This window comes from Peromyscus leucopus, chromosome 3 (assembly GCF_004664715.2).
Source record: "Peromyscus leucopus breed LL Stock chromosome 3, UCI_PerLeu_2.1, whole genome shotgun sequence".
Classification (NCBI taxonomy): Eukaryota; Metazoa; Chordata; class Mammalia; order Rodentia; family Cricetidae; genus Peromyscus; species Peromyscus leucopus.
The window spans coordinates 34987870-35125939 of NC_051065.1; the positions used below are offsets into that span (position 1 = coordinate 34987870).

The 138070-nt window shown below is 36.3% G+C and overlaps 1 protein-coding gene and 1 long non-coding RNA gene across 7 annotated transcripts; one reads left to right on the forward strand and one right to left on the reverse strand.

The window, feature by feature from the left end:
- Window positions 1-466: 466 nt before the first annotated feature.
- Cd36 (CD36 molecule) lies at window positions 467-74989 on the reverse strand. Of its 6 annotated transcripts, XM_028891329.2 has the most exons (16): window positions 74884-74989; window positions 63085-63124; window positions 30104-30193; window positions 29417-29619; window positions 22331-22491; window positions 17808-17955; window positions 17223-17402; window positions 15912-16003; window positions 13865-13911; window positions 10465-10534; window positions 8891-9078; window positions 7618-7736; window positions 6573-6646; window positions 6030-6084; window positions 5097-5261; window positions 467-1445 (listed from the first exon to the last, which is right to left on the reverse strand). In XM_028891329.2, exons 4-15 carry the CDS (start codon window positions 29534-29536, stop codon window positions 5097-5099), a joined length of 1419 nt encoding a protein of 472 aa, XP_028747162.1. In that variant the 5' UTR covers window positions 29537-29619; window positions 30104-30193; window positions 63085-63124; window positions 74884-74989; the 3' UTR covers window positions 467-1445. The 6 variants fall into 6 exon arrangements, with proteins under 6 accessions (XP_028747162.1, XP_028747161.1, XP_028747159.1 ...); XM_028891328.2 differs by lacking the exon at window positions 63085-63124 and having other exon boundaries at window positions 74884-74988; XM_028891326.2 differs by lacking the exons at window positions 63085-63124; window positions 74884-74989 and adding an exon at window positions 51033-51134.
- LOC114708225 lies at window positions 51516-53329 on the forward strand. Its single transcript, XR_003736764.2, has 2 exons — window positions 51516-51873; window positions 53105-53329. It is a non-coding gene; the product is annotated as an uncharacterized LOC114708225 (long non-coding RNA).
- Window positions 74990-138070: the final 63081 nt, after the last annotated feature.

Below are 138070 nucleotides of genomic sequence, written 5' to 3' on the forward strand. Positions count from 1 at the left end.
GTGGGTTGCAGTAGTCTGGCCATCCCTTCCCTCCCATTTAGTATCCACTTATGACATCAAGTGTTCTTAAGCACTGATCCAACATTCCTTCCCCAAGCTATCATGTTAGTCTTGATTATTTTTGTATCTGCACAGGAGAGTCATCTCCCATTTCCTTTTATCTTTCTATGCATAAAACACACTGGTTGTTTCTATTTTCTCTTCTACATAGAATTTGTTGAGACTAATATTCTTTACAATAGGCCACTCTGCTAAAGAAAGCAGAATAACCTATTGATGTGTCTCCCACTGGAAAGAAATTAACCTCTAGTCTCACAATGCTACTATAAACATAAAACCAAATGTCTTTTACAATTGGATCAAGACACAGCAGAGTGGTTAAATAGTTCAGAAAGATATATGGCTTCAGATGGAGTACTTCCATAGAAAGTTGACATTTTGTGATGCAATAGGAAGTAGACAAAAATTTACAAGGAACAATGTCTTTTAATATTAGAAACTAGTCCTTTTTAGGTAACTGTGGAAGCAGAAGATATTATCACAAATACATTTTAAAGCACATTCTAGCTTTTGTAATATTCCACAAAATAATTCCTTTATTATCATTTACATCTCTTAATACTATAACAGCTCTCCGAGGTTACATTAGTTGCAGCTGAGCAGAAAGAGGAAAACCGACTCAGTCTCTGAAAGCTCTGCAGCATGGAACATGACAACGTGCTTTAAATATGAAGAGTTAAAGTGTGTTAACGATGTCCATTTCATGGCGAGGGGCAAAACGTATAAGCTCAATGATAGAACGTAAAAAATATCTGTGATATCTGACCTTGCTGTGCCAAGGACTTCAAAGAGAAAGAGACCTAATATATATATATATATATAATCAATGACTCATGTGCCAATTATTCATTCTTCATTCTTGAATGTCTTTCAAAATGTTTCATCCTTATGAGATATATGTGCCGACAGTCCCATCATTGCTGTAAATGAAGGTGACACCCATATATGATGGTGTTTTCCCTCCAATGAGGAAAAGAACAATTGCTTAGAATCTATACTCTTGAACTTTGCTATCAGGGAGCACATCAATAAATCAGAACAAAACAAGAATAACTGGTTCTACAGAAACTGAAGTCCACTCAGTGTTACAAACGATGGACTTTATAAAGTGCTGGACTTTTTAAAATATAGGCTATAGTGACATATTAATCCTTCTGAAATATGATTTGGCTTGGTTCATATATATGTATATTTATATATATATATATGGAGAGAGAGAGAGACAGAGAGAGAGAGACACAGAGAGAGAGAGAACACCACCATTTTCTTCAACTAAAGAGAGGTGTGTTTTATAAAAACAAAGCATATATTAAGTCTCCATTTGTAGATTAGTTCTATCAAAGATCTTCATGTAGCCGGTGCATAAATGAAGGCTCATTTACTACCTGTAAAGAAAAAGAAACATTACCAATAAGAAAACAGTGGGATAATGAAAATCTAATATAATCTTTTCATACATATCCAAGATATGACACTTTCAATAATGGAGCCCAATATTTCAAGCTAAAGAGAGAAGTCCCCTAAGAGTTTCATCATTAAGGGGACATATGTTCCCATTCAAGAATGACACAGCAAAAGCTGAATCCTAACTTCCAGGAGCTGAGCATAAGAAGACCAGGGAGGGAAGCTAATTAAATCTCCTGCCAAGCATCACAATACACTCAAGACCATCTTCCATGAAGAGGCACTTATGTCACTACATTCAAACTGAGATTTGTGTGTTCTCCTCACAATATATGCAGTAAACCACATTCTCTTTAACATTTTTCTATATTCCTTTCTATATAACTATCTCCTTTTACAATTGTTCACAGTTTTCATCAGAGACATAGTTTTTTGAATGTTCAAAAATGATTATTTCAGCAACCTGCCCCTCATAGTTCTAAGCCTAGCACAGTCAAGTTATTGCCAAGGAAAAGTCTGTTTTGTGGGAAATGCTTTCTAAAAGGCAATATTTATTTCTCTATAACAGTGGAAAGTATTAATAAAGCAGACACTTAGTGATGAAGACATTAGGAGCTTTTAATTCTTTTTATTGATTAGCCATATATGAACCTAAACAATCTTATATTTAAGGATCATTAAGAAATGATGAAGTTATTCATGTAATTAAGAAAAATAGTAACTTGTATAGGCATGCTTTTGTACTTGAGCAGGGATTTGATCAATTTTAGTTGTCTTTTATTCTATTATAGACATATGAATACACATAACTTGCTGTCAGGCTAATTGGAAATATTAAAGTATTTTAACTTTGGGAGGAGGGTATTTATTGAAAATAATGTTTTTCATGCAATAGATTTAGCTGTTTTCTTTTTTTTTTTTAAGTAAATTTATTTTACAACATCATTTAGTTCAACATAATAGCCACAGATTCCCCTGTTCTCCCACTCTCGCCCCCCTCCCCCTCCCCCCATCCCACCCCCCATTCCCACCTCCTCCAGATCAAGGTCTCCCCCGAGGACCGGATCGACCTGGTAGACTCAGTCCAGCCAGGACCAGTCCCCCCTCCCAGACTGAGCCAAGTGTCCCTGCATATGTCCCAGGATTCAGTCAACTCATGCAACAAGCCCAGGACCCGGCACCAACACACGGTTGCCTCCCAAACAGATCAAGCCAAATGACTGTTCACCCGTTCAGGGGCCTGATGCAGTTGGGGGCCCCTCAGCCTTTGGTTCATAGATCCTGTGCTTCCATTCGTTTGGCTATTTGTCCCTGTGCTTTATCCAACCCTGGCTTCAACAATTCTCGCTCATATAAACCCTCTTCTTTCTCACTAATTAGACTCCCAGTGCTCCACCAGGGGCCCAGCCATGGATGTCTGCATCCAGATTCCTCAGACCTTCCTTGGATGGGGTTTATGGCACAACTAACAGGGTGTCTGGCCATCCCATCACCGGAGTAGGTCAGTTCCAGCCGTCTCTCGTCCATTGCCAGCAGTCTTTTCTGGCAGTATCTTTGTGGATCTCCGTGGGCCTCCCTAGCTCTCTGCTTCCTCCCCTTCTCATGTGGTCTTCATTTACCATGGTCTCCTATTCGTTGTTCTCCCTCTCTTTTCTTGATCCAGCTAGGATCTCCCACTCTCTTTCCCTCGACCGTCGCTCTTCATTGTTCCCACTCATGACCAGGCTGTTCATGTAGGTGGGAATGCAAGCTTGTACAACCACTTTGGAAATCAATATGGCGCTTTCTTAGAAAATTGGGAATCAATCTCCCCCAAGATCCAGCTATACCACTTTTGGGCATATACCCAAGAAATGCTCAATCATACCACAAGAGCACTTGCTCAGCTATGTTCATATCAGCATTGTTTGTAATAGCCAAAACCTGGAAACAACCTAGATGCCCTTCAACTGAAGAATGGATAAATAAATTGTGGCACATATACACAATGGAATACTACTCAGCAGAGAAAAACAATGACATCATACGGTTTGCAGACAAATGGATGGATCTAGAAAAAATCATCCTGAGTGAGGTGACCCAGACTCAGAAAGACAAATATGGTATGTACCCACTCATAGGAAGATACTAGATGTGGACCAAGGATGACTGAACTGCTACTCACATCACCAGTGAGGCTACCTGGAAAACGGGACCCCAAAAAAGACATGGAGAAATGGATTTAGCTGTTTTCATTTCATGTGTCTGGGTATTTTGCCTACATGTTAATCTGTGTATCATCATGTGCATGCAATGACTGTGGAGGCCAGGAGAGGGCATCAAAGCCCTGAAACTTGAGTTAGCAGCTGTCTTCTGGGTCCTCTGGAAGAGCAATGATGCTTTTAACTGCCCTGGCATCTCTCCATTTAACTATTAAAATGTGTATATGTTAGGTTAGCACTTTGAACACATGTGCAAACAAATTTTAGAAAGAGTGGCAGAAATGAACCAGAAAACAATATTGAGTTGCTTTCCCCAATAAAAATGTTCAATTTCCCATAAAATAAGTATTGGTAACTAACTTCTATACTATTTTTGAAAACATTAATATGATTAACTTAGACTTCAACATAGACAATTTGGCGTTTGTTAAAAATTTTAAGAATATCTCCAGAAGATATAGCATAGTGTTTAATTCTGGTCATTGGAAACATATAAAATTCAATTAGGGATGATGGGATAATTTATGTAAAATGTTTAGTATAATCAGTATTTGTTCATTATCAGTTACTGAGATCAAGATCAAAGTTTTCTACATAAGACAATTTATGGTCAATCTTTGACTCAGGTATAATAAAGTGATTTATTTTGAAGTTGTGATTTTTTTAAGCCAAGTGTTTTCTACCCATGCTACATTTGGGGGGTGCAGAGATTAAGAACTTTTCATTCAAAGTTACTTTACTTTTAGGCCAGGGTAAGTAGTTTGGGCTTTCATTTCTGTTTATGTAGAAAATCATGGACACTTAATATCTAGATCACAGTGCATTGAACACCCTCTACAATTTTGCCAAGTCTTGTAAGTATTAGCTACAATTACCTACTTTTTTTAAAACTAGCCAAGTCAATTAATTAATTGATTGATTTTCTTGTAATTTTATATTCTAATTTTCACATAGTGATTTTTAGTTCATCATCAGGATGTCATGTCATTATTATCCCATGATTGGGAAAATATATGCCTAAAATGTATAGGCAGCCATCCAAGTTTTATGATGATATTTTGTTAAACTCTGTATTTCATCAAAATCTATATATTCCTGAATCTTCATCTTTTTGGCTTGCTCTTATGAATTTCAGTCTACTAAAATTTTGTAATTATAATTTTCATGAACTATTTGTAATTTTCAATAATTGTCATAAAAAAGAAATGAGTAAGTCTAAATTTGGACAAAAGTTGTATTTCTGTTAATTTTACAGTGGTCATGATTTCAGTTATCATTTGTTCCTTAATTTACAAACCTATCCTAAATTGGGATATATATTAAGATATTATAGTTGGCTAAACATGTCTAGAAATATTTTTGCCTTAATTTATAACCATTTTTTATAAGATGAAAATAGTTAAAGAATACATACTTAGCTAGAGCACTTACTTATTTTCCATTCTTGGATCTGCAAGCACAGTATGAAATCATAAAAGCAACAAACATCACCACTCCTAGCCCAAGCAAGACCATTTCTACCAGGCCAAGAAGCTTTATCTTTCCAGTCACTTGACTTCTGAACATTTCTGCTTTCTCATCACCAATAGTTCCAGTCTGTAATCAAGTTAACAATTAACATTATTTGAGTAAATTAATGAAATAAAATAAGTCTATACTATCCTCTTCTTTAAACATATGCATAGGTGTCAGCTGCCTCAGAAAGTCAGTAAAATTCACTTTGCATCCAAAAGTAGACATACTGCACATGCCAATGTACAGTAATGACTCCCTTCCCACTTTGGTCATGCTGTATACAACTCAGCAGTTTACTAGCATTCATGTGATTTTGGAATTCTTTGAAATATTTCACAACTTTCCAAATGCTGCTTCCTGGTGTCAGGGAGAAACTGCAAAGATCAACAGCTGTACTTGCTTTGATGCTTTATGCAATGCATTTTCTGATTCTGTGATTAATCAGTTTAGAAGTTTACAGTAAAATAGTTTATCAGTCAATAGGATTGTCAGTCTACTCTAATATGTCGTGTTTAGGAATAATAGGGTTTTTATTACCACTGTTATATTCATTGAGTCTTGAATTCTGTGGTGTTACATGTATGCATGTCTCTTTCTTTAATTGTATGATAAATAAAATATGTAAATAAAGTAAAATAAGTAAGTAAAGTTATTTTTGTGTCTGAAAAAAAAACAAAACTTAAAAAGTACTTATATGTAATTTAGTTGTTTTCCTAATGGATATATCAAAGTGTAAGATCATATTTATAAGCAATGTAAATACATCCTCAAATATTATAATATACATGTCATTTTAAATACCAAAAACTTTTACATAAAATTGTTATTAATGAATAATAAAATACTAACCTCATTAAGCCAAAGTATAGGTACAATATAATTTCTCTTCAGATGCTTTAATGCTCTAAAATACACATTAAAAATAATTATTGGTATATTTATACAAATGTAAAAGACATTTAGAATAAATAAATTTTCTAGAATTCAATTGGTCTTGCAATATCGCTCAACTTCTTTGATTTTGTTCTGTTCAGTGAAATAATTTTAACACAGATGTTTTTCAAACTCTCCATTCATATATCTAATGTAGATTTCTAATTATTGTATTAGCTTATAGGTACAAATTTTAATCTAGGAAAGCATATGACCTAGAAGTTATTGTAGTAGAAATAGTTGTATAGTTTAACTAACAGTAGTTAAAAAATATCTCAATGCCATTTCAATAAGCACCCGATCTGATTCAAGTAAAAAGTGTCCTAGGCATTTAATAATTGCATAATGGCATAATGATGAAAAACCATAAGACATTCTTTCCATTTTCACTAATCTACTCACATACTTTTAAGAAAATGCTACTAATTGCATAGAAACAACAAGGTTAAGGAGACTCACTCGATTTTTTTGGCTGGCTTGACCAGTATGTTGACCTGCAGTCGTTTTGCAAATTGTAGAGTGAATCCAGTTATCTAAAAAAAGCACAGTTAAGTAATTACAAGCTTCTAAAACATTCTTTTTTAATAGTCAGATTTTACCTTTTCTGTGACACAAATAGAGTCCTTTTGAATTTAAAATGGAAGACTTTTTAAGGCTGGGAAATTACAATCAATTAAACTTTGTGCTTAAATACATGCAATCATGTGCATATATATATTACATATATATGAAGACAGAGAGAGAGAGGGAGAGTGAGTTTTCTTGTCTTAGCTAACATTAAAGGCACCTTTAAATTATGAAATCTACATAATTTCGTTTTGAAGAAATCAACATTAGTAAAAAAAGAACATAAAAAGGAAAACTCAGATACTTTAGTTCCTGAACTATATGTCCAAATATTTAGTTAGTCCACATATCAGTAAAAAGCAATGTTACAGACTCTACTATTTTAGCAGAAATGTGTCTCCTGCAGTTCTTAAATGCTGAAAGCTAGTCCCCGAGCATGCATTCCTGGCAAATGTTAGATCACTGAGCTACAACCATAGTCTCCCTTCTGGTTTCAAAATGAATATCAAGATAATTTAAATGTTAATAGTAGTACTATAGCAACTGTTATACATTATTCTCATTATAGACTTTTGTCTGAAATTTACATATAATCGTAATATCTCTGATTTCTGATAGCAATGATTTCTCATAAAAGCAATGCCAGTTAAGTGTAATAATGATGATGATGATATGTATAAAATTGTAAGGTAATTGCACTAACTTTTATTATTAGAATTCCTGAATCCATGGGTCAGTAAAAGCCTTGCAAGGTCTCACATGATGAAAACAAAATTGAATTTCCTGTCATTTATACATCAGAATAGGAAGAAATAAGTGCTATTCAGATTAGCAGTTTCAATGATCTTAAGCATATTATTGAAGATTATGATAAAATTATTTTCTTTAATTTTTAGAATAATATTAACCAAATCAGATCAATAAAATGATGGCTTACAGGCTCCACATCCAAGTATGTCCTATGTTCTTCCTCATTTGGGTTTAAGCCTTCAATAGGTTCTGACACATCGGGACTTGCATGTAGGAAATGTGGAAGGGAGATATACACAGGCTTTCCTGAAGACATATTTTAAGAGACAAGTGGAAATAGATTACATTTCATATGTCATTTCAAATATTCGCTAGAGGATAAAGCTTTCATACATGAAAATATAGTTGTTTTTGAAATGCTGAGGCAAGATTATTACATCTGCTTATTATTGTGCAAAACAACATAAAACTCTGTGACATTTTATTAAGCAGCCAGTTGATGTCTGTTTCTTCACACACTAATTTCCAGAATTCAAATGTTCAACTCTAAACAAATTAGAAAAATATACATATGGGCTTGATTCATGTTCTCAAACTTCAATTGGTTCTGTGACAGCACGGAAAGTCTCCAGTAATTTGTTGTCTTTATTTTCACTGTAGTACAGAGAACCTAAATAAGACAAGGATGGCTCTGAGGTCTTTGCTTTTCACTTCTTACTTTAGGGACACAAAGAAAGCTTATTTAATTTTATTCTCCATTTTCTTAGTGCAAAAAGCTACAACCATGGAAGATGGTTAGGAAATTCATTGTGCCCTGGGAATTTTTCTGTTTCCCTAACCATCAAAACAACATGGCATAATACCAGTGTGGTTTTCCCAGTAACTCACTTTTGCAATGCTGAAACACAACAGACACCTCAAAACAAGAAAAGCATATGAAAGCACCATTCACTGCCACCAAAAGCTACCTTCTGTTACCAATGTTTTCTTTAATTTCAAATGCTCAATAAAAAAGAATTATGGGTAAATATTACATTATATGTCATATCCTCTTTCTTTGGGGTTCTTCTGCCTCACTAGCAGCCTTCATCTAAGCTTTCTTGCCACACGAATTTCATGGGTGTCTCTTCCCTACCTTAAGACTTTTCCTTCCTTAGTGTGGTCCCCATTACAGTTTCAAATACACATACACACACACACACACACACACACACACACACACACACACGCACACGCACACGCACACGCACACACATGCACACACACATGCACACACACATGAACACATACAAGAGGGTGAGATTTAACTCTACATTCTGTGTATAAGAGAAAATATGTGATGCTTATCTTTCTGAATATGGCTTATTTTTCATAATGCAACAATTTAAAAAGAATAAAACTCCCAAACATTAGTAAATAAAAAATGTATGTGAACTTTGATAATGAGCACATCTACACACCTTCTTTGCATTTGCCAATGTCTAGCACACCATATGATGTACAATTGTTTGAGATGACTTTTTCAGTGCAGAAACAGTGGTTGTCTGGATTCTGCAGTGGTGATGCAAAAGCCTTGGCTGGAAGAACAAATCTGTACACGGGGATTCCTTTAAGGTCAACATCAGATCCAAACACAGCGTAGATGGACCTACATAGATATTTGAAGAAAGAGCTTCATACTTGGAGCCTGAATGCTGTGGATATCACTCTGTATAAATAAAACACTGATTGGCCAGTAGCCAGATAGAAAGTATAGGTGGGACTAGCAGAGAGGAGAGAGCAAAAGGAGAGGAAGGCAGAGGGGAAAGGACACCAGCTGCCGTTCAGGGAGCTTCATGTAGAGGCAACAGGTAAAGTCACAAAACACGTGGCAACATATAGATTAACAGAAATGGGCTGAGTATAAGAGTAAGAGCTAGATAATGGTAAGCCTGAGCTAATGGCCAAACAGTTTAAATAATATAAGAGTCTGTGTGTTTCTTTTATAAGTAAGCTCTGGGACTGGCGAGACTTGGCGGGAGCTGGAAAGAAATTCTCCAGCTACACCTGAATCCCATTCTGGAGATCTGATTCTTTTTGTTAAATCTAGTTTATATTCTTGATTTAACGTAGAAAAGAGTCAGCTTCTTAGGAAACCTATTGATGTTGTTGTTTTTACAGTTTACAACATAACATGATTAAAAACATGAGTATGAAATATAAATTCTTTCGTCCTTAAAAACCTTCTAATGTCAAGATTATGTGTGAACTGTAATGGGGAATAAATGTCAGGGATGCTTCTCATAGTTAAATTCTTCTATGCAACAAATATTTATATGACTTACTCAAATTTTTTATTTGTACTCAATTTAAATGAAATTTCTATCTTTTGAAAAGAGCTTAAAGAAAGAGCTGCTCACCTGGTGGGGTGTGTGCATGGAACAGATCTCTACCATTTATCCCATGTCCACCATGCCCAGTTCACTGTGTCACAGCTCAATTAATATTTTCTCTGACCTTCAGCTAACCCTATGTGAAGAAGCACTGTTCTCAGAAGTTTTATATATATGGCAATGATTCCAAGGTGTCTAAAGATTGCCTATAGTATCATCTAAATTTAGGGACAGGACTGGGGACCAGAAGTAGTTGTGTGGGGTTCAGCCCTCATGGGTATAATCTGAAACCCACCAGTTTGGAAAAAAAATTGCTGTGTGAATCATTAACATAGCTCTGTAACAAATGTGACATCTTCTCTAGACATCTTCAGAAAGATCAGGCATTCTCTTTACACTTGATTGCTGTATCATGAAAGTTTATCAGCAGACATGATAAAGTACTCAGAAATGACAAAAAATGGCTTGCACTATAAAATGTTGAAATGCATAGGCTACTTAAAAAAAAACAAAAATGTTAATTCCATATTGTCACATTCATTCTTAAGAAATCAAGAGAAGTATTTGTCTATTTTTTCAAACAATGTAAATAATTAGGCTTCCCATTCTTTGCTTTAAGACTGGAATGGAAAAAGTCTAATGTTTACGTTCCAGAAACTTACCTGCAAATGTCAGAGGAAAAGAACCTCAGTATCCGAGACTTTTCAACAAAAGGTGGGAAAGAGGCTGCATCTGTCAAAAATCAACCAGTGACAAGTGTTTTTATGTAATGTGAACCCTAGAAAAGTCTAAAAACCTCCCTTTCCAATGTAGTCAGTAGAAATAAAACACGGTTTGCATATATGATTTTAAAGTTACCCGTGGGACATTTACTTTCACAAAATAAAGAGGTATATTTTATTAAGATTTATTAAGTATATGAAAGTTATCATTTTCAATATATAATCAAATATTTTTCATTGTCATTGTCAAAATATATGTATACTCATAGCACATTTCAATCACAACAGATGCCCTAGCTATCTTTTACCAATTTGATGCATCCTAGAGTGATCTGAGTGGTAAACCTGTATTGAAGAGTTGTCAAGATCAAATTGGCCCATGAGCATGTCTGTAAGGGAGTGATGGTGTGCATAAGAATGGCCCCATAACTGAGTAGTGGTGGTGTGTTGTTCAGCTTTCTTTGCTCCCATGATGGTATGCCAAACTGTTGAATGTTTTTGCTTTTTGGGGGGTCCACCAAATAAATCACATATGGAGGCTTATTCTTAATTATAAATACCTGGCTTTAGCTTGGCTTGTTCTTGCCAGCTTTTCTTAACTTTAAATTATTCTGTTTACCTTTTGCCTTTGGGCTTTTTCCTTTTCTTAATTCTGTATATCTTACTTTTACTCTTACTTCATGACTGGCTGGGTGGCTAGGTGGCTGGTCTGTAGCATCCTCCTCTCCTTGTTCTCTTGCTCTTCCTTCTTTTTTTCACAGATTTCTCCTTCTATTTATTCTCTCTGCCTGCCAATCCCACCTATCCTTTCTATTGCCTTGCTATTGGCAGTTTAGTTTTTTATTAGACCAATCAGGTATTTTAGACAGGCATAGTAACACAGTTTCACAGAATTAAATAAATGCAACATAAAAGACTGCAACACATTTGTGCACCATTAAACAAACATTTCACAGCATAAACAAATGTAACACATCTTAAAATAATATTCTACAACAGTGGCACACACCTTTAATCCCAGCCCTCACAAGAAGATCTCTGTGAACTAGAGGCCAGTCTGGTCTAAAGAGTGAGGTCCAGGACAGGCAAAGCTACACAGAGAAACCCTATCTCAAACAAACAAAAACCAAAACCAAACAAATAAAAAAGGCCCCTATATGCTTAAATATGAATGCCTAGTCATCATTGAGTGGTTCTACTTGGGAGGGATTAGGGGGTAGGGCCTTTTTGGAATAGGTATCACCTTGTAGGAGGAGGTATATCACTAAAGGGGCTTTCAGGCTTCAAGTACCCAAACCAGGCCTAGTGTCCCACTCTTCTTGTTCCTTGTAGTTCAGGATGTAGAATTCTAATTTCTTTAGCATCACGTCTGCCTGTATGCAGTCATCCCCTCCCTGATGGCAATGGACTAAACCTCTGAAACTACAAGCAAGCTTCAATTAAATGTTTTCCTTCATATGAGTTGCTATGTCATAGTGTCTCGTCATAACAATAGAACAATAACTAAGACAGAAGCTGGTATCAGGGAGTTGGTATTGCTTTGACGGGTCTGATCATGCTACTTGTTTTTTGAATGTAGGCTTTGGGACTTTGGCCTAGAGAAGCAGTGGAATGCTTTAAGCAGGGCTTAGTGGGCTATATTAGTAGGAGATTAGAAGACAGTGCTGAGGACGATTTGAACGGTGGAGCCTGGCTAAAGAGGGTAGAGACCATTCTTGTTATATTTGGCAGAGGTTGTCCATCTTCATTTCTGAGCCCAGGTCTCTTATAGGGTCCTGAAGCTCACTGAATAGGCTGGGCAGACCAGCCAATGAGCTCCAGGGATCCTCCCACCTTCGCCTTCCCAGCTGTAGAATTACAAGGACACTTCACATTTCCAATGTGTTGTTCGTGTATGTTCCTGTGGTCCCTGCAGATCTAACTCAAGTTCTTGTGCTTGGATGTCAAACTGTCTACTAACCAAAGTATCTCCCCATTTCCAGAGATGCTTTTCTGAAAAGAAACATTCTAAATGTGTATTAGACCTTTCAGTGGATGTTCTTCAAATAGCAGGAAGATTATGATAGTCACACATTGGCATCTTTGTTTCAGTGGCCATTTTCCCCCTCCTGGTCCCATAGCAAGGGACCCTCTCACAAGAATCTTCCCCTATCTACTCATCTCTATCTCTACTCCTTTTCCTTCTTTCGACTGCCTCTATATTCTCAGCTTCATGCCTGATGTTTTTGTCATTGACACTAAGAAATTACCAAAGCTCTGCCATCTTTAGTTAAACCAATTCTAGTTTCACACAGAGTTCTTAATGGTTTTTCCCTTATACACAAAACATTCCTTACTGTTTAGGAATAGCACAGTACATTTCTCTTTGTCTAAGGATTATTAGGCTTATGGGACTATTGAAATACTTGAAAATTTATTTGGAGAAGTACCCTTGGAAAACATTAATGCCATTGCTCCTGCTTTTCCACCCTATGAGACAGAACAAAATTCTATAAACCTGAATGTCTCAATTATGCCTTTGAAAAGGTAAACAGCTCCTGTGCCTCCTTTTTATTTAACTTTCATTATCTTCATTATGTCGTTTTCCTATTGAGTAGTTCCTCACCTACTTTGTAAACATTATTCATGTGCTTCTTAGTAATTAAATGCTTATCTTTGACTTAAATTACTTCCTAATATTTGATTAGCATTGTGTTATACAATCATAGTTCTTACATTGATGGATTGTGTGTACATACTGTGCTTTTCTTTAGGGCAATTATAAGCACAATCTAACTATATCCCATATCAAAGATTTTAGCTGTTTCTTACTTCACAAATCTAATTTAGAGAATACACTTTAGCACATATTCTTCACTGATAGTAGACATCTAACCTTGTTTTATTTTTGCTTTTCACTCCGTTTGAGCAACTTGTGCAAAATAGGTTGCTTCTGCTCTACAATCATGATGCCTCCACCTCAGCTCTGCATCTAACTTGGGAATGTGTTTTCCTTCTTTACATGTAAGTTATCAGTCTAATATTGAGAAGAACTGATTAGTAATTATACCTCTTTGTTTTTAATCACTTGTTGGATGCCACTCACCAAGTGAGATATTTTTATAATGCAGAACTTTTCTAGCAATGCAACAAGGCTGATCTTCTGTGGTTAATCTAAAAAGTACTGTCACCTTAAGGAGATAGCCCCTTTCTGAACCTACCTGTAAACAAATCCTTCCAATTATGCTGACTGGTTAGCACTGCCCCTCTACCTTCAGAATCCCTTTGGCTGGGAGGGAAGCAGACTTGTGGGAGAAGGGTGAGATATTCTCATTGTGGTTATTACAACAAAGATTCTTACCTGTGCCATTAATCATGTCGCAATAACTTGGCCAGTAGGACAAATTCCTTAGGAATAAAAGATATTAGATGAACAAATACTCCTGTTTCAAGAATACTTCCCATAATATTCACATTATTCTTTCAATATTGAAACACTACTTTTATCAACATAATGAAAAATACAGGTGATGACAGCTAGAATTTAATAAACATTCCACATCATTCAATCCATGATTGTTTAATCCTCTAATCTTATTTCAATAAATGAAGTACTAGAAGCCTTAACAGGACAGATCATAAACTACAAGCCGCTAAGTGCCAAGATCATTAGTAACCACTCAGACAGACAGAACTCTGGAAAAAAATGAGAGGAATGTAGTTGTCTACTCAGGAATTCATTTTCTTGACAGAAATGAATTATGTGGTAGTTTGTTCAGTGTTCATACTGATAGAATAAATGTCTTGAAGGAGCTCCTGACAGAAGCTCATCCTGATATAGAAAGGGAGAAAAAAGGAAGAAAACTTAGTAGCTGGTGTTTTGATTCATATAGTTCAAAATATGTAAATACTTAATGTTTACATTTCCACATTGTACTTTCTGCAGGTTTTACATTTTCCCCATTTTAGCATTATCAGGGACCAGTATTAGAATGTGTCAGAATTTATTTATCTTTTATTATCTAATTAATCTAATATATTTTTATATATGGAAGTGATTAAGAAGAATAGAATTAAATTCCTGTGAATCCTCTTCAACCATTTTGAGTGACAGAAAAACTATTGCTGTCCACTCCTAAAATACAGCTAGTCTACTAGGATCTCAAGATACTGTTGCTTAAGTTTTTAAAGGAAGTGCTGCTAATCATATGCAGCATGAGCACATGGAGTTAAATCAACTGCATACTATGACAACCTCATGGGTCAACCATATTCAATTCTAACCCACTCAGTGATTGACACTCCTTTTCAACACCACTCTACAATCTAAAACTCCAGGAATATGTGCAGTGTTCAATATGCAAGTTTTGATATGATATTCCCAGAAATAAACACAGAGAATTACTTTTCTCCACTAGATTTCTCTATAAAAGCATGTGAATGTGAAGTTCCTTCTTTAGAAGTAAAAGTGTACAACAGTGAACATTTACTCATTGCATGTTAGAACTATGTAAGCAGTAGTTATGAAGGTTAAGAAAATCGCTTACACTTTTAATTCTGCTACCTCTAGTGTTTTTCATGGAATTATGGCATGAATAGAAAAAAAAAGACAGATTTTTTTTCCTCCTGGTACTTATTTGGCTTCTCTACATTTTATAGATATAAATAATTAGGAATGAGTTATTAGGAATGAATAATTAGGATGAACTGTGAGGAACTGTGAGAAAGAAAAGTATGGTTTCATGAACCTATTCTGTTCTTTTGCTTTTCCAAATGTGATAGATATATTGTGCATTGTGTAAACTTATTACTGTCTTTGAAATGCTAATTCCATTTTCCATCAGTAGAAAAAGATTGGCATGGCAGGGAAATTGTAAAAGTGCTTGGATTCATTAAACATTTTCCTGTTTGGACTCATTTAGAACACATCACCACAATATACAAATTTTATTTCATATGCTCATTTTAAAAGGCACAACAAGATCTATTTGCCTATTTCATGATCATATTGATGTATTAATTTGTTATCACTTAATAGTATGGATTCACTGTAATGTTAGATATGCTAGTATGATAAAAATTAATACTGTATTTCTTTGACTAAGAGAGGGAATGAATAAAGGCAAACCTTTCATGTGTTTGTGCTGCCGAATGTCAATCAGATTGGTATGAACAAGAGAGTGACATGAAGAAGGGTTTAATGCCTGGAAAAACAGCCATTGCCAAGGATGCTCTGTAGCCGTGTCTGTTTCATAGACGGTTATGCATGCCTTAGCAGTAATAGTAAAATAATACTAATAGTACTGTAGAATAGCCTAGTCGTCCCCCCTCTCTCTGACACACACACACACACACACACACACACACACACACACACACACACACACCAAAACCACAGAGTTACTGACCTTCTTCCTTTATAGGATTCAATTATGGCAACATTGCTTATGTTATCCTTTCCATTGAAAACTTTATAAACTCCATCTACAGTATTATTGTACTGAAAAATATAAACAGAAAGTTACTCATAGGTCAAGCCGTATTCACTGTGTCATAGCATGTGCAACTAACTTTCTTTCACAATTTTCAAATAGGAGCCATTCACAATCATTTTCTATCATTAAATACTCAAATGATAGAATATAAAAGTTGCCTAGAAATAACTGCTAGGTGCTGAGATAAAATATAATAAATATAGTGAATGTAAGTATTTATTATATATATTTACTGTATTTATTTATTATAATAAATATAAGAAAATAACTAACAGAGGCTGATGGACACCTGTTCCAATACTGCTAGGAATTAACCAGAGATAATGTTCTTCACTGTTCCTATTATATTCAGGTGAGGGCACACTGATCTAAACTTACAAGAATGACAACAGATTTCCAAAGGTATTCTAAATTTTCAAATTCTTAATAGAAGTTACTAAAATGAAAAAGATTATACAAACAAAATTAAAAATTCTGTTAGCCAAAGAAAAAGTTGTGATAATTTGGTTCAAATAATAATTGACTCTAATCCCTTCATGCTTTCAAATTAATATTTAACTAATGTATAACTGTACAATCTGAAACACTAGCAATAAGGAACTAGAAAGCATAGGCAATATTCCTATACAGTGTCCAATGATATAATAGTCAAAGCAGAGATTTGGTTTGGCCTTCTCATCTCATTTGTAACTCAGAACTTAGAGCTGTAACCACATAGAGCAGGAAATCTACACCTTTTTAATATCAAACCACCATTCTGTGAAATCGAGTTGCAAGCCACAGTAAGTGAAGCTTGCTGAACATCTCAAGAAGAAATTCACAGTAGCTTTTTAACTGATACTTTAAAATTTAAAGGTCTAGGAAATGAGGAAGGAGATAATCAATATGTTTGATTTTTTTAATACAAAAATATAATATTAACCTTGATTCATTAGAACAAAAAATCAAAAGTAAATATAGCATGCAAAGATTTACAGATTTACAAATGAATTTTCAATTGCCTATAAGAACCAAAATTTGATTAACTTTTAAATTAAGATGAGTTTAGTCCAACTCATTAATGTTTTTCACTAGCATGTAAGATTCAGGTTTTAAAAATAATGAATTATATATCCTCAGATTAACTAATAAGGCTAATATGGAAAAACTATAAATTTTTTCCCAATGACATTTTGTTTACATAATTAAAATATAGCAGTGTAGCCATTTATATTTGGTACTTACAGGATAAAACACACCAACTGTGGTAGAAATAGGATATGGGACCAAACTCAAAAATGGATCCTTGTAACCCCACAACAGTTCTTTCAAAGTTCTTCTTTGGAACATAGAAGACTTGGACTTTTTGATAAGCGAATTGAGCACAGATTGAACAAATGAGTTTGTGTATATATGTGGTGCAGCCTACAAAAAAATAAACACTATCTGAGAAATCAATATATCCCATTTCTTAAATAAATGGATTAAAGAAAATAGTTGAGTTTAATTAAAATCAAACTAAACCTTCAAAATCTGCCAAATTCTGTCTAGACTAAAATTACAGTTTGTGTCATTTTTCCTAATCCCTTCACAATTACATTTTTCTGAAGCATTTCTAGCCACAAGAAGACATTCGAGTTGAAGACCTATTTTAAAAGAATACTTAAGTAAAATGATTATCATTATTGTGTCATATTTCTAGATGACAAAATAACATAAATACATGTTTTTATAGTGGTAAAAATAACTAAAGCCAAATGAGAAGGGCATTTATGAGTTTAATTGAGACAGGCTCTGAACTGTCCCACACAGTAGCTGCTATCCACTCACTGCCACAGCCAGATTGAGAACTGTGAAGGTGTCATTCTCGGTTCCAACAGACAGTGAAGGCTCAAAGATTGCTCCATTGGGCTGTACAAAAGAGACGGTGTGGTCCTCAGGGTCCTGAGTTATATTCTCCTTGGCTAGATAACGAACTCTAAAACAAAGAGAAGCCAAAAAAATGAGGGAAAAAATAAATGTCTTGTGTAACCACTAGATATCAAATGTCTCCATTCATACAGCAAATACTATTGTAACTCTGAACAAGTTAGTTTACACTAACTCACAGAATTAAAATGGAAATAACTAGCTACTGTTACAGCTCTGGCAGCCTAATGAGAAAGGGTCTTAAACCTGGGAAGAGGAAAGTGGACTAGGACTAAGTGAGATAATTAGATGCTGGGCTTGGACGGCCGAGTGGAATGGGTTGAAGACTCACTTCCCTAGAAATTCCATGTGATGGTCCAAGTACATAGAAAATTATGTAGGAAAGACAAAAAGTAGCAAGTACAAAATACTAAAGAAGATGATGATGATGTGGTTTGAGAAATACAAGTGTGTGAGTGTTTAATTATGGAGTGATAGGAAAACAGTTGGTGGGAATAAAAGATACAAAGATTTTAAACACAAAAGGGCTATATAATTAAACAATGGTCTTTATCTTGAAGGTAAGGAGGGTCAGAGAGTCTATTTTTCATAGTAGAGAGACCTCTCAAAGTGTGTAGTCTAGCCAGCAGCCCTGCTGTAAGTTTGTTAATGAAACCAACATTAAGCAACAGAGACTCAAACTCCATTCCTTCATTTTGTCTCTTGAGTTCTTACTTCTAATCTCTTGGCTCAACACTTGCTATACTTTTCACGACTGTGTTAAAAGATGATCATTTTGCAGAAAAACCGCTTGTTTGTACAAGTTATCCATTGAAATGAAGTGAGGTATGCTGGGCAGTGTGGCACACGCCTTTAATCCCAGCACTCAGGAGGCAGAGGCAAGAGGATCTCTGTGAGTTTGAGGCCAGCCTGGGCTACCAAGTGAGTTCCAGGAAAAGCGCAAAGCTACACAGAGAAACCCTGTCTTAAAAAACAAAAAAAAAAAAAAAAAAAAAAAAAAAAAAAAAAAAAGAAAGAAAGAAAGAAAGAAAGAAAGAAAGAAAAAGGGGTAGCTATCACTCTGTACACTCTTCTATAACTGGATGTCAACTATATGAGCTGAATAACCATTGTATAGACTGAAAAAAGCATGGGCCTACAAGTTTGATATGAAATGTGGACTCTTGTGGAATACAGATTATGAGGTTCCCATACACATGGTGAGTTTTGGGTATTTCAGTGTTTTCTTATTTCTTGGCATGTTTTAGCTCAGACTGGGCTTGAACTACATAGGCCAGGTTGGTCACAAATTTGCTATGTGCCGACCTCTCAAATGCTGTAGTTACAAATGCAGAGCATCACACCTGACTCTCACTTCTCCATTAATAAGCTAGTTATTGGCCATATCATTTCAAAACATGTTTTAAATAAAAATAGGAACACTACTTTAATAGATGCTGCACAAAGCTTTATTATTTCTTCTCTATTGAGTGAGATATATAAGCAACCTGAAAAAATCTGAAATAACCCAAGGCACTAAATTCCTATTAATGCCTTTCTCACGAAATAACTATTTTTAAATTAAGGTACCTATTAATAACAAGTCAAGTAGGGTTACAGCATTTTCAACACTTTGATGCAGTTAGGACTAAGTAAATAAAAGCTAAGTTATTTGTATCCATTTTTCCCTCAGTGGCACTTACAACCTCAAGCCAGTAGATGGCACCCAGTAAGAGAAAAATCAGTAAAATGTGGTCTCCTTAGGAAAGTTCTTTTGAAAGAACATAATCACTCACCTTTTAAAATAAAAAATGAAGCCTTGGGTGTATCGGTTAATAAGACCAAGGGAAGTGAGTTATCACAGAGGCATACTTGACGCCTTCATTTGTGTTCTTGCCAAAGCTAAGATAAACTTTATAATTTAAAATATCCAAAGGGACTATAGCAATCAGAGTCACCGTAGGTTGGGATATAACTATGATCTTAAAGCAGGAAATTTTATGCTTTGACCATGTCTTGTATTGCCCATCAATGCTTCATCAGCATCATTCTAGCAGCTGTAGGCCAAATCAACCAGCTTCAATTTAAAATAGAGTCAGAGCATCGTCATGGCTAGGCATGATTTCACCTAACATATAGAAAACCTTCAAAATAGTATCAATTTTAAAGGGAGTAGATTGTCCTTCATTTATTTACGGCTTTCAGGCAAGCTAAAGAAATTTTAGTTTGGTGATGCCACAAGGCAAGGTGACTGACACTTCAGCAAGAGCAGCTGAAATTGCCGTACAAAGGAGAGCTAGCTGTCTGTAAAGTGTACCTGTAAACCCTACTTCTTCCCATCTTTCTCTGCTGCTTTGACAAGCAAAAAAGATGCATCTAATTTATCCCCTTTTAGTTCTACATGGAGATATGTTATAGGTTGTAGGAATGAATCCTAATATATATATATATATATATATATATATATATATATATGCTTTATAGGAGAATATAACTAGGTTTAATAGCTATGTTTACATTTCTACCATTTCCTTAAAGGTGAAAATCATTATTGCTAAACAAATAAAAAATAAAAATCAAACAAAACCCCAAAAGCAGAGAATTATTATCCCTAAACAACAACAGCAACAAAAGATGTGAAACGGTCTTGAATTCTAATAGCTATTCCTTTTTTTTCATACTTGATCATTTTATTCATGCTCTACCTTTTAGGCATATATTTTAGACTTTATTTCTTGTGTCTTATAATAGATACGATTTCATAGATACAGACTATACTATCATAATTCTTAGAAAAAAGATATTCACAAAATACTTTGATAATAAGTGCTATAATATCATGAAAAAGTATTTTTCTTGCAGTTATAAAAGCAGTCTTATTTGGCAAAATTATGAATCATTAGCAATATTTTCACTAAAGAGAAGACTATTAAAACATGATAACCCATAAAATGTTTATTGACCTAGCAGGTATGACCTTTACAGCAGCTATTGCTATTTCTTCATAATTTGGAGGATCAAATGTTAGTCCAGAAACATGCTTTATAGAGGATAAAAAAAGTGAACAATCATATAATGTTCAAAATGCTTCAGAACTACAACTGTGGATTATGAAGATAATAAGGAATACATTAATCTGTGATATAAATTAATCACATTGCATAACTAGTTGTGTTTCATCTTGAGAGAAAATCATATAGGTACATAAAGAATGATACAAAAGACTTGACTCTGTTTTCATCAGAAAATAAAGTTCTTGTCTGGTCTACAGAGCAAGATCCAGGACAGGTACCAAAACTACACAGAGAAACCCTGTCTCGAAAAAACCAAAAATAAAAATAAAAAATAAAAAAATAAAGTTCTTCCTAATTCACAGTTTGTTTTCAGTGCCTTTGACTGCTGTGAGAGTTGAAAAGAAGATGATCTATAATTTAAATAGAAGAAAATGTATGCAGAAATATGATTACCAGTCCCTATCTCTGTGTGAATCTGGACAAGTGTCTTCCTATTTGATGGTCTGGTTTTTTTTTTTTTTTTTTTTTTTTTTTTTTTTTTTTTTTTTTTTTTTCTAGACAGGGTTTCTCTGTGTAGCTTTGCGCCTTTCCTGGAACTCACTTGGTAGCCCAGGCTGGCCTCGAGCTCACAGAGATCCTCCTGCCTCTGCCTCCCAAGTGCTGGGATTAAAGGCATGTGCCACCACCGCCCGGCTATGATGGTCTGTTTTTATTTTTGTTTTCTTCTTCTTCATACAATGAAAGGTTCTGATTATTTCTCTTAGACGAATTCGTTTAAGATTCTATTCCTAACTGTATTAAATAAACTATTAGAGCACTTAAAAGCATAGCATAATGAGAAAATATGTTTAAATTTCTATGTAAATCTCAACACCTAGATGACCTCAGAACTTTAACAGGAACTGCCATTATAAAAAAAGCATTTTAGCTTTGTGGTTCTCAAAATGGACTATATATCTGAATCACACAGAGGAGTTTAAAATGTACAGGTAGAATCTTTGACCCACTTGGCATAGAGGTTGTAGGTGTTTTTACTATTGTTCCTGGCCCAAAAGCCACACATTGATAATCACAGATATAAGATTTCTATTTCATTTTAAGATGTTAATCATGTATACTTAAAACTCTCAGCATACCCACTCTGGGGTTAGGAACATGACAGAAGTTGTTGAGTAGGGGAGTTATTTGTTAGCTTTATATTGATAATACATTCTATACTTCTTTTCTACACAGTATGTGATAACATTTGAAAACCATATATGTATAACAACATGAAGAGTTATTAAATCTATAGATTAAGATTCTCTGCAGGTAGGGAAAAATGTAAGTTGATGGCAAGAAAATCAGTGCATTTCAATACAATGGAACTCCTTGGAAGAAAACTTCTTGGAAATGAGGAGAGACCCTACTCATTCTCAAGAACTCACTCACCTGTATGTGTAAGGACCTCTCTGCTTAACTTTGATTTTGCTACTGTTCAGTGCCACTTCATCTGGGTTTTGTACATCAAAGATCCAAAACTGTCTGTACACATTGGTGCCTGTTTTAACCCAGTTTTTGAAAGCAATTGTTCCTTCTTCAAGGACAACTTCCTGTGGAGAATAAAACAAGTTTGGATTGTTTCTTTACAATGAACATGGACACTCCCAAAACCTTGCTAGATTTAGTAGAGTAAAGGGAACATCTTGTGAGAACTTGCGTAACATTGTCACACACTTGAAGCAGGAATGTTGTCCCATACAGCACCCCTCATGGTTAGTTTGTGAAGAGATCCAGTGTGTAATGCTAAAGCCATCCTTGTTGCTTTGTAAAGGAAGTTTTGAAGTGAACCTGTGGCAACAGTCCCTTAGGCAACAAAACAGTAAGTTAAGCTAACTCTAAAAGTTATCACACAAAAGATGTTTTTGCCAGGTGTAATCTCTTCATTCTGAGTAGCTGTATTGGTTAGGCAAAAGAAAAAAGTTGAAAGAAAACTTGAATATTCTTGGGAGCTTTAAACAGCAGCAACAACAGAACCTTTTTCTTCCAAAGCTGGGCAATTCAAGGGATTATGACTAATCTTTAGTAAATGAAGCCTACACATGCTTATGGATAAATTGCATAAGTATGAATTTTCCTCTTGGAATCCCACTCAACATGACCTCTGTAAATCATAGTATGTTTTCAGCAATACCTGACTCTATGTTTCCAAAAATTACAACTGCTTAATTTGCCATTGGAGAACTAATTTAAAAAATAGCAAAATTAAGAAGGAGTGGTGTGTGTGTCTGTCTGTCTGTCTGTCTGTCTGTCTGTCTGTGTCTGTGTGTGGCATTATACACATTAGAAATCATGTATGTATACCAGTTGTGTTGAAAAAACACAAGAAGAAAGTATACAGCAACAGAACTGAGACACCTCTTAGGAACTGCCTCCTGTTTAGGAGCTTTGGGACCAAGTGGAAAGCCACAAAACCCCTTAGGGTCCATTTCATTGTCTGCAAGGTAAGAGAGTTACCATAGATGCTTAGCCAGCTGCTTTCCAGGGCTTTCACTCTCTGAACAGGAAGTCTGTGAAGTCATAGTAACTAGTGCAAACAAAAAAGAGTTTGTTGTAGCTAGCTGGTAGAACTTCCAATTAAATGATTTGGGAAGAATGCCCAGGTCCAAGAGTGTTTAAGGGGAAGAGGAAGAAACATTTCACAGAAATTTAGCCTAATGGAGTCGATGAGCACAGGAACAACATAATCCACTTTTCTCTTCCTCACCTGGAAATATCAATTCACTGAATGATAGGGTCAGGAAAGGGTAGGAAGCAGTAGCATGCTTTTTGAGGTTGAGCACACAGTCTCTAAGAAAGCAGGTGGCTGTTTCAAGTGCAGCCCAGGCAAATAGTAACCGAGTGGTTGAGGCAATCTGCATCATTGACCCTTACACCAGCCCTCTGTTGCTTCATTCTGCTGCTGAATTTCCCCACCTCACACACACCCTCATCAGCCTCTGCTCCTAGTTGGTAGATGGGAAATAAAGTTTCATGTCTTTGGGAACTAGATTGCCTAATGCAGAGGATAATGGAAGTCCTTAGAGAAGAGGAGGCAGCAGGCTAGGGTGTGTTTGAAAATTCTGTAGTGGTGTAACCCATGTACACAGGAACAAGAGCTGCTCATATGTTGTTCAGATTTCTATTGCTTTTTAAAGTATCCTTAAAAAACGATATGCTGCCAAGATGTTTACCTCCACACCAGACCAGTATTGGGGGGAATTACAAAACTGAGAATATTCACTTTTCTTAAGATAAAGGTGTTTGTGAATGTTAAAGCTGAAATCTGTTTTGACTTACAATGTCAAAACACTATGAAGGGAAAAGCTCCCTCCCTTCCCCCACACCACACGCAAGCATCTACAGTCATAAAAATCATAAGGCCCAACATAATAGCTATTATTTATCTTGTATCTCTTAAAGTGCAAATTCATTTCAGTCACCAAAAATAAGTCAGTATATTCTTATGGAATTAGAAATGGTTTCTGACCATACATATTGTTTTGTTCTTTGAACAGAGAAGCCACTAGACTGTTAAGGTGGGGTAGAAAGAGAGTTATCACTCAATGACTGAAATGTGCACACTAACTTTGACAGCTAAGTGGGTGAGTACTCTTTTAATGTACTAGCAAAACTTATGTGTCTCATTCACATAACTGTCAAAGTTAGTAATAATTAAGTCACCCTTATATTTTTTTATTGGAGTAGGGGGAGTACAAAAATTTTAAAAGAATTGCTTCATCCACCATAGACCGCATGAAAACTGAGTATTACGTATAGAACATTCAGTATACGGAAAAACTAGATACTATCCTAGAAACTAGATACTATGAATTTGTGTGATTTAGACAGATTATTTAATGTATTTATTTCTTAGTTTCCTCATAATGTAAAGATTAGATATTTTGAGACATATTAATTTAAAAATTATTACATGGCTTACATGCATGTGTGTATGCATACTTTGGTGTACTTGTGGAGGTCAGCAGATAACTTGGAAATGCCAGTACTCTCCTTCAACCACAGGGTCTTGGGGATTGAATGCAGGACATCAAGCTTGGTGACAGTTGCATTTACTCAAAGTCTCATCAGTATCATTTTACAAACAGCCTCATACTAAAAGAAAGAATTTTTTTATAAACAAAGTGAAAGTCATAGTTTCATTTTGTTCTTTGGTGCTTAGGATTGAGCCCAGGCATCATTCATGCCAATCATTTGTCCTACTCTGACGAAGCCCAGCTCAAAAGCTTCTTTAAATAACTAAAATTGAGATGGGTAGAATGTTTATATGAAAAAAAAAAAAAAACCATCGTTTTGCCTTAAATATACCACACAGATTCTGGTGTTGGGTGTTTCATCTCCAGATGCAGACATACATGGTGTGCAGCATCAACCATTGCTTCACCTTCAGGTGGAATCCATTCTCCCCTTCATCTTCGCTTTTATGCTTCCTCTTTCTTGATTCTGGCTCCATATTGCCCCATTTCATTTTGTAAAAGATTACACATCTATCTCTCATTTCAGAACAGTGTGCATGTGATATCCTGACATCAATCTCAACTATCATTCTTCAGAAGCCCTTCACTGTACAGTCCTTTTTGAGGCAAGATCACTCATTGACCCGGACTTCGGGTCAGGCTGGCTGGCCAGAACTCCCCAAACATCTGTCCGTCTCTGCATGGCTGAGATTACAAGTATAAGCTACTGTGGCAGGCATTTCACATGGGTACTGGGCACTGAGCTTAGCTCCTCATGTCTGCTGGCCAACAGATCACTACCTGAGCTCTCTGAACAATCCCAAACCACTACTAATTTAATGTTCATCAGCCAGGAAGCATTTCATTTCATCTTCCCATTATATCTGTTTTCTGCCTGACCTCTAAGGAATTATACTCTTTCTTCCTGTTTCTTCATAAAAACCTACCTCTTTTCCTTTCTGTTTCTCCTTGCCGCTGACTATGCACAATTCTGTAGTATGCAATCCTGCTCCTCTGGACACCCAACCCCTAGAAGGCAGCATGTTTGTTTAGTTTTATCTGTAACCTCCCAGCAATCACTAAATCTGTCTGAACTCTGACCTTTGAATATAGACTGATGTTCACATCAAGCCAGTTACAAAACTTCTGTGCCTGTCTTTCACTTCTTTGGGTATGTATTTGCATCAACAAGCAAGTTGGACATCTTATGATAGGTCACATTTATTCCTCTCCCCCTAATTTTGTCCCTCTATCTAAAATACTAATGCATCTGGGAATCCATCAGTTTTTCTAAAGCTTCACCATTTTAGTCCTTTTGCTATATAATGGGCCTGTAAACAAAGGCATTTTTATAAGCATAATTTTAAACTCTTTTCTGTAAAGGTTCTCTCCCACAATGCTTATTCTTTTGCAGATTTCAAGTCTTTGCTTCCCAACCACATCCATTTTAGGATCATAGTGTTCAAGGTTACATCATTTATTCTCCAATTTTTCCTATTGGCTACTTAAGATGGAATGCTGATTCAATGTCTTGACATTATAAAATGGATCAAATAATATCATGTTTGTTTATGAAAATTAAATTGATTTTTATATGTGAGGATCTTAGTAATACCATTAGTCATTTGATGGCATTGATCTCAAAATGTGTGTTCCTTATATCTTAATAAAGACAATATACAAACTGTTTTTTACATCACCAATTAGTTATTATTCATAGCATTTAAAACTTCTCAAATCTAAGCACACAGTGCTTTATACCCATCTCTCTTATTATTCTAATAATCCTGCTGTTATTTACCTTTTAATATTATATAATAAATTTTGATCATTTTCATCTCTCCCAGTTCCAACTCCTCCCAGATCCTGCCCTCCTATCCACCCAACTTCATTCTGTCTCTGTCTCTGTCTCTGTCTCTCTGTCTCTGTCTCTGTCTCTCTCTCTCAAAAGTGAAAATTAAAACAAAGAAACAAAATAAAATCTATAAGACAAAACAAAACAAAAAACCTAAATCAAATCAAGCCAAATAAAAAGTGCACAATGAAACATGGAAACATGGAGCCCATTTTGTGTGGCCAACACCTTCTTGGCATAGGACCTATCCTGGTGTGTAGCTTAAATACTCAGTAAACTCCATAGGAGAAAAGTGATTTTTATTTTCTTCCCCAGCAGATATCAATTGTAAATAGCTTTTCAGTTAGGGATGGGACTTTGTGTCCACTCTCCCTTCTATGGGCTGTAGTTGGTGTTTAGTTTCAACTTTTGTAAGTCTTCGCATGCTATGCACATATGTCCTGCTGTGTCTGAAGACACTTTCCTTGGAGTCATATCCGACCTTTTCTTACAACCTTTCTACCTCATCTTCCACATAGATCTCCAGCCTTTCTCTCTCCATTGCCTTTAGCTGCATCCCACAGCTTTTCCCTTACTGTTAATTAGTCTCTTTGAAATTTTCAACACAATCCTTTATAAGCTTTTCAAATTATACAATTCTTCAAAATAAAACAATGTTTCACTGCGTCTTCCTGAAATTTCATGAATAATTTATATTTTCTTCCTATACAACATTTATTTTTCATAGTATGCAAAACTTTATCCTATCTTCTCACAGGTCTGTCTATTTTTTTCTACAAGATACACATTTTCTTAGATATTTCTTACACTTACTGAGAAAATTGTTATTTTGCTCCCAATTATTCATTCTATAGATTATATAAAATTCTCTTTTTATGAGTTCTCATTATGACCTCAGGGAAAATTATTAAAGATTTTGTACAAATTGGTGTTAGCACTCCCACACCACTCAAGAACATTTATGTGAGCTAATTTTGTTACATAAAGAAAAAATTAATTAATCAGTATGCAGACATTGTTCATGTTAGTCTATAATGTCATATCCTGGAAGATTGCGACTTTGTTTTGTTCAAAAGACAGTTCCAGTCCATGTATTAACACAGACAGTGATCCGCAATGGCAATGATCCAGATGAAAATCATAAGTGACAAGACAGGAAGGGGCTGGAGCAGTAGTAGATCCATCTCCTCCTCGGCCCACACTCTTCTCTGTCATTCTACATCAATAATACTACCAAGGAAAATGAGCTAGTCCATTGAAGGGGCTATGTTTCAATTTTAAAAAGGTACATAGAATATGTAAATAGCATGTATATTTTCATACCTATATTGCACAATATAACATATATTTTCATTAAATGCAAACAGTTGGAGAAATGTAATGTAAGAGATGATTATATAATTGCCGAGCAACATAGTGTGTGTGCACGTGTGTATAGGAGTCTCACCTTCAATGCTCTACATCGTGAGAGCGCAGTAAAATAGTTCAGTGAGAGTATATTTCAATTTAAAGACTTAGCATTTGTAACAAAAGAAAATAAAACCACAAAGTAGTAACTTCTATTCTCGAAAAACTATATTTGAAGTTACTTTTTTATGTAATTCCATTAACCCAACCTTCCTGCAAATGCAAATAACATTTGCTCATATCTCTTTTGTGCAGTACGGTTACTATCTGTCTAGGTTGCTAGAATCAAAACCAGTCTGGGAGCTGAGGCCAGTGCTCCCGACTATATCACTTGGCCACAGTTAATTGACAACTTCTCAACTGAACATGTGTACCTCTGGGCAGGGCAGGAACCCTCACGTTCACAGCAGTTCTTTCCTCGCTCTTCAAGTTGTTCAGGACAGCTTTATTTCATTTGTGACCTCTTTTTCCAAACTGCTGACACCATTTTAATTTTCTAGCTATCCTTTAGGAGGACAGTAGATAGGCTTCCCACAATGTATCACTTCATTAAAATTTCTTTGAATGTGAAGTTGATTAAAATGAACTAGGGTGAGAGATGATTATGAGCATACCCATCTTCTTAAATCATTTCAATTTGATTTAAAGTTCCAATTTATTAATGTATGCCAAGATGTGTCCTATATAACATTTTCCCTGAAATTTAGACAGAACCAAATCCCAAGATAAGTAAACACTGAATACATAATAGTAACAACTATTACACCTACTTAGAACAGGGGTTTTCCAGAGGTCATCATTCAGTAATAAACACTTTTTAACATGTACACCTGCATAGATACATGCATTTTTCTCATTGTTAATAAAAATACAACTTCTTTTATAAACATAGCCTTACAAAATATACTATTTCTATTCAAAACCATGCCAGTGTACTCTCCAAACATTAAGACAATTATTTCTACTAAACTGCATGACTATAACCTGAAGTTTTATCAAAATTTGATGTATTTAAGAATAGTAACTCATTCATGTCCAATTCACGTCTTACTCATAAGAGTATCTGTGGGTTTCTTCTGCATTACACTGTGATGTTTCACACAGGCTTACTTCATCATGTGGGGCTTCAGTGATTCACAATCACCTTCCTATTCAAAGCACAAAATTACCAGGTAGCACAAAACAAGCATCTGGAACAACAATGGCAAGAGGCTTGATAGAATAAGTAAATGCACAACAGCTTTTCTTGGTTGCTTGTACCTTTTTGATTGTCTTCTCAATAAGCATGTCTCCAACGGGCATGAGAATACCCCCAAACACAGCCAAGACTGCACCAATGACAGCTCCAGCGATGAGCCCACAGTTCCGATCACAGCCCATTTTCCTCGTGCAGGAGAAGAATCGCGGTGGAGCACTTGCTTCTCACCAACTCTCCGGTGTGATTACAATGTTTCCTACGTGGCCTGATTCCACCATGAGAAAGAGGTCATAAACCAGAAGCTTAAATATCAGTATGAAAAGATCAAAGTACAAAGAGAACATGTCACTGAATCAGATGATTTTGCCAGCTAACAATAAACAAATATTTTTTGTTTGGCTCACCAAGCTGGTTTTCTACATCCTTCTCCCTCCTCTTGCTCCTAAAACCCCACCAGAAGCAGAAAATATCAAAGTGACTGTTTTTTTCCCTTTTTAATTCTTCTGTTTTGAATTTTCCTCCTTGAGTGATTAACATACTCTAATCTTATCTAAGCAGAACCATATATACACATTCTCATTCTCATACTCCCTACCATAACATGAGATACTCCTTTATACTCTTGCTCCCTCCCTACCTTCTCCACCCAATCAGAACCATAAGTACTCTGCCAGGAATTCTCCTGCAAACCAAATTTGGCTGGGCTGGCATGCCCTATCCACTAAGCCACCATGGCAATGGTAACATACCTTATTCACCAGCCAACAGCAATGAGTTTTGCAAGAAATGGTCTGGTGAGGCTCAGAAAGAATCAATACTTCAAATCATTTGTAGGCTACCTGTCAAGACAAGAAAGCAGAGGAACAACCCCTTATCAAATAATTAATACTAGTATATTTTGTTAATGTAATTGTAAATGTTAGATAATTCCATTTCTTTTCTGGTGTTTCAGTTTATGAAAACATTCAATAGATTTTTAAAAGTGTGCATGGTCTATAATTTTAACACTAATGGTTTTTGATAGAATATAGGTTAAGGAAGTTGATGAATATACATATTTTGTAAGTGTATAGGTTTAATATTAGACTTTTGTGTTGTTAAAGATTCTTTTACATAACTGACTATAGTACCATTCATTTTTTTTCTATGCAGGGATTCTTCATATTTATTATTTTAAATAAGAAAGTATTGCTAACATGTACATCATGTAGTCAGCTTACCTTGCAATACCATATTTTATGTGGTTATTATGTAACATTGGAAGAAAATAATAGAGCCACTGGATCCTCCTACAATAAAATTAATTCAGTTGTATCACTTCTCATCAATATTTGAAGAGGAGGCTGGGATTCAACGACAGTGTGATGCTGATTTTCCACCTCCCTTAGTGGGCTGTCTCCTGTGGTTTGTACCTCATAATAATTTTGTTTCACACTAAAATGTCCATGGCCAAGAGGACCACAGACGTCAGCAGAACCGAGAAAAGATGAGGCCCACAGAGAGCATTCTGATACACTCTGTATACAGACATATTTCAAAAGATGAAGGAGCACGGATGGTGCAGATTCTTCATGACAACCTCACTCCTTCTCTGACCCTTTACGTTCAAGCTCACTACTTCAGTAAACTGTAAAGTCTGAGACTTTTCTTGACACACAATCTTTCTTCAAGCCCCCGAAGAACTTGTAAGAAGACTGCACCATGCTGGAGTGCCCGCTGTAAACCAAGAATCCGATCTAGGAGGCAGCAACCCCTGCCGAGGGACCCAGCTGGCACAGTGAAGATAAGACGCTGGAGATGAAATAACAACCGACCTTTCACCCTCCTTCCAGGTAACAACGAAGAAAAGATTCACGCTCTCTGTATCTTGACTTCTCTACTATTTCAAATGAGATGTGAAGTGAAAGCAACGTTTTCCTATGTGAGTAGCACAAGTGTTCCTTCAGCCACTGCTGGTTCTTCTCCAGCTGTTGCCTGGGAGACTGAAAGGTGCAGTGACTGATTACGAGGCAGTGTGATAATCCAGAGACCTTGGCTCCAGACAGACTCTCTATCTGTCTAACACTTCTTAGAAATGTTTAAGAGAATTTCTTTAAGAAAGTATGCATCTAATAGTGTGACCCGTGATCATAACTCTGGGACAGGAAATCCTGTGTGCTATAGAAGTTTGGCAAGTATAAGTTAAATCTAAGTAAAAACACATAGTGTTACTGCTTTTGGAAAGTTATTTAATGCCTCATATGAACGTCATTAAATTATTCATTAGGGGCAGTGAGATGGCTCAGTGTGTAAGTGCACTAACTGCCAAGTCTTACAAGCTAATCCTTGGTACCTGTAGGGCAGAAACAGAGAATTGAACCTTGCAAGTTTTACACACACACACACACACACACACACACACACACACACACACACACTTTAGTAAAAAATGCTGGAAATTATTCAGTAAAATCATTTCCAATTCTGACAAATAGAGTATAAAATGACCTTAAAATTACAATGTTATTGCTTCTGAACTTTGTGTACACATATTCATTCCTTATTCAATTGTATGTTAAATACAGTTGTGAATATACATTTTCAGAATCATTCTTCCTTATTGAAGAATCCTAATGCACGGCAGGAAAGCATTTCTATACAAGATAGAAAGGATACAGCATCTATTGTAGCATCCAAGAAACAGAGCCTGCTCTGTAATACCTAGAAATCAACCTTAGGGCCTCTGTATCAGGAGATTGGGCAATAGACAGATGTGGGCATAGTGTGAGTTCTGTCTGCTTCAAACTGAAGTGAGAAAGTACACACAACCCACCGGCATTGAGTCAGATTTCTTAGAAAACAGAAGTATCAAGAAATGTATTTTGTTGGATCATAGTAAGTATTAATGTACTTATCTCACATGCTTTCAAACATGTGCTGATATTTGACAGAGTGGAAGAGCTTAGCTTATTCACAGGTTCACATTTTTAGTGACTGAGTCATTATCATTGCATTGTGTCCTAATAAAGGTTCTGAATTTGCCCTAAAAATGGGAAAAGTACATGTTCTTGGGTTTACTAATTATCACTTAGTGCCTTGACATTATGAGTAATGAGGAATTCATAGTATAATAATATATTTTTTGATGGTACATGAAATAAAACAGAATCTGTTTTATTGATCTGAGGGCATAAATGCTCAGGTTAGCACATTCTAGTCATCAGCTTGGCCATCCATATTTATCTTCAGAGGAAAGCATAGACTTTTTTTTTAAACAACTTTCTGTGAATTTAGCTATTAAAGAATACAAAATTTGGGTCTCTCTCATGAAATCACATTTTCTTAATAGCACAGCTGTTCATAGTTTACCATAGGTCATTTCATTTTCTATCTTAGATTAATTTTACTAAAATTCATTCTTTAGTGAAGATATTATTTGCAATAAGTTGTTTATGGATTAAAATACTAAAATTTAGAAGTCAAAGAATAACCAGGAGCAGAGAACTCTTTGGACTAATCTAAAAGAGGAGGGGCATACAGGCTTTAAAATGGTATGAGTTACATACCTGTCTTGATTCCAGGGTAGATCAGCTGCTATGTCCTATCTAGTGAATAAAATACATACAGATTCCTTTTCCCGGACATATGAGTGGATTCTATAGTTTTCAATGTTTTCAAAAGAAACACAGGAAGTGGCCTTCTTTTTCTCTTCTGGTTGTCAGACTGACAGAATGCTTCTCTCATGGACTTTGAAATACAAGGCCCTTTCACCACATAGGACAAGTTAGTAGAAACTGAGAGTCTGGGCAGAGCCTGAGATAGGATGAACTATAAGCATCCTTCCTGGCAAATAGGCCAAACAGTAGAGCAAATTCTCCTGAGAATCTCTAATTATTCCCATATGTGCTTCAAGCTGTGTTCCCTCGGAAACTCCACCCAGAAAAGGCCTGGCCCACAGGTAACACTTTCTCAGACATGAACAGCAAAATGTGAAAATGTTTCAGAATCAGACCAGGACAGAGGATTTTATTGTTTTCATCATATACTGACAGTTTAAAAACTCCTGTTCTACATGTAAAGCTCCTTCCGTTTTTTTTTTTTTTTTTTTTTTTTTTTTTTTTTTTTTTTTAATGTAGGAAACAAGGCCACACAACTCTGCAAAAACTGTCAATCTTTTCATGGAGAATTTTCCTACTCAAGAAAAGAGCAGCCCTACCCATGATAACCTGATATGAAAATACCATGAATGGTGACTGAATGAATAACAGATTGAGGATGAATATAGCGTTTTTTCAAAATTTCTTATGCCCTTTTCACATTTACCCTCCACCATATCTAATGGCATTTACAAAGTCATGATTCTATAAACACAACATGTACATTCAATCCAAACTAATACAGAGGGGTTCAGTTATCTGATAATACTTGATCATGCTGAAACAAAAGACCTAAGGCCAACCTTTAACTGTCAGGTTAAATTGCACGGGTATTTTGGCATTAAACAAAAACTCAGAAAAGAACTAACTGGTAGAAGAAAGGAAGACCTATGGCCTTGCTTTCAACTATGCCTCACAGTGGCTCTAAACCACCACTGGAGAACTCAAGGGTTCTGCAGAAAACTTAGGGATATTTTGATAAGGCGATCTCCAAAATCTTGTCCCATTTAAGTCACCAGAATCTTTTGTCTTTCTCATATGCCCATTTCCATCTAATAGATTATATGCAGGCAAACATTTCAGCAAATATGTAAACATACAAACCAGCATTTGTGATGTTGATGAATCATTTCACTCAATTAAACTTATCAAATCACAATAAAAAACTAGTCTTGGTGATAATCTTAAGTAAAATAGAGAGATTTTTGTTACACATAATACCCCAAATCCTGCAAAAGTAAGTCTGTTTTTTAGAGGCATAACCAAGGAGTACAACAGGCTTCAAGTGATTTCTTTAGACATATTGGGTTAAACTTAACAACAGGAAAAGTTCTTCAATGAGCAACAAAATCCAACAACGTCTAGTGCCTGGGAATCAATTTTTATGACTTCTGTAAACTGAGTCCCTAAATTGGTAGCAATGGATAGACCTAGCAATGACCTGAACTCTGTCTGCTTTTACCTTAAAAATGAAGTGAGACTGTGAAAGAAGCCACTGGTTTTATATATATAGTTTGTTTCCTAAGCCTATATATATATATATAGTTTGTTTGTTTGTTTGTTTTTCAAGACAGGGTTTGTCTGTGTAGCTTTGCGCCATTCCTGGAACTCACTCGATAGCCCAGGCTGGCCTTAAATTCACAGAGATCCACCTGCCTCTGCCTCCTGAGTGCTGGGATTAAAGGCATGTGCCACCACCACCCGGCAGTAAAAATATTTTTAATCATTTAACCCTAGGTATGAATGTTATTAGTGTTTCTTTCTCTATCTAAAATTCAACTATAGTTAGAATATTTCTTCAAGGTCTTCAGACTTTAAAATCTGAAATTAGGATATATGTATTTAGTTCTAGGTTTTCATAAATTAATTTGTGGTTCTGTTTTCTCTGAGTTTGTAAGAGATTAATTTAAGTAAGATTGCAAGTGTTCAGTAAAATCAAACATGATTTTAATAATAATAATAATCCCACTATAAAAAGTTGTTTTACACATAATTAGTTTGGAGTATTATGCAATATTATTTTAAGCAACTATAATGTAGCAATAACTATTATTTCATGTTGCCTAATGACATGATTTGGAAAATTCCACTAAATATGATTATATAAAAATGGCATCAATATTTTCAAATTTCAGTAAAATGCATATGTGGGCTAGTCATGCCCTTAGACCATGCTACTTGAAAGTTTTAACAAGTTAGCTATTTACAAGTATTAACAAAGTATTAACAAGTTAGTTAACAAATTTATTCAAATTGATTAAAGATAACCACAACTTTCATTAAAGGAAAGAGCAGTAACTAATTACTTTCAAACTAAATTCCAAAGTTTTTAGTACACTCTGTACAAATACCCATCCCATTGTTAACTTTAATATTTTTCTCAGGCCACCCTATTATCTGATAATCTGAATTTGGTTTATTGTTCTGGTTTAATAATGATGTTGATAGAAAGTGTTTTTACATTATTGTTCATTTATAGACTCTAGAAGACCTCTGGAAAACCAACTAGTAAAAATTTTTTGGAGATTTTATTCTCACTTATTCAAAAAATAATATTTATAGCAATGCTTTTTTACATTTTTAAAAGACATTACCAACTTAAAGTCATTTAAGAATGAACTAAGAAGTCTTGGAATCCTCACATTCTCAAAAATAATTCAAATTTATTATAAATGATTTATTTCATTAATAGTTATTTATAAAGTTTCTTTAATTAGATAGTTAATTTATCTAGAATGAGTTATCTATTCTTTAAACTCAGAATTACAATTTAGGGACATAACTTACTAATATTTGAAACAAATTTTTGAATTTTCAAAGTCATTAATTTTCCTTTTTATTTTTACATTTAATACTGTTGTATACTAATATACACTAATTAAATTTTAGTTCATTGTTTGAAGTAACTCAGTCCTTGTACCAAATAAAATATCTTTGTTCATTAAAGAAAAGTGCTGAGTAGATGTATATTTAATAAATGTATTGCTCCTAACCATACAGAGAAAAACCAAGTTCATCAAAAACTGTACACTGAAAATTCAACAACAAGCTAAAAACACTGAAAAGTAACAAAGAGTTAGCAAATTGCCTCCAAGACACACTGTTGGTATAAGATTCACAAGTCATTTATAAAAACCAGTCTCACTGTATCAATGCTCATTAAAAATGTTCCTCATAATTTAAATATCATATTTAAACAGACAAGTTTAAATAAAACTCAAATTTGATTTTAAATTTAAATATTGACAAATGAATGTTGACAAATACATATGATATCAAGAATCATAAATAAAATGTCATTGGCCACTGGAAACACTTTCAATACTATTAAGCAGAAATGTAGGAAGACTGGTAAACAACACATCATGAAGTAAAGCCTAGGAACTTTAAGGCAGCACTGAGTTTACTTAGTCGTTTTTACTTTTTTGGTATAAAAGTTGATTTTTAAATACTATAATCTCCTATCATTTGAAAAATAGAAAAACTTTTCATTTTTCTTTAATTTAAAGAAAAAAACATCCAACTTACCTATGGAAGACTAAGGAACCATCCACCAATTGCTCCAATCATTTCAGAAAGCAGCTGGTAAGAAGAGAAGGTCCTCACCACAAAACTCCTAGCCTGAACTCCTCATTACTTATGTGTGTGAGAGTTGAAATAAGCTTAAAAAAAACCTCAATGTCAGAGCTCAGTTTGTGGTTTGTTGCCAGCGGAATTGAGAAAAAAAGCAATGCATTACACTGATAGTTAAGCTCACAAGGGTCTATTTCTGGTGAAGACCCATCACCTACATCTTTTTTTTTTCTTGGCCATCTTCCCATCCAAGTAAGTCAGAGGCCAGCCTAGCGAGCGGAACTGATTAAGTGAGCCACTCCTTCCACACTTTGTTTGCCAATGCAATCGGTATTCCAGATGCTGGACTGAAAGAGGGTAGAAAGTAAATTAGGGAACTCACTGGTCTGTCACAACTAAGTTGCAAATCTCAGCTCATAAAATGCAAAGAAGAGTATTTTTCTATACTACAGAGGAGGAACCTGAAAGCACATTCGTACTGATAATTTGGAAAACAATTGGAAACTCTGTCAATCAACAGGGATGACAAACAGACTTTACAGAAAGGAAATGGCCCATTGTTCTACCTGGAAGTTAACTATTTATCATTTTTGTTGTTGTTGTTAATGTTGCTGACATTTATGAGGATGGTGCAATGATTCTCAAAAACCAAAAATGAAAGAAAGAAAAAAAAAACTAAAGATCTTCATCCAAAATAGAACTAGCAAAAACCACACAAATCTAATTACTACTGAGCATGGTCTCTCAGTGCAAAAAGTATATGCACCTAAGTCACCCTCAGAGGAACTAAGCATGTGTGCCTAAGCAAACAGAAGACCTGGCACTTGGGACAAGTAAGACTCTCAAAATGAAGACTACTCTCACAAGACCCAAGGGTCAGACAGGCAAGACCTCCAGAGTGTTACTCTGGCCTCAAGCTGGCAAGCTCACTAAAAAAACATCTGCAAGTCTCTTTTAAAATTAATCTACCTAAGAGGCATGGGCAGGGATATATTTAGCAGACAGGTTCAGGTTTAAGCCAGTCTTTGGCCTTATATTGTGCCTGCTTGTCTCCTGTGGGCCTGTCTCACATACTGGGGTGAAATATCACTGGAGAAAGCCCTCAACCTCCTTGTTCATATTAAGCATTGCCGAGTTTTCCAGGGAGACTGTACTCGGTACATTCATTTAACTATTAACAAAAAGCCATTTCGATTTATTAGATTTTCACTTTGATTTCAGACCACTTACTTGGGAAGAAAGTTGAAGCCATCTTGTGTAACCTCAATATAAATAAATTATCCTTTTCATTTTGAAAGAATTACATAGAGATTCCAGAAAAGGAAGCTGTATACAATCCTCTTACAACTGTGACCATTCTATTGTCATTGCTTGCTATGACAAAGGAAGATAAAGACTATCTTAATAAATATTTTGATTGAGATTGTATACTTTCTTTTTTGATATAAAATTTTTTATCAAATTTAATTCTCATGTCTATAAATACCAACATGATAATCTAGAAATAGCTTTTCAACACAAAGGCAGACAATGCCAGACTTAAAGACAATATTGAACACTAACAGAATATGAACACTAATAGAAAAGATATTTCCTGACAATAGATGCCTAAATGAATACTGCATTCACGTGGATTGCTTTTTAATCAGCAGTTCAATGTCCTCTTCTGGTTGTCTCTGGAGAGCAAAATGTTACACATTCCATTGAAGAGACTAAAGAATCAAATTTACACTCTGAGAGGTGTCTGGTGAGTGTTCAGACCCATAGCCAGCAGTGATCAAGGAACTTGCTATTCAATAGTCAAAAAGCACACAGTGGAATCAAATCCACAACATGAATGTCAAAAAAATACAACCTGAGCAGTAAGTCATTTAAAAGTATGTATTTCCATTTAAAAGTAAAGACTCGGGTTATATATGCATGTGTGTATTTATGGAGAGAAAGTGTATGTGTGTATATATATATGTGTGTGTATGTGTGTGTGTGCACACACGCACGTGCATGCGCTCATATATGGGCATGAACATATCCATGCAGGTGTGTGTGTCCATATATATGAATGTCTATGGAGGATAGAGGACAACCCTGGGTATTAGCCATCTTTAGATGCTGTCCACTTCCTATTTTGTCTGTTTGTTTCTTGAGACAAGGTCTTTTACTTACATTGGGGACTCAGTGTCTAGGCTAGAAAGATTGGCCATAAAGCCTCAGGTATCTGCCCTTTGCCACCTCCCCAGCATGGGGAGTAGAAACATCAGGCCTGGACTTTTTACATGGATTCTGGGAAGAGGACTCAGATCTTCAAACACTTTCCTGGCTGAGCTGTCTCACCAGGCCCAGGTTTTTATTCTTTAAGATCATTTAGCAGTATTTGTAGCTGATATGCTCTAGATGAACTACACTGAGCCTTATAGATATCCACTACAGCAATAAATAAACAGATATGAATGGCAGAACAGAAGCATCAGTGGATGTAAGTCATTTCAGGTTCAATTCTTTGAGAAGTCTTATTGCTAAGAGAACCCAGTCAGACATGTTTGCATCTTGTTCTTGCTAGAGAAGAATTAACCTTAGTGTGCATTGAGTATTAAGTAACAATCACGATGGTCTGTTTTTGTTTGTTTTGTTCTGCAGTTTTGTCAAGTTGTACATGAAAATCCAAATCCATATACAGGAAAAGCAGAAAACTTTTTGACATTTAAGATTTTTAGAAACGTTTAACTAAAAAGGTTACCTGTTAAAAAATATTTCTTTAAACTACAGAATTTAGTATTTTATTCATTTACTTCCTGTCATTTGCTTTTAAAGGTTAAGTCATGGTTACAATGCTTCTCCTTGCTTTAGGATTATGGAAATAATAGGCTTTACCCAACACTTGATGACTTTTTAAAAATCCTTCATGGCAGTGCTTTAGACAGCTGATTCATGCACTTCAAAATTTGTGAAAAGAGGAAGCGCAACAAGATGAGTAACACAGATATTGGGACATATTTGAGAGGCAGATGACAGATGAATTACAAAAGTTCTAGAAGAGGGGTCACATGACATGTCCAAGTCACACTTTATTCACAAAAGGATCTGAAACCAAGCAAGACTTGTGTCGCGGTTGTCTTTTTTCAGTGGAAGAGGAAGCCCATACACCTACCTGAATGAAAATCATATGGTGGATATAATATTTATAATGTATGGTTATATGAAAATCCAGGTTCTTGGTGAGTCATAATAGTTGACAACTGTGTGTGGAATTTGAGTTGTTTTCTCTGACACTTCAGTAAATGAAAAGCAGCCTCTCTGTATAACTTGGATTTTAATTTTAGATTGTATAGGTAATTAAAATTCTTAATATTAAGATAGTCATAAACTGACAGTATTGACACATTGGGTATTTACTGTCTGCTAGATACTGATCTACTTCATTTGGATCCCTTCAGGTGCCCACCAAGCCACCTCATTAGACTCTTCAAAAAACTCTAAGGTTTCCACAGTGATGTTTGTTAAAACAAAGCTTAAATCCTTTTTGTCTGGGGAAGAAATAATGAATAGGCCAGCTAGATGGCTTATGGGCAAAAGCACTTACAATGCAAACCCAAGAGTGTGAGTTTAATCCCTGGAAACTATGCTGGAAGTTGGAAGCAGACAATCAAACGCTGCCCTCTGACCTCCACATACGAGCCACAGCACACATGCCCTACCCCGGTCATACACAATGATAATACATTAAATCAAATAAATGATAATATGTTCTTAATAGCTAGCTTTATATATTCTACTAAACCACATGTTTAGAAATTGAATAATATCAAAATGATCTGATATTATATTAGGAGGAAAATTATGTATGCATGTAAGAACAGGTAGTAACTAATAATCAAGTAGGATAAAATTGCATTCTAATGTTCTATAAATTATATCAAAATATTGATTAACAAAGTAATGCTAAGGAAATCATTTATTACTTAATATTCAAATAACAATAAAGAATATTCATGCAGACCTATTTTACACATGTGTAATATATGCATACATATGTAGAATATAAACATACACCTATGTTTTTCAACTTGTTTGTTTACTTAATAGGAATATTGAACATATGTTTTATTGGTATTGAACACTTGTTTCATTAGTAAACAGAACATTAATATGTTGTAGTGCAATTCTAATAAAATGTTGAAAACATAAATGAGATTGCTAATACTACTTTCAAAAGAAAATTCCAAGGGTCCCCTCAAATACAAAATGCAGACTATAAAGGCAAGCTGTAGATTTATATCACATGACCCAAAGGCACCAAAAGAGAGTGTGACATAGCATCCCACATTAAAAACACAAAATAACCTTACTTACATGCTTAATAGAAGCCATAGTAGGAGTTGTGCCTAAATGAGAAAGAATGAACAGATAACAACACCTCTGTATTTGGAGAAATGTCTCATGTGGGCGTGACTAGGTCAATATGCAAATCTCATGAAGCAGTGAAAATTACTGGCAGACCCAACTCTTACGTGAACAGTTTGCTAATATGACTTAACTCTCTGAGGAGGGAAAAGGAAAGTCAATGTCTAAGCTATGGCTTAAAAAGAAAACAACTAAGGAAATGTTAATTTCAACATAATTTGTCAGGATGCCATATTTGTTCATATGCTACATGGGAGACCATAAGGAGAAAATTTGAAAAATTCAGGTAAAACAACTATTTCACAGCAGAATATGTTGAAATAGAAGAACACAGCCCCAATTAACAGTTAAACCAAGTGTTGAGTATAAAATGAATGGAAAACAAGGAACATTGAAGATTTACATGGCAGAAAGTCAAAGCATTTATTGTGATTTAGTACAAACAAATGTTCATGTTGAGGTATTTTGTGGCAGACCTAGGCTACAGCAGAGTTCCTGAAGTGGGGTGTTAAAAAGGAAGTTAATAAAACATACATTTGAAAAAAAAATTTATGGTTTCCTCTGCACTGGCCCTTGGGCTACACAAAATAATATGCTTTGTGATTCTAAAATAACATCACAATTTTTATGTTTAAACAGTAATAGAATTGAAGCACATGATAAATGCATTCAAACAGAAAGATCTGCACATTTGATTAAACATTAGATGGTGACTTTGTTCCACTTATTAAGTGTCCTTAGTGAGACTGACCAGTCTGTGTTAAAAATAAAAAGAAAGAAAAACAAAACAAAAATGCATAAATGACATAGATATTTGTGTCTTATGTTTAAAGACTCAAGGACAGCATTCAGTTTCTGAAAGAGTTAAACACATATACAGGCACACAAGCAGAATCACTGACTGTTCCCATGGCCATGGATGGAAACTTAATTAGATTTCCTTATAAAGCCAAGGAAGATGTATTCCAAGAAGCATCTGACATAACAATAGCTCATTTCACATTTCACCACATAGAAAATAATATGTCTTTGATGCTTTTTGTTGCTGTTGAATGAAGAAGTGTGATCCTCCTGCTCTGACATTCACAGAACCACTTGGCATGCACACTGCCCCTGAGCTACACAGCAGCTTCAGGTGGTGGTTTTATATGTAAAGCAACCTGCCAGTGAAATAAAGCCTCATTTCTCCAGATTGGCTCTTGAAGATCTATTCTTAGAAAAACCAATTACTTATGTCTTTCAAGAAACTGCTACTTCTCAAACCAAACCCCAGAGATCTTTAAATAGTATGCTTAGGGGACTAGGGGGTTGATTCAGCAGTTAAGAGCACTTGCTGCTCTTGCAGAGGATCCGAGGTTGGTTACTGGCACCTGCAATGGTAGTTCTCAGGCATCCAAAACTCTAGTTCCATGGGATCTAATACCTTCTTCTAACCTCCATGTGCACCAGGCACACATGTGGTGCAATACATGTATGCAAGCAAAACAGTCATATACACAAAATACATAAATCTTAGAAAAACAATGTGCTTAGGATTTTTAATCATCCATCACATTAAAAGTGGGAACATCTTCTACTCTTAGAATTTTTTTTCAGTTTCAACAAAGTATAATCAAATATTTTGCAAACTATATAGGCATATATGTTATACTGATATAATGTTGCATAAACATAAAAATGTATAGAATGGTTATCACATATGTCATAAAACCTTCAGAACAAAATGTTTTTCTTGGAATGCTATGAATTATTTAGATGTTTGTTCCATATTTTTATAAATATACCCTGGAAAACATTAGACTCCAGAAGACTAAGAAGTGGGAGCTACCAGAATATGATGCACATGACACACAGACTATAAGTTCAGAATCATCCTAAAATACAGAAGCCTCCCATTGCCTGTGTGTTCTTTGCAGTGGATGTAGTCTGGATGAAAGAATTTCAAACTTTGCAAAGAAGAGGAAATGTTCATTTTGAAATCTCCACAATTAAACAGTGGATAACAGAAGTTTAACTAATTCATTCATCCTTGTTTTGGCCCTGGCTCCATAACAGAAACATTAATGTTTGCTTCACATTCTTGAGCAATGAAAGTGATTTGGGCATTTCACCTTGTGGGCCACAGAGAAAGAATCACCTTTCTGTCTCTTTGGGGTAGGTTTAGGCATCGTGAATCCTGTTTGTACACCAGTGTCCCAGTGTCTGTGAACCTCATTGTGACTATTTCCTTCCATACTCCTACATGTAACTTTTCTCTTTTGTTCCTAGCTATAACTTAAGTAAACAACAGTAGGCTGTGGAACTTTATGAGCTGTGGAATGTCACCTTCAAACGACTCTACTAGTGAACAAGTTCTGTGACTTTTGCACTACTTGAGGAGAACAAAGTTCCTGTTAGACTTTCAGGATGCAGCTGTTTTTGGCATCTGGAAGCTTGCAGTCTTTTAGCTAACTACAAGTTAGCATACCACCCTAAAAACCATTCTATTCTCTATTGCCTCCAGCTCACAGGTGAAAGTATAAAGTAAGATGCTCATGGACTCAGAATATACTTTGTGGTGCTCTGTAATACTGTCTTCATTAGCAATATAATGCTTTGAATATGTTAAGGATGTCAAATGTCTTTCCAAGCTTTATGTATAAGGCTGATAGCACCATCCTCCATGTGTTCTAAGAACTAAAAATATTTTCTGGATGTGACTCAATATCATTGCTAGGCCTATTTTCCTCTCATTTTCTATAACTCCTTGGGGAAAATTTTGATAATAACACTAGTTGAAGGGAAGAGGATAAGAGTAAGTAATAATTTTAAGTAAAATAAATCAGTAGAAATGTGATACTCACATTTTATGCAAACTTATTAAAAGTCATGAAGATGAGTATTCCAGAAGACAGAATCCATAGTTTCCAGAATGATCTTAGCTCCTTGTCCTTTTTCTCTTTAGCTGCCTTAGGTTCTCTGTGTTCTTTTTTGACTATTTGATATCTTGTTTTGAATTTAATTTTCTTTCAAAAATGACATCTGCTTTAAAGCATGTGAATTGGGAATTGTGTCCAAAACATTATATTACAATTCCACATACATGAGCACAAGTTCTTAAGCTAGAAGAAACTGTAAGTTCCTGTAGTCCTTGACTCCTTTTATAGACATACTCCTTTTATCGATTTAACAGATGTTTCTTTTACTGGTCTCTGGCAACTCACCACATCTAAATAGTGTGAAACACGTTTTAGCCAAAACTGCAGCTGGTTTTGTTGCTACCTGTCTTGACCTCATACATGTCACTTTATTCTAAAAAAAAATATGAAATTCTTCAAATGGTCAAAAATTTAAAATTAAACATGGAATTAAATTTGTGTTATTTACTGATCATTCTCTGGCTTCTCTGGTATGTCATTTGGATGAAGGGAAACCACTGTGGTAATATTTTCTTTGATGTATTTTGGGGCAAATTAATGACATGAAGAACCTTTCTTTCTGTTTATAAAACGACTGTCCATGACTGTATCACACATTCCACTTTCATCCACAGCCCTATGTGAATAAAATTAAAATAAAACAATGGTATATAATCTACTTTAAAAGAATATAATGCATGAATGTGTTTCAAACATTTGCTTTAATATAAAGATAAAATTTAATCAATACATTTGCCCAAGTTAATCCATCACAATTCAGTAAGTCATGACCTTTAAAAAGGACCTCAATATTTTAAGATTTTTCTAGATAATAAAAGGTAATAACATTTTTCCAGGTTAATATCCTCAGATCTTTCATAAAGTAAGGAGAACTTCCTGTTCTAAAAGTCATGTGCCACTTGTTATCTTGCAGAGATGACTTTTGACACTGTGGGGAGAAGTAGTGTCAAAAATTTACTTTTTTTGGAAGTGGTGGCACACACCTTTAATCACAGCATTTGGGAGGCAGAGCCAGGCAGATCTCTATAAACCCAAGGCCAACCTGGTCTACTAGTTCCAGGACAGTCAGAGCTACGGCAGAGGAACTGTGCCTCAAAAAAAAAAAAAACCCAAAACCAAAACAAACAAATAACATTACTTTTAAAAAATATGCATGTGTATAAGTGCATGTGTGCATACAGAAGCTCCTCCATGTGATAGTAAGCCAGAAAGAAGTTGATGTATGTCCTTCTCAATTGTTCTTCGCATCAGTTTTTGGGAGAAAGTCTCTCCTTGCACCTGGAGCTCGTGGATTCTGCTGGTCTGGCTGGACAGAAAGCTGCAAGGATCTGCCTATGTGTTGTTCACTATGTTGGGGTTACAAATGTGGACCATTGTGTTGGCTTTTACATGGGTGCTGGGATCTGAACCCTGGTCCTCCTGCTTGCACAGAACTTCCTTAGCCTGATCACATATACTTCAAACAAACAAACAAAAACATCAACTAATTATTTTAATTAATTTAATTCCCCATGTGTGATCAAGAAGCTTGTTTGAAATGATGGCTCTTTTTTTTTATTTGTTTTTTTGAGACAGCGTTTCTCTGTGTAGATTTGTGCCTTTCCTGAAACTCACTCTGTAGCCTAGGTTGGCCTTGAACTCAAAGAGATCTGCCTGGCTCTGCCTCCTGAGTGCTGGGATTAAAGGCATGCGCCACCACTGCCCGGCATGGTTCTCTCTTTTAAGAACAGAAGAAAAAAAGAAAAATATTTCTTCCTTTTCTCATGTGGTCTTCATTTACCATGGTCTCCTATTCCTTGTTCTCCCTCTCCTTTCTTGATCCAGCTAGGATCTCCCTCTCTCTTTCCCTCGACCCTCGCCCTTCATTGCTCCCACTCATGTCCAGGCTGTTCATGTAGATCTAAAGAGGTCCACAGAAATCCACAAAGATACCCCCACAAAAGACTGCTGGCAATGGTCGAGAGACAGCCGGGACTGACCTACTCTGGTGATGGGATGGCCAAACACCCTAATAGTTGTGCCATAAACCCCATCCAAGGACTGAGGAATCTGGATGCAGACATACACGGCTAGGCCCCTGGTGGAGTGCTGGGAGTCTAATTAGTGAGAAAGAGGAGGGTTTATATGAGCGAGAATTGTTGAAACCAAGGTTGGATAAAGCATAGGGACAAATAACCAAATGAATGGAAACACATGAACTATGAACCAAAGGCTGAGGGGCCCCCAACTGGATCAGGCCCTCTGAATAGGTGAGACAGTCGATTGGTTTGGGAGGCATCTAGGCAGTGGTACCAGGTCCTGGGCTCGTTGCATGAGTTAGCTGTTTGAAACCTGAGACTTATGCAGGGATGCTTGGCTCAATCTGGGAGGAGGGGACTGGACCTGCCTGGACTGAGTCTATCAGGTTGATCCCAGTCCTTGGGGGAGACCTTGATTTGGAGGAGGTGAGAATGGGGGGTGTGCTGGGGGGAAGGGGAGGGGTGCAGGAAGGGAGAGAACAAGGGAATCTGTGGCTATTATGTAGAACTGAATAGTATTGTAAAATAAATTAAAAAAAGAAAAATATTTGTATACATAATGAATTCTATAATACACATAATCTATAGTCATCAACATACAGTAAGATACCATATGACAATATTGTAAAATTTTATGTATTTTCAGAACACTTTGGTGTTTCTGCCACAGAAATTGTACATTCCCAAGTTCAATTTAGAACTTCAAGGTAGAAGGTCACACAACAAGTTCCTTCAACATATTCACTGGTAATTATTTTTCTAATTTGTACCATATATTCCAGTTTAAAACAGTAACCAGAACCCAATTTTGCCCCGTCATACACTGAATGGAAGCTAAATAGCCTAAGAATGAAGTTATGCATTTAAAAAGGCATGATTATGTTAAATGCTTGCCTTTTCCAGTTATCTGACACAAAATTTAAGAGAGTGGTAATTTTCCAGATGTGAGGTTTTTGGTTTAGTAGGCATTAAGCATGCCATGTCTACTATATGCAGGTATAGTTCGGCTTAAACAAAAACTGAATGTGTTAAATATATATCATATGGTTACTCCATATTAGAAAATATTTATAGGCATAACTTGAATTTTTCCATTCTATAATGTATTTGTTATATTTTGTATATATTGTATATATACAATGCACAATGAATGACATACTCCTATAAAATATGCTTTCCCTAAATATTTTAAATGATCCTGTGTGCAAATCCTGTTTATGTATCAATCATCATATCTTGGATTAAAGGAGGTTTTCTAAAATTTGTTAAAGTAATTAACTATATAAACCTTAAATGAACGTCATTAGTAAGTTGTTGTACACATTGCTTTATTTTGGCCTATTGCAAGTCCTTTGTTTACTGAATGGCCTGATTCTACACGCTAATCTTCTGTCTCCATATAGACTGTCATACGCATGTGTGACCTTGCAAGAACAGAGGGAAACTTTCAGAGTGGCAAGCACTCTGAACTGATAGTGATTTTTGGAAAAACAATGAGACATTAGCCACCAAATACTCCTCTGTGAAGGGAAGACATCACTACACTAAGCATTGAGATCCTTAAAAAAGTAATAAATAAAAAACATGTTGATCCTTATATTTATTGTAGAAAGTATACTCACCAAAAAGCAGTGTATAAAATAATAGGAGTGAAAATGAGCTACATGATGTTGGGCAGTCTTCTGCAACCTTTGATGGCATGCTAAAGAGGCAGCAACATCAGCTAGCTCTTGGAACCTCATTGTAATCTGTTAACCATCTAAACATGACTGTGGAGGGAGTGGGGGCGGATGTTTGGGAGGAACTAGGAGGAGTGGGGGGAAGGAAAACTGTAATCAGGATATATCATATGAGTTGTATGAGAAAAGAACCTTTTGTTTTGGTTGGTTTGTTTGTTTTTTCAAGACAGGGTTCCTCTGTGTAGCACTGGCTGTCCTGTAACTAACTCTGTAGACCAGGATGGTCTTGAACTCAGTGATCCACCTGCCTCTGTTTTCTAAGTGCTGGAATTAAATGTGCCAGCCACCACTGCCCAGCCAGGAAACTATTTTTTAATAAAAGGGGAAAATACTTACATAATGTATGATCTGCTTAGTGAATGTTCAGTGGTATCTTATAGAGCCCTGGGTTAGGCTTTCAAAGGACAGTTACCGCAGGAAAACACCCCAAAGTTCTATGTTTACACTTGTCTCCCTCTGTGAGTTGAGGCGTATTGCCATCTACAGAGACACCATCTAGCTGAGCTGGCACCCTAAGCAATTCACAGATGTTGACCATTTGAGGAATCATAAATACAAAACAAAAAATGTATAAAAAATAGTGAAGGTATTAACTGTGGTGTGTTCTGTGAAAACCTGAGTCAAACTGCTGCTTCTTCTCTCAAGAGAAATACTAATAAGGTAAAATCTTAAATATCAAAACAAAACGCATAAATGATGATGCCCAGGAGAAAAGAACAATAAGTGGAGCCCTGTGTGGTCTGTCTCAGGAGAGCCTCTGCCTCTGCCTATGCTATTGATAGTGATAAACATGAAGTTGGAATTAATACAGAGATAAGGGAAGAGGTGCAAGGAAGAGCACAGCCCCTTTATGGTGTAAATGCGGGGAACAGCAAAACTACTTCTGGAATCCAACAGCAGAGCTAGCCACAGAAAGACTCAAGCTAAAACCTGCTGCCTTGAGGGCTACACAAACTAAGAGCAGCAGTCTCCAGGGTGCCTTTGCAATGACCTCCAAAATGTGCTCTCCAAATGAATTTGATTTCTAATATAGTATATTACATAGTTATTGAAGATCTTAAGGAGAAATTATATAGCAATATACATATGTATGGTCTGCAAATGAGTTTGTAATGTAAAAAATACATTTGTAGAATATTTAAATGGAACTATTAAGGAGTCAAATTTATAAAACCTTTGAAATAGCATCTAAGTAATATACTGTCCCAACTTTGCTTTCTCACAGTTTTAATGCACCATACCTAGTTCTCTCTATGTATTTCTATCTATATTTCTACCTATCTTATCATCTTCTAACTATCTATCTATATATACTATATCTATATCTATACATATGGAGAGAAAGAGAAGACATTAAGATAGCAAATAAGAGACATTGCAAATTTGAAATAAAACACAGAATTATCAATTTCACATAGGAATGATCTATTATAGATAGTTATTTTCATATTTGAGTCTATTGAAATACCATTTATCCTGGCTGCATAAAAAATGAAAATACTCAGACTACAGAAGGGATTATCTGAATATTCTTACCTGCAAAATATGGAGATTTAACAGAATGCCAGCTAAGTTTGCATTCACTGATAACTTGGGTTGCCATAGCAAGCCCATAGTCACTGAGTTTCTAAGCAACCTAAGGCTCCACAGACTGCATATACTTAGGACGCCACTGGTCTTTCATCATCTTTAGAGAACAAATATTGCTGTTGTGCTACCAAACTCAATGAAGGATTCCTTGCTCATCCAGCAGAGCCTCAAAGGTCCCTGTTTGGATAGCCTTGCAGTTTATGAAACAGTATTTGCACTGAGAATTCTTTGAATATTTACAGTGCTAAGTGCATAAAATAAAGTATAGAAAATGATCAGTCCCTAGTATGTATTGGGCAGATAAGTACTAATAATTCAACAAACAAGATGAAACACAATATCAAATTCTCCAGAGACACTCATTTGCATAATGCTGGAATTAATGATTTATTGATTTGATAGAAAATATGATTTGTAGCATTACTATACATTGAAACATTTCAACTTGTATTTAATAATTATAGCTTTAGGTAATCTGGATCATATAAAGTAAAATTATCTGGCATTGTGCACTCCTTAAGTATAGCTTATCTACAATGTGTAAGTAATCTTATTAGTTGCCCAAGGGACAAGCTATGCTCAGCACTGGAAATATTCAAAGATTTAGATGCAAGTGAAGCTATGATTTTTGGAAGATGATAGTATTAGCATTTTTTCCTCCACTCTACAAATACATTGAGCCCTACATTCCCCCAGTGCCCACTGAGGCTAATTATTCCTGCTGCCCTCTATTCCAATTCCCAAGGCCACATTGCCAGCCACTTAATATAACCACAGTAAAGTGCAAATATTGCTGTGGATCATTGCATCACAATGCAAGTCAAAACATTAAGCATCGTTAGTGAAATGATTGTATGTGACCAATAAAGCAACTGTGCCTGCAATTTTGCCTAATTCCAATACTTGATTTTGTATACTTTCTATTATCAGCAAATTATTACCATGAAAACATCTTAATAGTGATTTGCAAAGTGAAAACCACTTTTAAGTTTAATATTTTGGTGTTACTTGTATACCCTTTTGACTATTTCATCAATGTTTCAGCAGCTTATGTTAAATGAATTACATTGCAGTGATGAAACATCTAACTTGTGAAGATAAAAAGGTTGCAAAATCACCTCTCAAATAGTTCACAGACCTATTGACTTGCACCATGCCAGGAAAGTAAGCAACAGAGTGACTACCTGTGACCTCTGTTTATTATTATCGGCCACCAGAAGCAGCGAAGGACATGCTTCTTTCTGAAAGATTCTAAAGACAACCACTCTGCTGAAAATTTTTAATAGGCTAAAGCCTTAGTAATAATATTTATTATGATTCTATCTTTAAAATGAAAATGATGATCTGCAATATTGTCTTCCTAGGATAGATGAATGGATAGGTGATAGATAGGTAGATAGACAGACAGACAGATAGATAGATAACAAATAGATGATAGAGAGTTATATAGCAATTTGTACCTTTAACCCACTAATGAAGTAGATTATATATATAAAAGGGTTTGAATAATTTTAAATATTTCTGAATCATCTTTTCTCACTTAGTAACAGACATCACTGGAAAGATTACATTAAAAATAGTAGAGCTGACCAAGTTTTTACTTTCTTAATTAAAAGTTTAAGCAGGATGCCTGAATGCGTATACTTCCCATTCTTCTCCTCTCTGTGAGAAGAGAAAAACACTATTATGCTCTAAACTGTACAAGAACAAAGCAATAATCCCATCAAAGCAAGAGCTTTTACTTTTGCAGGCACAAATCTTGATCATCAAATCTTTAGGCTAGGTAATGTTCACAAGAAGTAATTACCAGTTAGAAGTCCGATGACAGAGTACAAGGCCACAAGTGGAACTGTCTAAATGCAGTTGCAAGGTTACAATGTCACAGAGACAGCTCCGGTCCTGTTTGCCCCAAGAGCCGGGTCAAATCACTACTGCTTGCTATCTAGCCCCACCTCCAAGTATCCAAGAATGGCTGTGGAATTTTGATTGACACACCAGTGAGGCAGTGGAGCTTGCAAACCAATTAAAGCTCAACACCCAGAGTTTGTTAACCTGTCCAGCTTGAAAATGAGCTGCTCTTTTCTTTCATTAAATGAAAGGAAGGGAGGGAGAGAGGGAAGGAGGGAGGAGGGAGGGAGGGAGGGAGGGAGGGAGGAGGGAGGGAGGGAGGAGGGGGAGGAGGAAGGAGGAAGGAAGGAAGGAAGGAAGGAAGGAAGGAAGGAAGGAAGGAAGGAAGGAAGGAAGGAAGGAAGGAAGGAAGGGGGAAAGGGAGGGATAGACGAAGAGAAAGAGGAGGGGAGGAAGAAAGAAAAAATGAAAGGAAGAAAGGAAGAAAGAAAGAAACGAATTACTCTATGATGTTTAAAAGAGCAGAGCAGCAGATCCCTCTCCAGGGAAAACCCCACTTATATCCTCACAGCAATTTCCTTGACTGCATCCTGTGTCTTAGTGATATGTAGGACATTATAATCATAATATTTATCTAAGAAAGCTTTGTGTACTTGTCTTTGAGATGAAGAACTCTACATTCATGGATAGTATTGTTTGTGAGGACAACAATGAAGAAAGCCCTACAAATGACCAAGCTCAGATTGAAAATAATTTTGATCATCTTTTGTCACACATGAGACTGAAGATGATAATATTTGGTGAGTCTAATCTGCATGAATATATGTGTATAAATATATGTATCAAATAATATATTGTTATTTATCAAATAAATACAAAAAATAAAATACTCTAAAACACGAGATCATTTTAGTATATACTAAATAAGACCAAGTAGTCATGAATATTCTCCCTAATCATTTAAGGCTATGGATCTCTAAGGCTCAATGTTGATAATATTCTTTTATGAGTTAATTTACTATGTGAGCCCTTTGTGCTCAGAATACTACCACAAAGTGGAAGGAAGCAGATATCTACTGCAAGTTGTTCTGTATTAAATTTCACTACAGTTCTCCAGGAGCCATAGGATGATCCAGTATACCTCAGGATGTGCGCATTTTCCCTAGCATAGAGCATTCAGTCTAGAACTGGTTAACTAGCATTTAATACTTCACAACTTATTGTCATCTCCTCACGAGATTGATATTATAATATGGAGCATGAAAATTTCACTGGGGAAATGATTTCAAAGCTTTATTAGCTGAAAAGAAATAGTATTAAACCCTACCCTCACATAACAGGGTTAAGAAAATTCAACCAGAGTTATCAAAAGCCGCAGCTGGGGATCCACTTGTTATCTGGTTGTTGATTTTATGGCAGTCATGCTGCCTGTGACCGGTCAGTTATCTATAGTTAGCGCATTAAGTATATGCCTTTGATGGAGTGCCATTTATTGAATCTGCTAACACAGCCAAACCAATGTACTAACAGTTTCTGTCAAAACTTGCTTTGCTTACAAAGTTCTCAGTAGCTCCCTTTCTAGAGATGAATCTTGTGTTTGAAAGACTTTGTCACTGAAAATTTGCTGGATGTGGGCTCAGGGGATGAGGCTCAATAGGTTGTATTCTTACTTACCAAACATCTGGCCCCAGACTCGACACCCACCATTACATAAAATGTGCATGGTGGCGCATGTCTGTAGTTCTAGCTCAGTGGAGGTGGAGGCAGCAGGACCAGAACCAGACCTCCAGGTATTTCATAGCTCTATAGTGAAATCAGTGACAGTATGGAGTATGGGCAATGCAGTCCCAAAACAAACAAACAACCATTGACAAAAGGAAGAACATGAAGTATTAAAGACTATGGGGTATCTTGATTGTCAAGAAATGCACATTTGTACGGACATGACTACTTGTTACTCCAGTCTACAGCCCTTCTCATCTACTCTACCTGTGATGCATTTCTTCTCCTCCCATTACCCTCATATTACAGGAGGTGATAAAGCTGTGAGAACCCATTATCTAATCCTGAGCGTTTAATAAAGGAGGCTTCAGAGGTCCAAGGATGAAGAAATACTTCAAAGTGACCTAATGATGCTGAACGCTCACAAGCAGAATATGTTGCCTTGTTGCCATGGTGCCACGTTCTCCTCTTGTTCTCTCTTTCATTGTCTGTATCCAAGTTTCTGCCTCAAGCTTTGATAAAGTATTGCTCTCATTTTCTGTACGTGTTATTATTTCATTTTGGTGACACAAATTCACTTGATCCATACCTCCAGGATAATTTACATTTTTTTGCATTGGCAGTTGTTTGTTCTCTGTTGCTAGCAAGGCATTAATTAGCTTAAACTTTCTCATTTCAGTGGCTTTTTAAAAATATTTTTAATTTAGAAAGTACTTTCAAATATTTGAAATGAATCTGCTTCAATTGACATACTCTGTTTTGTCCTTCTTATATGAGACAAGTGAATTCCAGAAAAATTAGAACATACAGGAGAGAGAGTATACAACACAGGGCAGGGGTGCTTGGCCCCTTCCTAGAAAGAATTGGGGGTCAGCTAGTTGTCATCTACCAGTGCAGGGGAGGAAGGAGGAAGACAGCATTTCCTCATCTCTAGATGGAATTAGAAAGTTCCTGCAGAAGTTCCTGAGAAGGAAAACATTTGTTTTTGAGATTTCAGAATAAACGAGAGGCTGGTCATTCCAAATTAGCTGAGCACCCAATTCACATGTTGTTAGAAATGACATGTATATTTATTTTACCTTAGAATTTTAAAGGAATTAGTATCGATTTGCTATGGATACTAGCTTTCTACAAAATAACTTATCTCAAAACTCATAGTTAAGGGTAAATAGAAAACACACAAAATGCATTTTCAAACCTTTTATTTTGATACTTTGTACCTTGAAAATTCTAAAGAAAATCCATTTGAATTTAGAAAGTGAGGGAAAATATGATGTATTGTGATAAAAACATACCAACTTGAATTTAAAATTATGAGGCCAAAATTAAAGAGGAATATAAAAAATTGGAAGCACCTTAATTATTCTTAAAAGTAAAACATTTTAAACTAAAAATATCTATAGCTGTTTATGCAGATTAAAATCTGTGCTCTTTCTTAGGTAATGCAATGTTTATAAAGATCTTAGCATATTTCTATATGCCTTACTGTAGAAAAAATCATATCATCTCACAATGAATGGCGAAATGATAGAAAACCAACACTCATGATTAGGCCTATGGAAACAAAGAAATGAAAAACTAAAGATAGATGAAAGCAAATAAAAGATGATAATTATTATACAAATGTTAAAAAAAATTGAATGCCACAGAGGACTTCTTGTGAGTATTTGAAATCTCAGAAGGAAAAAATTGTTCAAACAAAAGTCCTTATTCTTCTGGTTTTCCCAACTCCACTCCTATCTCAGGATAGCCTGTGTTCTGGGTCTCTACAATGATGGTTTTCCAAAAGTTCTAACACAGTCTCCTAGTTTCTTCACTTCTTTCCTTTTAATACCTTTTTGGTTCCCAGAGTTACCTCATTTCTAAATTATTCAGACACACCACGTGAACAGAAGGCATTTCTCATATCAGGCATTTATAAGCTTGAGTGACCTTCCCAGATGTCAGACTAGCATGGGGCAGTGTAAGGACAGAACTCTTTCTCATGTGGAAACTACTTCCTGGCCTTTGTCCACAGTTTGTCCTGGAGTCTTTGCTCCTATTGCTCAACTTGATTGGGCAACAAGAAAGAGCAGGTGGCTCACCCGGTCATATAAGGGATGCTTACCATCCCAACACAAGGACTGAGCTCCTTTACCTTGAACTTAGTTGAGCTATACTTTATGCCAACAGCTAAATATTTAGATACCTGAGCAAAATTTCAGAATAAGACAACTAGGGAAATAACATTGTAATAAAACAGTAAATTCCACCTAAATGTTGTCTTGTAGCCTTCCTTTCTTGTGAGTAAGTAATATTAAGGCTATTGTCGTGAGTGTTTTAGAAATCTCTGTGCACAGGGACAGAATCTGATTGGAAAATGGGTGGAACAATCATGTAGTGCACTGACTGACCTTTCAAATAATAACATCAGTCTTACACCTATATGCCTAACTAACTTGCAAACTGGTAATCCTTTCAGAAGCACTTTTAAGAGAACTAAGTTGTGTTATGTTACACCAATGGTTAGCCAAGAAAATGCTTTCCCCATGTTAGAGAGCATTCCAGAAACAGATGCGTCATATAAATAGTCTTGCTGGGAGTGCTGAGAGATAGTACTATCTTCCCAATAATACAAGTGCCAAAAGTGAGACTCTGAGGTTGGGAAACTTTCTAAAGTTTAAGTAGAATTGAATGCAAAGTTAAATGCTTGTTGTTTGGTTCAGACTGTCTATCAAATATCAACCTGAAACAATACAGGAAAGCAGTCTTTAAATTTGTATTTCTCCTTACATGACTCATGAAATGGTGCTATACATGATAAAAAAAATAGTAATCTTACTTATAATAGGAAAATAAAATGCTGTCTAAATTGAGGTAATTTTTGTATGACTAATACATTTCTAAGCCTTTGTGTTTGTACTTTTCAAAACATGTTGCTGTAAAGAAAATAATTGTTTTGTGTTAAAAAGATTTTGAAATTAAATGAAAATTCAAAGAAGGGATTAATTCCATGTTTCATTACTTGGAGACACAGAATGATCTTCCTCGCCAAGAGAATGTGAAACAGGAAGTTTACTTGGACCAACTGGAAAGCTCTGGAAGTAGAAAAGTGCCCTTATTGTTTTGGGCAGGACAGAATTGTCAAGTAGAATCTTTGTGATGACTGTATGTCATTTAAGCTGAAAGAAATTTCAGAGTTATAAGCTCAGGTCTACAATATGATATTCTTCTACATTTCATTTTTACACCATACCTCCATTCTGTAAGATCCAGGGTGTTTTCTATTATCATTGACAAGAAACTTTAAAATATTGAGAGTTTTACTCATATTTTCATTATAACTCAAGGCCTATTTTCCACAACAGGCATTACATTAATAAAGATAGGAAGCCTTTTATAAATTTGGTATTATGGTATTTTTTTGTCATCATTATGGATACTTTGTAAATAATAGCCATTTTTCCCCTTGACATAATTACACTTTTCCAGAGCATTGATCACAATTTTGAGATCTAAAAGTACTGCGAATCAGCATCTAGCACAGATGTCAGCACTCTTTACTAAGCCAATGATACCTCAATGTTTTGCACTTTCTGTGAAATACTTCTGCTTTGAGGTCCCCACAGACATCCACTAGATGAAAGGCAAGGCAAATTAGTGTTCAGGCAGAATTATAATGGCTTTCTCTTTTGGAAAACTGAATAGTAGCATAAGGCCATTTCCTTGCTACTGTCCCAACTCCTTTCCCCAATTTTCAGATTCATATATATTTAGTCCAAAAAGAGAAAGAAGAGTAGGAGAGACCAACTTTTCAAATAATACCACACAATAACATATTTGTAATTGTAGGAAGTAAACATGTGACTTAGAAGTTAGTTGAGACTGTTAGTTCAACAAGGACTGTAATCTGATAAATACATTCAGAGAATAATTAAAGCCTTAATCTGTCCTAGAAGATTAGTTGGACCCACGTAGAAGGAAGTAAAATTGTGAGTAAATAAAGGCAAGTGCTTAAATAAGACCTTCTGTGATTGTATTAGCATAGCAGTTGATGAAATTGGAAAAGGCAGGTGAAGCCCTGAAGTTTTGTTTAACTTAAAAGCTCCTATCTATGGGGACAGGGAAACAGACTGAGATCAGCTCACCTATGTGGGTATAGGAAAGTGAATGAGATCAACCATGGGACACATGGAGGCCTGGCTACAATCCAGCATGGGTCATGTACTGAAAAAACAAAAGTGATGACTGGATAGTTCCAAAATTGAAAATTATGACCAAGATTTCTGATTAACACTGCCTGCTTAATACAGCATTTATGTCCATTTTTGCATGAAATTCTCACTAAAATGCAATTAATGCAATCTATAGAAAGATTAACATACATTTGCCAAAAATGTAAATGATACAGGATGAAAAACTGAGAAAATATTCAGAAAGCAGATGGACTAATGATTAGTTCAACAGACCCAAAAGTATCCGATTTCAATCCCTTCACCTAGGACAGATGCCAAAAGGATGTGCCAATAATCTTATCAAAGACAATGAACTAGCAGCAAGGGGAGCCATGGAGATCAGCGTCAAAGTTAGTGATCTTTAGGCAAACTCTTAAACTCTAGATCCTTTTCACTTGTCAGCACGGCCTGTCTACTATCCTTCTGTACCTTACCAAAATATTGGGGATTTCTTTTTTGAACCAGACACTGACATAAGAACAAGAGGCTAAGCTAGATAGTGTTATGGAATTGTGTTGGAAAAAAATACAAGAACAATTCCTCACACTGACTCCTTCAGTGCTAGCTCCTGGTTCTGGCAAAATGTTCATTATAGTATTTCTTTGTGGAGAAGTGGAGTGGTGCAAGAGAAAACAATAGCTGTTGCATTTTTTTAATTTTAAAAAATATAATGGTATTATTCTTTGAGAATTTTACATATGCACACAATATACTTTGATCATATTCACCCCATTTGTCTTCAAATTCTTCTAAGATTCAACCTTCTCACAACTTCCCAAGTTTTGTTTCTTTTTAATATATTTATTTTTCGTAACTTACCAATTCCAATTTGTGTAGCCATCTACTGGAGTATGAAAGACCCTTAAAGAGAACTGACCCTTCCTTTCCCAGAAGCCATTAAGTGTCGCTGGATCCTCTGTAGTTAGTTTTTAGCTACTCTTTGTTATTTGAGGGCCTGCCACCCAGCTCCTAAATAAATACACGGAGATTTACTCTTTCTTATGAATGCCCAACCTTAGCTTAAGTTGTTTCTTACAAGCTGTTAAGTTAAATTATTCCATCTCCATTTTGCCTTTGGGCTTTATATCATTTTAAGTTTGGTTTATTAGCATTTTGAATTCTGTGCTGTCATGTGTGTATAATGACTGTGCATTGATCCTTGTGCTGTAGCTCCCAAGTAAAACCCATATTCATTTCCTACAATATTAAATATAAAGACATAAAAATCAATAGCCTGATAAAATATATAGATAAATTTTAAAAACAAATAACTAGTAAGGCTTAAAATGAAAAGATATTTCAAAGAATGAAATATTTTATAATTATTGCCTTCAGAAAACAAAAAAACAAAACAAAAATACACATTATAGTTATCGAATTGGTGAAATAGGAAACCATGACACCATAAAAAATACAAACAAAGTTAGTGGATGTGTAACTAATCTAGTAGTGATTAATTGAAATCTTAGGATAACAGTATACTAGGAGAGAACAGCTAGTTTTACAACATGGGATTCTATTGCTGAGGTGCAGAGGCAGTTTTTTTTTTTGTCTAGGATCAACTTCTTTCGCTGTGATTTTGCCTCTTCTGAGCACTGTGATGGCTTTGGTCTGGGCTCTTCTTGAATCTGCCCTCCAATGACTTTGGCTGTTCATGGTCATGTTTTATTGACCTGTGATGAACATTTGGAGTATACAGAGCCTATTCCTGTGCCTCACCAGTTTCTGAATAGGGAATGAAGACACAGACTTGTTTCTACTTTAATAGAAACACAATAGCATAGAAACACAGGTGTCCAGTAGCTGGGGATATTGCCTGGCAGTCACAGAAGAGGCTGTACTACATGTGTATAATCCATGTATTCACCTTTAGTAACTTCCCTAAAGGTCCAAATTGAATATATTTGCCCAATAATATTAAAGTTAACTCTTTTTACATGGGAATGCATTTTAGAAAATTAAATTTCTAAACCTTAGCAGATTAACTGTCTAATAATTTACTTTGCCAAGTAGCACATATTATATGGGTAAAAGTCACCCACATGAACATTGCTTTCTCTGTAACAAAGATTATAAAATATTGTTCTTGCCAATGACTATGATGTCAATGGGATTATCTAATAATATTCTCTCAAGAAGACAGTGTCTAAATTCCTTTTAAAGTCTGTTTGAAACTCAATTAATTTTCTCTAGTAACATAATTCAGTATTATTTTTACACATCAGAGAATAAACTTTTCTTAATAATGAAAATAATATGAAATAATGAAATTCAGCACTTGTAAGAACAAAGATTTTAACACAAATCATTTAGAAAACTAAAATTTAAAGAAAAGAAAGTATAAGATTTATTGCTCTTAGATGACTATCAACACATAAACAGCTTTATGGTGTGTTAACTATAAGACCCCAGAATGGTAGAGATGTGTGTCTCCTTGTATTGGCAACATTTCTGTGATTTTACAAGAATGAACAAAATTCTGGACCTTCAGAAGAAAGAAACAATGTGCCCCATGGCTTTTGAATTCCTAACTATATATTTTAAAGATTAATGTACAATATTGAATTTTATTTGAGTTGAGATTATTGGTGGCAAATATTTTGTTACTCTTCTGTACTTCTAATGGCTGTTAGAAAGTAAATGTTGTTAAAAGTTATATATTAGTTGTATATTATGCAGAAAAATTAATTGAGATATTTACATATAATTCATATAATTTATACATTATTCCATATATGTTAAACTAAATCCCTAAAAATTCTTTTTTGTTTTGTATATTTTTTACTATTTCCCAGTCATCAACTTTATAAGCTTAGATAATTTTTTCCTTTTAAAATTATCTTTGTCAAGCCGGGCGGTGGTGGGCACGCCTTTTATCCCAGCACTCGGGAGGCAGAGTCAGGCGGATCTTTGTGAGTTCAAGGCCAGCCTGGTCTACAGAGCGAGATCCAGGAAAGGCTACAAAGCTACAAAGAGAAACCCTGTCTCGAAAAACCAAAAAAAAAAAAAAAAAAAAAAAAGGAAAGAAAGAAAATTATCTTTGTCAATGACATTAAAAACAAAATTAGTGTTGATCTATCACTACAGAGGGCTTAGGAAACGTCATAGCAGATGGTCTAGAATGAATGGAAGAGCCAGACTAAAAGGAGGAGTGCTGTGAAAGGTCTTCCAGATGTGAGAGAACCTTTGCACACACAAACTCAGAGCAGCGGTAGTTGCTTGCACAAGACCAAGGCAATTAAAACATCCTGCATGGGGCAGTCACTGGCTTCTGCTAATAACTTCTCTCTTCCTAATGTCTCTAGCTTGTTTCAAGTTGACACATAACTGACCAACATGAATTTCCTTAGATGGCAGCCCCTGGTGGGTTGTGCATGCTCAAGTAGATGATCCAAGTTTTGTGTACAAATCTGTGGTTCTAATTAACTAATAGTGCATTATTAGTTAAACCAAAAAAGGGGGCATTAAGTTAGGGGAGAGATGTATTGGAATTTTGCAAATGGGATTTTACATGAGATTTTGATTTTAGGTGGGATTTCTCTGTTTTCCTGTAACTACCGGCAATGTATTTTTTAATGTTTTATGTTGTGTATGGGTGTTATGTGTGCATGTATATAGCTCAAGGGAGCATATGGTAAATTTAAGATAAAAATTTTATATATATATATAAACTTTCCAAAGAATAAGTTTTAAAACAAGTAAATTTTGAAATATGGGAAACATCGCTGTAATTGTATATGCAAAATAGAAACAGAAATTCATTGATTTGAACCATAATAAAGCAAAGAGCCACACCATTAGGGTATTAATTATGTAGCCTCTATCATGCTTGTCTCACTTTAAGAAATAGAAGTATAATATTAGAAGTTTCTCAATATTAACAAATAGTAAAAGAATAAGAAACAAAATTATGCTTCCTGACTCTGTAATATAAGAGGTACTAAAAGTCACTGCGTCAGGGTCTAACTAATGACTAGTTTTCATACCACAATCAGTGTTAACCTAAGATTTATATTTTCCTCAAACAAGCAACCTAGCCATTCAGTAGCAGACAATAATTTGCTTAATTATGATTCAGTTCAGTTATGACACTATTGAAAATGAAAAGGATCTTGAGTAAATCTGGATTTAGCTTATGTCAGTTGATTTAAGTGACTAAAGGTCACCAGTTCTGGAGGTCTTATAGCTAAGCAGTGTCCTGTCCTTCCACTGGCTCTGATGTAGTTGACCCTTCGACACACCAGTCACAGTGGCAAATGCTTGCCTAGGGTGCATCTTAGGGTCTTGTGGGCTGCTTTTGTCTATTTCAAGTGACTGATCATACAGACACTTGGGTCTGAGAAAGTATCAGATGGATGAGTGTCTTTTTGATGTAACTTCAATCTTTAGAGCTTGCTAAAACTGCCACCTTCTGAGTATGTTCCTAGTGGAAGCCATGGAGTTTGACTCTATGCACAAATATACATTACATTATTTTTCCTCACCTCTAAAACTCTTTACCTGGTACTTTATCCTATAAACACTTCTAAATACTTCTATCTGGTAATGGATTTAAGATTTCTTTTTCTTCAACAAACTCAACATTTCAATGATTGACCCACTATATTATGGGCCAAATAAGCTTAGTTTGGTACCATTACCTATGTGGAGAGGGCCTCAAATTATTTATAATGATTGCTCTGTACTCAAGAAACACACCCTCCCAAGCTATTCATACCAGGACATAGCCATGGCCTTTTTTAGATATGTTTCTTGCTAACTAGCTATAAATTGTATTAATATTGTCCCCTCAGATGAGCTGAGAGAACTCAGAGAAGTGCTTAGTATAATTATCAGTTTATAAGAAAGGATATAATAAATGACACCAATGAAGAAACTAATAGATGGAGATATATGAGACCTACTAAGCTTCCAGTCACTTTACAAGTTTAGCTATGTAAGAACTCCTCAAATCTACTAACTTGTGGTTTGTGGAGACCCTTGCATGGATATATTTGGTGAATAGACACCATTACAGCTAAATACAAAGGGTGGGATAATACTAACAAACCAGGAGAATAGAGCTAGGTGTGTCTGTACAGATTATCCTGGAAGAAAAATGCAGCAACTCCCTGAAATGAGGAAGGTCCTATTACTATTAGCTAAGGGCGTGACAGAGAATTGTTTAAGGCCAACATGAATACAGAAACGTGAGGCAAGATTAGAATTTCTGTGACTTGTCTTGGAGCAGAGGAATTCTAGTTTATATGGCAGGCCATAGAGAGGGAGTTATGAACCAAGAGAACAGACAGAAATGAAAATAATTGCATCTCAATGCCACAGCCATTTAATCACAATTTTTTCATTTTCAGGTGAGGAATGTTGCACATTGCTAATATCTTGCTTGGCTATTCAAACCTTGACCACAGAATAGTTTCATGCCCATTTTCAAAGGAGGTGCAGACGTTACATAATTTTATGAAACAAATGTTTAGCAGAAATACTGTTTGAATTCAAAGACAACCCATGCCACATATATGCAAATTTTACCTTTGGAAAAATCTATTAGGGAACCTCCAAGAATTTTCATAATGTAATTTCGAAAAACCTTTTGAAGGGCAATTATAAAAAGAAAAGAAAATGTCCAACTTCACATTAAGAAGAAGGAAATTTCTTAAGGAACTGGCACTAGGATGCAAAGAAAATAGTCTTTAAAAAACATTGGGTTTAATGAGAGAAGCAAGACTATAAAATAATGAATTTGATTCAATAGATGAACACACACTTTCTTGTAATGCAAAATGAAGAAAAGACATTAGTAGTCAGAATGTGTAGAAGCGAGCAAAATGAATATAGACCAGAACTGTGTGTCCCTTGTGTAACACTATAAGGAGTTTGAACTTTATACTGAAAGCAGAATAGTACTATTAAGTAATTCTAAGCAAAGAAAACCAACAGGATAAGGGTTTGCATTTCTAAAAGCTTATGTGGAAAGGGATAAATTGGGATGGCTAGCCACCAAGAGGCCCTGGACAGAAACATGTATACAGAATGAGAAAGATGCATTGCGTTCAGTCTAAACAGGGTGTGGATTACCTGGTGATGTGCTTGAGGTTCAACATGGTAATAGAGAGAGCTGCAAAACCAAAAAAAAAAACGTGGAAGAGTCATCATAATGCATGAGAGATGTGCTTTCACTCATTACTTGACAACATTTGGGGACATAAAAACAGGGGTAGAGGAAAGAGGAGAAATGGGAACTGGATAAGCAAAGAAGCAACAGTCTCAGTAAATGTAGCTACAACACTGAAGGTCAAAGGAAACCGAGATCTTAGCACTTTTGTACACCAGCTCTATGTGAAACGATGGACAGTGTAGAGCTAACACACAGCAGAGGTGATGAAAGGTGACTTAACATCTTCAATTAGTGTTATGAAATGAATAGCACCCTAACTTTCCTTTTTCTTAGTTTGGATAACAGGTTAGAGTCCAAGGATAGGAGATTTAGCTACAAAGTTTAATTTCAATGTGTTGTAGAACAAGGACAGCAGTTTAATATCTCAAATATAACATTAGGGTGGGAATTTTGAATGGGAGATAGAGGAGGTATGAGTCAGGAGCAAAGGTCGAGAAGAAGAACCCTTCCTCAAGGCCAGAGACCAATAAATAGGAGATAGAAGTCATTTTATCTACATCATCTGGGATCTGGAAATAGACTCAAACCTTCTCTAACTTCATACAGGGAAAGCTGTGAATGATATCATTACACAAAACTTCTGGCTTGGTAGTAAATGTATAGACCATCTTACTGGATAAAGGGCATATGATATATAAATATATCATGATTATTAAAGATATAGGATGAAGGGAAAGATACAAGGGAAAGATATCAAGCAATTAATCCAAATGAAAAACAAGGAGATTCTCCAAGAAATGACTACGTTAATCTTATAGTTAAAAACTGCCACTATAATAGAAGAAGATAAAGGCTGTTAAGACACCCTGGAAATTAAGAGTAGATATAAGCAAAGAAATTATCCTAGCATAATTTCCACAGCTATTTTAAAATGTCAGTGGTATTTAAAATATTACAAACTCAACTATAGAGCTATTTCTGTTAAGGGAATTATTATTATCTTTTTTTCAGTTCAAGTAAAAATCTATTTCAAAACTAGGCATACAGAATAATTTTGACCACGTGGACCAGTTAGTAATACATTTGCCATTGTATTAATATTGCTGATAGTAATATTAGCCAATGCATATATCCAACTCATGCTAACTCTGTAAATCTGATGCTGAAGAAAAAGGACTCCAAGAGAAATATTTTGTTTTCCCAAATAACAAATGGATATTTACATTCATTTGCAATATATGCTTTATATGATAATTAACAAAAAGTCAACTCAGTAATCAAAACATCTTTCCTTAATCTAGTCTTGGAACAATTGGAGTGAAAAATCAAAAGGGCAACTATAGTTTATGTTGGACATGAATAAACCCATGGCTAAAGCCCATAAGAAACATCTCTAACACTTAAAAGTATTTCATCTACACATGCTATTTCCAAACCCAACAGAAACATCTGCAACACAACCTCTTACCTAAATATTATGGGGCCTCATACCTAGAAAAAGGACTACAGGCAACTAATCCTGAGACAAGAAGAATTCACTTTCCTCAAATATGTGGCCATTTAATTGTTTATCCTACCAAATGGACATCTCTGAAATTATGTATATATATATATATATATATATATATATATATATATATATATATATATAATATTGTATATTTGGAGTATTAAGAGTATTCAGGAGGCTTGCTTTTTAAATTATGTGTGTGTGTGTGTGTGTGTGTGTGTGTGTGTGTGTGACAATAATAATCAAACAAAAAGAAGCCATGAATTTGAGAGTGTGTAATAGGCAGTGGGAGAGCTTGGAGGGAGAAGACATGAGGAGCATTGGAGGGAAGAAGGGGAAAAGTGAAATGATGCAAATATGTTTTTATTTTTAAGTTACAATAAAAAATAATATTTAAAGATCACAACTCTAGTTCTGTGTTCAGTAAATAATTATTTTTGGCTATATGAAATAGAGTCATGTTTTACTTGAAAACAGAAATGATGAAATATTACCCCGTGAAATGATAAAACTTGAAGAGAGAATAAGCAGTCTTTGTTTAGAGGTTATCATCAAGAAAAATTAAAGGGCAAACTAGGAAATTCAAAACAGCTTTTTATATAACACAATAAACACAGAAGTAGAAAACAAAATACTATTTCTTTTATACCATTTTTATTATATTGCTAAACATTGTGTGCATATTAGTCTTATAGCAGTTGATCATTTCTTGAGCTTCTTACTGATCAAACTAGTAGCAGAAAAATGAAATTTCCTGTTTAAGCACCATTGTGTTTTGCCTATCTTCTTGGTTAGGGAGGAGTTTACAAAGTGCACTTTGTTAGTATCTTATCCCAAAGTTGTAGAAATTGTGTTTTATATACAGACTTCATGAAGTAAGTGTGCCGTGAGATACAGAAAACAGCCCAACCTGTGGGAGCTCATCACGTCCCGTCAGTAGACACTTGTGTGACATTCACAGCTGGACTCTCATGTTCTTCTTTAGATAATAACCCTCTAAGATCATAGTTAATAAAGACAACATAATAACTAAAGACAATAGAAAACCACTTGATAATCGTATGTGAACACAGGAAAACTGTGAACAACTTCGAAGCCACAGAAACCATAACTCCTTTCCCACATTGTGAAGCCGCTCCTTCTTTATCAATTACAGCTCCAGCATTATGCTAGACTTCCCTCTGTCTGGAGCAGATTAGGATAACCATAAAATTGACTTATCTTACCCTCTGCCTCAGCTCCTCTTAATTTTATAATCCTCCCAAATCTACCAACCAAAATTCAAATTCTATCATTTTTCTTTATTACAGAGCTTCTGTTATTGTTTGGATGTTAATGAGACACAAAAGCTCACGTGCTGAAAACATCATCATATGAAGCCCTGTTCCAGTTGGGACATTTGAAAGGGTGACTGGGATGTGAGTGCCCTACATTCACAAATGAATCCATTCATGCATTCATAATTCCAAGGAATACTATGAAGTGACAGAAACTTTAGACTATGGAATTGGTAAGAAGTAGGGAACTGGTTTCTCTTCTCCTTTTCTACACCTTTTTCTTTCCAGCTTTGCTTTACCAAATGAATTCTTCTATAAGGCTCTGCCTCACCACAAGTCCAGAAATAATGGAGCTAAGTGACAATGAACCAAAACTTTTGAAAGCATCAGTCAAAAGAAATCATTCCCCTTTCAACCTGATATTCTCAGGTGTCAATTCCCAGTGATGGAAAACCATTCAAAACAACTTCTCACTGGCTCACCCTCAGTTCCCTGTAATATAGGTTAGCTGTTTGTAATAAGGAACAAGTCTATGCACAGGTGTTTCTGTTGGTCATTGACTGAAGACAGTGGCGGCAATAGGTTCCCTAAGAATATTTGACTCCAAATGTGCTGATATGTTTGGAAGCAGAAGTTCTGAGAATTTTCAAGAAGTGTAAATAGGCTTTTAAGGAAGGAGAATGACAAGAATAAACATGGGGCTAAGAAAAAGAGCAGAATTAGAAGTCATAAGGAGAGAGTTTACATACACAGGGGTCATGCAGCACCTTAGAGCTTTGTCATAGTTCTGTTTCAAAAGAAGGCCAAGACCTGTACATCCACTTCAGCAGGGTATCATTCAAATAGAGAAAGCCTAGTCACAATATTAAAATATTCTGTTAACCTTATAGAAGAGTCCATTAGAAAAGCATAATGTGATTTGAGAACATAAATCCTTCCAGCTAATAACTAGCAAAATAATAGTGGATGAATTTTGAATAGCATTTAAGGAAGAAATAGACAGACTTTATTTAAAAAAATTAAAATCTTAAGTAACCTGTGTCACAGTAAACACAGGTACAAATTTATGTTTAAAAGTAAGGATAATAACAACAATAATCATTACAACACTATAAATACAGTGAATTTTTAAAGCAGGCATCAAGATACCAAGTTCAGCACTGTAATGCTCACTGATTTCCAAAAAGTACTGTAGTGAGCCTCGCCTGGTTTAATCCACTGTTAGAGCAAGCTGTGTATTCTCACAGCGGCTTTCTTAGGCTTGTTTTCCAATCTTTAGCTTCTTGGAAGCACTTACAGCTAACTCAGACTCTGAGCACAGCTCTCCCTGTGTTGGGTATGTCCTTCCCTAATCTTATCTTGCCCTCAACCCTTTGCCTACATCGCAACCACCTGCTGGCCAGTCACGCTTGCAACCCAAACCAAATTCCAATGTGTATCCCTTCTGTTAATCTCCCTGGCAGATTAGCACCAAGCACACGGGCCAATTCTGTTTCAAACCTTATTTTATTTTTATTTTCTGTTTCTGAGGCTTTTATAATCTTTTCAAATTGTTTCTTCTTTAAATTGGCAGAACATATGTGAACTTACTCTCCTACCATATACTTCACTTTCCATTTTCTTTGTAAAAAAAATACCATTTATTTATTTAGTATTTTATGTATATGAAGGTTTACCTATATATATGCCCATGCATTATGTGTGTGCATGGTGCCCACACAGGCCAGAAGAGGGCATTGGATTCCCTGGAGTTGGAGTAACAGACAGTTGTGTGCCACCATGTAGATGCTGGCAATTAAACCCAGGCCCCCTGGAAGAGCAACAAGAACTTCAAAACAGTGACTCTAAACATATAGTCTCATTCTGTAGTTTACACCCAAACTTCATGGCAATCTGCCTGTCTCAGTTTTCCCACTGCTGGGATTACAGAAATGAGAGACTGTACTCAGATAACTCCAGACTTTTAATTGTATACAACTAACCACAACACTGGTATCTTCCTCAAGTAGATCACAGGTGATTATGAGAACAAAATCCTAAACCATTGATTGTTCTAGAATGTGACAGCTACTCCAAGGTGTTGAGAGTGTGTGCCAGAAGGAGAAGAGAGAGGTGCTGTGGCAGTGTTGATGGAGGAAGCCAAAATGTACTTGAGGACTGTGGAAAGCAAGTTCAGGTATGGGAGGGGTGGAGTTGGGTAGGAGGCAAAGATGATTTTCAGTTAGATACATTAAAAAAAACATACATCGGAGAATATATAATAGGAGAAACAGGTTTAAGGTAAGGTTTTAGTATGATCTATGAGTTTTAGAAGCATAAATCACTAAGAAAGCGGGCATAAAAGATATCGTAAGGCTTACAATATTATACAATACAGCAAATTTCCTTCAATAAACAGGTATTCATTCTCTCATATTTAAGTTGAAGGAATAGAACATCCTTGAGGGGAAGCAATTGGAGATAAGGCCAGAAGAAGCTCTACAGAAGCTAGGAAGGAAACCGTAACTGACTTAGCCAGTGGGTGAGGGGAGAGGGTATTGTGTCATATGACACTAAGACAGTGAACTAGACAGCTGGACCATGGCAGGTCATTAGCTCATTGGGGGACCTATCAAGAATGAGACGCAGGACTTAGGACTGAGTAACGAGATGAAAGGGGGTACCACTGACATAGAGAGGAAAAATTGGGAGAGACCTTGAGGTGAGTACTGTCTGAGTTTAAAATGGATACTTCTTTTCTAGCTGCAGGATTCTGACTCAGTCTCTTGAACTCTGTTTAGTCATTTAAAATAGTAATAGTATATAATACTTTTAAATCAGTGTAAAAAAGTATAATTAGCCTATTAAAATCACTTACTACATGAAAGTCACTAGCATAAGCATATTACATATATTAATTAACTTACTAATTTTCTACAACTATCCTATGAAATATGTGCATTTATTGTACACATTTTACTGTAAAGAAGCAGAGATACTATGGGTCTTACTAACTTGCCCGAAATCACAAACCTGGGACTATGGAAGACTTCAGCTTAAACATATATATGATGGATATTAAAAAGGGTACCTTAACCAATAATTTATAATGATTTCCATTAAATACTGATCCTTTGAAAAATTGTTATCAGAGTCCTATGTGGTTATCCAATGTGGGCAAATAAGCATATTTTACCTATTTATTTATAATAAAAGAATACAATTTGTATGATATGCATGTATTTTACTGAAGCCTGAACAGATTTTAGTAAAATAAGACACACTATTTGGGGGAGGGTGTTATTTCTCATGTATTTTTAATGGAAGCATGGTCACTACAAAACAGCAGAGTGGCAAGCACGTATGTTGAAAGGGTTTAGACAGTTTTAATCAACGTGTAGAGTGTTAGCATCTGTAACTCGAGCACTAGACACAGAGATACATGAGTCCAACATTAGATTGGAGCTAGAAGATGTAGATCAAACAACAAATTTGGTTAAGGTCCCTTAGGATATGGGTTAGTATAGAGAGGCAGACCCAGATAATCTGAAAACTGGAAAGGAAATGGCACCCTCCCCTCAACAAGTCTATAAAAGCATGTTAAATGTCTGTTAGTCCAAGTCTGTTGCAAAAGTCAGTAGACCTTGATTTAAAATTCTGTGAAGAACCATTCCTAATTGTAATGTTCGATGGTTCTGCAGGAAAATAAAGTGTGAACATTAAGGGGAATAGCCAAAAGTAGATTTCTATCACTAAATCTTTAAAAACAAACCCAGATCAGATGCTGGGCCATGGACAATATCCACTAAACACTCTTCTTTTTTATTAAAACACCATTCAAACTATTCAATTGCTTTTGTTTACTCTACAGAACTTCACCTTCAGAAATGCTCCCCGTTACTATGTGCAGAAGCTGTGCATGGCAGAATTGAGAGGGCAAAATGGCATCCTGGACACTCAAGCAGAATATTAATGGGTTGGAGAAGATAATGGGATAACTATGGCCAACTATTTTTTGCTTGTCCTCCAATGCAAAGATCTTTTTTCCCCTTGCTTATGCTTGCATTTCCTGGTGTTTGTTGGCAAAACACAATGTTTTGCTCTACTCTGTCATAGGCTACAGGGTGAGGTTGCTACATACAGAAGCATAGAAGACAGAAGGGGTAAACTTTCTGTTCTCTTTCAATAGAGTGACGAGGAAACAAGAAATAAAATAAATAGGTGATAGCTGGAGCCCTTTAATAAGCCAGCCATATCCACTACACCCAGCAAATGTTCGAAGAAAACATGGTCAGGCCAGAAAGAGCATTAACTGTACAAACTGTGGTCACTCCTAAAATAAAAGCAAGAAAAATGACAACTAGGAAGTCAGAAAGTTAATAAATCCTCAAGAAAATCTTTGGACAAACAATGAGAAATACTATGTTCCATGTTTGATTTTTATCCTGAGCAAGGTACACGTAGCAAAAATAGTCCAGGAAACTGAACACAGAAGTCAGTCTAGGTCTTTCATGCACGTGGAGAAAAAGAGTCAGACATTATTACTGAGCAAAATAAAGGAGCTTTGTAGATTGAGTCAATGGAGAATTTTTGGTAACTGAGTTTCCAATAAGAACCACAGAGAAAATTGTAGAGCATTCTTCTAGTATATCTTAGAACTAATTTGTGAGTGAATAATTTGTTTTATTTTGAGAAGCAAAAGAATAAACATCAACACAGGAATAAACATCAACACAAGAAACCAGCATATTAGAAACAAAAACTATGGCTAAGGGTAGTGACATGGGTAATAACAATCTTTAATAACACCTAACTCCATATTTTATTAAAAAATATTTCACAGACCTCTAGGCTTTATGGATGATGTGCATGGAAATATCTCAAATTGTTGTGAAACATGAGATGAAAGAACCAAATTTTTAGATTATTCAAATGATTACTTTATGATCACAGTCCTCAGTGAACATTTAAGACTAAAAATCTTTTAGTTATAATATTTTTAAATAATTAAGAATCTATTCAGTGGGTACTTACCACTGAAATGCTGCTAATTCTTACAAGTGAGACTGCAAAGGATCTTTTGCCTTTACGGATCTTTTATTTCAGCCAGAAGCCCTACTCTGGGCAGTACTCCACATCTTTGTATGTGTGTGCATGCAATTCTCTGGCATCAAGCAGTGAGCAGGTCTCAGTGGGTACATTATTTAGATGAAGCTGTGTCTCTTCCCTTGCTGTACAAAGCTAACTAGCACTCTTACATCTGAACAGGCAGGGAGGCAGATGACTGCATCCTTCCCTCCTTTTGTTACTTCCCTAACTATCTCTAGTGCTGGTTTGATCCATGTTTTCCTTCAGCAGACTGCTCCACTGTCTAGGGGAGCCATAGAAGAAATCCTCGCAAATGCTTCATATGTTTTCATGATTAATGCTTTGTTTTTGTTTATTGATTACCTCAGAAGGTTTTATTCTATATGAACAAAACTGAATACTTCTAAAAAAAATACCGCTTTCTTATAAGAGGACAAAACAGTCTAATAGTGTTCCCTGCTGTCTAGAACAGACATTAAATAATCATTTAATGAATGGGTGAATCTAAAAGACAATAATTCCACAAAGTATTGCTGTTTTATGCTTCCCTTATGAAGTCACATCTTAGAAAGACTGTTTTACTTATTTAATGCTTGGGGTTCTATGCCACGGCACTACTGTACCAAATAACCTGATTTTATTACATCATTTCTCCACTTCCCTGAATGAGACGAAGAAAGCACACTTTATGATGGCATTGTCTACATTCCATATAGAGTGGTACTAACGTTCCAGAAAGGACCAAATGGATCTCTAAGTGAATTGTAATCAAATTGAGATGATTTTAATTAAATCACATCTTTAAAATGACAAGATGATTAATAGTCTATTTTTTGTGGTGATGGTAGCTCTCTCTTGTTCAGACAGTTTCACTATGTAACCCAGGATATGTGGCCTGTAATAGTGATCCTTCTGCCCCAGTCTCCAGATGGGAGTGCAAAAAACAACTTGCCTACTATGCCACAATATCTTTTTGAATTTGCTACAAACATTTAACAGGAGCATAAAATTTATACTTGACATATTTGAAGAAAAGACAAAACAAGGACAGAAATGGTAATAGTTGTCCTTATTCTTTTAAACCTTAGAAGCACTGGAGGGTGAAGCGGCCTTTTCCTAGTAGATCATGCTCTGGTCTTTGGCAAATTCAGCCAAGTTGTCTTGTATATCCCTTCTGTCATTTTGGCCAGTTTCCTGACATTTCTTCTTTCCTATGCCAATGCTTCTGTGTCAAAGGTCTCTGGGCACACTACATCTTCAACTATTTAGTAGGGAATTACAAAGCACCTAAGTAAAAATGCTACATATTTTTGCACAGGGCCATTTTGTAAAAGACAAAAAGTAGAATTTACCCTATTCTTCTCCTTGAAAAAATTGATGGGGCCGAGGCTCACTTGGTAGATTGATTACTTTCTATTTGTGCATGAAGTCCTGGGTTTGTTTGCCAACACTATGTAAAGAGGCTTGGAAGCCCATATCTGTAATCCCAGCAGTTGGGAGACAGACAAAGAGGATCATAAATTCAAGGTCATCCTACCTTACCCACCTAATGAGTTGGAAGCCAGCTTTGGATATTGGAGTTTTTGTCTCAAAACAAGCAAAGAAAGATGACTACAATGTGTAGCAGACTGCTCTTCACACCTGCTTTCAGTGTCTTAACTACTTTCGGTACTTCTACACAGAACTAATGAAACAGTAGAACTATTTACTGACTTATCATTCCTTCTACATTTCCTGTGCACTTAGGGTTCTTGACTATTTCCTGTTTTCACTAACTGCTTGTAAAGAAGGATTTCCAGGATTAAACACTGTTTAAGATCCCCTGGTGTAAAGAGTAATGTACACTATAACTTCTCTCCCAACAATGCTCATCATGAAAAACACAGTAATCCACAAACACATTTTATATTTCAATTTACAGAAATAATTTTGTTGCAATATTTTCCCTTTTAGTGAAATAGATTTTTTTCTCACATAATATATCCTGATTACAGTTTCCACTTCTTTTACTCTTCCCTATTCCTCCCCAACTCCTCTCCAATCAAGGTCCAGTCCCTTTCTGTTGCTCAATAGAAAACAAATAGGATTCTAAGGAATAATAATTAAAATATAACATAACTAATTAATATATTACAGTACAAAGATAAAACAAGAAGTAACACATTGGACCTGGACAAAATCAGCCAGCAGAAAGAATGCATCACAGATAAGGCCCACTCATTGCATGCTCAGGAACCTCATAACTACACTGATAGAAGCCATAGAAGCTACAATAGATAGACAAAGGACCTGGTGCAAACCCATGCAGACCCTCAATTTTCACGAAATCTTAATTTTAAATGTTGTAACTTTTTCCAGTGAACAGAAATACCTATGAAGTTAATGTACGAATACTAGGGATGTCTGATTCAATTTCTTAGCCGTCATCTTAATGAAGAATGGCTCCAGGAGACAGGGACCCACAGTGACAGACGTCATCTGGGGGTGTTTTGTTTTGACTGTCACTCACTGAATGGCCCTTTTCTGATGTCTGGCACCCAAACACTTCCCCCCAACAACCATCTCTTGAGTTCTCTTATCATTTTGCTTTTTTCCCACGTGAAATTGTCTTACTCTCCTCAGATGTTTAATTTCTTTACTAAACTCTCAGATCAGTCCATGGCAAAGTTGTTGTTGCCTTTTATGAGTAGATCCAATTCCACATAATTAGTGCTTGTGTAGTTCATCATTTGGGGATATTTCTCCTTCCTCCTCTCAGGCTCACAGAAGTCTTGCTGATCCACAAATGAACTTTTGTTATTTAGGTTCACCTGAGAAGAAGGCAGGTGGCCTGTTTGTCTTCATTTGATCCAGATTCCTTCCTAGTTTTGAGTTCCCTCCCAGAGAGGGACAAACTGTCTACACCTTTGTAAGAATCAGCCAGAATTCCTTAGACAGAAGTAAGCCTCATCCCAAACAGCCGTTCTACAGAGACAAGAAGTCAGTGAACTTTCCTAGTAAAGACACTCATCTAATTCAGTCCTAAGCTTTTAAAAATAGACCAGAACGTCAGAATCAATTACCATTTCAGTATTAGCAGCTGTTTAGTCACTCAGTAACTATGCTGTTAAGTTTGTTTTATGAAAAGTTGCTACCCTAAAATTATTTGCTTTGCTGTATATGAAACACACCTTTAGAAAAATATCTGCTGTCAAATCTTCCAATGACCCACAAAGAACCAAACTGGGGGATACTGGTCAGTATAAGTTATGTGATCACCAATGATCCACACTTTAATGTGTAGAAAAACTTCTTTCCTATTCTTCCTAGGAGTTAACCAGCTAAGAGTAGGAATCTTTCCAGTTATTTTTTGTGCATTAAATCAGTAGTGACTTGAAGCCAGAAAACATCTTCTGAGCCTGTACACAAAGTCCATTCAGCCTCCACTCTGATTTTTAAAAACTATTTTTGTAACCTTGAAGCAAAAAACTAATTCATGGTTTTAGAGTAGTATAACTAAAAGATTAGTATTAAAAAGGCCTAAAAGATAAACAAATTGCACTAAGATATAAGATTTAGGCATAAACATAACTTTTGAAAATATACAGAAACAATAATTTGAACTAAAATTTGATGAAAACTTTGCTTCCTCAAATAATCTTTAAAAATGAGATATGAAATTCAATAGGGGAAGTCTTACAGAATGAGTTGGAGCATTTGGCAATCTAGAATTTAAGGGTCCAAAATAAAATGTCTTTATCTTCTTACTTGCAAATAGACTTCTTAACAGAATCATTACAAATTGAATTATGGTATCAGATAACATACACCTTCCCAGAGATTCACATAATTGATTCATAGATAAGAGTAAGTCAGCCACAAAGATACAAACAGTTACACTCCTAAATAAAAATAATTCTGCTTACCAGCTTCTAGAGGATCGTGCTTGCCCAGTCACAGCATTTTAAAACTTGCTTCAGGGAGACCGTTGAAGGAGACACAGAAAGTAAACATACCAATTCCCCAGCCCAGCAGCTGAGAACTCTGGGAGGAGGCACAGGGTCTCAGCCATTCATTTGTCTTCTAGGCTATCCTGACATCTGACAGCCATTGACATCCCGAGCATTCCAGCACTTCAGACTCATGCCTAAGAGGAGATAAATATAGGACTCTGACATCTGAGCCAAATGAAATGAAAGCTAATGTGAAAAATCGCCCTTATTTTGTGCCTCAGTTCAGGTAAATAAAACCCTTAATCCTCTTCCTGCTGAAACCTTGTTATGTCCCTGAAGAAATAGTTGCTGTGCTTATGAAACACATAAATTCAAAATCACCTGTGATTACTAGTCAGCTTTTGTCTCGTGATTATCATTTGCTCTGATACAGATAGTCTTGGGCTCCTTTTCTGACCAAGTGTGAAACAGTACAACAGCAGTTCACTATGGTTTAATCAACAGTTTTGCTCCAGCCACTGTGGAAGCTATTACATATCAGAATAAACTGTGAATGTCTACATGGCAAGCTTTCTCAGTAAGTTTTTCCTTGTTTTCAGTTATAGTTTGGTCATTCTTGTTTAACTTATTTAATGAGTCAGTGTGTGCCACACATTTACTGTGGTGTTTAGGTTTAAATTACTGTTATTTAAAATCTTGATGCAGGGGGAGGGGCTTGGTCCTGCCTCAACAGAATGTACCAGGCTTTGCTGACTCCCCATAGGAGGCCTTATATTTTTGGTGGAGGGAATGGGGAGTGGTTGAGGGGGGATAGGCTGGGTACGGGGATCAAGAGGAGGGAAGAGAAGGGGATCTGTGGTTGGTGTGTAAAATGAATTTTAAAAAATTCTTAATAAAGAAAATAAATCTTTTGAATGGTTGCTTTCTGCAGTTGGTTTAGAATGAATTTGACTTAATACTACAGGTAGGTACATGAATAAAGCTGGACCCTCAATCTGAGTAAATCCTGTGATTAAAATTAAACTCCAATAACAGGTGGCATGTTTTTAGCAACACATCACTGGTTTCATAAATAATTCATGTATTAAGAATTTCTCCATAGTTAAACAAACAGAGAGATCAAGAAAGACCAAAAAATCAAACAGGACACTGCTGTTTCTTTTTAGATGGCAAGTTTTTTTATTTGACAGCTCTATCCTAGAAAGGTACTAAGGGGAAAGACAAGGCACAGTTACATGTTTTGTGAAACTCTCCTGTAACAAATAACACTTACCCTCTACTTTGTCAAATCATCAATAACAGTACTCCCTGTGATACTTCAGTGACAGCTCTCATGAGTGGAGACATCCATGTGCCTGGCACTTTGCTGTGTGTGGATAGAATTATTTTGGTTCCTTGTCCCAAATGAACCCTTCCAATAAACTTAATAGTTATAAGCCTTTTCTACAGAAAAGAAAATAAACTGAAATATTACTTGTATCAAAGTAGCCATTCTATGAGCAATTCCAAGGTTTGATTTTATTTATTTATTTATTTATTTATTTATTTATTTATTTACTTACTTACTTACTTACTTACTTACTTACTTACTTACTTACTTACTTACTTATTTTTGTTTAGGCAAAATTAGGGAAAACATAGAAATGTCCCCTAGGGAGAATTACACAAACAGCGGGAAATCAAGGGAAGCATTGTGTCTGAACACACACACAAAGACAGCCTGTATTCCCCGTTGTACAGGGTAAACTTTCATCTGTGTGTCTTTGCTCCTGACAGCGTGTGTAAGACTCTGTCCTAGGACGTGGAGGGGCAGTCCTGGTAACAGCAGCTCCAGTGCAATCTGACTTCTGATAGTGACAGATGGGTAATGACTGCAGTGGCTTACGTTCTTGCTCAATACCAGGAAAAACCTGCTACATGAAGTTTGAACCATATATTCTCAAATATAACATAATATGGCTCTTTCATTACTATAGAATATGGTTTTGTGTATAAGATGCCTACCATTTAGATTTAAAGCTACTCTGCTCTTTTTTTTTCTTTTTTTCAATTGAAGAAAACAGTTGGGAATAATCTAGTGAGTCTTGCAGCAACTTTTTTTAAAATTTAATTTAATTTTATTTTACAATACAATTCAGTTCTACATATCAGCCCCTGATTCCCTTGTTCTCCCCCCTCCCGCCCCCCCTGCCCTTTTCCCCAGCACACCCCCCATTCCCACCTCCTCCAGGGCAAAGCGTCCCCCAAGGACTGAGATCAACCTGGTACACTCAGTCCAGGCAGGTCCAGTCCCCTCCTCCTACACTGAGCCAAGTGTCCCTGCATAAGCCCCAGGTTTCAAACAGCCAACTCATGCAATGAGCAGAGGACCTGGTACCACTGCCTAGATGCCTCCCAAACAGATCAAGCCAATCAACTGTCTCACCTTTTCAGAGGGCATGATCCAGTTGGGGGCCCCTCAGCCATTGGTTCATACTCCATGTGTTTCCATTCTTTTGGCTATTTGTCTCTGTGCTTTATAGACGGGGTTTCTAGCACGACGATTAGGGTGTTTGGCCATCCCATCAACAGACATGTAGAAGGCTGCAAATAGATCCATATCTATCACTGAGCACAAAACTTAAGTCCAAGTGGATCAAGGATCACAACATAAATCCAGCTACTCTGAACCTGCTAGAAGAGAAAGTAGGAAGTAGTCTTGAATGCATTGGCATAGGAGATCACTTCCTAAATATAACACCAGTAGCACAGACACTGAGAGAAACAATCAATCAATGGGACCTCTTGAAACTGAGAAGCTTTTGTAGAGCAAAGGATACAGTCAACAAGGCAAAGCGACAGCCTACAGAATGGGAAAAGGTCTTCACAAACCCCACATCTGACAGAGGACTGATATCCAGAATATATAAGGAACTCAAGAAATTAAACATCAAAATGCCCAACAGTCCATTTAAGAAATGGGCTATAGAACTAAACAGAGAATCCTCAACAGAGGAAACTCAAATGGCTGAAAGACATTTAAGGAATTGCTCAACATCCCTAATTATCAGGGAAATGCAAATCAAAACAACTCTGAGATACCACCTTATGCCTGTCAGAATGGCTAAGATCAAAAACACTAAAGACACCTTATACTAGAGAGGATGTGGAGCTAGGGGAACTCTCCTCTACTGCTGGTGGGAATGCAAGCTTGTACAACCACTTTGGAAATCAATATAGTGCTTTCTTAGAAAATTGGGAATCAATCTCCCCCAAGATCCAGCTATACCACTCTTGGACATATACCCAAGGAATGCTCAATAATACCACAAGAGCACTTGCTCAGTTATGTTCATATCAGCATTGTATGTAATAGCCAGAACCTGGAAACAACCTAGGTGCCCTTCAACTGAAGAACAGATAAATAAAATGTGCTACATATACACAATGGACTACTATTCAGCAGAGGAAAACAATGACATCATGAGGTTTGCAAGCAAATGGATAGATCTAGAAAAAAATCATCCTGAGTGAGGTAACCCAGACTCAGAAAGACAAACATGGTAATCACTCATAGAACGATACTAGATGTGGTACAAGGATGTCTGGACTGCTACTCACATCACCAGGGAGGCTACCTGGAAAACAGGACCCCAAGAAAGACACAGGGATTGCCCAATGACAGAGAAATGGATGAGATCTACATGAACAGCCTGGACATGAGTGGGGGTAATGAAGGGTGAGGGTGGAGGGAAAGAGAGCTTAGAGGAGTGGGAGATCCCAGCTGGAACAAGAACAGAGAGGGAGAACAAGGAATAAGAGACCATGATAAATGAAGACCACATGAGAATAGGAAGAAGCAAAGTGCTAGAGAGGCCCACAGAAATCCACAAAGATACCCTCACAATAGACGGCTGGCAATGGTCGAGAGACAGCCAGAACTGACCTACTCTGGTGATGGGATGGCCAAACACCCTAATTGTCGTGCTTGCAGCAATTCTTAATAGCTGCTAGACATTCAGATTTAAAGTTCAGGTAACAACCATCCCACTAATAGCAGCTGCTGAGAGAACATTCCTTATAAGACATCATCATGGTTTCATTTCTGTCTGAAAATCTTACTCCAAGGAAGCAATGAAATTTATCAAGCCTCTAAAATGTCACTCCAGTTTTGAAATTGCAGTAGCATTTATGTTCTTTTTCCTACCCCCTAGTGATTTTCTTTCTTTTAGATGCATTCTTCTTCTACTAGGCCAGCATTAATAATTAATGAAGTTCACTTGGTCATTAATCAATATATCAGACTGGATATATTTAGAATATATAAACTTATAATACAATCATTTTCAAAATCATTTCATATAAGCCAAAATTTTAAATTATAAAAACCCTTTGTATTTCATTGCCCATTGTTTGAGAGTTCATGGTGAACTGTTTTGAATCCTTGGCTCAGTAATGTAACAGGGAAGGAACAATGTGTGGCCTTCTAGGGAAAAATTGGCATAAACTCCTTGACCCACTTGAAAACAATGAGTAATTGTCACTGAAACACTTAAACATTAACCTTGCTAACTTAAGTTTCAGAAAAACATTTTTGGGAAACATCCTTGTATAACTATCAGCTTGCTTAGCTTGACCATAGGGTCAGAAAGACATTTAATGGATAATTTATAACTAAGTGTATCACCAAATTCTTCCTGGGGTTGTCTGTAGTTCTTTTCCCCATGTTAGCATGGAACAAATGGTGTCACTCTAAGCCATCCTTCCTAAGGAACAGGTTATTGAAGGAGATTGTGATGTTTTGCTTTACATTTCTCTGCTTAACTTGTTCTCAAATCTACCATGTGTAATGTCTTTTTTCTAAACATCACATTAAGGTGAAGGTTTTGTTGTGACTCCCTCAACAAACTTAATTCTTTCCTTGGTTGGAGGGGCATAATTTGGAAACAGTATCTCACACTATAGCTAGTGCTAGCCAGAGCTCACTATGTTAACTGGGTTTGCCTCAAACTCATGGAAACTCTCTTGTCTCATTTTCAATGTATGCCACAAAACTGACTTTTCTCCTAGGAAAATGTTAAAAAAGAAGTTAAATAGTTTTCCTACATACATGGTAGCATACATAGTAAATAGGTAGATTTAGTCATTCTACAAAACATATGTGTTGTAAGCATCACACTATGATTAACATACAACTTACGCTTACATTTAAAAATTACAGTAATATGTTTGTAAAGTATTGAATTTAGAAGAAATTGCTTCCTATTTGCTAACTGTTAAGAATGGAGCCTGAAGGAAATCCATATTACTAAGATAAATTTCTATTAAGTTCTCTTAAGTATTTTCCAGAAACTTAAAATTGACAATAACTTTCATAATCCATTTAATCCTCCCTTCCTTTATTATCTTCATTGATACAAAAGGCTCCCCAACAATTATCATAACACATCAAAACCCAAAGAAACATTTTTCCTTTTTATAAATGAGTGGCCATTTATTCCTTGACTCAGTAGCAAGCTATATTAAGATTCTGTACACATGAACGTATTACTTTATGTGATTAAATTAGGTGTCAAAGTTTGTGCATCTATCTTATTATTTAGTGAATGCACATCTATATATGGATATTTTGTATTTGTGTACACAGGAATGAGATGAACTGAAGTATAAAAGTAAATAGGTATTAATGATCAAACAATTAAGAAAGTATTTAAAAACAAAGGCAGAAACTACAGTGAACCACGGAGCAAAACATGGCAGATGCAAACACCTAAAAGCAGAAAGGAAAATCAGGATGGGAGAGAACAGGAAGGAGAAAGAAGAGATGGCACAGGGGTTTGTAGGGACTATTCCTACCCTAGAAGAAGAAGCTTCTGAAGTAATCTAGACTTTTGAAGTACTCTGAAAAATGCATAATGAAATCTCAGTTGCATTGAAAAAGTGTATAATAGCAAAACTGGTGGATAAAGAGAGGTAGAAGTGGGTGGAAAGAAGCCAGAAAAACAGCTGTTGATGAATGGAATGGTGACTTGGCCAAAAGTGGGTCCAAGAACAACAGGGAACATATACAGATTTTTTTCTCAAAAATGTATATTGAAGATTAAATAGGTTTTCAATTGTGCGCTGGTATGAGTAAAAGCCTGAGGTTAATTTAAGAAGTCTTATATGGAAATGTAGAAGTCTTTTTCCTTGGATAACCGTGAACACACATTGAGCTATGGTGGTTGGCCCAGATCAAGCATTGAAAGACTGCTTTATGGATGGAGATGAGAATAAATGAAGAAGCAAGTAAGTCAAATTGAGTCAGATGAAAACACAAGTGAACAGTGATGTTGAAACATGAGAGTATCAATCCTTGGTGCTATCAGTTTCTAACTGCCAACTGAACAAACACTGCACAAAAAGCATTTGAATAATAATTGAATCTGTATTGAAAATATACAGACATTTTCTTGTCATTACCTTTAAGTAATTCAGAAATTTACTTTTTATTCACATTATAATAAATAGTATAAGTAATCTGGAGAAAATTTGAGGTATATAGGGGAATTTTTGTAGCCTATAAGCTAATATTTTTAGCACAGGTTCTTGGTTGCACAATACTTAGCCATTTATACATATATCCCTCGACAGTACTGAGAAGGACTGTGGAATTGTTTGGTTTGGTTCTCATAGAAAGCCTTCACAATGTACAACAAGCTAAACGGCACCTTTAAAGATAGCACCAGGAAGATAAATCTTGTAGACCAAGAACCACAGGGAAGTCAAGAAACCCCGTACTTGAACAACACCATGAAAAACACAAAGAATGATTTAAAGAAATGTTGCAAGAGCTTTACACACATTTGGCTATGTGTACAGAGCTTGTAATCTAATGGAAACTTAGGTCCCCCTGGACCAAGAGCAAATAATATCCACAGGACATAAGGTCCCTCTTCTAGCAGAACAAAACAACAGGCTGGTAGCCAATTATGGTAGCAGCCAAGCAGATGTCCCACTGGTTTTTAAATCAAACTGAGAGCATGGGTTTGTTACAATTATTGCTTTCATTCTGTAGGCACTTTCTATTTATAAAATTACTTCGATATGTTCAGGTAATTTATCAATAATAATAATAATAATAATAATAATAATAATAATAAAACGCTTCTAATATATTTGCTTTATGAGCAATAATGCAAAGCACCAGTCTCTTTTCTTTTAAAGAGACACAGGGAGGTAAAGTAGGACAGACTTAAGGTCCACAGTAAATCTCTAGAATTGAAATGTCTAGCTGTTACAGTGTGTTTTATATATTGTTCTTCTGCTCCTTGTAATGTTCATTCCAGTTTCTTAGCTGTCCTTTCTCAGTCTTCTGTTGGGGTTCTTTTTGCTCTAAGTGCATTCCAAATGTAAATGTCTATTAATATCTAGGTTTACACTTTCATTTTTCTTCTGGTATTTTTTCTTCTTTAATATTCTCTCAGCTTCTGTTTGCATTTTCTGAATTGATTCAAAATTCATTTTTTGATCTACAAATTCTATTCTAATTGTAAAAATTGTTTTTGAGAATTTTTATGCCCTGGTATATTGTATATTATTTAATCTTTTGTGAAAATATAAATATTTGTCATTTTACAAATTAAGAACAAAATCCAGGCATCAGAACACACAAATGTAATTCAAGCCGCAGTAAGTTTCAAGCCATTGGAGCTATAACCAAAAAATCGTTTCAATGCAAAACAATGAAAACAAAAATTAAGTGGCTAATTTTATTGACTCGGTATCATTGTGGGAAAACTTGTCCTAAAAGCCCACGATTCAGGTTAGAACTATTCAGCACTCTTTTGGGATGACATTACATATTGATCTGTTCCCAAGAGTGTAAATGGTGACAAACTAGGTGTGGAAGTAGGGAAAAGGGAACAAATCTACTACCGGAGAGAGTGCAAACTAGCATAGATACCAGAGGAATCCATATAGGATTTGAGGCTCCCCCAAAACCTAAGAATAAATCTATCACCATTCAGTCCTACCCGTCCTGGTCATACTTACCAAAAGAGCCATCTCCTACTACAGTGATACTTGTTTTTGTCTACGCTGATTGCTGCTCTGTTTACAGTAAGGCCTACAGCATCATTCACTGTTCAGATATTTCCATTATCTAGATTTTTGAATTTTCTAGCTAAATGTATTTGCTATGGAACAATCTTTGTACATTGTAAATTTGTATTACTCTCATTGTTAATAAAAAGCTGATTGGCCAATGGCTAGTCAGGACAAGGTTAGGTGGGACAACCAGACTAAGAATGCTGGGAAGAAGAAGGAGTCAGAGGAGACACCATGAGATGCAAAGCAAGCAGGATGATGGGAAGTACATACATGAGGTAAATGAGCCTCAGGACAGCACATAGATTAATAGAAATGGGTTAATTTAAGCTATAAAAGCTAGCTAAAACAAGCTTAAGCTATTGGCTCAAAATTTATAATTAACAATAAGCCTCTGTGTGGTTATTTAGGGAGTAGCTGGTGGGACAGAAAAATCCGCTTACAAATGGTGCCTAAATATCAGGCACCTACATCCACATAAGACCTGAGAAAGCTCATAAAAGCTCTAAACACACAAAAACAGAGTAAAAAAACTGGTTCATAGCAATTGCTGTTTCTTGGGTAGGTTGGAAGCTAACAGCAAATAGGGTGGCTCCTTTAAGAGGCTTCTTCTTGGCTTGGTGCTAATGGCAAACATGGGCACAGCTCTCTTAAGAGGCCTTACTACCAAACACTTATATGAGGTTTGTGAGTAGCACACTGTTCAATAGCAGTGTGGACCCAATGGGTCCCAGAGTTGGGGTGGTGAACATGGCTCCCCAATACCTCTGCCATGAGGCTGAGCTCTCAGGGAGCTGAGAGCGGAGGAGCTAACATGCCGGAATCTAAGTTACACAGCAGTTTAAGTTTGGTTCATGCAATCAAAAAAAAACATTACCGATGCATAGTAAGGACAGATCCAGACAAAAGAAACCTCTAAATGGCTTACAATGTGTTAAAAAATATACATAGGCTTGGAAGAGAAAAAAAGACATGTTGTATGTAGTCATAGATTAAAAAATAGTTTAAAAAATTATAAAGTTCTTAAAAAAGGAATAAAGTGATAAAAATACAATAAGCCACATAAAGATGAAAAATACAGAGTCTGGATCCTGTATATTACTATGTTGCCTTTAAATTTTTTGATTGCTGATTAAAGAGATGCTAAGAGACATGTGATTATGAAACCTGCTAGATTAAACCAACCTATATATTTTAAAAATATCTTAACTTCAAAATTGAAGTCAAAGGGTATGTTCCTTTGGGTGAGAATTCATGTTTTTATGTCCATAGGAAATGAGAGGTTATAGATTCATTCCAAGTGGATATAGAAAGGTTTGATATTGGGGAAGACCCTCCTGAAAATCTTGGCTACAGACAAAAAATAAGTCTAGAAAAACTACAAAACGTGTAACATATACTTTACCTGCTCAAACATAAAACAAAAAAAAAATCATCTTTGGGTAACGTGTACAATGCACAGTCTATACTTGCATTAATGCAGACATGTATGTTACCTTTAAAATGTATGTATTTTCAGAACAAAGAGACCAGAAATGAATGGCCCATGTGATCCAGCATCTCAAAATGCCTCTGACAGAACCAATTTGCTTCAAAAGAAAATGATGGGCATCAAAGACTCTCTATATGGAGTTTGCTTTCTTTATGGCAAAACCTAGTCATTTGGGCAAAAAAAGAAAAATGTTCTTGGCTCAATTGCTGACAGTATATTGTCCAAACTGGATCAGCAGGATGCAAAATAAAAGAGAAATTGCCAAACTTTTCCAAGACAAGGTAGGACAGTCCTTCAAAATTCCCTGCTTCTCAAAAATGTCTGTCAGAAATACTGCGCTTATAGGCCAAAGCTGGATGACCCAAAATTACAGAAGAACTTTGGGTGACTGTCCAGGCAACCAGATGTCCCTGTCATTAGGCAATATTACACCCTTCTGGGGTCTTTGATGGAAGGAAAACTAAAGACTAAATAATTAGACAAAGTTTTCCTTGGTTGTGATAAAAAGTAAATTAGGTATAAAACTTTAGACTCACAAAGATAAGATTAATAGTAGAGTATTTTTTCTAATTTTGCCAAATACAAATGGATTGGATATTGTAACTGTAATTCTTACTTGATAACTGTTTTTGTTGTATATAATTTTACTATGATAAAATTAAAAGTTTCCTTTTTAATTACACAAAAAGGGGGAAATACTGTGGGACAATCTTTGTACACTATAAACATGTATTACTCTCATTGGTTAATAAAGAGTTGATTGGCTGATGGCTAGGCAAGAAAAGGTTAGGTGGGAGAACCAGACTAAGAGAATGCTGGGAAGAAGAAGGAGGAGTTGAAGGAGATGCATGAGATGCAGAGCAAGCAGGATGGGAAGGACATACATGAGGTAAACGAGCCTTAGGGCAGTACATACATGATTAGAAATGGGTTAATTTAAGTTATAAGAGCTAGCTAAAAACAAGTCTAAACTATTGGCCAAGCATTTATAATTAATAATAAGTCTCTGTGTTGTTATGTTGAAAGTGGCTGGTAGGACAGAGAAGTCCACCTACAGTTACTGTCTAAATTCAATGATGGTTGGAAAAAAAATACCACATCCAATTCTCAGCCCTCTACTGTTGTACCTGATTCAATGGACACATCCAGGTTATAAGGTACTGTCAGTACTGTCATAAGCCAGATGCTAATGTGAAAATATCTTCAAAACTTTTCAGTTTAATCTATAAGAATGTTGCCATAATTTATTTCCACAATATACATTATATGCAATGCATATTATATATTATTTACTGTGTATAGTTATATATTAAATATGACTTTCACCCTTCAGTTTTGTGAAGTAGACAGCAGCATTAATGTATTTAGTATCACACTCACTATGTCCTCTGCATATGTGTCATGGTTGTTAGCTTGGTGTCCTTGTAGGAAGGAGTCTTAATGGTTGCAGAGCTGTCTCTGACTCTTTTGCCTGCTTTTGGGACCCTTTTTCTCCTACTGCGTTTCCTATTTCAGCCTTGATATGAAGATTTGTGCCAAGTCTTATGGTATCTTTTCATGTTGTGTTCAGCTGATATCCCTCGGAGGCCTACTCTTTTCTGAAGGGAAATGAAGGAGCAGTGGATCTGATTAGAGGTGGGAGGAACTGGGAGGAGTGGAGGGAGGTGAAACAGTAGGTAGGATTTATTGTATGACAGTAGAATACAACAAAACAAAACAAAAATATTCAGTGAAAGCACCCCCTCTCTAATGTCTTCTTGAGTTCCATAATCCAGAAGAATTCCTTTGGGGATAATTTTGCATAATATTAAAATATGGTCTTAGTTTTCCTACAAATTTATATATTTTGTAAAATTTTGAATGTATCTTTGAATAGCATTGGAAGAGTGAAGAGTTGAACATTTATTTTAATTTAATCTACAGTCAAAATATATTAAATAATTGTTTATTTGTTTTGGTGACAGGATTTCTCTATGTGTCCCTGGCTGTCCTGGAACTCACAGAGGTCTGCCATGATCTTCCTCCTGAGTTATGAGATTAAATATGTGTGCCACTCTGCCCTACATTAAGAATTTCTTATTGTGTTTAATACGAGACATCATTTTAAAAAATGGATCCTAGTATCTCAGATGTGGGCTTTTTTATGATACATATATAAAAAATGTACAAACGGTAGTATAGAACAAAAAAGTGATGGAGAATCAAGCAAATGGCATAGAAAATGCATGAGAACCCAAGGAATAGTTTTACCTCAATTCCTCAACTAAATGAGGAATTTGAGGCCTTTCTTGCTTCCTGGAGACCAGAACCACAAAGGGGCTGCTATTGTCTAAAACATTGTCAAATAAAAGAATAGGAACATCCCCCACCCCCAACCCTCTATTGCTCCCACTCACCCCCAGTTTACTCAAGAGATCTCATCTATTTCCCCTTCCCAGGGAGATCCATATTTTCCTCTTAGTGTCCCCCTTGTTAGCTGACTTCTCTGGAGCTGTGGCTTACAGTCTGGTTTTCCTTTGCTTTGCATCTAGTATCCACTTATGAGTGAGTGCATACCATGGTTGTCTTTCTGAGTCTGGCTTACCTCACTCAGGTTGATAACTTCTAGTTCCATCCATTTGCCTAGTGAGAAGTAATGAACTTTAGACCAACAGCTATGGAGCCTGCCTGGGACTGGACTAAGCCCTCTGTATAAGCTAGACAGTTGTGTAGCTTGGTCTGTTTAAGAGGCCCCCTGGCAGTAGAATCAGGATCTATCTGTGGTGCATGAGCTGGCTTTTTGGAGTCCACTATCTATGATGGGACCCCTTACACAGCCTTGATACAGGGGGAGGGGCTTGGACCTGCCTCAACTGAATGTACCAGTCTTTGCTGACTCCCCATGGGAAACCTTACATTTTTGGTGGAGGGAATGGGGGGTGGGTTGGTGGGTGAAGGCTGGGGTGGGGGCAGTAGGAGTGAGGAGGGGATCTGTGTTTGGTATGTAAAATGAATAAAAATTTCTTAATAAAAGGGGAAAAACAGAAAAAAGGTGTAGGAACCGTCCTTCTGGAGTTTTTAAGTCTCCTTACTCACTAACTCAAAGACAGTTGGGTTAGGTAGATCTTCATCAAGAACATACCTAAAAATTAGAATGAGCTCAGAAAGGGTTCCCTACAAAACTAGGTCCTCAAAGGCTAAGAATGGATGACACCAAACTTGATTCAGCCCCTTTAGATGCTTACATCATATCTCATGATTTGCTGGCTTCCTGAAGAATGCTAGACTATATTCTGCCTTTGACCTCGTCCTGGCAGTTCTGATGTCTGATAACTTCCTCATATGCTTGCTTTCAAGTTACTTCACCTCTTATTCAGCATCTCAACTCAAACATCATATCTCCAGGGACCACTGTATACCACAACCATCTCACATCACTCTATCCTCTTGATCCTTATCACCACATAACAGCACAGTGGTACACAGCTGTAATCCTTGAGCTTTGGAAATACACAGAGGATCAGAAGCTCAAGCTCATTCTTAGGTAAGTGAGTTAGAGGCAAGTCTGCAATACTTGAGGTCTTATATCAAAACAACAACAGCAAACAAACAAGCATGTCTGAAATGATGCATGACTAACACTTTAGTGGGGAAAGACAATAACAAATATCAAATGACACTGGGAAGAAGAGCAATTATTTCTGGACAAATGAAGATTATACACAGTGAGGCAGAAAGATTAACCAACCTTTAAGATGTTAGTGTGAATTCTTGTATTTGAAAATAGATCTTCCTCTCCAACATTTCAACACAGAGTATAGCCATGTGTGTATCACACTCAGGCTAATGCTGCACTGAACAGAGCAGGACAGAGCATAAGAACACAGTAGCACATAGGTAAGCATGTTATAAATATTATTGCATAGAGCATTATAATAATAATATGTTCTATACTAAACATTTGTGTGCCCAAAATTTATTTGATTAAATGTTTTCCTCCAGATCTTACAACTTGTAAGTGGTGGAATTAATATTCAAACTAAGTGTTTTTTGTTTTGCCAATAATTTCTCATAAAGTGAATCTTGCTACTGAATTCTCTTACTGCATGTATTTATAGATTCACTTTTAGCTTTATTTATGTTTCTGTGTCCAAGTGAGTGTTTGCCATGTATGGGAGGGTTTCACATGGAGGCCAGGTTCATGTGCACCTGGAGTTCTGGGCAGCTGTGAGTTACCTGATGTGAGTGTTGGGAACTTAACTGGGGACATCTGCAGGGCCAACAGGTACTCTTAACCACTGAGTCATCTCTCTAGCTTCCTACCTCATGTATTTTAAATCTACTTGTTTATAAAAGCATATTCATACAATAGAGTTTTTAGTCAATGAAAAGCATTCATTTAATTTTGAGGTTTGGTTGCTTTTACTTATCAACTAACATTTCTAATCATTTTTGATTTGTTGTTCATTTTTAGAGCTACATTTAAATCTTCTGGTGTTTTAAAAATACTGTTAAGGGCCTGGGGAGGTGGATCATTTGATAAGAGCACTTGCTGGACAAGCATGAGGACCTGAGTTCTGTGCACTGCAAAGCTTCGTGAAACCCTCTATACCTGGAACCCAGTGCTGAGGTGGATGGGGACAGGAGGATAGCTAGAACTTGCTGGCTAGCCAGCCTAGCTGATAAACTGCAAGTTCCAGATTTAGGTTTAGACAAATAAACTGTGTCCAGGGAATAGGATGGAGAGCATTGGACACCTAACGTCCTTCTCTAGTCTCTACAGCCATGCACACGGGGGCAGCACATGTATCCATGTATACATACCTCACATCTGCACTCATTCACAGATATACACAAAATAAACAAATATGTGCACACAAAGGTATTCATCTTGAACATTATGATATTTGTTTAATTAATTAATAATAATCATACATTAAAGAATAGTCTTAACAGAGAACTAAATTTGTTTTTTTAACCTAACAAGGAAATTTTACTTTTAAATAATTGGACAATAAAATGTTAAAAAATTTTTATTAGAGTATGTACTAAAATTTTAATCATCCCATTTTATTACTAAGTATATACTAAAAAAATAAACTGAAATTGAGCCTTTGATATTAGCTATGAACAAATATCTCTTTAATTAATTGCTATTTAGCTTTTGTTTCATAGTTAAAATGTATTAAATTGCTTTTGTATCCATATTTTTTAATTGTGAATTAGAAAACATGTTGATGCCCATGAAATACAAAATGCATTAGTAGTTCCATTTAGCTATGGTTGTTTGGAGCAATAAATGAAAGTTTCAACAGAGCTATTAGTACAATTTGATTACTGGGTTTGAAATGCTAAAGATGACTCTCTGCTGCATTAGGATGCTGGTAAACTGAATCCAGACTTCAGATCAGACAGCGGCTGTGCTGTTGCCAATGTGTAAGTGCAGTTCAGTGTGTAGATACCCGATGGAAGTGTTCCATCTTCACCTCTGCTCTTCTACAGCCTTTCACTTCAGTGTTTTACCCATGATTCATGAGAGCATTTTAGTTAGCAATGATGAGCATCTATAATCAATTCATGCTGAAAACTCTCCTGATTGAGTGGTGTTCATTGGGGAGCAACTGTGAAGATCCCAAGGAAATGCTTTGTTCAATTAATAATTGTGTTCCAAATTCGTTGTATAACAGAAACTGGAGGAGATTCATCTGGAACTTCACCATTGTTAACTTCTGAATATTAGAAACCAGTGGTTGATGAATGTTTCTGCCCAATAGTTTGTACATAACCAGTTACACATAAAATTACAAACTACAATACTCTAAGAGATGCATATATAATTTGATTAGAAATGTCTGGGGAAAATTAGTAAATGCTCAGCAAAATGGTTACTATGCAAAGTTTTAAAAAATAAATAGGAGCCGGGCGTTGGTGGCGCACGCCTTTAATCCCAGCACTCGGGAGGCAGAGCCAGGCGGATCTCTGTGAGTTCAAGGCCAGCCTGGACTACCAAGTGAGCTCCAGGAAAGGCGCAAAGCTACACAGAGAAACCCTGTCTCGAAAAACCAAAAAAAATAAATAAATAAATAAATAAATAAATAAATAGGATTTTACCCTGTAGTGTGCTTCTCTGAAGTAAAGCAGTATGCTTCTCTGAAAATTGGTATATAAAATGACTTGGTGGCCAGTAATGCAGAGGCCATGTACAGATAAATGTATATTCAAAAATAATATTTTATTGATTATTTGGAAATTAGATTTCATGCACCCTGATCACACTCACTTCTCAGTCCTCCCAGGTCCACACACCACAAAAAGAAAAAAAAAAGTCCAATTTATTTTGCCCAAGAGAGATATTTAATTGGGTAGCGATATTGCTAGAGGCATAGGAGACTAAATAGATCATTATTTGAACATAGATTTAAAAAAAAGTCTGAAAATAGGATGGACACACCTTGGGCAAGTAATTATGGACAAAGCATTTTCCCGACATCACCTCTTTAGTTAGTGTCTTAATTCTCTGACTGCTCAGTCAGTGGTGCATTTGCCATCTAGATGGCCTTCAGTGCTAATGAGGCTAATGGATATCATATGGCCATGGGTGGTAAGCATAGTTTATGCTGCCAACTGAAACCATGTTGATGTCCATGAGCCAGGCTGCCACAGGGGAACATATTGGTGTCTGTGGCCTGTGTTGCCCCAGATGCCTTGTTGACATTGCTGGCCTGTGCTTCTGCTGAGGGCTATGATGGTGTCCATGGTTCATGCTTTAGCAGAACACCTTGTTGATATCCCTGGACTCTACTGACACTGGAGACCACGGTGAGGTCTGTGGCATGTGCTGACCCCAGAAACGATGTGGATGTCCATGGTCCATGCCCCTACTGATTGTAAAGGACAAGGAAGCTACTTTTACATTATATCAATGCCTGCAGATTCACAGTTGAGAAAGAGACATAGAAGGCCTCTGTGACAACCTCTATCCCTACCTCCAACCACCCCCACAACAGCCTAGACAGCAATCCATAGAACTCTTAAAAATTGTGATAAGGATGTTGAAGTGTAGCACTCTACAACTGACAACTTCTGGTGTGGGTGCAGGTGAGGAAAGACTCAATTTTTTTTAAGGGACTGACCATTGGGAGTTTGACCATGTTTCAGTGAGTATACGGGCAACAAACATTGAGCTTCTTCTTCTTCTTCTTCTTCTTCTTCTTCTTCTTCTTCTTCTTCTTCTTCTTCTTCTTCTTCTTCTTCTCCTCCTCTTCATCTCCTCCTCCTCCTCCTCCTCCTCCTTCTCCTTTTCTCCTTCTCCTTCTCCTTATTCTTATTCTTATTCTTATTCCTCTCCTCCTCTTTCTTCTTCTCCTCTTTCTTCTTCTCCTCCTCATTCTTTTTCTTTCTTCTTTTGGTAGGAGGTCACAAGGGTTGGGGAAGGACCTGGGAGGACTGGAAAGTGAGTGTGACTGGGGTGCATAATGTATAATTCCAAAATAATAAATAAAAATATATTGGAAGAAAGAGTGCATTTGACATGAGTCAATAGTAAGGTTTTAACCCCAAGTCCCTCATTTACTTTTGGGTATCGTTTTATTTTGAGACATAACTTGATTATGGAAAACAGGACTTTTTTGGTTTAATATTTCTCTAAATATGTCAACATCTGCCAAGAGTGAGAATATGATGGGGAGAGACCTATTATATAATTTTCAGTGAAGGAAAAATAAAAAAAGTGTAAGTTTTATGATGCTTTTAGTGTATGTGTTATTAATCTACTAGCAAGCAGACACCAAGAAATTGTTGAATATGCAATTGTGTAATATCTTCCTTTTGCTTATAACTCAAACACTATATATAGTATCTTGTGTTGCAAAATCAAGTTGAAGGGTCAGAGACCAACACTGACAGCACATACTATTTTTTTATTTCAGCAGTAAGGAAAGAGAATCTTTCTAAATCACTTTAACTAATTGCACACAGACTTCCATTAAAAATATGGCAGAGCTGAGGGGCTCCCAGCTGGACCAGGCCCTCTGAATAGGTGAGACAGTTGATTGGCTTGATCAGTTTGGGAGGCATCTAGGCAGTGGGACCAAGTCCTGTGCTCAATGCATGAATTGGCTGTTTGAAACCAGGAACTTATGCAGGGACACTTGGCTTAGTCTGGGAGGAAGGGACTGGACCTCCCTGGACTGAGTCTACCAAGTTGATCACAGTCTCGGGGAGGACTTGTCCTGGAGGAGGTGGGAATGGAGGGTGGGCTGGGGTAAGGGGAGGGGGGGAGGGGGAGAATAGGGGAACCCATGGCTGATATGTAGAACTGAATGGTATTGTAAAATAAAAAATATATATCACAAAAAAAAAAATAAATAAATAAAAAAAAAAAAAAATATGGCAGAATCAGTCTGCATCGGCTGGTCTCTGAACTCTTCCCTTGGATAAAACAGCTCAGAAACCCAGTCTGCGTGGCCATTTCTAATCTGTGTTCCTCACATTTCTGACTCTCCCCCTAGCTGCGCATAGTTCTCATAAAGTATCCTCCAGCCCTTCCATTAGTTCCCCTGCCTACACTAGAGATCTCAAAACTTTTTCCATATATTTTTAAATTCTTTGGGAATCAGCAAGCAGAATTTATTGAGTAGAAAAATTTCAAAATTTGGAAAGTAAATCATATTGGTCAGTAAATTGTGGGCCAAGTGTTTAGCCCATTTTAGCATTTGGAAATTAAAACAAGTCATATTGTCTTCTTCACTTAACTCATCACCTACTAAAACTACTTCCAATGAGATGAGTGAGGTATTAAGGCATGTGAAGAATTTATTTACATACCATGTACTTGAAAACACAATTTTCAAGATATTTTTAATGGTTGGCTTTCATTATATTTATTTTTTTATTTTAATATTTTTTTTCTGAAAAATTTTTTTCATTTCTGCTATCACATGTTATATTTTTTTTAATTTGTAATAGAAAAAAAAAAAAAAAAAAAAAAAAAAAAATTGGAAAAAAAATCAAAATAAAAAAAGTGCAAACGAAAAAGGTGCATAGTAAAGAAAGAAAGTTAATATATTACTTTTCCTGGTCTAAGAATATACTTGAAAAATCAACTAAAAAAATTTTGAAGTAAAATGTTACTTTAAAAAGTTGGTTTCAAAATCAAAACTATCTTTCACTTTTTATGAATTACTATGAAACATTACATATTACAGAGTGTTGCTAAAAAAAAAAAACAATAAATATAAAATAATAGAATAAAAAGTGCTTATTCATACAATAAATATTATTAAGAAAAAAATAATGAAAATGACAGATTAAATATTGTGAATTCATACTTATTTAATTTTTTTTAATTTATAATAATTTTTATAATTATATTATTTTATATTTTTTTTTTTATTTTTGTAAACATTATATGAAATGTTTCAATATTCTGTATAATGTGAAAAAAAAAAAAAAATAAAAAAAAAAAAAAAAAAAAAAAAAAAAAAAAAAAAAAAAAAAAAATATAAAAAAACTAATTAAATATTGATAAGTTATTTCATTTTTATAAGAAAAAATGTCTATGATGACTTGTGTAGAGTTTTAAGTGAAATATAAAATAAATCTTAAGAACAATAGTATATATTTGGAAATAAAATGTAGTTGAGATTCAATTAAACATGTAAAAGATCTGGAAAATTGAAACAGGTTTTTAAGATAAACTTCCTTGCCCTGAACAGGGCTTCTCAAAAGTGCAAGACTCCCGAGCTAAGTGCTGACTTCCCTACTTACAAGGTTTGTGACGATAGACAAGCAACTTCCTCTAAACTGTAGGATTGTCATTTGTAAAACGCAGCAGGAAAATGACAAATTCAAAGTACCTGAGTCTTTATCACGACAGTAAAATCTTGAAAGTCCTTGAATGGCAGTAGACTCTATTTAAGACACAGATCAAACTTACATTAAAACAGAATAAACAAACAAACAACAAACAAACAAGTAAGAATCCTAGCACTAAGGAGTGCTAGGAGTGGGGAAATAGTCCTTTCCATGGAGGAGCACACCACTTGATTATCTAGTGTGGGAGCCCACTTGGGTGAGCGGCTCCCACATTTTACCCAGGGTACTCTTGAGGAGTGAGGGATAAGAGATTTAGATAGAAGGATAAAGGAGTGAGAACAGATAGAAACACAGAATCACCTCAGGAGGGCCTGAATCCTTATCCATTGACCCCTCCTATCTCTTCTAAAGGGCTTTTTAAAGAAATGCCAAAGGTTAGAGCAAAAGACCTCCCCTGAGCACAGTCAAATGCAGACCCTTTCCAATCACCTGGTAACAACACACATGGACAAGCAATCCTCTAACATACATACTTGTTAAAGTATGTATGTATGTACGTACATACATACATACTTTAACATATGTCTGTGTGCACATGGCAACAATTTTTAAAAAGGGCCATGAATTTGAAAGACAGTAAGGAGTGATATATGGGAGTGTTTGGAGTGAGGAAAGAGAAAAGAGAGAAGATATGATTATATTATATTCTCAAAAATAAAAGAAATAAATAAAAATTAACATGACTAATAATATTTTTAGTGATTTTGTTTTTCCCTTCAACAGTATATGAAGAAAATGCTAACTATACAACGATATTAAGCCTTAGATATAATCAGTCACAGTTTAAAGATAATTGTTCGTTTTTATTTGAACATTAAAATAAGCTATCTTAATACTTTCAATCAAAATTGGAACATTTTCCCATGGAATTATTTTAGATTGTGCTTACGTTCAATCAAGTGTTCTTTCTATTTTTTCCTTAGCCTCATCTGGTATAGCCATACACTGTGCTTAATTTTCCCCCCTTTCTTTTCCACACTTAGAGCTTCCTTCCTTCTCCTTCAGACACGGAAGTCCCAAGTCTCCAGCTCAAGGTTTCAATGTTATAACGTCCCTCAAAGAAGATATTGGTTAATATGAACCAGGAGAGGAAAAAAGGAAGTGCATAAGAATCTGTCCCTTATTCTAAAGGAAACATCTGGTCTCTTACGTTAATGATATGAAATTTAAGCTAACAATGCCTACAATATACAAATGAGTGAATTCAGCATTAAAGTTTTCAAGGTCTCTCACTTAGTCAAGTTTTATCTGACGTTGCTCCTTTCAGGAAATTTCAAACTTTCAGGATTTTGTCATTCACACAAACACGAGATGCACTCAGAATTCAAAGGTAAAATGTGTCTATGTGTTTAAAGGGTTAGTGGAAAAGGTTGGGATTGTTTGGTCCTCCAGAAAACATCTTTTTCTTCCTGTAAAGTTAAAGTCAATGTCATCTGTAGTTTCCCTTCACCCTCCCCCGACAAAAACAGCGTTTGAAGGTCATTAACTTTTGTCTTGTATCAAAAAAAATTTTTTTTTCAGAAATGGTAAAGTATTTATCAGCATTTTACCATGTGGACATCAAGTCACTTATAGATTACTACAAAAGACCTTCAACAGTAAAGGGAACATGAGGTTCACAGAAAACAATGAGCAGATATGTGAAAATAGAGGTTGAACATTAAGTCAGAAGTTATATTACAATTGCAATGAATAATGTTAAGAGATATTATGAAAAAAAAACCTGTATTGAATGTGATTCTTGTAGGTATCCCAACTTACCACTCAGAAGCCTCTGAGTTGTAGTGTTAAGTTATCCAGGAGATCATTTTTGTAAATAACTGGATCCAAAAACATGTCTGTAATGGTAGCTCAAATGAGAACTTAATTTATTGCTTCTGAAATACTGACTTTGAACTTCATCCTAGTTATTTGCTGGTCACTTTTCAGTGAGTTTGATAAACTCATCTTTGTAACAGTTATCAAAGTGTTTTAACTATCTGAATGGATTAATTATTCCAACAATCAGCAAGGATAGCAATCAAGAGACAGGTATGTTACAAATGTCATTCAATACAGTAGGTTAGTGATGCTCAGATGACAACCTCTCCCCTTTTGAAATAACAAGCCAAGTTACTACCTTCCTAGACACTGCCCTCTTTATTGTGTCTTGCATCTTCCTCTCCACAATGAGCAGACCAACTCTTAGATACACACAACCTTGAAGAAAATCCCATTTTCAAGACTCACAGCATGATTGAGAGAGCAAGCAAAATGGCCCAAGAACAATTGTCTCCCATCTGGGAGATCTTGTAAGTGAGAAGGGAATATATTTCCTCTCTAGAGAAATCCAGATTAAAAAACAGAATGAGCTCATATCTTTCATTCTTCATCATCCAGATGTCTTTTATTCATGCCACTCCCGATGTTTCCTTTTCATTACCGACACTGTGCAAAGTTGATAATGTTGAAGTTGAAGGACACAGAACTCAAACAAGATTACTTAAAAAATGTTTTTACTCTTGAGGCCCTTTTATCAGGAACAGGTAGAAGTTATTGTTATCTAAGTTTCTCTTCCTACCAGCATTTTCTAATAGTGATTGTATATAAAGCTAAATTATACTGATCACCCATATTTTGTCAAAAATGTGCAAAGAAACTTGGAGTTACTCTTGAAGATAATCTAGACCATAAAGTCTAAATTCAAAATATCAATAATAACAGACAAATCATCTCTTTAAAAAAATTAAATTAAGTGATATCTCATGTTGCATGAAAGACAATTTTAAGATTGTTATTAATTTTCTGAAAATATTTTGAACAAAACCTAGAGCAAATATTAAAGAACACACAACACCCTCAATAATAGAGCCTAAGCCAGGGCTCCCAGTGCAGTTCTGTGTATCCCAGCCCCTCTAGTACGTCCTCAATTCATGGCACTTGTTCTATGCTATAGACACTTTGTATCCTTTCAATGTGAAGCAAGTGACCTCGTAACATTTCACACAATTTTTACAACTATTCTCCTTAGACTTAGAAGTAAATAAAGTTTTGGTAACACTATAGTTGCTCAAAGGCAAGCCATCCCTTCTGCTTCTGGTGTAATGTAGCTTTCTCTTTTTCCCCTTCACTCAGCCCTGCTCCTCCAGAATCCTCTGCTTACTTTGTTCCTTGCCAAAGTATCTCCTGACATGATGGAGACACTTAGGAAATCTGCTGGCATACTTCCTACTTACTTCCTTGCATCTTGGGCAACATGTTTAGGGCTAGAATTATTATAAGACTCTCACAGGGTTCGTTTAAAAGGAGGGAACAATTTATACAATGACAAGGGCAAACTGCAAGAGGTTGCTTAGGAAAGAAAGGAAAGGACAGGAAAGTGGGGGAACAATACAGTGGTAACTTCAGTGAAGAAGAAATGCATTCAGAGGGGAAGAACACATGACAGTGTTGTATTAATACTGTGTTTCTACTGTGTACATTGTATTTATAGTCAACAAGGCACAGCAAGGGAATCTGGATGCTTGTTTTCCCCCGGGAGATAAAACCAGTCTCTGAATCTCTTGCCAACAGATAGAGAGACCAGAGGAGGGGCAGATGTGAGTCATGTTGTAAAAAAATCAATGATTACATTGTTTTCTTTCCAAATCTTAATATATTGTTGAACAGTTAAATAAAACCAGTTAATATATTTATTATTTTGTGCATTAATTTTTCAGGAATCTCTTATTCTACTTTTTGTGGTGATTTTTTTTTTATGTTTTGAACATGAGTTTTCATCTTCCCCAAATTCTTACAGATCTTTTCCAACTCCCTACTCACCAAACTTTATGTTTTCTCTCTCTTTCAAAAGACACACAATGAAAAATCAGAAAAATCAATGAGATAAATTTGTACAAACATTTAAGGATAAGAACATATAACATTCCTTATATCTGGCTGAAAATAGATCTCCCAGGCTGATTCCTCCTGTTGCCTAAAATTTTCACACTACAACCATTACCCCAGCATGCACACCCAGGTCCTGGTGGCAGTCACAACACAGGAAATCATGCAGCATTTGTCTGTCTTTGCTTGGATAATTTTGCTTAGGACAATATCCTCCAAAATTATTCACGATGTTACAAGTGAAAATATTTTCTTCATAATTCAGTTGCTAGGAAATGCTGAAAAGTCCCATGGCCAAGCTTTCAGAGACTTGGGTTTTCTTTTGTTTATCTTTTTAATTGTAATGTTTTTAGTTTCAATAGAATTATATCAATTTCTCTTCTCTTAATTCCTCTAGCCCCTCTCAGCTACCCCTTTTTGAATTCCTCCTGTGTTCCCTGCCTCGTGTTACATGTAGATAACATTAATAATCAAAGTGAAAGAGATGCTCTGGTTTTCAGTGGAGATATAAATGTGTGCCCACAGATTTGATGGTGAAGTCATTACTGCCACCAGACAGTTAGCCATTCTCATGGAATCCCCCTGTCTCAGAGTCACTTTTCTCATTGCCGAAAGCTCTTGTGCCATTCTCTCTTCACGTTCCTTTTCACAAAGTCTAATTCTGCTCTTCACAATAATTATCACAGGTAAAAAATAATCAGATTCCCTAAGAGTACTTCAAGACTTAACTGAGTTGGAGAAAACTTATTTTTGTTTCATTATTAAAACTCTGTTTAAAACGAGTATCAAGTTGTCAATCAAAACAAACCAAGGACTAAGAGAGCCCCATGGAGAGAGATGTGAAGGTGACCTGTGAAGGCAGAGCTGGACTTCCAGGCAGGACAAGTGATTATGCAGAAGATGCAATGCCATCCAGATTCTGTAGCTAAGCCTTCTCAGGTTCCTTAACGTGCAAAGCCTGATGCTGTTCAGGGGTAAACTCAGTACAATATTTTTGTAGAGTTATATATTAGAAAAATGAAAGCATAGATGAAGCAGAAGACCACTTAAAATTACGTGTTTTCTTCAGTTCCCTTGAACATATAAAAACATGCTATTTGAAGGGTATAAAATATCTGTACCTGGTTAAAATTTGACTATTTATTTTCTGCTAATCATGAGATTTGGTCATCATTTAAGAGTTATATGTGCCTTGGGTGAATTAAAACACAAGACCCATGAATTTCAGGGTGTTTTGTGTTTTAATGATCACCTTTTAACTACCACATTATGTCAGTTTATGAAAATGACTATTGTGATATTTATATATAGAAACAGCTAAAAGAGGTTCTGTGACAGTGATTGGAGTTGACAAATATGAACTTGAGATTATAATTTTTCTTTTAGAGGTTTCACATTTTCTTTTAAATTTTTTTACTTTAGTTTTTGCAATCTAATTTTTAAACATTTACAGATATCACTTAAATTTAAACATATACTTAAAATTTAACAAAATATTTATAACCCAGAAATCAAAAATCATTAAATGATAGTAGTAAATGGACATTTTTTTATTTGTACTAACAGAGAGCATATTAGAGGGTTTGTTTTTTCAGAATTGCTATTGTAAGACCATAAAGGTTAAATATTATTTAATTTAGCTTTTGAGATGTAGAACTATTCTCCATATATTAACAGAATTTTATATTTTCAAGCATTAAATGTTTCTATGTCAAAGCCCACATCATTTGTGAGTATGTCAAGGATAAAAATTTCAGTTTTTCAGTTCTAAAGAAATGAAACAAAAAAAAATTTACAGAATCTATACAGTTCAAACTGCTGTAAGATTTCTCTCCTTTTTCCTGTATGTACTTAGATTCTAAGAACACAACTGAAGAGAACAGTCCATTATGTAACATGCTTGACACTAGGAATAAATGGCCTTACTGTGTAGAAGACTGAGAGTTCCAGGAAGAGAGAATAAGACTACTTAAGAGGAAAGATAATTATCTATATTTAAACAAGTATTACTTACTTATGAACCATGCCATCCTCTGCGAATGTGTTTTATTAGAGTTAGTTAAGACTGGTAAATACAATCAAAATGGGACTTTAAAGCTTACAGTTTTAACATGGTATCTCTTTCATTGCTTTCCCACTCCATCCCTGTTCCAGCTCCACCATCCCATTCCCTTGTGTTACATTTGTTTATGCTGTAGAATATTTGTCTAATGATGTAAAGATGTGTTGCATTCTTTTATGTTACATTTGTTTAACTCTGTGAAGCTGTGTTACTGTTCCTGTCTAAAATACCTGATGATCTGATAAAGAGCTTTACAGACAATAGTGAGGCAGGAGAAGGGATAGGTGGGGCTTCCAGGCAGAGAGAATAAATAGAAAGAGAAATCTGGGAGGAAAAGAGAAGGAGCAAGAGAACAAGGCGGGGAGGACACTAGGGGCCAGCTACCCAACCATCCAGCCACCCAGCCATCCAGCCACCCAGCCATCCAGCCACCCAGCCATCCAGCCACCCAGCCATCCAGCCACCCAGCCACCCAGCCATCCAGCCACCCAGCCATCCAGCCACCCAGCCACCCAGCCACCCGGTCACCCAGCCATCCAGCCATCCAGCCACCCAGCCATCCAGCCACCCAGACACCCAGCCATACAGCATACAGCCACCCAGCCACTCAGGCAGCCATGGAGTAAGCGTGAAAGTAAGATATACAGAAGAGAAAAGCAAAAGCCCAGAGGCAAAATGTAGATGGGATAAGTTTTTTTTTTTTTTAAAAAAAAAAAAAAGCTGACAAGAAACAACCCAAGCTAAGGCATTTATAATTAAGAATAAGCCTCCATGTGTGATTTATTTGGGAGCTGGGTGGAAGGCCCCCAAAAGAGTAAAAACAACTAACAACATACAATTTTGAACCTTTATCAATAAAGACAACCTAAAAATCAGCCTGCACCTGATAGGAACTGCAATAGTTACTAGCTCTTTGTCTTTATTACAGCATAGTACACAGGGTGCTTGACTATCATTATATTCTGCAGAATATCATCTATTACAAAAGAAAAAGAAAGTATGACATTCTGCAGATTTTAGACTAGGGGATTCCCAAGGACTACGTGTTTGGATGGATGGATTACACAGACACTTTACATGATTTGTAGTCAGTAAATATTTGATCTTTGTACTAGCATTTGTAAAGCATTCCTAAAAGTTTTAGAATTTTTTTTTATTTATTTTAGTTTTGAAAATAGATTCTTTCACACTATATATTCTTTTTTAAAAAATTCTCTCATATTGTGGATCTCTGTGAGTTTGAGGCCAGCCTTGTCTACAGAGTGAGATCCAGGACAGGCACCAAAACTGCACAAAGAAACCTGTACCAAAAAACAAAAAACAAAACACACACACACACACACACACACACAAAAAAAAAAAAAAAAAAAAAAAAATGTGTGCATGCCTTTAACCCCAGCACTCAGGAGGCAGAGGCAGGTGGATCTCTGTGAGTTTGAGAGGCCAGTCTGGTCTACAGAGCAAGAGCCAGGACAGGCATCAAAACTACACAGAGAAACCCTGTCTTGAAAAACAAATAAAACAAAACAAAACAAAAATATCTCATTTATTACATTCTGGTGAGAGTTTCCCCTCACTTCTCTCCTGTCAGCTCCAACACCATCCATTTCTCTTCAGAAAAGGGTAGGCCTTCCAGGGATATCAACCAAACTTGGCATATAAATACCAAGCCCCTCCTATCACATTAATGCTGGACAAGGCAACCCAGTATGAGGAATATGATTTCAAAAGCCAGCAAAAAGTCAGAGACAGTCCCCACCCCGCTGTTAGGAATCCCTCAAGAAGATGAGGCTGAACAACCATGACATATGCAAAGAGCCAGGTCAGAACCGCAGACTCTGGTTCTTGTTTTCGTCCCTGTGAGCCCAGGTTAATTGATTCTGTGGGTTTTCTTGTAATGTCCTTGACCCCTTCGCCTCTCACCACCTTCTTGCTCCTCTTCCACAGGAGTCACTGAACTCTGCCTGAATCAGGTGGGGATGGAAATAGGAGGGACCAGGTGAGGGTGGATGGAGGAGAGAATACTGGGAGAGATGACTGGAACTGGGGGGTATTTCCAGAGCGAGGGAGAAACCTAGTGCGATGGAAATTCCCAGGAATCTATGAGGGTGACCCTAGCTAAGACTCCTAGTAGTGTGGGATCAGAGACTAATCAGGCATGTCCTATAAGCAGGCAAGGCTTCCAGTGGAGGGATTGGGACACCAACCCAGCCTGAAAACCTTCAATATACAATTTGTCCTGCCTGCAAGATGTGCTGAGGTAAAGGGGAGCACAGAAATTGTGGGAGTGGCCAACAAATGAGTCGGTCCTGCTTGAGATCCATGGCATGAGGGGGAGCTCACCCTGACACAGCAACCAGAGTCTGAATAGCCCAGAGTCCTAGAATAGAATGAAACACACCTGGAAAAAAATTAAAAAGACTACCCTGACTCAACACTGAGACAGAGAACCTCCAAAGGTGCCATTGAGTTCCTTCTGTGTTGCTCATCCATTGCTGGATATGGGCCCCACCCTTAAGAATGGTTTATTTCCCCATGCAACTCACTTGGGGAAAACTAATCTTTCATTTGCAATGGTTATCAACTGGAGATAGCTTTGGGATTAGGGATGGAGATGTTTGTCCACTTTTCCTTTTTACAGCAGTAAAAGTGTTAAGAGCGACAGGACAAAACAACAGGCTGCGTAAAAGTGCGTCTGAGCTTAGGTTATGAGGTAGCTGCTGGAAAACACGTAGGTATTCAGAGCACGAGGATATTTGTTGAAGTAACCCCAGATGATCACTGGGTTGAAACTTTCAACCCAAACATAGCTATTTCCTGATGGCCAGCAGCCTAAGCAGCCACACCTAATTAATGAAGCCTCCAGAAAAACACAAGGTATGCATGCCTGGAAAGTCTCTGTGTCTGTGAGTGTTCTAGTTTGTTTTCTCTTGCTGTGGTAAATATCATGACCAAAAGTAACTAAGTGAATAAAAGATTCATTTCAGCTAGCAGGTTATAGTCCATCAGTGAAGGAAACCAAAATAGTAACTCAACACAGGAGCTTGAAGCAGGAGCAGTGGAGGGACACTGCTTACTTACTTTCTTGTGCTCTTGATCTCTCATATAGCTTCCTTAGACATCCCAGACCACCTGACAAAGGATGGCATGCCCAAAGTAGTTTGAGACCTCCTACGTTAATTAGAAATCAATGCAATGTCCCCAGAAATGCCCAAATTCCAGTTTGTCAATAGGCCCTCCCTTCCCAGATGGCGCTAGTATGTGTTAGGCTAAAAGAACTGTCCTTCACATTGAGCTGGAATATATTCATGTATCAGTAAGTTATGGCACGCAAAGACTCTGAAAGTGCAGATATGCCTGGGCTTTAGATACCTAAGACTTTGCCCTATGCATCTTTTTGCCTGGCCATAAATCATATCCAGATGTTTCTGTCCTTTACTGCATCTTTTGTGATAACCAATATTATTGTGACTATTGGGAGACATTTAAGTGAGTCATTGAATTCAAAGGAGTTCATGGGGAACCATTTTTTATGGTCGCTCAACCAGAGGTAGAGAACAGATTGCATTGGCACGGCTCAGCACCTTCGAAGTAACACAAAACAAGAAAATGTACTACAAGTGAACCGAAGAAGTTATTAGTTTTCATTAGTTAATATATGACAATTTCACACAGAGGTGTGAAAATTTTTTTAAATTTTTGTAAGTGGAGAAAACAGGAAAATATGATCCTTTTATATTCTAGACATGTTTATCAATATATATTTGCTAATTAAAAGCACAGACTGTGCCAGGTGCAGTGGCGTGAGCCTTTAGTCAACGGCATTTGGGGAGGCAGAGGCAGGCAGATTTCTATGTGTTCGAGGACAGTCAGGGTCACATAGTGACAACCTGTTCCTTTACCCCCAAACAAAAAATGAGTACAGACTGAATTCAAATACACATAGTTTTAAGTTTTGCACTAACACTGTATGACTGTAGATTACATGTTTTTTTTTTTTTTGATGATATAATGTATATACTTTTGTTGTTGTTTGTTTTCTACTCTTTGTCTCTTTTGGGGGGACTGCCAACCAGCTCTGAATAAATCACACGTGGAGGCTTATTCTTAATTGTGAATGCTTGGCCTTAGCTTGGCTTGTTTCTTGACAGATTTCTTAAATTTAACTTATCCCATCTACTTTTTGCCTCTGGGCTTTATCCATTCTCTTACTTCTGTAAATCCTATTCTCACTCCTACTCCATGGCTAGCTGTGTAGCTGGGTGGCTGGCTCTTGGAGTCCTCCTCCTTCTCTAGCTACTTCTTCTTCCTCCCAGGTTTCTCCTTCTATATATTCTCTCTGCCTGCCTGTCCTTTCTCCTCCCTTGCTATTGGCTGTTCAGTTCTTTATTAGACCATCAGATGTTTTAGACAGGCACAGTAACATAGCTCCACAGAGTTAAACAAATGCAACATAACCAAAAGTAATACACCTTAAAATAATATTCTACAACATGCTTTTTAAAAGTTTATGGAACTAATCATTGTATTATTAATCAGAAGTTTAGATAATGCCTGGATGGCACCTAATTAAAAAGCTAAATTGGCTAGTATAAGTTATTTGGCTAGTATAAGTTACTGCAGATATCACCACTTGCTTGAAGGCATATGTTCACAAACATGTTATAATACATCTTCATGTATACATACATATACATATTTATGTTCACATAAGAATACATGTCAAACCATTTCAATCCTAAACATATAACTGAAAAGAAGACACTCTTTGAATACTCTGTGAGGTGATGAGTTAAATTCACATTTGCAGTTTCATCCATTTAACAAATCAGTGAGGAATTTATTTCCATGCTAACTTCTGAACTAAAGGCAGTCAAAGAAGTCTGAGCAATAGAGGAGTACGTACAGCTATCAACATTCCCAGACACTCATCTTTTATTATGTGTAATTGTTACTGCTTTATATCAAAGAGGACGCTATTAATAATACAGCACAGGGGGTTGAGGCTGGTTGCTGAGTACACATTGCAGTCTTTGCAGCTTGGTTCTTGTAAAGAACCTGCCAGCAAGCATGTCACCTGTGACAACTTCCACACCCTCCTTCACAGGCGGAGACTGAAGAACAAGCTGATCTTGACAATTTCAACACTTTACACATAGTTAGAACCTACTTTCTGTGATACAGAAATTAAACCATTTTCTATGTTAAAACAACCATACTACCTAAATAAAAATCTCATTGTAATCTAGTCTACCAAGCATTCCATGCCAGATTCAAAGAAACACACTCTGGTAATCAAAGTAATTCAAATAAATGCATATCTTTAACCAAATTTCCCTAATACATCTCAAATAGACTCAATTTTACAATTCCAGATGCTGAGATTACAATTTCTTTTGCATTCTCCCGTCTTCTAATATCAGCATTACATAAACTGCTATTTAATTGTTTACTATACAATTCATATTTATTAGTTATTTAGGAAGGTAAGTTGGAAAAGACGAAAGCTGTATAAGGATAAGTGAGATTCTTAACAGCTTATTCTCAAAAGAAATACTGGAAATTTAACCTAGCAATTTAATAACCAAGGAAGAAAATCCTCATAAAACTCAACACAAATTCCAAGCGTGGTTATTTCTCACTAAGGGTTTCCCAGTTAGTATTCTGTTCCATTACTTGCATTATTTATTTGATGACACTAATCTAACAATAAAATTATTTTTAAACTTTTTAAAATTAAAATGATGAATGACTTTTTTTTTCTAGTTTTAGATCTGGAACCCAAGGTTCTGTAATGCAAAACAAACCCTCTGTAAAAGAACTACAGTTTTGTGACTCTTAATACTGTGTCCCATGATCAATAACACCCATTGGAGTTCAACAAAAATCACAATTAAAGGGTATTAAATTTTATCAAAATCAAATGACAAATGTATATGTTACTTTTGTATTGTATAAGAATTCTATAATTTGAGGACTTTACATGTAGTGTGTTTTAATACAGGCATTAACTTCTCTTTGGAGCCATTTTAATGAACAATACAAACCAGTATTCCATTATCTATTAAACTAAGGCAGTACTTAGTATATGTACACAATATTGTATTCATTTCATAGCTAAACTACATTAATTCTAGGATTTCTTCTGTAACTCTAGAATCCATTCAGTGAGTACCATCTTTGATATGCCAAATTCCATTTACAACTTAGAGGGAAACTGAGATTTTACTTAGTATTTTTATAAAATACTAATTAATGTATTTGTTTTTATTACAAAATTTTAGATGGATATCATTATTACTTTTCAGTCAAGGATATTTACAATCTGATAGACTGAAAAAGATTATTTATTTGACTATGTATCTAGTTGTAGTCTACAGTGTGAGAATAAAATCTAAATGTTATTTAACGTGTAAACTCTTCCCAGCTATGCAAAACGTTTACCAGAATAAAAGACCATCAATAGTAACCTATTGTATCTGAGATGGTAAAACATTAAAACTGTAAAAAAGGAATTCATATATTTTAGGGATGAAATTTTACAAAATTAAATAAAGGTCACCAAATACTTTAAGATGCTAAATGTTTTTTCTAGATCCATCCATTTGCATGCAAACCTCATGATGTCATTGTTTTTCTCTGCTGAGTAGTATTCCATTGTGTATATGTAGCACATTTTATTTCTCCATTCTTCAGTTGAAGGGCATCTAGGTTGTTTCCAGGTTCTGGCTATTACAAACAATGCTGATATGAACATAGCTGAGCAAGTGCCCTTGTAGTAAGATTGAGCATTCCTTGGGTATATGCCCAAGAGTGGTATAGCTGGATCTTGGGGGAGATTGATTCCCAGTTTTCTAAGAAAGCACCACATTGATTTCCAAAGTGGTTGTACAAGCTTGCATTCCCACCAGCAGTGGAGGAGAGTTCCCCTAGTTCCACATCCTCTCCAGCATGAAGTGTCCTCAGTGTTTTTGATCTTAGCCATTCTGACAAGCGTTGTTTTGATTTGCATTTCCCTGATAATTAGGGATGTTGAGCAATTCCTTAAATGTCTTTCAGCCATTTGAGTTTCCTCTCTTGAGAATTCTCTGTTTAGTTCTATAGCCCATTTCTTAAATGGACTGTTGGGCATTTTGATGTTTAATTTCTTGAGTTCCTTATATATTCTGGATATCAGTCCTCTGTCAGATGTGGGGTTGGTGAAGACCTTTTCCCATTCTGTAGGCTGTGGCTTTGCCTTGTTGACCGTATCCTTTGCTCTAGAAAAGCTTCTCAGTTTCAAGAGGTCCCATTGATTGATTGTTTCTCTCAGTGTCTGTGCTACTGGTGTTATATTTAGGAAGTGATTTCCTATGGCAATGCGTTCAAGACTACTTCCTATTTACTCTTTTAGCAGGTTCAGAGTAGCTGGATTTATGTTGAGGTCTTTGATCCACTTGGACTTAAGTTTTGTGCACGGTGACAGAAATGGATCTATTTGCAGTCTTCTACGCATTGATATCCAGTTATGCCAGCACCATTTATTGAAGATGCTTTCTTTTTTCCATTGTACACTTTTGGCTTCTTTGTCAAAAATTATATGTTCATAGGTGTGCAGATCTAGAAAAAATCATCCTGAGTGAGGTAACCCAGACTCAGAAAGACAAACATGGTATGTACTCACTCATAGGAGGATACTAGATGTAAAACAAAGATGACTAGACTGCTACTCACAACGCCAGGGAGGCTATCTAGAAAACAGGACCCCAAGAAAGACACAGGGATTGCCCAATGACAGAGAAATGGATGAGATCTACATGAACAACCTGGAGATGAGTGGGGTAATGAAGGGTGAGGGTCGAGGGAAAGAGAGCCTGTGGGAGCAGGAGATCCCAGCTGGAACAAGAACAGAGAGGGAGAACAAGGAATAAGTGACCATGATAAATGAAGACCACATGAGAATAGGAAGAAGCAAAGTGCTAGAGAGGCCCACAGAAATCCACAAAGATACCCCCACAATAGATACTGGCAATGGTCGAGAGACAGCCCGAACTGACCTGCTCTGGTGATAGGATGGCCAAACACCCTAATTGTCATTCTAGAAACCCCATCTAATGACTGAGGGAACTGAATGCAGAGATCCACGGCCAGGCCCCAGGTGGAACCCCAGGAGTCTAATTGGCGAGAAAGAGGAGGGTTTATATGAGCGAGAGCTGTTGAGACCAAGGTTGGATAAAGCACAGGGACAAATAGACAAACGAATGGAAACACATGAACTATGAACCAATAGCTGAGGAGCTCCCAACTGGATCAGGTTCTCTGTGCTGTGGGATGTTCTGTATGACAAATGTGTTGCTCTGATTGGTCAATAAATAAAACACTGATTGGCCAATGACTAGACAAAAATATAGATGGGACTAACAAAAAAAAAAAAAGACAAAAGGAGTCACTGCCAGTCACAGCCAAGACAAACAACATGTAAAGATGCCGGTAAGCCACGAGCCATGTGACAGGGTATAGATTTGTAAAAATAGATTAATTTAAACTATAAAAACAGTTAACAAGCCGGGCGGTGGTGGCGCATGCCTTTAATCCCAGCACTCGGGAGGCAGAGCCAGGCAGATCTCTGTGAGTTCGAGGCCAGCCTGGGCTACCAAGTGAGTCCCAGGAAAGGCACAAAGCTACACAGAGAAACCCTGTCTCGAAAAACCAAAAAAAAAAAAAAAAAAAAAAAAAAAAAACAGTTAAGAAAAAGCCTGCCACGGCCATACAGTTTATAAACAATATAAGTCTCTGTGTTTACTTGGTTGGGTCTGAGCAACTGTGGGACTGGCGAGTAACAAAAATTTGTTCTAAATATAAACATGACAAAAAAAAAAAAAAACCAACCTCTAACTACACCCTCTGAATAGGTGAGAGAGTTGATTGGCTTGATCTGTTTGGGAGGCATCCAGGCAGTGGGACCGGGTTCTGTGCTCAGTACATGAGTTGGCTGTTTGAAACCTGGGGCTTATACAGGGACACTTGGCTCAGCCTGGGAGGAGGGGACTGGACCTGCCTGGACTGAGTGTACCAGGTTGATCTCAGTCCGCAGGAGAGGCTTTGCCTTGGAAGAGATGGGAATGGGGGGGATTGCTGGGGGGGAAGGGGAGGGAGAACAAGGGAATCTGTGGCTGATATGTAGAATTAAATTATATTCTAAAATAAAATAAAAAAGATGCTAAATGTATCAAAGTCAGCCAATTTGTGTCTAGTAAGTAGGATGTGATCACACTTCACATGGCATGAACTTCAACATAATCATGGTGTAAACAGGTATTCAATTTCTTACCCACATGGAAAAGATCCAGGATCCTTCAGTGTTACTGACCATGGGTGTGTCTCTCTTGCTTAAGGTTGAAGCTTCCTGTTGTAGAGCTAGTGATGGCCTTTGCCTACCATCTGTCAGGTAGGATGTGGAAATTGTTCCTCAGGAACATTCTTTGGATGCTACCCTTAACACTTCACCTACTTCCCACTGGCTGGGATTTGCACAGCTTCCTCTGTGTACAGAAGAAACTATTAGACACATTATTTTGTCTAGGCACTTCTCTACTCTTACACTGAAAGGTATTTACTATGGAAAAATATGGGTTAAAGGATAGTCAAAATTTCTTTGACAGTCAAGTGCATTAGCATTCTTCATGAACAGTTTCTCTCCTTGTCACCACTATCTACAACATTATGCTATCCTTTATTCACTAGTAGTCAAGTTACTCTACTCAAGAAAACTGAGGAAGGTACAAAGGAAAATTAGAAGTCATTGAGTCAAATAGGACTAGACACAGAATGCAGTATTATACTTGCAAGGATTTCTAATGAATAAATATTTTCTAATGCCTTAATTATACAGTTTCTTTCTCTTTTATTAATAGGCCAAATAAGGTTATTTGACTTAGGTTTATAAGCTTCCAATGAATGAATGAATGTAGTTCTCAGTAGTTTGGCACATTAACTACTGCCTTTACCCTCATGATTCAAAGAAAGTCTGTTGTCGTCTCTTGATACGTACTCTTTTCCATGTCCTGTTCACACATTTACATTGTTAACACCATTGGAGTCATTATTCCAGCATTCATAATGGACTTCTACACTCCCACTCTCCCATTCCTGAAGAAAAGTCACCCAACGTGCAAGAATTTCCTTCCAAAAAGACACTTGACTGTCATAGATATTTGACATATAAAAAACAATCAAAGATATCTCCCATGAAATAAGATAGAGAAAGGATGTGCCATTTTAAACCAAGAAAGATCTTTCCTGGCCCTTTCAGCCATGCTTATATTTGGACTCATGTTCAAATGATCCAGATACCAGTATCATCAACTCATCTTGATACCTCAATTCTACTAAATGCCTTCATTTCTATTAGTAGCCTCTTTCTGGTGTAAAATTAATTTTATCTGTGTAGTCACCCATATTTTCTGCCATCTAAGTCTAAATTTTAATAAATATGTCAAATATTAAAAATGATTTGAGACTATGTTCAGTGTAACTATTAATTTGTTGTTGAAATGTAATGTGATCTTCAAGTTTAAAGAACTCTCTACTCTAGAATGTTTATGTTTTGCTGTTTTTGCTCACATGATAAAAATTATGTAGCACATATGTGGTTCTTATTTGCTTATTTACTTATTTTTGGCTGATATTAGGGATTGAACCCAGAGCCTCAGGCATGCTAGGCAAGTGTTCTACCACTGAGTTACATCCCCTTAGATAAAAAATGAAGGGTATAAGAATATGTTTTGCTCATAAATAAGTTATTGATGAGTAATGAACACAACGAGGTTGAATTGTAGATTTTTTAGCATAGAAGATGTTTCTAAGCCAGTTCTCTAAAATTTGAATTTAAAAATCAGCATTGTCATCTTGAACTAATAATTTGCACTCTATCAGGTAGCGTCAAGTTAGCCAGACTACATCAGCTTGACACCAGCGTGTGCCAAAGAAAGGAAAATGGACATTTACTCATGGAGCTGTTTTCATTGGTGACTCTCTTTTATGTTATGGATATAATATGTGTCCTGAGAGATTATGTAATACATGACCATGCTCATAATAGTTATTTTAAAATAGGCAATTGAAGAAAATCAGTGTAAATAGTTCCTGTTTTCTTAGAATTTGGTTCTCTGAAGAAGAAATCCTTATTGATTTATTCTTGATGAAGAAGCATTATCAGGAAAGGTTGTCTCTGTGCTGGCAGGATGGCGGTTTCTGCTGAGAGAGCAGGAAGAGATAATGAAGGTCTGCATATACACTTGATTGAACGGCAGGAAGTAGCAGGGTGACCTTTCCTCCTGATTTGGATCCCAGCAATTCCTTGGTCACTGGCTACTCATTAAAAAGGCAGAGGCATCTCTTGTCTTGGTCGTAAGAATATAGTAGCAAAGATGACAATGGAAACTCAAGTGAAATTTTCTCAAGAACTTTTTTTTTTTTTTTTTTTTTTTTTTTTTTTTTTTTTTTTTTATTACTTCAGGATTTGATTTTTAGGAATTAGCTGCCTTACAGCGACCAACTTTTTTATTAGTTCAGAATTGATTTTAAATTAGCTTACAGTAATTTTTTATCATATTATTAAACATAATTTTAATATTATATTAAATTATGTTGAATTCATTCATAGATTAGTATGTAGTCAGCAGTTACATTTTCAAAGCGCTTTCATTCATCAGCTCTTTATTTCAGACACATCACAAACAACAAGGAGGTAAACATGAAATATCTCTGTTGAAGATTATAATGTGCAAACAATGTACTCCTACATGCATGAATAAAACTCAGTAACCATGAAAATGCTATGCACAAAATTGCCCAAATATTTTACATATAATTAAATATATGTCTTAAAGAACAGAGTGTCCCGTTTGCTAAACTTCCTTTAAAATGAATTTAGTCATTAATAAAAAGTTTGGATCTAAAAGAAACATCTCAACATATAATTAAAGAGTAATTATACCAGCCTTACTTGATATCCTTTTTGAACTAGGGATTAATATGAATTTCAGAGAGAGAGAGAGAGAGAGAGAGAGAGAGAGAGAGAGAGAGAGAGAGAGAGAAAGGAGGAGGAGGAGAAGAAAGAATGTATGAGATTATTGCTCATCCATGCACAGAGTAGAGTCCTTGAAACAATCACTTTCTCCTGCTAATTTCTCCTCTTAGGTTAATAAGGAAAACTTTTGATTTTAGATTTCATGTCACCAAATGTAGATCCACTAAACAGAAGTAGTATATAGACTAAATACATGTCTGTACAATGATGTGTCATACACAATCAGGATAGAGAAGTGTCATTGTCATTTAGTGATGTTAGGTTCTTTTAATGAGCAAAGAGAAGGCATGAAATTCCTCAAAGCTGTTTCCAGAAGAACTGCATTTGGTTGTTGTTTGCACATGGAGCAGAAGGAAGCTTTGCAAGAACAGCGGATTTGGTTAATTAGGTTCACTTCTTCTCTAATTGTATCATCATACATTGTTCAAAACAAATTCTAAAATTCAAATTCCAGGTTTCGGTAATAGCCTTATGCTCCATAAGTTCCATATCTCCCTCTCAGAATAATGTTTTCCTTCTGAATTATATTTCAGATAACATATCAGCTACTAGTTCTTTGTCATGAGCTATTTTATCCCTAAGTTGGCTTGTGAATCCTACAAATAGTCCTAAATTGGGACTCAGCCTTTGGTTCGATCTCAGAGCAGTCACCTTCTGCCTGGTAGAAATCATTGGCATGCTCTTTTTGGGAGTCGACCTGCTTCTCCACAGTAAAAGCAGCCATCTGGAATCTGGTTATCATTGGGGAAATAGAGGAGGATGTCACTCCCAGTGTACAATGGGGACAAAAGTGCTTATTTCCTCTCATGCCGATTAAGTTTTAAAGGGAAAGGTTAAACTGCAGAGCATGACAAACACAGCAGTGGGCCCATACAAGCTACATGTTCCGTTACTTTGACGGGAGTGTGTGAAGCAGCAGTTTCCAGGACCTCCACCAGCAGGAACTGAAACCATCTAAATAAAATTAGATTCAGTGGGGAAAGTCTCTGGGGATGTTCCAAAATGTTCTTTTGTTTGTTTTCTTTCGTGTTATTAAGTAAATGATGTAGCTCACAGGTCAAAGGTTCTGGGATGCTTCCAAAAGCCAACTCCCTTCATTACAGAACAGGAATTCCAAAAGATTCCTAGGGAGCTGAAAGAAATGCACGGCAAAGAAGAGAACTAACAGTAAACTGTATCAATTAACAAGGAAACAGCCAGCTGAAACATTTGAAGGTGAAGTCAAGCTCTCTGATAACGCTAAGGGCTTGACAGTGACATGAGTGGCACTAGAGAAGCTACTGGATACATTCATGACAAACTTTGTTTTGAAGGTGGAACTATTAAAGTAGGAAGGGAAAGGAGTAAGAAAGTGGGATGGGAAGAGGGTCAGACAGACAGAAGGACACTGACACAGACCCTCATTCAGTCCATGCCTATGTATAGAATACCTATACACCAAACCAATCCAAAATAACCTGCCACCAATTCAGGAAACCCATGAAACTCTCTTATCCAGCAGGAGGAAGTTCGTCCTCTGCTGTACCTCCCCATGGAATAGGCACTCCTGCCTCAGCTGAAATTCAGCTAACCAGGCACGTGTCCTTCACTTCCATATACAAGGAAGAACATCTGGTATGTTTCGTCAAATGTATGGCTTATTTTATGCAACGAAGTATCTTATAGTCTCATATATTTTGCTTGAAATCACTGGATTCTTTTGCACTGCTGTGTAGTATATGCCATGTGTGTACACAGTGCACTTTCTTTATGCATTCCTCTCTGAATAACCGATGCAGATTCCATGTTTCACCTACTATGAGAAATTCTGCAGTAAGCCTGAGTATGCGGGCATCTCTTATGCTAACACCTGATTTCATTTCTTGTAGATAGTAATAATACAGATTGACACTGTGGTAGCAGTTCACTTTTAGGTTTCTGAGGAACTCTTACACTATTTTCCATTGTGGTTGTAGAGGCTTAAAATACTAACGGTGTTTAAAAGAAGCCTTTTCTTCACACCCTTGTCAGGATTTGTTTATATATATTATATATATATTATATATATATATATAATATAAAATATATATATATATATTATATAATATATATATATATATTATATTTTGATAATAGTCATTCTAATTGAGATGAAATGACATCCTGCCATGTTTTTGATAGACATTTCCCAAGTGCTAAGGACATCATATATTTTCGTACTGTTATTAACCACTTACATTTCTTCTTTGAGAAGCATTTGTTTAGGCCACTTTTCCATTTTCACATAGACTGTTTTTTCTTAGCTGAGTTTATTGAGTTTTTTTCATAATCTGGATATTAATCCTTTGACCAATGACAAGTATGCATTTTCTCCAGTTCTAGAGCATCTCTCCTCAGTCTGTGTTTTGCTTAGTTATACACCAGCTTCTTAGGTTGCTATAATCCCCTTTGTCTTTTTTATACATTGCTTGCTGTGCTTTTGTGGCCTTGTGCAATGATTACCAACTATGTCAATGTCCCCAAATGTTTTCTCCTATGTTTTCTTTTAGCAATTTCACAGTTTCAGGTCTTAATTGAGACCTTTGATCCATTTTGAGTTTTGTAAAGAGTTATAGATAAGGATCAAATTTCAGCCTTCAACATATCAATGAGTTGTTCTCTCTGCATCAATTAGTGAAGAAGTCCTTCATACTCCAACACATGTTTTGTCACCTTTTTCAAGAACAAATTCTCTGTAACCTCTGGCCTTACTTCCACACCCTTTCTTTTGTTCTGTTGCTCTCTAAGTCTGTTATCAAGACTGTACCATGTTCTTTAATGACTTTAGCTCTGCAATGTGTCATGAAATTAGGAATTGTGATGCATCCAATTGCTTCTTTTCCTTCTTGATTATATGGAGTCATTGTTTCCCATGTCAATTTTAGAAGAATTCTGTTGATATTTCAGTAGAAATTGAATTGAATCTCTAAGTAATGTTGAAGAGTATGAATATTTCAACACTATTAATTATTTCAACTTAGAGGCATAAAAATTCATTCATGGGGGTGGATGTGCACGCACTCACACACTTGTGTGTGTGTGTATGTGTGTGTGTGTGTGTGTGTGTGTGTGTGTGTGTGTGTTGTTTGTTTGTTTCAGAGCTATAATGGATGGAATTCACCTTTGATTTGTCTCTCAGCCAGGTTGTTACTCATGTATAAAAGTGCTACTAGATTTTGCATGTTGATTTGTATTCTGATATTTACAGAATCTGTTTAATTGTTTCTAACTATCAAGTGAAAATTTCAGGATTTTGTATACATACAATCACATCATTTGCATAACTATAATTTTCCCTTCCAATTACTATGTGTTTGTATTTCTCTCTTAACTAATCCCTTGTTGTATTTGAATGAACCAACAAACCCCAAATCCAAACTGACAGTGTTTCTTCTACTATACACTCACAATGCAGATGACTTTTGACACTAGATACTTGCCCCTTTGGGAGAATTATTAATAGACTTGATGGGAAAATGCCTGTCCAGATACTTCTTGGCTTCTTTATGCAACATATTTTTTTGTATGTTGTTGGCCAAATTTTCCCTGGGATGAGAAGGATAAGATTTTCTGATCCACTGCTAGGACAGTAGGTCATAGGATGTTAAGTATATCATGATACCATTAGTTACTCATTTTGTGAACAAACATTTTGCATCAAAGAATGTGTAAGTCAAAATTTTATTCCCATTTCTAGAGCTGAATGCAGTCATAAATTTAGTCCAATCTACCATTATGCTCAGTGAGCTTCTTCTAGTGTGTGGGCTCTGATGCATGCATTCTTTCATTTTTTTTTTCATCTGTTCCCTAAACTGTATTTCTCAGAAAACTGATATCTGGTATAATTGAGCTACCAAATAATGTCATTGTTAATGGGCCTATTTCAAGTAAATACTGTGTTCCTTTAAATTTTAATTCACTTTGCCCTCAGCTATTCCATACTCCCTTCATTAATACCCAAGTCTTTTCAGGTTTAAAATGAGACTAGAATTGGCCACTGTACCTAACTATAATTTAGGGAGGAATATTAGTTTACATAGGACCTTTCCATATATGTGCTATAATTTTGTTGGGATAATGCTGTATATTTACTTTTACTTCAAATTTTGCTAGGTAGGGTAAAGGCACAACCAACACCCCTCAAACACTTTAGAGATTTCAATCTTAATTAAAGTCCCTTACTTTAGAATCATCTCTATTTCTAGGTCTTATAGCTGCAGCTCTAGTAATACATCTTCAAATTCACCAAAGGAGTGTGAGAGTGAGAACACATTGTGGAAGATATAGAAACCAGTCCTTCATGCCTCTCTTTTTCTATCTTGACTCCATATTTTTTGAATGCCCATTGCATTTTTTATTAAGAAATAATTTTCACTCATTTTACACACCAATCAAAGATTCCCCTCTTCCTTCCTCCTGCCCCACCAGCCTCCCCTCCCAAACCATCCCCCACTCCCTCCCACAAGAAGGCAAAGACTCTTACGTGGAGGCACATTCAGAAGAGGAAAGTCCAAGCACTTCCCTCTGCCTCAAGACTGCACAAGGTGTCCCAGCATAGGTAGTGGGCTCTACAAAGCCTGCTCATGCACCAGAGATGGATTCTGATCTTGCCACCAGGGGGTCTCCCAAACAAATCAAGCTACACAACTGTCTCACCACGCAAAGAGCCTAGTCCAGTCCCATGCAGGCTCCACAGCCATTGATCCAACTTTCATGAGTTCCCTCGAGCTTGGTTTGGTCATCCCTGCATGTTTCCAAAAAACATTTAGGGAATTGCTCAGCATCCTTAATTATCAGGGAGATGCAAATCAAAATGACTCTGATATATCATTTTACACCTGTCAGAATGGCTAAGATCAAAAGCACTGAAGACAGGTTATGCTGGAGAGGATGGGGAGCAATGGGAACACTCCTCCACTTTTGGTGGGAGTGCAAACTGGTGCAGCCACTTTGGAAATCAGTATAGCAGGTTCTCATAGAATTGGGAATCAATCTACCTCAAGATCTAGCTATACCACTGTTGGGCATATACCCAAGGAATACTCAATCATACCATAAGGACACATGCTCAACTATATTCATAGCAGCATTATTTGTAATAGCCAGAACCTACAAACAAACTAGATGCCCTTCAACTGAAGAATAGATTAAGGAAATGTGGTACATATAGACAATAGAGTACTACTCAGCAGAGAAAAACAATGACATCATTAAATTTGCAGGCAAATGGATGGAACTAGAAAATATCATCCTGAGTGAGGTAACCCAGACCCAGAAGGACAAACATCATTTGTACCCACTCATAAGTGTATGCTAGATATAAAGCAAAGGGTAATCAGACAACAACCCACAACTCCAGAGAAGCTAACTAACAGGGAAGACCCAAAGAGGGACTCATGGATTACCCTGGGAAGGGGAAATACATGAGATCTCCATGAGTAAACTGAGGATGAGGGGTAGGCAATGGAGGGTAGGGGATAGGGGATGAGAACATAAGGGAATAGGATCGTTGAGCTGGAACAGAGATGGAGGAGGAAAGTAATGAAAGAGATACCATGATAGAGAGAGATATCATGGGGACAGAGAGAAACCTGGTGCTAGGGAAGTTGTCAGGAATCCCCAAGGATGACCCCAGCCAGGGCTACTAGCAATAGTGGAGAGGGTTCCTGAACTGAACTGGCTTGCCCCAGAGATCACACCAGTGAATATCCTAACTCATCACAGAACTTTTCTCCAATGATTGATGGAAGCAGATGCAGAGATCCACAGCCAGTCACTAGACAGAGCTCCAGAAGTCCAGTCAAAGAGAGAGAAGAGGGATTCTGTGAGCAAGTGCATCTGGATCAAGACAGTGAAACATGCAGGGATGACCATTCCATTTTTTTCTATTAAGCTGTTCCACTGAAGGAAGGGGCACTATTAGGAGGTATGACCTTGGTGGAGGAAGTGTGTCACTTTGGGTTGGACTTTAAGGTCTCTTTTTCTCAAGCTTTCCTCAGTGTGACTGTTAGTTGACTTCCTGTAGCACTCTCAGCTCCAACACCACATCTGCCTGCACACTGCCATGCTCCCCTTCATGATCATAATGGACTGAATCTCTGAAACTGTAAGTAAACTACCCTCAAATAAATATTTTCTTTATAAGAGTTATGTGGTCATGGTGTCTCTTCACAGCAATGACAAACCCTAACTAAGACACAAGCTATATTCATAACCTTCCTTTCTGGGAATCTTCCACACAAACACTGGCAGTTACTACCTTTTCTGTGTATAGACAGAACAATTCTTTTTATTTCTTCATTTCTGGATAATAATTTTTGGAGTACATGTTCCTGGCTGCAAGTTTTGTTTCCTCTTCAAAATAAAAAATATATAATACCATTTCTTCCTGGGCTTGCTGTTAATTTAATAAATGTCCCTTTGAATGTAGTTGACAGTTCTCTCTTGCAGCTTTCAGTATTCTCTTTGCTTGATATTTCTGATAGTTCATCTGTAATATGCTACCTCTATAGCTGCAATATGCCATGGGGACATTTGGGTGGAGTTTAGTTTGGATCTCATAAGCCCCTTAATCTGGATGCCCATCATCTCCCAAATCTGTCAGCGTTTCAGCAAATCTTTCCGTATGTAGGGTTGTTGGCCTTCAGGAACTCAAAATTCGAATATCTGTTTATATCTGAATATCTGCTGAGTCTCATGGAATCTGAGTCTCAACAAGGATTTGCTAATTCATTTTTACTTTTTATAAAATTTTATAAGGCTTTCTGGAATACTTCAAAGATTTTGTTTTCTTGCAATTGATCTAGACCCCCTCCACCCTGCACCACTCACACACACACACACACACACACACACACACACACACACACACACACATAGTGTGGGATATTTTTGTTTGTTTAGGCAGCAGGGTCTTCAGTGTAGCCTCAGGATTTCCATATCATTTCCTCCCACATGTTGGGATTACAAATCTCTAACACCACACATAGCTTTGTCCATATTTTTTTCCACTTAAATTCATTTCCTAGGTTTCTGTTTAATTTATTCAAGGATCTCTCTCTCTCTCTTGATTTTTATATCAATCATGTCTATAATTTTATTGAATTATTTTTCTGTACTCTCAGAAGGTTCATGTGTATCTTAATGTTCATGATTTTGTGTTAACTAAGAGGCATGTGTTACTATTTCTTTCTTTGGAGTCTGTTGCTATAGTTACCATGTTCTGTTATAGCCCACAGGACCTTGATTTTCATACTTCTTATGACCCTACATTACAATATTGATGTCTATGCATTTGACAGACCCAGTGTCCCTATTAGTTTTATAAAGTGTCTTTCTTAGTGAATGGTTTTGTCATGCATGTGTCTTATGGTGCCAGCTTGTAGGCTATGGGGGCTGTGTTCTGGTTGTGTGCCACAGTGTACTCTTCCTTTAGTTTATTTGCCTATCATCAATTTCTCTGAACATAGTGTGTGCAGCAGTAGCTGAGAGCGTCCTTTTTCTCTGAAGGCCACTTTGGAAAAGGGGACAATGGGCTGCTCCGCTGGTATAGAATAAAAGGGAAGTTTCTTAAAGGATGGAAGGGAAGACAAGAGTCACCATGTATGTAGTTTGGCACAGGGGATGCAGAGGTCATATATGGGTCAGCTGCAGCAACAATGAAAGCAGTGGGGGACAAGTGGCCATCAAGTACACGTCCTCTCTTCTTTCCAGTTTTATCTGCCTGCCACCCGTTGGTTTCATAGCTCTGCCAGAACCAAGCACCAGGAAAGGATAGTGCAAGTTCTTTCTCTGATCCAACACTTAGTACAGGTTTCAAGCAGCTTCTACAATGCATGTTCAAGCCTTCTGTTTCATCTCACTCACCACTTAGATCAAACACCTGACATGGAAAACTTACAGGAAGGGATTACTTATTTTAGGTGATGATTACAGAGGACCCAGTTCATAGTGTCAGGGAAGGCATGAGAGTACAGAACAATTCACAACATAATGAGCAGGAAGAGGAGAAAGTTAGGGGAGGGCAACCAAAGACAAGTTATAGTACCCCAAACATCTCCCTAGTGCCTAAGTTTTTAGTGAGGCCTCACCAAATGAAGTGCCCCAAACCTCCATAATGTTACCAGCTGGGACCAATCCTTCAACCTAATACTGTTTGTGGAAGATAGTTAATACTCAAATTCTGATACCTACAAGAACAGAAGAGCCTTCCTATAGTTGTTTGACAGCAACCATGGGACCCTCTCAGCTTTTACCTATGTTAGGAAATTTTTCCATTCAGGAAAACAAGATCACAGTTGCCATTGTATTTTATCCATTTGTATGCCGTGAGCCCAGGTCCTCATGTCTTAATGAAGTTTCTAGTCTCCCTCACCATGTTACAGTGCTCTTCTTCAATCAACTGAAAATTCACATATTATTGATTTGGCTCATTTTGGGGAAGGGGAGCCAAACACTGAACACAAGTCACTTAATTCAGACAGTATCTAAAATAATGTGCTTTTGAAAATACCATCCACATCCAAGAATTAAGTTGAACATTTTGCTTTCATTCCCTAGTAGGTGGTAGCAGGAAGTAGAAGGAAAGATTGAAAAGCAAACCTTAGTGCTCCTTTCAGATCTTTAAATACATCTCCCACTTCTCAGCATCTAAACAAAAAAATGACAAAAGAGTATTTTTGTCTTCTCGTTTTTGAGTAGCCATTACTTCTCTTGACATAGTTTTTACTGATGCCCCACTGGGTTTATAAATATTTACCACTCATGGAAGCTCTATCAACCTATAAATCTACAGCAAATAATTTAGTCTTCTATCCTTATAGAGTAGGTAGGAGGAAAACTAAGCAGGTTGTTCTATAAAAAGGATTGTTTGGTAGGAATAGATTTTATGGAGGTCCAATGGGTTTTTATCACCAAATGTCAGATTGCTACATGAAGCTACAGTATACACAAGCATAATCTCATGTTTAGGTTAAGAAAAAACTGTATTTTCTTTAAAAGATGTAAGGGAGTCAATCCTAGTGTTACACGATTGTAAGTTCAGCTAGTCAGTAGGATTGGGAAGAAGGATCATAAGTCTAAAACTTGTCTGTGGTACACAGTAAGTTGAAGAACAGACAGCCTTGGAATTTTAGTGTGACCCAGTCCAAAAACAAAACAAAACAAAAACAGTAATAAGAGGGCTAAAATATGTGTTGGTGTTAAAGTACTTGCGCTTAGCTTGAATGAGGCCTGAGTTTAATTCCTTGAAGAGGAAAATAAAGGAGCAGGAGAAAGATAAATAGATGTTCAAAAAATAGAAATCATTATTAGTAGAAGTGAGGAAAGGCACAAGAATTCTTCCCAAGTGGGACTATGGTCTCCTTAATGGGTTGATCATCTTTATCTTAGTAAAGCCATGGAAACAGCCTATGATTTGTGCTACCCAGTGCTTTAAAAGATTTCTTATATGTACTAGTAAGGCCTGGACTCAAACAGAGAGGTGTGTATAATATATGACGAGTTCCAGTTGGGTCTTCTGAACTAGCAGCACAGCTTCAAGTCAACAGCAGGTCCTGGTAAAAAGGGAAAAGTCTCTAAAAGTTTCTTGGTTTTCCTGGGAGGAGGAAGACTTCATCTGCTGAGGGATGAGACCAGAAGTATGCTTTAATCACTCCAGGGAAGAAAATTAGTAACACTACTAAATAACTGCTAACTATTAATTCTTACTCTTCCACATTTTGGAGGAAGACACGGAATAGTGAAATGTGTCTCTCTTTTTAGTGTCTTTATTCTAAAGTATGCCGTAACTTTAGTATAACTGTGCCTTCAGCAATGGAGCAATGGGCTCTTCCACCATTATTGTCATTTAGAATCAAATGAGAATTTTAGAAAACCTTTCTGATATAACTGGTTTTCTCTAGATTTTGGATTCTTGGTCATATTATCAAGGGAAATATTTACCAACTTAAGTTTTTTTTCTTCCCCTTATTAAATAAACTTGCTCTGCAAAGTCATCTTTACTGGTGACCATTATTAAGGTCCCGCTGGTCCTTACATATAATTCCAGGAAATCATTGCCTCAACAACAACAACAACAAAATGTTGTCTCTCAATACACCACGTATTCTCTAATTCTAGACTTGGAGAAACTCTGGATTCTAAATCTATCTTAACCCTAAACTGGCTTATTTCTTTGAGAGATTCATTCAGGTCTTTGATCCATAATATGAAAACTTTGCAATGCATATTTTTACATATTCCTTGAGTATCACCTAACTACAAGATTCTAGGCTTCTCTGTCTCCTCTTTCATAAACTTCTATGCTTCTCTGAACTATTAGTCACTAACACATTGACATAATCTCTTTTTAATGTTCTTATTGTATTTTGTTTATTCTTTTTATAGTAAAAACTCCATTTTATCTTTAACTTTCTTCCCTGTGTTTTTATTTGTACCACTGACAAATTCATTATAGTTTCTTTTATTTTTTTATCTATAGATGTAAAACTGGTAACTTTTCCTTCTGTTTCATAATAGTTCAACAACTCAATTTTCTATTGCTCAATTTTCTCAAAGATAATAGTTTCTGGGCATTGCCTTTTGAAAGCTCTGTAGGATAATATAAAGAAGGACTCACAAGTGGACTCTATTTCCTTTGAAAATATGATCTGGTTTTGAAGAAATTGTACTATTTTCAAACCTAATGTTTTCAAAGTAAAATAAGGTAAAAAAAAAAAAAAAAAAGAAAGAAAGAAAAAATGTTGTTTCCACTATTTAGAAAGGCAGAGTGGTTTAATGTAATTTAAACTTGAATTTAGGTAGTTAAAAATACTAACTATTCTTGGGCTATAAATCAAAATAATGTTAAGAATTACACTTAAAAATTCAAAATACAATGAAGACAAAGTAAATAGCAAATTACAACTGTCATATTAAAGAAACTTGAATGAAAAAGACAGCTAGAAGCCTGAAAACTTCCTGTAACAATAACTGTGGATGCATTCACTTATTCTGGTGTGGCTCTGTGCTCAGTCAGTCAGTCAGAAAGTCAATTCATATATCCCAGGGAGTTTTGTACTTAGAGCACTCTTGGAAAGACTAAGATAAAAATATATATTTAAGCAAAGGACATCCCATGCTCAGGAGGATTTTCTAGGTAAGTTTCCTGTTTCTTTTTTTTTTAAGTGTGTGTGTGTGTGTGTGTGTGTGTGTGTGTGTGTGTGTGTGTGTTCCTCTTCTACTTTGTTTTGAGGCAACGTATTGGCTGGGAGATTTTGGAGATTTTCCTGTTTTTTTTTTTCTTCCCTTCTTAGCATAAGAATTCAGGGATTTTTGATATATGCTGCTGAGTTCGGCTTTACTCGGGTACTGGGAGTAGGAACTTATCTTATCCAGCTTGCGATGTAAGCACTTTATCCACAGAACCATCCGCACTGCCCTGGTGTTGTTTGATGATATGACCCAGTTATGCCACTCACTGGCATGTGCCCAAAGGACTTGAGTTATTACTCCACAGATAACCGCTCAGCCATGTTCTTTGCTCTTAGTCACAAAAGCTAGGAAACAAAAACAACCTTAATGATCTTCACCAAAGTAATAAACAGTAAAAATGTGTTACATAAACACAATGTAATGCTATTCAGATGCCAAAAAAAAAAAAATGAAATTTGTAGGCAATGGATAGAACCAGAGGATTTTTTTGAGTGAAGATCCAGAAGATAAAAACCACATGTTCACTCTCATCTGTGGGTCCTATCTCTGAATCTTTAAATGTAGGTGTATAACCATAACCTGGAGTAAAAACAGAAGCCAGGACAAATGAAATGGGACCAGTGTGAGGAGGCATGAAAGAGACATGAATAGAAGGATAAGGAGGAAGGGGCACAAGTCGGAGAATTTAATTATGAAGTGGTAAAAGAGATCAATCCAAAGGAAAGGGACGGGGAGAAGAAAAACAAAAAGGTGCTTGAAAAGTCCTAAGGAATTACATCACTTTATATTTACTGAAAACTATAAAAGCGCGCGCGCGTGTGTGTGTGTGTGTGTGTGTGTAGTTAGTATGAAGTATGCCACTTGGGGTGATAATGCTCCCCCAAGAGTTATAGAGTAACAAAAACTACAGCACCAGGCATGAGAAATCAGTTTTTGAGTTATTGGTCAGAGGGGTCTAATAGACTTGCCAAACAAGGTAGGCCATTCCCGCTGCCCTTAGTTATCGACCAGAAATTGAAGGCAAATCTCTGTTGATGAAGGTTCCACTATGGAGAACACGGGACTCAGGAATCAGGCTGGATCTTATCCAAAAGCCTCTTTCCTGTGTAATAACTTTCATAGTACCTCAAGGTGCTGTGCCACCTCCAAGCAGGTAAGCCATTCAATAGCCTACCTAGTTGTGATGCCTGCACACCTTAACAATGATTAGTATATCAAGGTGTTCTAGTGATGCATATATCTTGACTCTAACCAAAAATTGTCTAATTAGACTTAAGTCCTGCTCAACATAAGAGAAATGCCTGGCATTGAGAAACTGGACAATCACCACAGCTAGTGAGGCCACAGAAGTCAGGGGAGAAGCCACTATCACTACTCTCATAAACTAGTATAATCCCTAAATACATTCTAAATACACATAAGTGTGGCTCTCTCCTTTCACCTAAAAAGTTTTTATTCACAGCAGACAGAAACCATTATAGAAAGTCACCCCTAGTCAAAAATCCACAACTGAATGGGGATCCCAGGCCCACTGAGTATATCTACAACACAACTTCTTCACCTAAGTCAGAAAGGAACACCATGGAAGAGAAACCAGAAAGAGAGTAAGAAATAGAGGTCCTGCAAGTCTGCTGAAAGACTGAGTCTTCTTGCCATTTCAGGGTGATTGGGGGAAACTTCACAGGCCTCATCACTAAATGAAGAGCTAAGGCAATTAAGAAATGACGTGAGAGGGAGAATTAGTCTTCATAGAAATGAGCACTCAGATGGTTGCCCAACCTCAAATAATCAGCCCTAAAATACAACAACACTGAAACGATCCAGCAGGTTACATTTATGCATTTATTTATACAACATGTGTAACAATAATAAAGAGTAGGAATATGAATTTGAAAGGGAGAGTGACATGAAAGAAACCGGAAAGAGTAGTGAGGGGGAAATGATGTAATTATATTTTAAACTTAAAATGCCTTGAAAAAGGAGAGGAAGCTCACAGAAGGGAGGTAGGAATATCAGAAGAGAAGGTCTTCATAGAAGGTAGACTCTCAGGAAGACTTAAAAGATTTCAAAGTTCCAAAACCCCAAATTCTTAAATTTTTTATTCTGTGAACTTTTCTATATGAGACTTTTATCTAAAAGAAATAAAAACATAAACTTGTACTCAGGAAGCCTTTCCTAGGAGGTAGAAGGAGCTGGCTGTGCCTTTTTATTTTGTGGTTGCCTTGAAATTTTAGCTGGTTGTAAAAATTAGTCAATATCCAAAAGCCTGGAGCAAGGGAGATGGATAAGTGGCAAATTATGGGTGCAACAGAAGAGAGGATAAAAAAAAAAAAATCAAAACTTACCAATCATGTGATGGCCAAGGATCTGCTTCTGTATTTGCAATGCTCAATAAGGATAATGCTAAAGAATGTTTTGATTTAAGGAATACTCAAACACTATAAACAACCAGCTTTCTTTGTAAAACACTTAGGTTTACTTGTTGCAGAGAATATTCACATAGGTAATCATGAATGCAATGGGTCACAGAAAGTGATAAGAACTGATACATCATGTGCTGCAATGCATACATTTTCTCTTTGTTAAATGTTACCCAGAAGTCTATCTTCAGAACTCTGTTCTCTTCATCTCAAATACAAAGACACTCATAAACGTGCATATCTCAGTTCACTCACGCTACTGTAACAAAATGCCACAATGAGGAGATCTTGAAAATGCAAAAAATGAGCTTCTCACAGGTCTGGAAGGTGGGAATCACAAGCCAAGGACCTACTGCATCTGCTTGCGGCAAATCCACTTGCTTATGATGTGGCCTTCTTGTAGTATCCTCACATTTGAGAAAAGGCAAGGTTTTTCTTGTGGTTCCTTTAATAAAACAAATTCCATTCAGAGATTTGTGTCCTAATATCATTATACCTTCTCACATCTCACTGCCTAGCACTGAGGATTAGTTGTAACATAATCAGAAAGGAGGGTAAGTATAGTGGTGACCGAGCAAGCAACATTGTTATTTCAAGTAAAATTTTGGCATTTGAGTACAGTGTGACTTGTTCTGTTTAACTGGTGTGATATGCTACAGTTCTACTGTCAGGATCTCCAGGAGAAAACTACACACAGCTAACTAATGGCAGTAACTCAGAACTGTTTAACAGTATTGAAAGCACAGAGTCTACCAAATAAGCTGGAAGAAAAGGCCACCCAGAAACTTTAATTCTTTAACCAAAAATTATACTTGCTATAAGCCAGACTTCACGTCAAATTTGAAGACTACAGTGAAGAACAATTTTTCATTTTGTCCCTTAGTCTAATTCTTTCGATCCTGAATTTATGCATTTGAAAGTGAAATAGTTCAGCTCCATGCTCTGGCAAGCCACAGTAAGCCACGGAGAGAATATAGAACATTTAGACTATTCAAGGATTGTAAAATGGGTTTCTCTTTGAATTTCTTTAATTTCATTTTGACAGGACAAAATAGAATTGACCTGTGAAATGTTAGAAAGAGTTACCCACACTGGGAACACAAGGGAGTAAAAATAAATCATGATATAGGAAGCACTCTATGCGACATCTCAAATTCCACACATAAGAATGCCGTAACTGTTGGGCTCGGAGACTGAAGCCTGGACTGGAGATGTGGAGTGGTGATGAGGAATGAAAGATGTGTCTCACCAAGCCCTGTGTACCAGCAACAAACCACTCTTGGTGCATTTCACGTCAGTGAACAGTGCGATATCCAGCAGCCTCGGTGACACTGAAGCACACACGCATGTGATTTTCTCCCCCAGAACCAACACATTCCTGAACTTGCATGACTCACTTTCTGTTGACTAACATGAACTGTTTGGGATAACTGTTAGCACATGCGAATTATTAGGTGATTTATTGTTAAACACTCAAATGGTAGTAGATGAAAAATAAGCATTTGAAAGGCCACTCTGGCAAAAAATGGAAATGTACAGTCACTGTTGTGACCTCCTGGTTTTTTTTTAAATTATTTTTTCATCCATGTAATTCCTTTTGGTTTCATCCTAGCAAGAGGTGTTATGCTTCCAAGTTCTCATGAATTTCTGAATTTTTTTCTCCCTCTGCATATCTATGCATGTATGTGTGCAGGTTTATATATGTGCATTCTTATTTGTGTGTGTGTGTGTGTGTGTGTGTGTGTGTGTGTTCATGAGTCAACCTTGACTGTTATTCCTCAGGAGAAGTCTATACACGGCCACCAAGATCTCTTGCCTCCCCAGCACTAGAATCAAATGATGCAACCATTATGCCCAATTTCTCTTTTACATCACTTCTGTGGATTGACTTCAGATAGCCATGCTTGTGCAACAAGTATCTTGCAAACTAACCATGCTCCCAAGCCCTAGCTTTCTCTTTTAATTTCTCTCAAAGTCTTATTTTAATAGGATCTCTGCAGCGCATTCACTAAGTAAGACCTCAACCACTTTATTTTCTGGCAATGCAACATGGCAGGAAATTTAAATATAGTAAGAAGTTTATAGTTCTGAAAATTTTCACTTGTTTTTTTTTTTATAAAAGACATGGTGATTTTAGAACAATGTAAAACCCTTTTTTCCTTAAAAATGATTCTAAGTCAGAAGGCTGTTTAGATGAGTTGTAGAGGAAAAGAGTAATGCACAGGAATCTGAATAATGCACAATAATGCATTTCAATTATAATGGAAGTCTAACTGGGAGACCTATCATGACATACAGAATTGTCCCCAGCAGTGTGCAAACTTTGATGAGGCACATATTATCAGTTGAAAGGAATTTCTGGAGAAAACTAACACCACTTGGCTTACATTCTGGCAAGGATAGTAACTCTTCAGTGCTGAATGGCTTTGCCCATCAGCTACAGTATAGAAAAGCCTAGTGAAAATACTATTAGGCTATTCAAAAGTTGGGCAAGAAAAACAGTCACTTCTGGTTAATTAGTGAGTGCAGTCAGAACTCTGTTGGGCACAAAATGAGGAATAGTTGGAAAGCCCAGTGTTGAGCAGGCTCAGTAGAGGTAAGAACAGTTGCAGTTGTATAGAGCTCATGACAGTCACCTCATGCCCAAAAGGTGGCATTTTGTAGCCATTCTTCATATCTTCCTCCTCTTACACTATTTAATCACCATATTCTGTGATCTTTAAGGGGACAACATAAATTTCTTGTTTATGACTACCCACTCAATCTTCATTCACTCATGTACACCTACATGCACTGCCTTTCCTTGCAAAGAAATGCTTCTTTGATTACGCCTGAGAATAACCTTTATCTGTAGGTATAAATGTAAATAGTTAAAAGGTAGTTTGAGGCTATGTCAAACTAGTTATAAACACTGACAAGTTATTTCATAAGGTTTATTGGTTCCCAAGTCATCAAGTTTTTATTGGAACTACAGTACTAGAAATGGGTTCTCTTCAGAAATGGGCCTTAAATCCAGTCAGAAAGTGATTGGTTTCCTTATAAACATTGTGCCACTGTTGCACAGTTGGGCAGATCTTATATGGCAAATCGATGTTTTATTTTATAGAGTTTCAGTTTCAGGTTTGTAGTAATCACTCTTCAAAGTCTCCCTCTATATCTACCAAAGACTCACTGTTCGTCATAGTGGGAGGATGTTACATTGCCAAATTTGTTGAAGCTATGATAGGGGAAGTAAATCTGGTACTTAGTTTGCATCTGAGGCAAATGTTTGAGTCAAAAATATAACATGATCTGAATCTAAAACCTTGACTTCTAAGTCCTTGCTTCCTTGAAAAAAATTCTAGTTTACATAGCAAATCTGGTTCTTTTTAAAGTGGATGTATGCTGGTATCTGAGACATATATCAGATACACAAAACCATTATGATTTTGTGGGCAATGAATTTATTCTGATGAATGCTACTTAATGATTTGGGGAGGGGCTTGGGAGTTGGGCAAAGATTTTAACTTAAACAAACAAAAAAGTGATGAAAATATGAGACCAGAAATTTATATTGGAGCAAGAGAGATAAGAAAATCAAATTTCCAGTGTCCATAGTAGCTTCTGGGACTTAGCACAATGTGTTTAAACCTACTGTAGAAACTGAGTGAGCTTAGCACAATGTGTTTAAACCTATTGTGAATGAAGAGTGAATAACACCAAGCTAGGAGAACCTGCCATTGTGATATGAACAGAGTGCATCACAGTCTGACCTCAGGGATGAAGGACTGCTATATACTGACAAACCTACCAATGATGTGTCACCCATCCCTTGATTTCCTACTTATATGGATACAATATCTGTCATTTTCAAATTGAATAATAGCCTCTCTATTGAGTATGGTCATGACTTTCAAATCTCTGTTTCTTGAGGGAATCTTGCTGTTGCTTCAATTTAAACAAGTGAAACGCCATCTCACTTTCTTTTCATGTTTATTTTTCTTTATGTATAATGTTGTCGTGTATGCTGTCATTGCTCAAACTCAAAATTTAAAAATGCCTATATATCTGTCTCATCTTAGTACCAAATTCACTAATGCCATTAATCATACTCTCAGTCAGCTGAGGATCAGGAAGAATGAGTCTTCAAATGCTGACCAGATTTAAGTCCAAGCTTGCTGACTTATAAAATAACTTGAATGAAATGCAACAGGTTTATATCCTGTGTTCCTCTTGCCAAAAAGTAAACTGCATGTTTTATCAGTATTGCTCCTAGTTCTTGAGAATTATTTTTAAATTACTTTCCCATATCCAGCACAATAACTTCCATCCTGTGCTTGAATGTTTTGGTCATTACAGTAGCATTCTGTTGCTCTTCTATCTTCTGACCTGTCCATCATGGCATGGGTGTGATTTTATTCTGAAAATGCTGCTTTGACTTGGCCATGGTTTTATAATTCTTTTTATTATTTAGTCCTTCCAAACTGTGCAATAACTCTTTACTTAGCATGGAATTCAATATGCCACAGATTTCATTTAAATCTGTTTTTTCTGTACTTGTCTCTTCTTATTTCTACAGACAAAGACTCTTCATGCCAATCTGCTCTCTATGGCAATTTGCTGCAGCTTCTCACTCCCCTCTGTGTCTGTGGAAATTCCTGCCTGTAGGCCTCTATCATTTTATAAGAGAACAAAGTCAAGTAATATTATAAAGTTTGCACAATATTACATCACTATAAAGAGAATGGTGTCTGCCTGATGGGTGGCTGACAAATTCCATACACTTCTAGTTATCTTGGGCTATGTTGTAAATGTCTGTAAATTTATCTTCTTAAAATTATAACTATACTTGAATGCCTAGCTAAAGCCATAACTTCATTACCTTGATTTCCACCTAAATGTCTCCCTTCTGCTCTCCTTCAGTCATGTGCATGTGTACGAGTTCATGCTCCTGTGTGTGTGAAACAGAAGAGAGGAGATAAAGAGAGACATTCATTTGATAATTATAAAAATTTATGCAACACTACATGCTAGTGGCACAAACTCATTCTATTGCCCTGCTGGGCAATCTTCAAGAGTATATCTCAAAAAAGCATTTTTTTGGTGAGTACTGGTTCAAATTAGTAGATACATGAGTGAGACTGAGTAAAAAGAGGTCATTTGATGATTTACTGGAGAAAAGATAGTTTAGCTGAGATAGAATAGTAGTCCTTCTCCAGAACAGTAACGGGGGAAAATGGGTGCAGTCATGAAAGCAGATTAATCTCCAAGGGCATTCTAACAAAAGTAACTGATATTAGCATGCATTCACTCAACTTTCTTCACCCTTCATTCCCCTTGCCTTCTGTAAACAATATTTATCTGATGAATATTTTCCCCGAAATGTTTCCCATGTCATGGTTTGGATCTGTAGTGTCCATGTTAAAGGTTTGTTCCTCAGGTGGAGACACCATCTCTATCTATAGAGATCTTTGTTGGTAGGTCCTGCCTGGTTTTTGTGAAAAGAGGTTACTGGGGTAAGGTTACTTGGGTACTTCTTTGAAGGACACATGGCACATTTTCTCCTTTCCCACTCCATCTTGTTCCCTACCATGGACCTATGCTTCACCATGGTTCCAAAGCAACAGGCTGAAACTTCTGAAACCCTGAATTCAAATAAATCTGTCCTTCTTTGGAAATGATTTTCTCAACTGTTTTACCATAACTGAAGGCTGACTCCTACAACAATGTCAGTCTTATGAGTTCTCCTCAGCAATCACTGAACTAGGGATATTCTGGGGGAACTCCTGACACCAATGATAACAGTGTTTAACATATCTACAAAACTTGTTTATTAGTGATAGTATACATATTTTTCAGACTGATTTTTAGTTCAAATTATTTCTTAACTTGATCCAATGATTTAAATGTGTAGCTAAGTTTCATTCATCTTCTGATAAAAATTCCACTGTTTGGTTATATCAAATGTAAATAATAAAACTCAGTTCACTGAAATAAAATTGCTATTATTTAAGTTGCCTAGCTTGTGGTAGTTTGCTACAGCAGTCTAAGAAGTTAATTCAAGCATTTACCTTTATTTTGTTACTGTGGGTTATATTATTGTTTGTTAAAACTGGCATATTAAATATACCAAAGATATTGTCTATATTTAGATTTACATCAAATATTTTAACAGTACCCATTTCCCAATGCTGACTACTTTCTTTGCAATGAAGTTTTTCCTGAAGTGTAAATATCTCTATTATTGTTGGTGAAATAAAAATTATATATCCTAACAATATTTTTGTATACCTATTTTTAATCTGAGAATATAAATGAAATATAAAACATAAATCTTTTATTGTTTATATTGGTACATTTATGCTGCTGTAACAAATTTCAGAGATTGGATAATTAATAAAACAGAAATTAATTTTTCACTATTTTAGAGATTCAGAAATTCAAGATCAAGTTACTGGCTCATTTAGTAGTCTGATGAGGGCTGCATCCTAGGAAAAGGAAGAACACTGTGTTCTTTCCCGTGTTCTCTGATGTTCACAGAATAATAGTTGGAAGGACAAGCTAACATACTGTGTTGTCTCTTTAATGAGAACCTTAATTTTACTGATAAGGGTGAGACTTTCATGGCCTAATCACTTGGCACTATCATAGCAGGGGTGGACTAGAGACAAAGTCAAGCTATACATGATGTTATAATTTGCTGAGTCACTTATAATAATGAAAATAAGAGTGTCATTCAGACTTTACCATTCCAAAGTCTATATAGTCCATCAACTAATATGAATGATTAAATTATAATTCAAATTATTTAAATAAATTACACTATATTTTTATAGATGTTTGTCATGAGGTATTGATGTACACCATTTCAGAGACTGAAAAGTCCCATTATTTATCAGCAAGCTGTACATACAAGAAAAAAATGGTGGTTCTTCATAGTCTGAAACTAGAGAGCTTACGTAGCATCTAGCATGAGTCTAAAAACCTGAAATCAAGGTTCACTGAGAGAAGAAAAGGATTAATGTTCCATCTCCAGCCAAAGACACAAAGCTTTCTTCTCCTTTCCCTTTAAGTTCCGTGATGTGCCATGATTAAACCAGAATACATGCAGACTAGCTCTACTACCAACAGCTGCTTTAAAAAAGTGCCACTGGGTAGTAGGAACTGATATCTTGAAAAGCTATAGAAAGCCTATGGTGAATCATAGCACTGAAAATAGAGAGCAAAGTCAGACCAACTATCACAGAAATACACTATCTGAGAATAGCTCTTCCATGTTACTAAATCCTGGTTAAAAAATGGAGCATTTTGTCATGACATTACTCTGTGGGTAGAGCCACCAATCATGAAAGTGATTCCATAAGGACCTACTGAGCAACAAACTGGCATAATGGGAATCTGTTGTTTGGTGGAGATATTGTATCTAGAATTTGATCAATGTCTGACTGGAGAGCTGCATCACTGATGGCATAGTCACCAGTGCTTCTTCCTTAGCTGTTATTTATAACTAGGAAGTCAATAAGGAACAGAGCCAAGTTAAGTTCACAGCTAGGTCAACTTGATATGTAGAATAAAACCAAAAGTAAATTGTTGCCATCTTATTTCCCTTTTGAATGACAGAACTAAAAGTCAACTGTGAGTCAAACTCTCAACAAAAGCTCCAATTGTGGTAACTGCACATGATTACCCATTTTGTGTTAAAAGCAGAATGAACTAGGTAAGCTAGAGTATTACACAAATACATAGTTGCCAAAGAATTGTCTGGATAGTCTATGTCCTGGAAATGAAATGACTATATGGTCCTGGACAAAGAGTATTGGAGGCAAGAATGAATGAAGCTGTTGAAGATTTGAATTTTATGGAATGACTAGTAATGAGCATCCACCATGGAGGTGGTTCTATGTAACCAATAGAGAGAATCATTTGGCCAGTTGATATCAATTTAGTCTGTGTCAAGAGATTCTCCAATGCTGTACCAGTGAAATTAAAGAGTGACCATGATGGGGAATAGAGACTATGCATGAACTTGTCAGCATGACCTCCTAGGTACACATGGGAGTAACCACTTCTTCTAGATTTTCTACCTATTCATAGGAAAATAATTGACTCCTTCTACAATATATTCCCTTTAAGAAATCAATCAACTATCTCTTAGCAGAGTAATTGCATTGAAAAGGATAACCGTGACTATGAAACATGCAGTATGAATTTATGTTTTTATTTCCTCAGGTTCCCTTGGTCAAAAGTCAGGCAGACAAGAAATCACCAGAAGGGCAGAAATGAATGGCCCTAGTCATGAATAGGTATGACCACAGTTTTGCAGTAAAATGAGGCAGTAATACCTTGGCGCCCAGATTATCTGGAATGTTTATTGATGTTTCCTGCTCAATTTTACTAGTAAATAGCAAAGGCAGCCACTGCAGCCCAAAAAGGGGTGTGGTAAACAGGGATGAGTACTCTCAATGGTAAAAGTCATCATCATCCAGCAGATAAGATAAACTGGTGCATGTATTTTAGTATTATATCACTCTCAATCTCCATGGATTACCCATGTATTTTGGTAAATATAAAGTAAAATCGCAAATTTCCTCAAAGTTATGGTTCTGGGTGAATGTTGTTGGTTTATCCACCACTGTTCCCATTTCAAAAGTTCCCTAAACCTCTTTACCCCTTGAAAATGTGAGAGAAGTAGTGACCTAGTGCTGTCCCAGGGCAGGGAAACCTAGAATAAACCTCAGAATTGGGATATGATGAATAATGGCTGTTGATTTGAGGCCAGCATAGTATCATAGACAAGCTTATTTCATTAATTTATTTCGTGTAAGTTTCCCAAGGAATGAGAGTATTCAGTCGTGGGACAAGCACACATGTGATTACACTAAACCCAGTTACCACTCATTGGTGTAAGTGATGGGGGAGTTGTAATGGAAGTCCAGGAGATTGTCTATACTCTCCCATGAGGAAGAAGTTATTTCTCTGACTAACATATACTTGTCTGTGCCTATTCCTTGTCCAGAAATTGCCCTCACTCATAAGACCTCTCTCATTCATAATGATGCCATCTCCCTACAGTAACACATATTTCAGTGTCTGGTTCTTGAAAAGAATAAACGGTCCAGCCTTTCTGCCTCATTTAAACATAAGCCAAAGCATCCTCCCCACTTCAGATCTCCTAGGGATGTTCTGATCCTCTATTGCAACTACATTGTAACACAGCTTCTTTTACCCGTATTTCTCCACTCTTTACATGGATACTTCCAAATAACAAAATCTAATTCAGTTCTTGCAAGCATTTTTTTTCATATTAAAGTGAATTGAAAATTGCAAGTATAGCTTAATGACGTACTATTTGTCTGGTTATGAATGAGTCTTTGGCCTCAATCCACGGTACAGAAAGAGGAAAAGAAGGTTGTGACAGTTTGGTGTTGCTGTCCAGCTACCCAGGAGGCTGAGACATGTAGTAGATCAAAGCTCAATGGAGAATATATACTAATCTACTTTCTTCGTTAAAATATGGACACTATGGGAAAGAGCCATCTCTAGAGCACAAAGACACCTTATTGAGAGAAAGGGATCATGAGTAAAAACTAGAAATAGATGCTGAGCGAGGCAAGAGATTCAAAAGGCCAACAAAATAAAGATGTATTTCGAGAACTATTGAGAAATATTCTTTGACAGTGGGGTGTTATTGGCAAAAGTGTAAATGAAGAACTCTGTTATACAGGGAGTCATTTGTTGTTCTTTTCTGATAGGATGAATTATTAATCTTAGTATAGGATCATTTAGCCTGGCATAACCAGACAGACTAGACAGGGATACAGAAAAGTTGAAAATCAGGATACTTAGTAAGAAGCAGTTGTAATAATCAAAATAGAAAATACTCAGGAAAATAAGGGAGCTAGTGATGTAAAATGCTTAGTAAGAAACTTACAATAGAATTTCAGGTAGAAATAGTATTCTGGAAAAAAAAAACTGTGTTATATACTTAGTCATCATTCAATATAATCATATCCTTATCCATAAAGAGTGTGTAGAATAAAGATGGAAAACAATTTTACCACACACATATTTGTATTAGTTATTACAACATAGAGCTACTTAATATCAGCAGTGTCATCTCACTGTACCATCTGAAGTACTGACTCGAAGAAGCAAATTTTGATGTGTTCCCTCAAGATCAAAAGATTGCTTTCTGGAAGCCCCGAAGGCTTGAGCTCTCCAGAGGAAATGCTCTGCTCAGCATTTCCCAAAGTGCACTTCTGAGCACCATTAGCAAAGGAAGAATGGTTTGTCTGGAGTTCCATGGGAATATATAAGTAGAAAGGTCATTGCTAAGGCAGCAGGGACTCAAAATGTCCAGGGACCACATACTTGAAATCAACACCTCTTATGAGATATAAAAATAAAATAAAGAATATGTACATGATAGCTTGCCTAGATAATTTCCAGAAGGAGCTGATCCACAGAAATCAGGTTCATGTAACAACTCCAAAGAGAAAAGTCAATGACTATAAAAATCCAGGTCAGTAAAAGTGAGACACCCACAAAACATTGTTTGAAATTCTGTACTAAAAATCAGATCATCATGGACTAAATATTTAACAAAGATGTAAAATAATTATAAACCAGATTTTTAAAAATTACCTAATATCCCCCTCAGGATATTATACAGAGAACTTAGCAACAAACAGCCTGAGGATAATTATTTGTAATGCTCAGACTTATGGTAATTCTGTTAGAGAAGTGAATTCAAACTCAAGTATATTTTCTTTCTTAGAAAATGCCAAAAGGAAAAATGCATTTTGAGTGTGTGTGTGTGTGTGTGTGTGTGTGTGTGTGTGTGTGTGTGTTTATCAAAATTTCTCACTATTAGTGGTTAGTGTATACAGTTAACACATTGGTCTTTGGGATAATTTTGTGTTTCTTGCTTTCAAGAACAAAATATGTGGCTATAACTTCTCAAAGAGCTGGTTAGCTTTAGTTAGTAATCTGCTGATGAAGGCTTAGAAAGCACAGAACTCTTGAAACAATAGTATGTCCCTGCACAAAAGCTAGAGGGGTGTTTATATTTGAGTGCAAATGATATAGCAATTCTTTGCTGGTATGGTACGTGTAGGAACCCCGAATATCTGAATACAATGTACATTCAACCTATGAAACATGAATAGGCAAAAAGTATTTAGTGTGCTAAGCCTTTCTGAGGTGGGAGCCTGTCTCAAGGCTGATCATGAATAATGTAGCAGGGCCCAGCTCCTTCCTTTGGGACTAGCTCTTTGCATAGATGAAAAGCAGTGGCACATGATTTGCACAACTCTTTGCATATGTACCTTTCTGAATCTTTACAGTATCATTACGTGTCTTTGGAGGAATAAAATCTAGGATGTTTTGACTATGTTCATGTGTCTTCAGCTCAACATATTTAATGTGCAAAAGTAAACAAAGCAGGACTGAGTATTTAGTCTGGTGGCCTATTTCCTTGTTGTATGAATATTCAAAAACCCACCTGTTCAAACTTTACACATGGTCCCTGCAGGATATCAGTGACAGCTTGATCAACTAGTTATATTCCAGCATTTTATAATTCAATACACCCTGACACTCCACAAAATCCAGTGTAAGACACACTTGCTGCTACAAACATCTGTGTTTATAAGAAGACTAGTTTTGACAGCCTACTAAATGCTTTTTGCTTCGGATAAATTAATAAAAATGCTGTAAAAGTCATTTCTTCCCTTGACCCAGTCAATTTTCAAGAATTTAAGGTGTTAGTAGGGTAGCTAAAGTATATGGAACACATTTAGGTGTATTAATATTTTGATTATCAGAATTGAAACTTTTTTCTACTTCCAAGAACATTGGTCTTTATTCCCTGGGTATCAAAGCAGTCAACATCCCCCCAGCACAGCAGCTGTTGCTTAATAGCCCTAAAGAGTTAAGTGCTACCCACATGGAATGCAGATCAGTGTCTCTACAAAGTGGGCCTTCAATTAGCATTGATGGATTGACTTTCTCACAGGCAGTAAAAGCTCAATTTTCAGAAACGAATCCTATGAGACTAAAGGTCCATAAGTTAAGATACTGGGCCTAGAATTTTATGTTTGTAGACATAAAATATGCATAAATATGGAAAACATATC

Excerpts from the sequence above, each read along its gene's own strand:
- Cd36 (XM_028891329.2), bottom strand. The coding sequence starts at position 29,536 with ATGGGCTGTGATCGGAACTGTGGGCTCATCGCTGGAGCTGTCATTGGT. Across the intron at positions 17,403-17,807 it reads TTCTCAATCTGGCTGTGGCA|GCTGCACCACATATATACAC; the intron begins GTGAGTGGATAG and ends ATTTTTTTGTAG. Across the intron at positions 6,085-6,572 it reads AAGCCAGCCAAAAAAATCGA|AGCATTAAAGCATCTGAAGA; the intron begins GTGAGTCTCCTT and ends TGTGTATTTTAG.